We start from the raw sequence: 141,808 nt of genomic DNA, 5'->3' as shown, positions 1-141,808 counted from the left end.
TGCGTTTTTAATTTCCGCATCATTTTACAGCTCGGAACGTAAATTCCGCTGAAATATCAAATTAAACGCGATTTCGTTCAGAAAAACCCAAACGGCGCGTTTTATATTATACCTTAAATGATGTATTTTTGCCCGTTTCTGTATATTTTTCGTGGGGTAATCTTTGACTTTTTTTGCCCGTCTGATTTTTGCCCCCCCCTGCGCGGTAACGAAATGCTGATGGATCCGCTGATGGATCCGCGAGCGGGAAGCATTTGATGAGCGAGACGTTTTCTTTGTTTTCTTTGTGTTCCTGCCGGTGATACTCGTTACTTCATTATTTCACAAACCATTTCCCGCACCAAACAGTCGCTTTTGAGGATAATTATGATCATTTCAGTAAATGGGATATTTCCAGATGCATTTTTGTTTTTGCGCCGGCTCCGGGGTATTTAACCATTTGTTTGCCGAAGGGAATGTGCACCCCATTCCTGTAGGATCTTTATACCGTATGTCGGAGCCCCGGGAGCCGTCAGAAAAGTCTCATTCCACCAAATAATTGTTTTCTAGGATTCTTCCCGTATTAATGGCTGATCCGGTCCTCGGGAGACTTACTGGAAGATGAAATCCATCGATTGCATTTTATCTGCGATCCTCGAATTTAGAAGAAAGCGTCAGAAAAACGACAATGGCTTATTACGGATCCTCGGAAAATGTTCCTTCTCAGGTGAAAAACCAGCCTGGAGAGGCTACCCGGTCGCAGTTCCGCCTTTGGAAAGAGATATTTGGGGATATTATTACTAATATCTTTATTATTATTACTCATATTATTAATAATAAGGACTCTGAGACTCTGTGTTGGTAATAAAAGCCGGGACTTGCGCGTTTCTCTCGGAGCCGCGTAAGGTGAGAGGGTCCGGGGAAGAAAGCTCTCTATCTGTGAGACGCCGCTCTCCTCAACACAAAGCCGCCATTCATCGCAGACACAATGGGGCGCGAAACCTCCTTCCAGGTCGTGCTCGCCTTCTCTCGCTGCTCCCACCATGCACCGGCGCTCAAACCCAGCAAGTAATGGGTTAAGTTCTTTGTCCTCAGAATGAAAAATGATGCAATAAAAAGAAAAAGTTCAGGTTCTGTAACTTTATTAAACTTCATTAAACTTCACCGATTTCTGGGTTTGTTTCGTTGACATTTCCAGAAGCTGTTAATCCGGACGCCGGCGTTATACGTTATTCGATCAGAAAAGGAGACTTCCCAGGATTTAAAGGGGGGGGTTGTGGTGCAGAGACGGAAATAATAACAATAATAATAATAATAATGATGATATCATCACTTGGTCTCTGACTTTGGGGTTCGTTTTTTCTCTTATACTTTCTGCGATGACCTCACAGCGAGCAAACGGACAGGAAACGAGATCATTTCTCGGGTTGGTGGATGGATGGATGGATGGAGGGTGGATGGGTAGGGATGGATGGAGGGTGGATGGAGGGATGGATGGAGGGTGGATGGAGGGATGGATGGAGGGATGGATGGAGGGTGGATGGAGGGATGGATGGATGGATGGATGGAGGGTGGATGGAGGGATGGATGGATGGAGGATGGGTAGGGATGAAGGGTGGATGGAGGGATGGATGGAGAGGATGGATGGATGGAGGATGGAGGGATGGATGGAGAGGATGGATGGATGGAGGGTGGATGGGTAGGGATGGATGGAGAGGATGGAGGGATGGATGGAGGGTGGATGGAGGGATGGAGGGTGGATGGGTAGGGATGGAGGGAGGGGGGGTGATTGGGTTGGGTTTGTGTTTCTGTAGATAAAGGTTTATCACAGACATCCAGCAATGACAGTCGATGTAATGTATGAACGCGAAGCCCCCTGATCTGCCGCAGTCTGCGTTTTGGTGACTTACCGGCAGATCTGGTAATGAGTCCCCCGCGTGGGGCTATTATCTGCCCTCCTGTCTCTGAATTACCCATCAGGCACAGGATGCAGGCGAGTCGGAGGGGATTCCCTGCAAACGGGGAAATTATTTTTACATGCGTTGTGTTTTAACGTCGATTGTTTGAATATTAAAAACTAGTTTTATTGTTTCGCTCAAATAAAGCTTCAGATTTCTTTAAAAAAAAAAAAAAAAATTCCAATTGTCCATAAAACAAACTGAACTGGTCTATGGTGGCTGAACCAGGTTTATTTCTTTGTATCATTTTTCTAATTCCGACCCCCACCTGCTGATCCTCAGTCACCCCGAGTCAGGCGCTGGGTGATGATGTCATATCCGTGAGCTCCCAGGCATTACCCCGAGGAGCTGGATCTGGGTTTCTCCCTGTGCATGCCTGAGAAAGCTCCCACATCTTCAGACTCAGGGGAGGTTCAGGGGACGTTATTTGGGGGCGCTCAGCCATAAAGTACGAGGGTCACCTGGTAATCCCCAGTCCGGCCCTCTGTTGGCCCCTCGTACTGAAGGGTTAATGTGCTGACGTGAGATGAAATTTCCCAACTTAGTCAAAGTTCCAGTTTAAAGAATGAAACGGAATTCCAAGCCAAGTCTCCGTAGCGACAGAGCAAACACGTGAATTGTGAACCATATCGCCATAGTAACACAGCGAACCATCTGACTGCAGTTTGTGTGCTGTAGCCCCGCTGACCCTTCCAGCCCGAATAGGTAGCGGTGACCCTAAGCGGCGTGTAACCCCCCCGGGGACATAACCCGCAGCTCAGGCTGCAGCCCCCACACAGCTCGGCCCCCACGTTAGATGAACACAGATTCTGAGAACACCGGCCCCGCTTCCACTCCTGCTGAGCCTTGGGCGGCGGGGATGGCACTCGGTGGGTGTCCGCAGTACCCCGCGCTGGCCGGCAGAGGGCGCTCACACACCCCGCACACCGCTCTCAGGGGCAGATCCAGGCAGATCTCTCGCTCCTTAACTGTTTCTGTCCAATCCAGATTACAGATTAATGCCCCAGCAGGGCAGGATCCGGGCCAACCCCCCCCCCAGCCCCCATGCATCCAGAAAGAAGATCGCTGGCTCATTAAACCTCTGACAGGGCTGGGATCCAGCAGGTAGGGGCAGATTCCCGGTGTGCTCCCCGCAGGAGCCTCACCTGCCTCCCTCTCTGCCCTCCCCGGGTGAGGACGGGGCTCCGGGAAGAACATGCAGCCCGCAACAGCCTCTGTTCTGGATCTTTCAAGGATCACAGAGGGAAGAGAGACCCCAGGTAAGCAACAGCCCCTGCTAATACCCCAGCATGGGGCCAGGTGAGGGGCAGGACTCCACCAACTGCCCCTCACTCCCAGCAGGGCATTACCACCACTGGGGCAGTTAAATCAGGGGCTGTGAAGGTGTCACCCTACAGAATACACCGACTTCTTTTACCTGCTTGTGTGCTGGACTGCAAATTATACTATCCCATGAACTACAAAAGGTTAATACTTTATTGGGGTTATATCCCCCCCCCAGGGAATGGGTTAATGATAGAATTAGTACTGTATTTATGTGTTTAACCAGCTGCATGCCAGGGTCTTGGGTACAGCCTTCCACTCCGGCACTCAGAGGGTTAAAGTGCAAACATACTGGGGCATTACTGGTGGGGCTGTATTTAGTCCCATATGGAGGGGTCTGATAAAGCAGCTGGGGGGGGTCGCAATCTGCACATTGTGTTCTTTGTATCAGTTATTGGGGGTTACATTCGCATTAACCCATTCGAGGGCTTTAACCCATTTGAGGGGCTTTTTGTTGCTTTAAAAGATTTTGTGAGCCAATGTGGGGTCTGCGTGGGGTACTGGGGGGTATAATTATAGGATTCAGGGCAATATCTCCAGCTGGCGTCCACCGACCCCCCCGGCTTTCTCATCACGACGCGTCCGTGTAATCGATACCCGTATCTCACCCTCTCTGCCACGGGATTTCTCGGACCTTCCGGTCTGCAAAGGGGTTTTATTTTTCTGATATAAACATTAAAGGGTAACGTATCGGGGTCCCGGGGGTCAGCCGGGGGTCAGCCGGGGGTAAGTATTAAGCGCGGGTCACGAAGTGTCAGGCGAAGCCCACCGCATGCCTCTATCTTCTGAAATCCCTGGCGGCTTCTGTGTCCTTCGGGCGACTCGGCAAACATTTACCCGGCGGGGGCAAAACTCCTATCCCTCGGCGGCGTGCGGCCACCAGCGGCTCCGCGTGACGGGTCACCAGGAATCACACGTCTAATGAGTGACCGCAATCGTTATCAATTGACTTTGTTGGGCGGAATGTGCCGGCGCGGTGATAACTTTTTGTAAACGATTGGAACCTCTTCTGGATTAATAATCAGCGTTCCGGGTCCGAGGGGGAAGATTTGGGGCGCAGTCATTGATTTCCGTTAAATGCATGCGATGGCGGTAAAACATTTATCGTGATGTAATATTATTCTAGATCGCCTGTACGTTAGCAGCGGTCCTTCCCGCCGTCCTTCCAGAGATGTCTGGGGGTCTACGCGGCTGCTAACGGATCCAACCTGACGGAGATTGGGCTTCGTTGGGGGTCTCACTCCAATGTCCCCCCCCGGTTAGATCCGCTGTGACGACTCTTCGGGGAACGGTTCCTGATCTCCGCGATGCGTTTAGCTCTTGAGTTTTAGCGATCCGTTCCCGGGCGAGAGATCCGCGGCAGAGAATTCTAACCTCGGCGGATAAACGGATTAAAGTAAACGCGGCAGATGACGGCGATGGCCGCGCTCCGGGAGGGCGCCTGTGTTGCCGGACGCGTTGTGTTGCCGGACGCGTTGTGTTGCCGGACGCGTTGTGTTGCCGGACGCGTTGTGTTGCCAGTCGCGTTGCTGGACGCGTTGTGTTGCTGGACGCGTTGTGTTGCTGGACGCGTTGTGTTGCCGGTCGCGTTGCCGGATGCGTTGTGTTTCCGGACGCGTTGTGTTGCCGGACGCGTTGTCGGACGCTTTGTTTTGCCGGACGCGTTGTGTTACCGGATGTGTTGTGTTGCCGGGCGCGTTGTGTTGCCGGGCGCGTTGTGTTGCCGGGCGCGTTGTGTTGCCGGGCGCGTTGTGTTGCCGGACGCGTTGTGTTGCCGGACGCGTTGTGTCGCCAGACGCATTGTGTTGCCGGACGCGTTGTGTTGCTGGACGCGTTGTGTCGCCGGACGCTTTGTGTCGCCAGACGCATTGTGTTGCCGGACGCGTTGTGTTGCCGGTCGCGTTGCTGGACGCGTTGTGTTGCCAGACGCGTTGTGTTGCCAGACGCGTTGTGTTGCTGGACGCGTTGTGTTGCCGGTCGCGTTGCCGGACGCGTTGTGTTTCCGGACGCGTTGTGTTGCCGGACGCGTTGTCGGACGCTTTGTTTTGCCGGACGCGTTGTGTTACCGGATGTGTTGTGTTGCCGGACGCGTTGTGTTGCCGGACGCTTTGTGTTGCCGAGCGCGTTGCGTTGCCGGACGTGTTGTGTTGCACTTCTTGTTACCCGTTGCTTTATCTGCGGACCTGGCGCGCCCCGTTTGCGTCTCCGTGGAGAGTAACCGCTGGCCGGTATCTCCGGATCCCCGGAAGATCATGGGAAAAGTATTTCTGAAGCGAGCCGTGGAAGTAATTGTGATATTCGGTGACGTTTAAGGGCGCTTAACCCTTTTATACCCGTTGGTTCCGATGTGACAGATCTGGGATATGTAGACCCCGGGGAGCGCTCACTAAGCCGGCACATTTTCTGCCGGGTGCCGGATGCACAGAAACGAGCGGCTTGCAGTCGCACAAAATGCCAACTCATGAAAACAGGAGCCAAAAGCATCGAACATCTGGTCTAGAACTCATTAAGGGCGACGGTTTGCGCAGGCAGGGCCATTTACTCCAGAAAATGTACCCCTTGTGGCCCTGGGTAGTTGGGTTAGGTGGCAACTTAATTTCCCTTGAAATGGGATAATAGCTGCATTAATCAGCCGTTCCGGGGGTCCGAGGGGGAGAACGTGGCATTTAGAACTGTTTTTTTCTCTAAAAGGGGACTTTTTTTGTTTATTTGAAGCCTCATCGGCTCCATGTTTTCTCCAAACAAAACTTTCATATGAAATACAGAAATATCCTCTATATGGGGGGGGGGGTCTGTTTGCCTGGATATAAAATATTATATAATAACAATGAAATAATAATAATAATAATAATTAATAACAATAATAATATGATAATATAATAATAATTAATAACAACAATAATAAAATAATAAAATGTTATAATAATAATATTTATAATAATAATAATAATAATATTTATAATAATAATGATAATAATATTTATAATATGTATAATAATATTTATAATAATAATAATAATAATAATAATATGTATAATAATAATAATAATATGTATAATAATAATAATATGTATATGTATAATAATAATAATAATAATATGTATAATAATATGTATAATAATAATAATAATATGTATAATAATAATAATAATAATAATATGTATAATAATAATAATAATAATAATATTTATAATATGTATAATAATAATAATAATAATATGTATAATAATAATAATAATATGTATAATAATAATATTTATAATAATAATAATAGTAATAATAATAATAATAATAATAATATTTATAATATGTATAATAATAATAATAATAATATGTATAATAATAATAATAATATGTATAATAATAATATTTATAATAATAATAATAGTAATAATAATAATAATAATAATATTTATAATATGTATAATAATAATAATAATAATATGTATAATAATAATAATAATATGTATAATAATAATATTTATAATAATAATAATAGTAATAATAATAATAATAATAATATTTATAATATGTATAATAATAATATAGGGTACGCAGCACGAGGATAAAGCTTTCACTAAGACCCGGTCCTAAGAGACGCTTTAAGAGGATCACCGGCTGAGATTAAAAGCTGATTTTCTCCGCTGCGTCTCTCCGTGGAACGCGTGAGAAACATCTTTCTTCTGATTAGAGATCGGGAACAGATAGAGAGGGGGAAGTTCCGGTACCGGCTCTGGGGGCGCGTTTTGGGTCTGGGATTGATGGGCGCTCGGTGATCAGAGATTAAGTTGGTGTCTCCTTTGGTCTTTATGTTCCTGGTCTGGTGGGGGCAGATCGGCCCCATCCGGCCCCCGTCTACTACCGCTGGAGTGAAATTTAGCACCAGGGGACATGGCGCCAGTAGCCAGCATTATGGGGTACGAGCCCCCAATATAATCCAGCTCCGTCCGCCCTGCTGTGTTAAGAGGACAGTCTTTAACAGAAGCCCTCTCTGTATTTACAACATTAATTTATTTATATCGTGGCCCCCGCTCCCTGTGAATGCAGGAGACCGGCATTTATTCCACCCCACCGTAATCATTCTAGTGCAGATCCTGTGAATTCTGGAAACTCGTTGTAATGAGATGCCGTTTCTCGCCGTAACGTTGCAGAAAAAGCTGAGTCTGCATTAAGAAGCCGGAGCCTCGCCGCGCTCTCCTCACCCGGCGCTCGGAATGAGAATCCGCTTTTTTCTCCTCCGTTTAATCCGCGCCGCGTTAGATCCGGAATTTCAATTCCCAAAAGCTGCCAGCATCGCAAATTCAAAGCCTTTTCCTGTATTTTTTATCCTTTTCTTCGTCCGGCGGCTGATTATTTGATGCCGGGTTGGATTTTGGGGTAAATGCTGCGGTGGCTCCGGCGCATCCCATGCAGATTCTTCAAAGAAAAAGATCCATTCAATTCGGTGTTTTTTAAAATTCTGCGGAGGTGTGTGTGATGTCACTGATGCCCCATGCACTGGGTGTGTGATGTCACTGATGCCCCATGCACTGGGTGTCCGTGATGTCACTGATGCCCCATGCACTGGGTGTGTGATGTCACTGATGCCCCTTGCACTGGGTGTGTGCGTGATGTCACTGATGCCCCATGCACTGGGTGTGTGTGATGTCACTGATGCCCCAAGCACTGGGTGTGTGTGATGTCACTGATGCCCCATGTTCTTTGTGTGTGTGATGTCACCGATGCCTCATGCACTGGGTGTGTGTGATGTCACTGATACCCCTTGCACTGGGTGTGTGTGTGATGTCACTGATGCCCCACACAGAGAGGATACGGCGGGTCGGCAGAACCCCAGCGCTGGGTAAGCATTCATTAGCGGATCGGTGACCTCATCACACGGGGAGTCATTTAATTGCGGTTCAGGAGCTCAGGCAGGTAAACGGCGACCGGCTGGGCAGGAGGAATAATGAGATTTATTGGGAGCTGAATCTGTGCTGCTCGATCCGTACAATAACCTGATCCCCAAATAATGATCTCCTACGGGAGACGCGCTGGAGATGTTTGGAGCTGTTTGACCCGGTTCTCTTCCTCCTCTCTTTCTTTCCTCCTCTCTCTCTTTCCTCCTCTCTTTCCTCCTCTCTTTCTTTCCTCCTCTCTCTCTTTCTTTCCTCCTCTCTTTCCTCCTCTCTTTCCTCCTCTCTTTCCTCCTCAGCATGAATTAGTTTCGTTTGCAGACGTTGCCGGATTCTGATGTTCTCCACGTTCTTCAGAACATTTTTCGGTCCGTTGGATGGACTCTTTCAGTCTTGGTGGCCCCTTGGCCACGGTCCGGTCGTTGGGTTCTCCGATCCGTAGCCATACCTGCCGCTCTCTGCTTCCTCCTAGGACAATGCCGACAGGTCGTTCCCCCGGAGTCCGGCTCCTTCCACGTTCTTCATGGGAACGGTACGTCCGTTGGGTCTGTCGTGGGGTTCCAGTGCTCCCCGATGCACCAGTTGGTGGGCGAGGGAACGACGACGTGTGTTTGGAGAGGAAACGGCGCGGCGTGGACGACGGGGACCCCAACGTGCAAAAGTAAGGAAGCCTGTAGCTCATCAAATGGATGAACCCAAAATGTACATTTCTGAGGTGGTTCACTGTGAAATGCTTTGGGTTTTGGGTGGTCGGCCATTCGGCCCCCAACCAGTCGCCCGTTTTTCCTGCCCTTAATCAGTCGTTGGTCTCGTCTTTGATTCAGGAGCCGTATGTCTATCCCATGCATGTTTAATTCCCTCACTGTATTACCCTCTACCACTTCTGCTGGGAGGCTGCTCCACTTATCTACTCCCCCCAGTAAAGGGCTGCTTTTGAGAAGTATATGGAACGCGACAAACCCCCCATGACCTGGAGCATTTCTGCCTTGAAAACACGCGCTGTGAGTCATTCGTTGATAGCGGCCCAATTCCTGACAGATGGACGGACTCTCAGTTTATCTCACACCCCAGCTGTTCTCGCGGCTCTGTATCTATCACACAAAAACAAGGCGCAGGGGGGGGGCATTATTTACATAATAGGGGGCGGGTCCCTGCATTATTTACATAATAGGTCTCTTCACCTTGAAACAGTCAGCGACATCTCAGGGGCTGCCAGAGCTGAAATTCGGGGGGTTTCACCCAGATACGTGAATCAGACCCCCCCACTCACCCCGCGGGGTAGAAAAAGTCTCTTCCCACCAAAAAAAATTCTATACATTTAATGAAAACCGTTAGACTTCTGTATATTTTTTAATTTGTGTTTAAAATGAGTAATCTGCGGAGTAGATGTATGTAGGCTTTCTCTCGCTGCACTGTAACACCCCCCCCCCCCCGGATTATCAGCAGTCGGTGGGAAATTCATCGGACGTTTATTCCGCATAATTTCCCATTTATGTCCAAAATAATTGAACTTTACATTTTTTAAAGATCTCCTGTTAATCTCGGTTTTAGCGCCCGGAGCGCGCCGTCTCGTTTAATGGAGTTTGTGGAATGACGAGGTGTTTTTCGGCGTAGTCGCTCGGAGCTCTGAGTCACCGCTGACGCCGCTCCCCATCTGTCCGCTGCCCACGGAATCACGACTGAAACTTTCGGGACAAATTAATCACAAATAAAAGAATTTTGAATAAACCAAAAACAGACTTTGCTCGGGGGGGGGGACGTATGAATGATGGGGTTACCGCTGCCCTCCCCTCCCCCGGCTCCCCCCGGCCCCCGCGCTGTCACTTTATACAGGGGAACGCCCTGGCTTTTAAAATAAAAAAAATAATTAAAATAAATGAAATACGTAAAATATTTTTTTGATATAAATATTTCTGGGAATGAGTTGTTTTCTGCTTTTTGCATTTTTTTAGCGCTGTTGAAATCCGATGCGCTTGGATTTAAGGTCGCGGTAATCGCCTCCATCGTGAGCTGCGCTGTCATCCTGCTGATGTCGATGGCGTTTCTGATTTGCTGCCTCGTCAAATGCATGAAGAGGAACGAAAGGAAACGCTCACAGAGGTAACGGGAATAGATGAAGGAGTCGCGGCTCCCGACGGCCTGAGCTCCCCGACAACCTGAGCCCCCCCCCCGACGGCCTGAGCTCTCCGACAACCTGAGCTCCCCGACAACCTGAGCTCCCCGACGGCCTGAGCCCCCCCGACGGCCTGAGCTCCCCAACACCCTGAGCCCCCCCGACGGCCTGAGCTCCCCAACAACCTGAGCCCCCCCGACGGCCTGAGCTCCCCGACAACCTGAGCTCCCCGACGGCCTGAGCCCCCCCGACGGCCTGAGCTCTCCGACAACCTGAGCTCTCCCACAACCTGAGCTCTCCGACAACCTGAGCCCCCCAACGGCCTGAGCCCCCCGACAGCCGCTCCAACACATGACGCGCTTCACAAATAAAATCGGGACATGAGTTGTATGTCAGATTATTCCCCCTTGGGTGACGGCTGAGGGTGATAGGCGGCGGTGGAAATGTCTCTGGAAAGCGATTCCGATTAACGATGATTTTGTGTTAATTAACTGGAAAGCGAATAATGAAAATGACAGAAAACAAACCTTCTCGGCCCTTAATCTCCAGACGCTGGGAAACTCTGTGATGTCATCTGGGTTTAATGCAGCGAGAATGTGGGGGTTACTGGGGCCCCCAACACAATTTACCCCCCGATAAACCCAAACGGTGATAACGGCGAGTTTAGGAAAGACCTTCTTGATCCCGAAAAGGTGGAATTTTGGTGAATTTAGATTTCCCGTTCCCTTACTTTTTTTCGAATGATGTAATAGTAAACGGGAGCTGCATGCGCACAGGTGAGTTTGTAAGAACTCCTTCCATCCTTTAACCCTTTGGGGGGTTTTCTTTCCGCAGAGAGAAGGTCGTCTGGCATCAGATAGACTGCGAGGAGCTGGAAAACATGAAGGGCCGGAATAATAATAATAATGCGGAGCGCCGGCGGCCCGCGCTGGACGACTGGCTTAATATGGTTTACGAAAACCGCGGGTTCTGCAGGTGAGGAGAAAATAGAACGACGCGCGGCGGAGATAAGACTTCTGTGACGCGACCAGACGGCGATTGGACCAAACCGTGCTCTGCATCAGTTACTTTGTAACCTTTAATGTATAAACAGGTAGTCTGTGCAGTGCTGGACCTCCTGCCGCCATTCCACAGATACTTCTGTTCGGCTAAACGGGGCCTAGCGGCCGGCAAGGGCCCCGCCGGATCTGTTCTATTACTTTGTTTATTCCGCGAGGCGCGGGGTTAACGGCCCCGTTACCCACGTGTGTCCTGAGCGTAGAGACAATACATACTGACCTGGGGACGTGGGCTAGAGGTCACCCTAGCTGTGTGCCAATGTGTAGCAACCCTTCGGCACTTAATGGGTTAACGGTATTTATTTTACAGATTTAGATCTTTTCAAGCCGTTTTTTTGCCGGCTGAGGTTTCCGTTCAGCGGATTTCACTTCCTTTCAATAAAAGAGACAGGTGTAACCGGAAATTCAAAAAACAGAAACCCTCAGCCTCGTGTGCTGAAATCTTCATCAAAACCAGACAATGCGGGGTGGAACAGCCTTCCAGCAGAGGTGGTAGAGGGTAATACAGCAAGGGGATTAAACATGCGCGGGATAGACATACGGCTCCTGAATCTAAGACGAGACCAACGACTGATTACAGCAGGAGAAACGGGCGACTAGACGGGGCGACTGAGGGGCAGATTGCGCTCCCACCCATTCGTGGGGCAGTTATATACGGGGGGGGGCTGTGAAATGATGTGTTTGGCTGTTTAATGTTCTATGAATGATGTAAACGTCCCACGTTTCCTCCGCCAGGGGCCACGAGGCGCGGGCCGGGAGTTCACTCACCGCTGGCTGCACGGACGGTAACCGCGCATGCTTTCCAGACAAGCAGATATCCGGCCAGCACTTTGCCCCCGGCCGCCACGTCTCGGTGCAGACGGTGAGTGGCGTCCACGTGGTGGAGGTGTACGGCAGAGACCAAGACATTCACCGGCGATACGAGTGACGATACCGACGGAGCCGAGGAATCCTGTGCCTTAAAACTGCCTGCGGCGCTCCCGGCGCGTTTCACTCGACGTCAGCGCAAGCGAAGTGCGTAAAGTTTCATGTGTTTGAAGACACGGCGGCAGCCACGGTTCACAAGTGGATTTCCACGCCTGCGCCACAAAAGATACACCCGATCTGATGAGAACCAACTTACCTTATACCACATGGTGTGTGTGATGTCACTGATGCCTCAGCCACAGGATGTGATGTCACTGATGCCCCATGCACAGGGTGTGTGATGTCACTGATGCCCCATGCACAGGATGTGTGATGTCACTGATGCCCCATGCACAGGGTGTGTGATGTCACTGATGCCCCATGCACAGGATGTGTGATGTCACTGATGCCCCATGCACAGGATGTGTGATGTCACTGATGCCCCATGCACAGGGTGTGTGATGTCACTGATGTTGGACATCCTTCGAATGGTACTTTTGCAGACTTGTCGCTGTTGGGTACCGGGTGAAGGGGTAGTTTTCAGACCGGAAGAGGGTCTTGGCCCTTCTCACTGGAGAAACCCGTGGCTTCGGCCCCCTGTAATCCATAATGACTCTCAGTCAGAGGATACCGCGTGTCATAAACGTGTCTGGCTGGCCCACGCGGGGGGCTCGTGACTTCTGCCCATTACAGATCTCATCGCGTTTTTGCGTCAGTGAAAAAAGCTGAAATCCGCGGTTCTTGTGGAAAAATCATCCGACTGGACGAGCCAAACGGATCTTCTCTGCGTCGAATCCGGGACTTTTCCCCAAAATGTGAATTTCTGGATCTCCTTGAAGCTCCATTTTTAAACCGTCTCAACTCCAAGGCAATTTTAATGAAATTTTACCCCAAAAATAACTGCCACAGTTACCTAGAAAACAAAACATGGTCTCAAAACAGAGGGCGGCCATCTTGACATTTTATTGGGTGAAACGTCACTTATTTATCATTAAAGAGCTTGCGATCTATACCCCCCCAATCAGCTGCTAAAAGACCAAAATGGCCGCCCGCAGGGAGTATGTTCTGCTCTTATTGCCCCCGATATGTCAGAGAGAGGCACACATTGGGGGGGGGGGCAGGGGACCCCCCACGTATTATTAAACCCGCTTTAGGTACAATTCCCTCCAAATGACGAAAAAAGGGGAATTCTTATCATTTTAACAATTTGACACAATTTGAAATGTAAACGTTCTGTCTGTTTTCTGATTGGTTGGGCCGTGTTCTTTGCACATACATGATACATACGGTTTATGGAAATGCAATTAAACATCTTCTTTTCTGTACCGGGTTGTCTTTGAATTTTTGGGGGGTCTCTCATTGGTTCACAAACATAATGGGGGTCCGGTCGTCGGTTCCAGAGCAAACCATTCATTTTCCCAATTTTAGCATTGGTGCCGCCATTGCGAGTCTGGGTCAGGGCGGCAGAAGGACTGCGTCTTATTGACCGCGATGACCATCGATTGCTGTGGTAACAACAACTACACTTTTCAAATGTTGCACCTGAATTGTTCTTATAAAACACAAATAACATTGTTTTTAAGTTGCAGGAGGGGAATCATCGCGCAGCCCTGCGCGGCCCTCGGCAGGGAGTGGAGGCATGGAGGGTCTGCACAGAAAAAGAGGGGTGAGCAACAAATCGAAACAAACCAGATAAATGCGCATAAAACATTTTAACTGCATAGGAAACAGACTGTGGTGCCAAGTAACTGAAACGGGGCAAATTGAGAATGCCCCCCACCGCCCAGATCACCCTGGCACTCTCTATGCCTGCCCAGAGTACTTTCTGGATCCAGCCAAGGGTTAATTGTCCTTTGGGCAGGGCTGGTGGGCGAAGTGTAACTGGTGTTTGAATGTTTATGTTGGCGACCAGTTACCTCCAGGGGCAGTTATTCCCTCTCCAGGGCAGGTGGGAGAGGGTATTAGCTGCAGCCTTTTAAAGAACCAAAGCGCCACCTAGTGGTGTAATTTCAGTAGGCGCCTGAGATCATTAGCAATATGAATTATTATTATATGATAGGATATTAATATTGTTGTTATGATATTATGATTATTGTTGTTGTTGTTTTTATATGATATTATTATTATTATGATTATTCTTCTTGTTGTTGTTATTTAATGATATTATTATTATTGTTTATTATTATTATTATTATTAGTAGTATTCTTGTTATATATTATTGTTATATTATTATTATTATCATCATTGTTATATATGATATTATTATTGTTGTTATGTTGTTGTTGTTGTTGTTATTATTATTATAAGTAGTAGTATTCTTGTTACATGATATTATTATTATTATATGATATTATTATTATTAGTAGTAGTAGTAGTATTCTTGTTATATTATTATTATTATTATTGTTATATGATATTATTATTATTATTATTGTTATATGATATTATTATTATTGTTGTTATTATTATTATTATTATATGATATTATCATTATTATTGTTGTTATTATTATTATTGTTATATGATATTATTATTATTAGTAGTAGTAGTAGTAGTATTCTTGTTATATGATATTATTATTATTATTATTATTATTATTCTTGATATATGGTATTATTATTATTATTATTATTATTATTATTATTCTTGTTATATGGTATTATTATTATTATTATTATTATTGTTATTATTATTATTATTCTTGTTATATGGTATTATTATTATTATTATTATTGTTATATGATATTATCATTATTGTTGTTGTTATTATTATTATTATTATTGTTATATGATATTATTATTATTATTATTATTATTATTATTATTATTCTTGATATATGGTATTATTATTATTATTATTATTATTATTATTCTTGTTATATGGTATTATTATTATTATTATTATTATTCTTGATATATGGTATTATTATTATTATTATTATTATTATTATTATTATTATTATTATTATTATTATTATTATTCTTGTTATATGGTATTATTATTATTATTATTGTTATTATTATTATTATTCTTGTTATATGGTATTATTATTATTATTATTGTTATATGATATTATCATTATTGTTGTTGTTATTATTATTATTATTATTGTTATATGATATTATTATTATTATTATTAGTAGTAGTAGTAGTAGTAGTAGTATTCTTGTTATATGATATTATTATTATTATTGTTGTTGTTGTTATATGATATTATTATTATTATTATTATTACTATTATTATATGATATTATTATTATTATTACTATTATTATATGATATTATTATTATTATTATTATTATTATTATTAGTAGTAGTAGTAGTAGTAGTATTCTTGTTATATGATATTATTATTATTATTGTTGTTGTTGTTATATGATATTATTATTATTATTATTATTACTATTATTATATGATATTATTATTATTATTACTATTATTATATGATATTACTATTATTATTATTATTATTGTTATATGATATTATTATAATGTATATAATATAAATCCCGGCTGCTGTATGAGACGGTAACAGCACCAGGGGATGCACTACGATGCCCTCAGGCCTCAAATGCCAGTAGTAGTAGATGCAGAGCTGTGCAGCACATGGGTGGAGGGAGAGGAGAGGAGGCTCACACTTGAAATGGAGCAGATGTAGTACCAGGGCTGGAAATGGCTGAATGTTAATATTTTGGTTGGTTCTGACTGCTTATTGGGGCTTCGTTAACCCTGTGTGGTACTGGGACCAGCGCAAAAACCCGCTCTGTAACAACCCTGTAATGGGTTTTACATACATGCCGGAGTCTCTTTACCAAAGGGCCCACAGTTTGATTACACAGAATTACATGCATGGGATAGACATATCCCTCCTGAATGTAGAGAGAGTGATGATAAATGGAACAGCCTCCCAGCAGAGGTGGTAGAGGGTAATACGGCTGCTGAACCTACGATGAGACCAACGACGTGTGTTTCTATGTTACTATATAATTATTATATTACTACGTGATAAGTTACGTTATATATGTTACATGTTGTATTATAGGTGTTATATGTTATATTGTATATGTTATATTATATGTTACATGTTATTCTATAAATGTTACATTATATATGTTACATGTTGTATTATAGGTGTTATATGTTATATTGTATATGTTATATTATATGTTACATGTTATTCTATAAATGTTATATTATATATGTTACATAGGTGTTACATGTTGTATTATAGGTGTTATATGTTATATTGTATATGTTATATTATATGTTACATGTTATTCTATAAATGTTATATATGTTACATAGGTGTTACATGTTGTATTATAGGTGTTATATGTTATATTGTATATGTTATATTATATGTTACATGTTATTCTATAAATGTTATATTATATATGTTACATAGGTGTTACATGTTGTATTATAGGTGTTATATGTTATATTGTATATGTTATATTATATGTTACATGTTATTCTATAAATGTTATATTATATATGTTACATAGGTGTTAGATGTTGCATTATAGGTGTTATATGTTATATTGTATATGTTATATTATATATGTTACATAGGTGTTACATGTTGTATTATAGGTGTTATATGTTATATTGTATATGTTATATTATATATGTTACATGTTGTGTTATAGGTGTTATATGTTATATTGTATATGTTATATTGTATATGTTACATGTTATTCTATAAACGTTACATTATACAACATGTAACATATATAATGTATTGCGCTCAGGGTTCAGAGAGGATAAAGTTATTGGAACCGGAGATTATTTGACGCCTTTGGCTCGGGATGTAAGATGGCCGCGCGTGCCAGTGATGCCTGAGAGCTGAGGGGTTAAAGTGCAGCTTCCAGGGGCAATTGACTGTTCCACCTTAAATGTGCCCAGGGAAGGGGCGGATGCTGTCGGGTGTAACGTGAAGCTTTTGGGTTTGGCTTTTGGCTGCTGTCACCGTCAGTCACCGTCAGCCATGGGAGGGACTCCGTGACTCAAACGAGGAAGCCCTCGGACTCCCAGCACAGGAATCCTCCAAAGGTGCCCCTGTCTGTGACCCCACCATGACGGGTGAGTGATCGCCCCCCCCCAGCTCTGTGCCAGCGAGTGGGACTGTGAAGGGGAGCTGGGCAGAGGAGCTCACACTCTACTACATTGTATCTGCAGGGAAGGGCATTCTGATAACACTAAGTTCTTTGTTAACCCCTTAATATCCAGCTGGGCCTGCAGGGTTCTGGTGGCTTCTGCTTCACTGGTTAAGCCGGTGGTTGGAAATTTCTAGAAGCCTTTACTTTTTTTTTTTGCACCCCCCCCCCCAAAAAAAACAGTAACTGCAAGTGTGAGGGCGGTTAAAAGAACTCCTTCAGCGACTGCAACTCCCAACATGCTCAGCCAGAGACTCCCTTTGCCTGACAAACTCGCTAACATATTCCATAGCGCTATTTAGTTTAAATAACTGCATGTTTATGACGGGACATTAATAAATAGGGATATTTTTAGCATGTAATACCCCATCGTACAGATTATCGGCGGCTCACAGGGGTGTGTAGTGTCTGTCACTTTAAGAACACATTCGTTGTGATCCCACCGTTCCTCAGCATTAAGCAGACAGAGCCCTGTTATGGGGAACGGTTGGATTCAATATACAGTCAGCAAAGGATGCATGAGGCAGATATGTGGCTCCTGAATCTAGTTACGTGGAACAGCCTCCCAGCAGAGGTGGTAGAGGGTAATACAATAGGGGGGATTTAAACATGCATGGGATAGACATACGGCTCCTGAATCTAAGACGAGACCAACGACTGATTAAGATTTGAGTCTTTACAGCAGGAGAAACGGGCGACTAGACGGGGGCCGGTGGGGGGCGATCTGCCGGCGGGTTCTGGGTTTCTATGTTTTATAGGGGAGTCCGAAGCCCCTCCGCTCTCTATAATAATTTGTGAGTCTGAGATCCACCTTAAACCCGCTTGGATTTTTCATCTGGAAATAATTTCATTGAGCGACCTGCGCGGCGCTGCCGGGAAATGCCGTTTGGGTTATTAATAAAACATGGAAAGCGGGTTACGGCAGAGCGGCCGCTGATTGCTTTTCTGAGACTGAGCAGATTTGGTAAAATGTTCTGTATTTTCTTTTTTCTGCCCGTCCACGAAGGGTTAACGCCCCGGATTCCTGACATTCTTCGCTTCCTTCCGGACTTTTACCCTCCGAGACGCTTCTCATCACCAATAACATTCCAGTCAAGGTTCTAAATGTGGGGTTGTTACCATGGAAACCAATATGCTTCTTTTATTAGTGCGTCTCACACCTCTAGGATTAGTAACGGCCACACGTGTCGAAAAACAGCCAATAAACAGCGATTTAGGAAGATCTAAAAAAAACAATTCTAATATTTTAAGTTTCGGTTTGGGAAACAGCAAAATGTTGAATATTCCCAATTAACCCCTAATTTTCATTCAAAAACTTGTATTTTCTTTTTGGAGCAAATGCTTTTAAGGTTAGGACAGACTGAAGGCAAGGTCAGGGGCCACGCAACAAACCAAGGTCAGGGGCCAAATCACCACCAAGGTCAGGGGCCAAATCACCACCAAAGAGCCCCCGTGCTGACCAACAAGCCGTCTACTGATGGCTCCATGAAGGCCAGGGCGACCGCGTTCACTTCCTGTCATGGCTGTTCACAGGAAGTTATCAGGCAGCCCTGTGATGTCACCGGAATGACCAGGTGGAAGGAGTGACCGTAATTCATTTTCACCACCTGGCGGACGGCACAGAAATACCGCAAATTATTGGCAGAACAGTTCCCATGCGCGGATAGCGCTTCCTCCAGACCGTTTCCTAATCCCGCTTTTTGACGTCTGCAGATAATTCGTTCCGCGACCGGCTGCAGAGGGACGCCGCGTATTTAACCAGCTATGGGAGGCTCAGCGAGCATCTCGTGGACAGAATCGTTTTACAGCTGAATCGCGTTTATCCCCAGATCCTCTCCGATAAAGAAGCCGAGAAGGTATCGTGACGCAGGGTGCGCCGTGCCATGTGACATCACGGTGTGACATAGTGTGACATAATGGTGTGACATAGTGTGATGTCACAGTGTGACATAGTGTGACATTGTGTGATATGTTTTACATTGTGTGATGTCACCGTGTTACATTGTGTGGCATTGCATGATGTCACGGTGTTACATTGTGTGAGATTGTGTGATGTCATGGTGTTGTGTGACATTGTGTGATATGTGTTACATTGTGTGAGATTGTGTGATGTCACGGTGTGGCATAATGTGATGTAATGTGTTACATTGTGTGGCATTGCATGATGTCACGGTGTGACATTGTGTGATGTCATGGTGTTAGGTGTGACATTGTGTGCGACGTTACATTGTAACATTCAGAGATAAAGTCCAGCTTCTCGCGTCCAGTTTAGGAATCCCAAAACCCCGGTCCGGACGCGACTGTCGGATCTCCTGAAACATCTGCAGAGGAAAGGCGACCTGGCGTGTCAGGAGTTTTACCGAGCGCTGCGGAATAACGGCGAGAAGCTCTACGGCGGATTACCGAGCCGGAGGAACCTCGCTAGTGAGTCACGCAAAGTAATGTGGGACCGACGCGTTTCTTTAATATCGTTAAGGGGGCCGCGTTTCACCCGCGTCTTCCCGGCCCCCCTCTCTATCCTCGCCGGTTATGGTGGCGGGATCTCGCGTGGCGGCGTCTGTCCCCCGGGGGGCGATATGATTTCGGGGGTTGTGTGTTTTTTGGGGTTTTATTACCTTTTAAACCTCTTTTTGTTTTTCCAGAAACCTCCGATCCGGTGGAAATTATCGGCCCCCAGGAGAAAATCGTTTTAAACGACCGGGGTGAGTACGGAGGGGGGCGGACGTGCTCAGGATCTGGCGGTGGCCCCGATGGACTGCCCCCCGACATACGAAGGGTGGGGTATCAGCCGGATCAAACCGATTGAACCCGTCCCTCGGACTTGTCTGACACCTTTTATTGGGCCAAAGAAGATAAAGCCCTATGAGCTTCCAGGACCTCAGAGGTCTCTTCGTCAAATGATTTAATCTAAAGGAGAGACTTCTGAGGTCCCAAAAAATTGCGTGATTCTAAATCTTTCCGTATGTTGGCCCAATAAAAGGTGTCGCTTCCCACTAAAGACTGATTCGGCAACATCGGGAACGCCGCAAAGTCCACGTGTTCTGCAGTCACGGATCGTCCGGCGTGTGCCGAGACACGTGTGCAGTACACGCTCTGATACATGCTGTGCTGTTTCCAGGACCCGTGTTTTTCCTGGCTTGCTTCGGCGTGGCCGCGGGGTTGGCGTTCGTGATGCATCACAATAACACAGGTAGGAACCGGTTAATCGGAGGTCTGATCACATTACATTTATATAGCGCCAGCAGATTCCGTAGCGGTGTTCAGCGGACACGGACCTCGCACGCAGATTTATATACTTCCGGGGGGGGGGGGTGTGGCACGTGGGCTCAGAATACGGCAAAACCGGAAACCGTTTACAGAAAAATCCACGATTATCGATAAATACCTAAAAAGGTAAAAGTATCCGAAATTCTAAATGTCTGGAAAAAAGGTGCGACCGTTAATACCGTCCCCCGTTTGACTTCGTGTCCCCCATAATTACGTCCCGGCGAGCGTATTAAGCGTATTAAGATGAGAGAGGTCTCTGCGGTCTCTCCATCACCCGGCTTAGCGCATCAGGAGTGCACTCGCTTTAGTCGTGTGATTAAAGTATTTGTTTATTTTTTTTAGAGGTAAAAACCGCAGAGGCATCGAAAAGGGTGTTAGAATTCACCGCCATCAGGTTCGGGCGACACATAAAAAATATTTTAATTTCCTTCCTGGAGGAAGCGTCGCCGACCGAATGAAAACCGTCCATCCAGGCCACGCCCCCGTGGCTTTGTGGGAGGGGCTTCTTTCTACGTGGCATTTCGACAAGCTTGCAACGACCAAAGAACTGCGACAATGGTAACCGACGGCATTAACCCTCTGAGTTCTGAAAGAGGGCATCAATTCTCACCCTGCTCTTACTCGAAAGGGTTAACACAACCTGTGGTTTTTTTGGGCTACGCTTTAAAATGTAACCATCTTCTTACTGTATATGCAAATGTATTATTATCATAGAAAATGGGTCAAAACGGGTAATTTCTCTCGTATTTATGTGTGGTTGTTTTTTTTAAATATCGCTAATACTTTTATAAAATTTATACCAACGAATTCCTGCATCCAAAGAAAAAACATCCGCTGCCGGGACGCCAGGGAGGAGTCACCGTATTATCTGCACGCCTGGCGTGTACAGGGTTAATGCTTGTGATATGGGCTGCACGGGCGCATGCTCACCCCGTACGGTAAAACCGGCACGTTTTTAATCTGTTCTGCATATTTCGGCAAATCATGCATTTCCTGCACTGTTTTTTTTAATTATTGTAAAGTTAGAATTCTTTCCAAACCTCCTGTTTTTGTTTAATAATTTTTAAAAACGTTTTGAAACAAATTCCGTGTTTTCCCTGCCGCGGCTCAGCCGTTAGAGACGGGTCACATCGTAACGTATAATCCTGTGCATCTTCCATTTTATCGCAATAAAGAATACTTATTTTTAAACTTTATCACTCAAAAGGAAACGAATGTCTCTGTCTTTTTTTGTGCAGATAAGTAGAAAGTTTTTTGTTTTTTAATCTGGTGCAGGATATTCTCTGGGTAATTATTTCTATTATTATTATTTTACAATGTTTTAAATGCTCCCGCTGATTAACCCCTCGGTGTCTCCCTCTAGTGGCCAAACGGATCATTTACATCATTTTATTTTAAGTTATTAGACGCTCCTTTTTGGTAATTCGCTAAGTGGAGAGGCCGGTTCAGTTAAAGGTTAACGGAGCCGACTTGCTCACACTAGTAAACAACTTGCGGATTCACTAATCTATCGTTTGTTTGCAACGACACGCGAGAGAATTGAAGTCTAAATTTTGTGAGTAACGGACGAGGGCATGCGACTTCAAAAATAATAATAAAATAATAATAATAATAAAATAATAATAGAATAATAATTAAAAAAAGCGATGGTTGGACAGAGACGCCTTCTACTTGACATTAGATTTAGGATCATGCGTAGGGTCTGAAGGATAAGGAAATTTCATTATTTGTAAGTAAGAAAGACATTTTTTTTCTTAAAAAATACAATTTAATAAAAAGTGGCTTCAAACGAGTCTCTACAAAAAAGGCGGCGATGCATGTTATGATTGATTCTGTCGGGCACAAAGCGTGTGAATAGATGCAGATTTGCAGCAGATGTGTTGCGATATATAGAACATTCTCTATAACGTGTATCTATCTATGTATTATCTATATGTTATCTATATGTTATCTATATATTCCTTCTATAAGTGCGGCTTTAATGCTGAGAAATATCACTCATTTATGAGATGCAAGAAACTAACATCATGGGGTATGATAAAGGCACCTCTCTGCGCCGGGGCGCGTATGCATCATACATGTTACAGGTAACCGTGCACCAATGGCATTATATGTGCTGCATGAAATCTCGCCTGGGCTGGAGGGGGAGGCACGGGGCGAAACCCCAACCCAAAACCGCAGTTTAAATAAGAAATCTTTACTCCCCATATTCAGAGCCAGACGGCAGCCCCCGCTGCACGGGACAAAGCCCGGGACAAAACACGGGACAAAGCCCGGGACAAACGAGCGCCGGATATCATATTATAAACAATATTCTGCTGCAGAGATCTCCACCAACTGCGAAACGCGCGGCTCCTCAGCAGCAGAGGCACCGGACGGGACCTTCTTTTGGGGATTTGGTCGTTATTTTTGCATAATTTTTTGTTCAGAGTCCAGAGACAAACGAAGAATCCTAACGAAGATTACAGCGAAGCTGCGGGCGCCATAATAATTCCATTATCACGCAGAGAGATTCACAAAAACCCTTCTGATTCAGGGCCACGTTGGCGGCAGTCCCAGCGTCTTCAGCCTGTGCCCGCCGTACGCGGATCTGATGCCCGGGTAGGAAATATAAACGTGGGGACGGCATTGTCCGGTTATTACCAGGAAGACACGCGAGGCTCCGCGTCACGGCCGGGTGATCCGCATCGCGTTCATTTATCTCGCTGCAAAATAAATTAAAGCCCCGGCGCCTCCACCGGTCGGGATCAGCACCTGGAACGTTAAAAGGAAGAAGGAAGGTTATGGTCGGCCGTGGAGCAGGTCACAGAGGTCACATGTTCTGGATTCGGTTCTATCCGTCCGGCCCCCGTGGACCGACCTCGGAGCGACAGCTACCGGCTAACGCTCAGCCGTTATACTTTATGTCTCTGATGCACTCGGCCCGGGACTCACCGGATGTTAGGACTTCGTGGATCCGTCTGCCGGCTTCTGGACCCCGAACGCCGTAATAAAAATATTCACCACGACGATGATGAAGACCAAGCCGGTGGCCGCGTTGTTGAGGTCGTCCAGTTTGGCGTGTTTGGCCGGGTTATTCAGATCATATTTCACTGAAAAAATACAAGAATGTCGCAATTAGCGATTTACAACGAAGCAACGCATTTCTGGTTTAGGTGGCTACACAAAACAGGGCTGCAGAACTACTGAGAGGGTGGTAGATAAGTGGAGAAGCCTCCCGGCAGAAGTGGTAGAGGGTAATACAGCGAGGATATTAAACATGCATGGGCTAGACATACGTCTCCTGAATCTAAGGCGAGATACAGCAGTGGAATCGGGTGACGAGACAGGGGCCGCCGGGGGCCGATCTGCCGGCGGGTTCTGGGTTTCTAGTTTAGATCTGGATACAAACCGATAAAAATGAGCAGAACGCCGACCACGACCTGCAGCGCGAGGGAGAGGCTGATCAGGACGATGAGGGGGACGTAGAAGTCGAAGCCGGGCCCTTGCTCGATGACGGCTTTCAGCTGCGACGCGTTGGCCATCAGCAGGGCGACGTCCAGCATGCTCTCGGCGGCGCTCTTCTTGTTCGCGTAGTGATTGATGTTCAGGTTCCGGTGTCTCCTCTCTGTTGGGCTCTGAAACCGAAACAAAGAGAACGCGTGAGATACACGGGAAGCCATCGCACGCGTCGCTGCTTCCGCTGGAAATCTGCTGCTTTTATTGTCTCTTATCTGAATCTGCCGCTGGGAGTCGGTGGTCCTCGGCGCAGCGCACACTGACGGCTTTGTCTCTGGAAATTCCCAGACATACAAGCGGTCTTTGTTATATTAAAACGTTTTCTGCGGCCCCCCGGATCCCGGAGACCTCCAGCTTCCGGTAAAAAGGGTTTCTGAGGTCATTGTTAACCCTTTATGTAAATGATCATGGGGGGGGTCTCCCCGGACAACAATCATCTTATAAGCGACATGCGTATTGTAGATTGTAAGCTCCTGTGCGAAGGGCCCTCTTATCCTTGTGTTTCTGTAAGTCCAATTGTTATGTGATGCACCACGTGTTACGTCCTGTTTACCCATTGTACAGCGCCGCGGTATATGATGGCGCCATATTAAATAAAGAATGGATAATCACACATCTGTAATGCCGGCCGCGGAGCGAATCCCCCGCCAGTAAAGAGCTTCCAGGACACCGGCCCCTACCTGCCCAGCAAGAAGCTTTTGTGAAAACCTCCGCAGCGCATGGAGAGGAGGCCGCCGCTGGTGTAGATCCAAGAAGTGATCCACCAATGGGGGAAACCACCTAAAAACCAGCGCCATAAATCACTGCAGATCGGTCTGACGTCCGGACAGAGCCCAGGCGGGTCGTGGGAATTGTTTTTCCATACAGCGTTGGTGTATTGGGGGGGGGGTCGCGTAGGGTGTAGGTTCATTAGTCATGTGGTAAGCGTGTGTTGTTAGCGTGTGTTTCTGTGGACGTGCGTATCAGAGACCGGGGAGGAAAGAGAAAAAAACAAAACAAAAACAAACAAAAATAAATAAATAAAATAAATCGCTGAAATGACTCGATAGGAGTCCGCGGAGGCCTTCACTTTATGCGCGTTCAGCATCTGCCAAACGGTGACACGCGTGACATTTTATTAACTCCAAATGAAAAAACACGCGGGGTGTCAGACTGCGCCACACGGGGGAACCCGTAGCCCCAACCTGCGCAAACACATGAACAAGTCTAAGAAGATAATTCTCACCATAACCCGAGAGCCCTAAACGGCCCCCGGCCCCTCGCACATTAACCCTTTGTGCTTTCTGTATAGGCGTATAACCCGCTCCATCACCCTAAGGGCCCCTCACAGCAGCCCCGACGACCCCCGGCGACTCATTCCGATTATTTACTAAACTCAAACAACGAGAGCCGCGGCACGAAGCCTCCGCGCGATCCCGGCGTGTTTATAAACCCTGTAAACTGTATATAAAGCGGTGCCGGGTACGACGCGCCGCCCACAGCTTCATTAATGTTTCCAGTTACAATGCTTCAGAAATTCCATCACCGACCCCCCCCCGTCTTTAACTCTTTGTGCCCTGGAGGGGGAAGGGCCGCTCTGATGTGTGCGGGAATGAGCTGCCCTCTCCTGTGCCGAGCGTCTGAGCGTTCTCCCGGCAAACAGGGAATCCCGACGGAAACGAGCGCTCTCCCTGCTGCACTCTCTGCTCTCTCCCCGCTGCACTCTCTGCTCTCTCCCCGCTGCACTCTCTCCTCTCTCCCCGCTGCACTCTCTGCTCTCTCCCTGCTGCACTCTCTGCTCTCTCCCCGCTGCACTCTCTGCTCTCTCCCCGCTGCACTCTCTGCTCTCTCCCCGCTGCACTCTCTGCTCTCTCCCCGCTGCACTCTCTGCTCTCTCCCCGCTGCACTCTCTGCGCTCTCCCCGCTGCACTCTCTGCGCTCTCCCCGCTGCACTCTCTGCGCTCTCCCCGCTGCACTCTCTGCGCTCTCCCCGCTGCACTCTCTCCTCTCTCCCCGCTGCACTCTCTCCTCTCTCCCCGCTGCACTCTCTCCTCTCTCCCCGCTGCACTCTCTGCTCTCTCCCCGCTGAACTCTCTGCTCTCTCCCCGCTGAACTCTCTGCTCTCTCCCCGCTGCACTCTCTGCTCTCTCCCCGCTGCACTCTCTGCTCTCTCCCCGCTGCACTCTCTGCTCACTGATTTAACTATACATTATACATTGCCGCCTCAGCCCCTACTGCAACCTTAGTGAATAAACCCTGTGACCCAGTTAGATGTTCCGGCCCCAGACACAGCATTCATAATAATTGTCGTTTCAGCCCGTGTATAGGGGGGACGCGGCCTGTGTATGGGGGGGGCACAGCCTGTATATAAGGGGATGCAGTCTATGCATCATTTACAGGAAAAAAGGCACACAATTTACATATGGTCAGTGTTGAAAGGGTTAAAAGGTTACCATGGCCGCTCTTTAACATTGTAGCCGGTTTGGGGACAGTAAATATTTTGATGATGAAACCAAAATATTTGAACCTCCTTTCGAAAACGTGGAGCTTTTAGTAAAAAGTTTCCATCGCCTCTCTAACTGATGTCTAATTACCCCGATTTACTACCCCTTTCTCCGACGCTCACTTCCTCCTAGAAAGCCGTCCACCCATCCGGCTCGAGCGAGAAACCACCGACGCTGCGACATTTCCACTCTCTCCTTCCAGGGAATCTCCTGAGAGCGGCCATAGAGAGCCGAGCGAGTATGAGTGTACGCTGTTAGAGAATGCGCGTGTGAGCGTACGCTGTTAGAGAATGCGCGTGTGAGCGTACGGCGTTAGAGAATTCGCGTGTGAGCGTACGCTGTTAGAGAATGCGCGTGTGAGCGTACGCTGTTAGAGAATGCGCGTGTGAGCGTACGCTGTTAGATAATTCGTGTGTGAGCGTACGCTGTTAGATAATTCGCGTGTGAGAGTGCGGCGTTAGAGAATGCGTGTACGGCGTTAGAGAATGCGCGTGTGAGTGTACGGCGTTCGAGAATGTGCGTGTGAGAGTACGCTGTTATAGAATGTGCATGTGAGCGTACGCTGTTAGAGAATGTGCGTGTGAGCATACGCTGTTAGAGAATGTGCGTGTGAGCGTACGGCGTTAGAGAATTTGCGTGTGAGCGTACGCTGTTAGAGAATGCGCGTGTGAGCGTACGGCCTTGGAGAATGCGCGTGTGAGCGTACGGCCTTGGAGAATGCGCGTGTGAGCGTACGGCGTTAGAGAATGCGCGTGTGTGCGTACGGCGTTAGAGAATGTGCGTGTGAGCGTACGGCGTTAGAGAATTCGCGTGTGAGCGTACGCTGTTAGATAAATCGTGCGTGAGCGTACGCTGTTAGATAATTCGCGTGTGAGCGTACGGCGTTAGAGAATGTGTGTGTGAGCGTACGGCGTTAGAGAATGCGCGTGTGAGTGTACGGCGTTCGAGAATGTGCGTGTGAGAGTACGCTGTTAGAGAATGTGCATGTGAGCGTACGGCGTTAGAGAATGTGCATGTGAGCGTACGCTGTTAGAGAATGTGCGTGTGAGCGTACGGGGTTAGAGAATGCGCGTGTGAGCGTACGGCGTTAGAGAATGCGCGTGTGAGCGTACGGCATCAGAGAATGCGCGTGTGAGCGTACGGCGTTAGAGAATGCGCGTGTGAGTGTACAGCGTTAGAGAATGCGCGTGTGAGTGTACGGCGTTAGAGAATGTGCGTGTGAGTGTACAGTGTTAGTGTAGGCTTTGTTTTTGTGAAGCAGTTCTCCAATTGCAATCTTTTAAAACGACTCCCATGGACAGCGACGGGTTAAACTCTCCTGCAGCCCCTGCCTGGTCGTCTCCTCCAGCGATTGGCTAAAGACTCGGACCCCCCAAAGCCTTTCGGATGTCTTGGAATTTCCAGAAATGAAAGTGAAAGGGAAGAAAATTCCAGACGTAATGCGAGAGCGGACCCCAGACCTGAAAACCGGACCCCAGACCCGAAAACCGGACCCCAGACCTGAAAACCGTACCCCAGACCCGAAAACCGTACCCCAGACCCGAAAACCGTACCCCAGACCTGACAACCGGACCCCAGACCTGACAAACCGTACCCCAGACCTGACAACCGTACCCCAGACCTGACAACCGGACCCCAGACCTGAAAACCGGACCCCAGACCTGACAACCGGACCCCAGACCTGACAAACCATACTCAATATAGACGTGAAGTCAAGGGGGGCAATAAATATAATGCCCCCCCACAAACATACACAATAAACCCAATTAATCGGAGCAAATCTCCTAGTGAGAAACCCCGCCCGGGGGATCATTTGGGGAACTTTTACCCAAATCACAAAAAGCTCAGTAACTTTATGCTCCTCCAATCACAGCGGAGTCCCCCAAACTTTACAAGCGGCCGCTCCTGGACACAGAAACCCCCCACCGGTGCAGCCGTGGCCGGTGACAGAGAGTGAAGAATCCACGAGGGATCCACGCGCTATAAACGGGGCGTAAAAATATCCCAGGAGGGCAATAGTGATGCTGGGTGCTGCACCTGCTACATAAACACAAACCCTACACAGCGTGCGCGATACATACCATCCACGCGAAACTGACACAGGGGTCACAGAGACCCCCAAACCGGGAGACAGACAGTCACGGGACCCCCAAACCAGGAGACAGACAGTCACGGGACCCCCCAAACCGGGAGACAGACAGTCACGGGACCCCCAAACCGGGAGACAGTCACGGGACCCCCAAACCGGGAGACAGACAGTCACGGGACCCCCAAACCAGGAGACCGTCACGGGACCCCCAAACCGTGAGACAGACAGTCACGGGACCCCCCAAACCGGGAGACAGACAGTCACGGGACCCCCCAAACCGGGAGACAGACAGTCACGGGACCCCCAAACCGGGAGACAGTCACGGGACCCCCAAACCAGGAGACAGTCACGGGACCCCCAAACCGTGAGACAGACAGTCACGGGACCCCCAAACCAGGAGACAGACAGTCACGGGACCCCCAAACCAGGAGACAGACAGTCACGGGACCCCCAAACCAGGAGACAGACAGTCACGGGACCCCTGCCCCACAAAACTCACTCCTGATAATCAGAAAGCCCCCCCAGGGGGTATTACAGACCCAGCTGCCCCTCAGGGGGCTTTAAGCGTCCAAGATACCCCCAGAAGGAATGACGTCCCAGCCGCCTCCCGGGGGGCAGATGCCGATTCCGCGGCCCCCCAGATGCCCCCCACATACCCCGCTCACCTCCTCGTTCAGGAGGCCGACCTCCCGCAGCCCGTTCAGCTCCATGTCCCCGGCGCCGGCGCTCATTCTGCGGATTCTGAGAGCCGGAGAGTCCGGGCAGCGCGGGGCGGGGCGGGGCGGGGGAAGTACCGGGCGGGGCAGCGGGGGGGGGCGGAGCGCAGGGTAACGGCACGGAGACAGCTCGGAAACACCCGGGGCAACTACACGGTGACAGCAGAGAACTGCCCGGCTACACACAGGGGCCCCAGCATTACTGCCCCGGACACACACAGGGGCCCCAGCATTACTGCCCCGGACACACCGATTGGGGCTTCTATCAGTTCTACCCCTCACTATTCACTAAATTCATTTATAAGGGTAATAAGGGTAATAATAGGCACTAAAGCCCCCGTCCTGGTACTCTTTGTTCTGAGTATTTTGGCCCCTCAGGTACACGGTCTCGGAGAGGGGCCACTGAGAGCCCCCAGCCAATCAGAAGAGGCCAGCGTGGGAGAAGATGGGCTGTTTGGGGCCCGGGGTGTATACAGGGGCCCCTGTGTTTTAACCCGGCAGCAGGCACCCCCTCTAATACCCCTTGGTCCAGCAAATACCCCGTTCCCCCCAGCTGTACCATTGGCAGTAGTCCTTTGGATATGGGGGTGACCTGCTCCGAAAATAAGGGGGGACAAAATGGGTCACAAAACGGTCACCAGCCACGTGCCGTAAAACACTGAGCGAAAGCGTCGTTATTCTTTAATCTTCGGGTCTCGTGGCAGAAACTGTAAAGCCCAGGAACGCTTCATAAGCCAATAAAAGCAGAAATTGCCCCCGGGGTAAAATCACGGCCTAGTACTAAAAAAACCAGCGCATTCCTGTGCAAGCGACAAGTGCAGTAACTAAGAAGGGGTTAAATGGCTGGTTATCCATTTACATTATTGCCCCATGTGACCCCTGCTCGTGTCACGTGAGTGCGCGTGGGGCTCGGACCTTCTTGGGGTTTCCTGACCCCGGAGCGTCTCACGGACTTTCCAGGAAAGAAACTGCTGGTTTTAGGAAGTGGATAAGTGGGGGGGGGGGTTAAGGCGGAGGGGGCAGTTTTAGGTCTTTTCGGTGTATTATCTAAAAAGAGAAAATATCTGAATCTAAAGGCGCAGATCGTTCCGGAACCCGCAGAAAGTTCATGTTTAAAAAGGAAGGGGTTTTAGGACAAGTTTTAGAAAATTAAGGGTTAAAGTGAAATGTCAGACGGAGCCAATTGGCTGATTTAAGGGGCTCCTCGAAGCCCCTGGGACCCACAGTCAGGACGCCCCCTAAAAATTAGAATACGGAGAACTGCACTCCCCACGGGAGAGACCACCCTGTTTATGCCCCCCCCGGCACCGGCATTCACCGGCAACGTCTTATGGGGCGTTCATCCCCCGAGGGCGTTTATTCCGGTACAAACGTGGCGAGTGCGAGGGGACGCGGCTGCCATTCGAGAACGGGTGATTTGATAAATAATAAATACCAAGCCCCGTATATATACATCCTGTATATATATACACACACACATACAGGGAGGCTTCACAGTCCGCCACGGCCCTCGGCATCATGTACTGACAGCCAGGGATTCCCCGGGAAGCGGCCCCTCCTGATTTATGGTGTAGTTAACGCTAGCGCCACCTCTCAGCCTTCGCGACAATTCAGAGATTAAATCTACTTTATTGCGTGTTTATTGCACGCGGCCCCCGGCGGCCCTGCAGCCTAAAGCCCCACCGCATGAAATCCCATTGAGTAAAATGAGATCGAGACCCCGCGCCGCTCTATAAGCCGCTCCGACCCTCCGATTCCAGGAAGACCAAAAACCTAAAATTTCACTTCCACTAAAAAAGAGGAAACGAGATATTGCGAAAAAAGAGGAGAAGCGAGATAATCAGAAACTAACGCTTCAGCTTCTAATTCCTCTTAGAAACAGGACTCGGGTTCCCTGAGACCAAACGGACGTTTTCCTTAACGGCAGATCCTCCGCCCGACGTTCTTACAGGAGAAAAGGGAGAAATCAGTAAATTCATCATTTATAACGATGCTTTTCCAGCTTCCTTCGCACTCCAGGGTCGTTTTCTCAAGTTTTACTCGTTTCCCCGGAGCTCCAGAAATCAATTCACAGAAAGCGACTTCTCTCCACGGGATGTTAACATCTTCACTGCCAGCGAGGCCGGCGGCTGCACGTCGGGGCCACACTGGACGGAGATACAACGCGAAAGCCCGAGGGGGATCAATGACATCACATGTTGGAGAACTGATGGCATCGAAAGTAACGATATCGCTCGGATATAATAAACATCGCGACACAATTCCAATAAAACATGTTTCTTTAATATAAAACACGCCCTTCCGCTAACATATCATCATTATTATATTATTAAATATCTTTATTATATTATTAAATATCATCATTATTATATTATTAAATATGTTTATTATATTATTAAATATCATCATTATTATATTATTAAATATCATCTTTATTATATTATTAAATATCATCTTTATTATATTATTAAATATCTTTATTATATTATTAAATATCATCTTTATTATATTATTAAATATCATCTTTATTATATTATTAAATATCATCATTATTATATTATTAAATATCATCTTTATTATATTATTAAATATCTTTATTATATTATTAAATATCATCTTTATTATATTATCATCATCATTATATTATTATCATTATTATAATTATTATATTATTAGTATCATTATTATTAAAAAGTATTTGTCTTTAACAGATTGGATACAAGACAGAGCCCGAAAAGCAGAGTTACAAAGTAACAACAACAACAACAATAATAATTACAATCAAAACAAACAATAATAGTAACAATAATAGTAAGGAAACGCAGTAGGATCATTTGATTGACATAAAATGCATCAGCGGAAATGGACCAATGGATGATGGAATCTGGGTCCGGCTTCAATCCCATTGGACAGACGGGGTTCTAATTTAAGGGCTGTTAAAGTCACCTTTGGCGGTATTTATAGTGATTACGTCCCCGAGGATACGCCCCGTCTGCCTGTGACGCTGGTTTATTGAGCATCAAACGTGGCCAGAACTTTCTGTGGCTTCTCATCCAAAGATCATAAAGAAATAAAATGAAAATAAATACTTTGTATTTGGGACGGAATCAGAGCTCTGGCGGAAACGGCTGATGAATGTACCCAGAGCACTTTCTTTATGGTCCTTAAAAAAGGCAAATAATAAATATCCGGGGTTTACAAATAAAATAGTTTACTTAGTTTTACTTTACTGAGAGGGTGGTAGATAAATGGAACGGCCCCCCAGCAGAAGTGGTAGAGGGTAATACAGTGAGGGGATTAAACACGCATGGGATAGACATACGGCTCCTGAATCTAAGACGAGACCAACAATTAATGTTTGAGTCTTTACAGCAGGAGAAACGGGCAACGAGATGGGGGCCGGATGGGGCCGATCTGCTGGTGGGTTCTTGATAAATACAAACTGGCATCAACAAAAAAAAAAACAGACCTTGGATTTCAAAGGTTTTTTATAATCTTTTCTTTTTTTGGAAACATTTGGGCAAGCATTTGACCCGTTGTTTTTATCAGTGCCCAGACACATGCGCCGCTGACAGAGAGCGCTTCCTTCGCAGCCGTTATCTTTATGAAAGGGAAACTCAGTCTCAGTTTTTTGGTCTCCTTCACAGTTTTCATTTCAGAAAGAAAAGAAAAAAAAGCTTTTTTCACTGAAATATAAAGGCTTCTCGCCCTCAGGATCAGTATCGACATTAACTTTCTGTTCTGATTCCAAACAGTTCTTCTTCACTCGCTCTCTGATGATGTTTTTATTTCGGAAAACATTTTTTAAAAGGAGCTATTGCAAATAAAATGTGAACGTCTGTCCAAAAAATGGAATTTGCGCATGTTTTTCAGTTCTCTTACGCATTAAAACCCGTTAATTCTCTTTTCAGCCACTAGATGGAGCCTGGAAACTTCCCATAAAAAGTCAGGATGCAGCGTCGGTATCCGCCTTTTAAAGGGACAGGGTCAGGGTCGGGTCGCTCGCGTGTGCCAAGGCCTTATTAGCTCTTATTTCGGTTAGATAATCTCAAAATAAATAACTTATATGTTATATTAACTGTATGCTGCAGACCAAGAGAAAAACGGCGAAACGCGTCACAAATGTTATCACAAAGGATAACAGTCTGTGCTCCGGCATCCCATAGAGGCGCTGAATTTAGCTGACATGGGCCTGTCGGGAGGATAAACCCATAGTTGTTCATCTGCTGTAAACGGCTTTCTAGGCCCATAAAACGTAATCTGACAACAAACAATGAGTTCTCTTTCAGATTTACATCCAGAAAATTGTAAACAATTGCAGCGCATTATCCGGGGCGGCAGGGCATTCACTCCGTTCCCCGAACCCCTGACACGATCTGTAATATTTCTTCAAAGTCTGAAGACATGAAAGCCGCTCTGAGCCGACACAATAATAAACCGGCTTTTCATTTGGCTTTGATTACGTCTGCCGCTGACACGTTCACAGGAGGTATTACGACTCAGCAGCGATCCGTCGCGGCCAATGGGCTTCCTAGTAAATAAACTACAAAGAGCTGACGGAATTACCGATAATTCTTCTATAAAATGGGAACGCTCCCTAAAGCCGAAGTGCCGCTTTACTAAGTGGTGTTTAAATGCCCCTGCTGCAAGGGGCTCTGGGCTTTTCTAGAACTCCAACCATGTCTATTCACTAAAGAGTGAACGCTTGTGAACCGGGGAAAATGTGTGTTTGCAGCAGAAAAAGTCCCACTTGAAATCTCACTAAAGCTGACAACTTGCATGCCCTCGCCTGTAACGCACACATTTGAAAGTCGTCTGCTCTCACAAAACAGCAATTAGTGAATCTGTGGAGCCGAGTTAACCCTTAACCAGGCGCACAAAAGACTCAGCTATGGGAGATTCCGGCCTGGCCTTAGACAAAAACCCAGATTTATTCAGCCCAAAGTTACAGAAAGGATTTACCTCCTTCCACCACGAATCATAAATGACATCACTTTCTGATGTAAGAGAGAGATATGGACTAAAACATCTCCAGCAGAGTTACACCCCCCAAATACCCCATCGATGTCAGAACGCCTCCTGTTACAGGGCGAGATTTTTCCTGCCGTTTTCTAATTTGCATAAAATCGCTCGCATTAAACGCTTCCCCAGAGCATTGCGGGGTCTTCATAAAATTACTTAAAAGCAAATCCTTTCCCGCTTACCTCTGAAGAAGATACAAGACTCTCCCCACAGACGGCGTCCGGGGCTCTCTGGTAGAAGGCGCTGAAATCTTTATAATAAGATGGAAAGATTGGTAAATAGGCGAGAGCCCCCTAAGAGCTGCTTATAACGAAACGCGACGGCTTCACGTCCAGCAAACGGAAATCGCCGCTCGTCAGTCCGTTCCACGTTCATGTGCAAGGTTTCGATTCTGACACATGTCACGGCTTATGACATCATGGTGTACACGGCTGTGACTGACATACTGCCGCTTAGAACATGAGAGATGGAAGAGGAACGACTCGTGTTTAATATTCATGAGACGCACACGACTGATGCTGTAATTACTTAAAGAGCATCTAATGCTTCCAGTACCTGAGGTTACGAAAGGGTTAATGTGCTGGTTATTGAATAAAATCCAGTAGCCATGAGTGCAGGATGGGGATCCCGCTTCCCCTTTAAATGATGTCACCCTGCTGGTGCATTTTGGGAAACATTTTGATTCAGGGACTGCCCTGACGATTTCGGGACAGATGGTGCATATGTTTGTAAGTATCCCTCGCTATATGGGATTAGTGATCACACAGCTGGGGATAAAAATCCGGAGAGGTGTAAAATTACACCGGATACAAGAGGCGCTTTAACCCTTCCTTGGAGTCGTTAATCAAGCTTAATTCAGGAGCTTTCACTGGGCAGATCTAAAGTTACAGAAGCTTTTGGAGCCTCAGAGGTCTCTTCTTCGTCTTCCTCATATCACGCGCCCGGTGAGTATTCCTGCATCTCAGCCGCAATAAAACTCCGAATAATGAATGCCTTTAATCAGCGCCTGTAAAGAGAGCGAATGAGACATTTTATTCATCAAATAACCCGAAGCGGTGGAGACGCCCGGACACGCCTCTGACCCGTTTAAAATATTGGGGCTTGTTAACTAAACCAGACCGGGGCATTTAGGTCCAGGGACGCGCTGTTTGTACCGGAACCGGACGGTTTTGCTGTGGCGTAGGTAGGTAGGTAGGTAGGTAGGTGGGTAGGTGGGTAGGTAGGTAGGTGGGTGGGTAGGTCGGTGACTCTGGCTGATTGGGGGTCCGGCTGTTACATCACCTGGAGTTACCCCTCAGTTTATACAATGAGTGCCCCGTTAGGGAAGCAATAATCTGAATGCAGGCCTGAGATGCACGCGGCCTCTGGAGCTCTTCTCACCGCCGGGTTTATGGAGAACTTTCTTCCGCCCGTCTCCGCGTGACGACCAGGCGGGCTATATAATCGTAATCCTGATCACCAGGTTAGTCCTGCGGCCCCTGCCGGTCTGGGCCACGCTGGAGACCCCGTAAAACCTTTAATGTTTGTAGAGACCGGGTGGGAGAGCAAAAACGGTGAAATTAGAGCTTCGTTGGCCTCGTTTCACCCCAAACAGGGGTCGGCACCAACGTTGCTCATGGCCGACACTTACTGGGGTCTGTGGTGGACCCTCGGTGCAGACACAGGTGCCCTCATATGGACACTTTGCCTGCCCCTGACCCCAAAAATATATATATAACTACCTGTTTCAGCCCCGATCGCGCATCGCTATCGATGTATTGTAGATATTCTGTGAATTGTGACTGCTCACCTGATGTCAAGCAGGTGTATGTGATTTAATATGGGTTAGTCCTCGTAGTTACTCACATGTTTAAATTCCCTCACTGGATTAACCTCTGCCACCTATGATGGATGGCTGTTCCACTCATCCACTACCTTCTCTGTAAAGTACAATATCCTAGTTTTAAACGAAATCCTCTTTTGTTTCTGGTGTTGGCCCAACATCTCGAGTTGGGAGGAACGGCGGAGGCAACTGAATTGACCTCCTGGCTCCTTTCTCTGCTGCCCCTGATCCAGCCCCTCGTTGCCGTCAGACTGTTTTTAATATTGAGGGTCGGCAGCCAAAATCTGCGTTACCCCCTCCCGTCCCACCATCAGCAGCTGACCACGGAATGGGTTAATAGCCGGTCCCGGGGAGCCCTTGTTTGTATTTTTTTTATTGTTCTTTGACTCCTCTGCTCTCCAAGAGGTTCTGCAGCAGCTCCTTGCCCCCCCCTCTCCCCCCCCCCGCCTCTATTATATTAATCAGGAAACAGACAAAAAAGACACACAAAGGAAACAATGAAACAATCTGCCGATAAACAATCTGCCGATAAACAATGTTTCTTCCAGAGATTCTGTATGGGGGGGTGAATGGCAGGCAGTGTGGGGGGGGGGTGAATGGCAGGCAGTGGGGGGGGTCCTCCCCACCTCCCATGCAGTGAAGCAGATGATCTGGGAGGGGCAAATTCACACAATCAGCCCTTTTTGGTCCAGGGACAGAGAGATCCCTCCCCTGCTCCACCTTCTCCTCCCTGTATTGGCCACATCTCAGCATCCTCTGGACCAGCAGCCGGTCTGCTTAATGGGTAGGTGGGCAGGAGAGAAGCCCCCCAGGACACTGTGCTAAGAAGGGGCTGCAGAGAATACAGGGAGCTGTCACCGGGGGGGCACAATGCAGAGCCCTGGGCATGGCCGGTGGGGGGGGTACTAGCCCAGGCTGGAGGGAGGGGGCTTTTTATGAAAAGGGACAAGTTCTGTCTCCGCTGCCGGAGCGTCGCTGGATAAATGTGAGTATTGTGTTTCCCCGGCATGTGTCCTCTGTGTATTCCCATCCAGCAGATCAGGAGTTAACAGCTGGCCGTGTTGCTGCAGCTGCACATGGAGCCCCCCGGCAGCGCATGCTGTCGCATCACAATATCACGAATGTTTAAATGCAGTTTCAGTGCCCCCCCCCACACCCTGCTGCAGGTATACTGCGTGACAGCGTGCCAGGCCCCATAACCCCTCAACCCACTGTGTGCCAGCATGCCAGGCCCCATAACCCCTCAACCCACTGCATGCCAGGCCATATGCCCACTGCATGACAGGCCCTGTAACCCTCTAAACCCACTGCGTGCCAGCATACCAGGCCCTGGTACCCCCACTCACACCCCTATGCCCACTTTGTGACAGCGTGCCAGGCCCAACTACCCCCACTCACCTCTGTAAACCCACTGTGTGACCGTGTCCATGCTCTTGTACCCACACTCAAGCCCCTAAACTCGCTTTGTGCCAGGATGCCAGGCCCTTGTACCCCCACATACCTTCTAAACACTCGGCATGCCAGGCCTAATACCCCCTGTCACACCCCTAACCCCACTGTGTGATAGTGTACTAGGTCGTAATAGTACGAGAAACACCCCAAAACCCACCTATACCCCCAAACTATCCCTGGAGGCTCCCTTGAAGTCTTTTATATATGCAGATCACATGATATGTTTCATAGCTTATTACGTGATGCGCGTGGGGGTTGCAGGCCCTTGATGCCCCCTACATTTCGGCTGATCTCTGTAGGGGGCAGCCAGCTCCCCACGTGTCTTGTGCCGAGGGGGGTGGGTTCTGCTGCTGGCCGGTAATGACCCGGGTGGGTGGCTTTGCCGAGTGTCCGCTTTGTAATGATCTGTTTCCACCACACAGGCTCGCTATGGCTTCGTGACAGCCCCTGCAGCACAAACACGAGGAGGATCTGCAGAGATCAGGGGACAGCTGGTGGATCACCTTTCCATGGATGCTTTCGTTGGTGCTGGTGGCTGCGTCGCAGGCTCCTGCAGGGGAATCTGTTAAGTTTTTCGACGAGCTGGAATGAACCATGACTCCAGAGGACTTGGTAGACTGGGAGCTCAACCTGCCCCCTCTGATCTAATGGAAAGCGGCCTTGGTGCCAGGTTGGACCCAGATTCGAGAGTCCTACTCACAGCCGAATCCAATGGGAAAGTCAAAATCCATGTTCATGGGCTAATGAGTGGAGTGGACCACATGGATGCTGCAATGTTAAACTCTGGGAGTGATGCCCAGCTGGCCCCTGCGGTGAAGGACAGTAAGACGGTCAAGCTGAGGTTCTTGAGAAGGACTGTGGTGGACTCTGACCAGGAGGAACCCCCGGTTTTAGACTTGACTGATTCAGAGCACCAGAATAAAGTCATCCCCATCTCCAGAGCCAGGAGAGCTCTTGCCAAGCGGACACATGGCATCAGCGACCAGGACTCTGGCACTGAAACCCCTGAACCCAAAGCTAGATCTTCCAAGGGCAAGATCCCAGATGAGCCTCCAGAGCTGCCTGGAGAGCCTCAGAACAAACCCGAACCTGGCCTTTCCAAAGATGCAGCAAAGTCTCAAAAGGAGGAAGAGGAGGACAGCGAAGAGGCGGACATGAAGGCTGTGTCAACGTCTCTCGATGGCAGGTTTCTAAAGTTTGACATTGAAATAGGAAGAGGTTCCTTTAAGACCGTGTACAAGGGTCTGGACACGGAAACCTGGGTGGAGGTTGCTTGGTGTGAGCTGCAGGTGAGTGCCGGGGCTTCCATACCTTTTTGTCATGTCCTTCTGTCCTTGTGTTTGAGTCACCAGAGGCTCGTGCTGCCGTTACTCATGTGTTTTTAGGGTTAAAGTCATATGTCAGAGTTCAGGTACTGATGAGCTTTCTGGTGCAGGGACTCTGCGCATGTCTTATTACAATTAGATTGGCCGTTACAGCGCAGCTAGCGCTTCTATAATAAATGTAAATTGTTTATTTTGTTTTTACTGCATCTTAAATCATTGAGAATTTACAAAATCCATGGCTAAGCTTTTTCTGTGCCAGGCTGTCAGAAACGCGCTGCAAGGAAGGTCCAGGAACCCGCAAGTAAAATAAGATCTAATTGTGATTCTGGTGCAGTAGGTTTGCACCAGCCGTTGCACGCAGGAGGTGGTAGATAACCTCGTGTAACGTTTTGGAACCTTTGAGGTATCCGGAATCCCCAGGTTCTCTGTGTCGGCCGCTGCGCCTTCTTGGCGTTAAAGAAAATTTCTTCCCTGGGCCCTTCTCTTAATCCCGTGAATTAAGGCAGAATGCCCGGTGTACTTCGGACCTGCGGCTATCAGAGGGTTAAAACCTGGGAACTGCAGCATGTTTGGCCGATAATGCATCGATTGTTAATTACATGTCTTCTAACTCGGCGTGACAGTCCCTGGAACCTGGTTGATAGTATAACATAGATGGATCTGTAATACCATAAATATGAGTTAATTGCCCCTTTTAACCCCGTTCCTGCTCCTTGGAGTTCTTCAGATGCTAATAAAATGCCCATCGCTGGAGTTGAGGTTATTGCTCAGGATTTTTATTATTATTTTTATTATTATTATTACTGCTCCGGTTATAGAATAGTTTTATTAATGACGATGAATCTTTCCAGCGTCACACTTTGGGTATAATATTCATTTGGGCCGAGCTGACTTTGTTGTTCTCCGCGTCCATGGATTTACTCTGCTGAGGGATTATGATAATACAACCAAACTGTCCCAAACAAGGTTCGACGGGCAGCCATGTTTAATTTGTCACTTACTGCTATAAATAGTCCCAAAGACTCGCGATCTCCTGTACAGTTGGTGGAAATCGACCCTCTCCAGGAGCGCCTGCGTAATAAAACAATTGGTGCGACGGGTGAATTTTCACGTTATGGTTGACTTGGTCGTCGGAGTGCGGCTAAATCATCGAATTCGCAGTATTTGGCCCGTATTATGGGCACCCTCGGCCTCTTCGCCTGCCTCGCCGTCTCTGAGATGTGAATAAGTTTCCCGATTCTAAATAACGATAAAAAGAAACTTTATATTGTGAATCCGACTCCAAAATGCAGACTCGGCCGAGGAGCGATTTGCTGTGTAGGAAGGATTGAGAAGAAGTCATTGTAATAAAGAGGGACTTTCAACCCTAAGAACATGAATGATCCACAAACACGGGCCGAACTTACAAAGAAAGTCGCGCTCCTCGTCCACTTACACCAAGGGCTGCTCGTTGGGGTCTCCATGAATTCCTCCTCATTGATGTCGTTTCGAGCTGATTGTCGTTATTAGATCCGCATTTGTTCTTTATGTTAATGACGCGTTATTGAATCAGAGCTGGACTGACGATGACGAGGGGGCCCCTGATGATGTAAATGCAGCTGATGGCTGAATGTATAGGGGCCGCGCTCTACATTTTTAGCTTTACGTGGCGAGTGGCCGGCCATATCCAGCTGGTGGCCGCTCGCTGCGCTCGATCTGCCGCTAGAGGTCGGGTGAGACTGTTGGCCAGCTGCCCGCCGGGCATTTCCCGTGTGCCAGATGGCTAATTCTGGGCCTGCTGGGAATATTGGCGACGCATCCCAGAGAATCTATATGGACGATTTATCCTTCTAAGAAGGGGGAAAAAATAGAATCCCGCTGAATTTTTGCTAATATTCTAAAGATATGTATTTTTTTTTAGATAAATATTCCCTTTTGAACTCTTTTTAATTATTTATAGCAAAGACAACCAAGAAATTGGAGAAAGCTACTGGTGCCCCTGATGACGGCATGTTACCCGTTACGGGTCTCGTTGTTCCTGATCGGGTCCTGTACAAGTTACACTGACGGGCGGTCTGTGGAGTCGTCGCCCTCGGGAAGAGAATCTAAAAGTGAAATTTTAATTACAGAGCTAAACGTTCTCCTTCTGCCTCTCCCGACTCATTATTTTCATCAAATCTCTAAAAACGTGCATTAAGCAATAAGCTCTGATTTATAGTCTATAATGGGATTTAAATATCTTATGTTTCTCCTTTTTGGGAGGATATTTTTTATTGGGTTCTGTGGGGAGGAAATTGAGGCAATAAATACTAATTTCTTGTTATAGCTATAGGGGCGCTCAAGTAAACAATTAAACTGCTTGTTTTCAGGTAGGGATACGTAGTTGCTGGAGCCGGAGAGAGTCTGCCTTACGGCAGCCGATCTGGGGGTTCCGAGGCCGCGGCTGCTGTAAAAATTGCTAAAAAGTTCTAAAAATACAGCCAGTGGACTAGAGGAAAATGCAGGTATAAGCGAGATGACGAAATTGCATTGCAGGGAAAGCGGTGAATAAAAGGAAAGTTCGAAGTCTTCAAGAAAAGTCGAATCTTTCCTCTTAAAATCTGGGGCGAACGTCACATCGACTATCGGCTCAAAATCCCGTTTTCCGCGTGTTTTTTGTAGAGGGTTAGGAAACAAATATGAAAGCCTTGGAGCCAATGTGTCCTCGGGTGACGCCGGCTAATGTCTGAACGCAATTAGTTAAAATGACAGTGGATGGAGCATTAGGGACGGATGGAAAATCCTCGCAGGTATTTAGGGAGCTTTAGTCCTGTAACGGTCACAACGCGCTTTCAATCTGCAATCAGTTGTTTCCTTTTTTAATAGTTTTTTTTTTATGTAAATTTTTTTTTTAAAAAAAAGGAATAAAGGGGTTTTGGGAAAATTACATGTGACGTTCTAACATCTGTTTTGTTCCTCACTTGGAGACATGGATAATACATTTTTTGCGTTGTAGAAAAATATTTTCCCTTGGATTCAAACAATGGATAAAACCTGGATATTCCTCTGGGGAGAATAAGACGTCTAAATAGTTGGACATTTTTAAATATCCTTTTCCATTAGCAACCTTTTCGAAGATGTAGAGGATGAATCAACGTAGATAAAAACAAGGTTATGCATTTTGTCGATCGGAATGAACTGGTAATACATTCCAAATGGAGGTTGCTTTTGGGGGTTTCTGTCTAAATATTGTCTTAGTTTAAATCGTTTTTACATTAAAGTCGCCCGGTGAGGGTGTTCCGTTTAGAATGTGGTTGATGAGTCCACGGCACAGTAGCGGTTAGATTGTGGATAAGCAGATTCGGGGGCTGGTGGAAGAAAAGGAGCATTTATCTTTTTGAATGCCATGGGGTGAGTAATGTGTGGTACTTAAGAGTTACAATAAGAGACCTTAAACCCCCCCAAAAAGGCACGGAAGGCAGTTTATATGATTTATTAGAGAGCTCCAGCGCCGTGTGACTGGGAAACGTGTAAAATGGCTTATTCTGAGAGAATCCGGGTTTTATAGGCTGCTGATTTCTCTGAGCTTGTGAAACGGTTGTCGGTTTAGCTGGTTTTATGATGGAAATGACTGTAAAGTTACCTTTGAAAGTCACATTTTCAGAAAAAACCTCCACAGGCTGCAGAGACGGGTGATTTGGGGAATGGATATTTGATGAGCCGTCGGGAATACGATCAGCCAGCCGGCGTCGGCTCCGCGGCCCGGTTAACGCCGCTCGTGTTCTGATCCGCGTTTATTGCGTTGTAGCACAAGGTCGTCACTTTGTTGCATTTCACCCGTTTTACTGGATTTTACTCTCTTTAAGCCTGAAATCTCTCGCAGGGTGACTTGTTTCAGGATGATATCTGAAATATAATGAATTTCCAGCTTTTGAGACGATTTAGGTTTCTTTGATCTTCGTTCCAATTTATTGGTTTTCCCCAAAGATGTTTCCAGGAGCTTTTCCCCAGACTGTTTCTTGAACGCAGGTGATAATCAGGCGCTCTGTTTACAGGATATCCTTAGGAACCCGGCTGGTGGGGGGCCTTTCAGGAACGTAATTGCTAATCCCCGAACTAAATGAAGTGAGAATTAATCTCCTGTTTATGAAAGCCGGTCTTAAAGGGACGTTCTCAATATGTGAGAGATTCGTGATGAGGTAAAAGTGCACATTTCTTATAACCCCCAAATATCGGGTAATCTAATCAATAACGGCCCCTGCACTGGTTGTCACATCTGTCGTATTTTAGAGAACGCGTCCTCCTCTGCTGCATCCGGGGTCCTCTCCCTGCCCCCCATTGCATTTCGGAGATTCCCTCTCGCTTCATTCTGCCGCCGAGGTTTGCGTTGATTGATCTGGAATTGGATGTCGATGGCGCTCATGAATAATCGGGTGTTCTGCGTCCTTTGCGAATCGTTAGCAGGGACCTGGCCTGATCCCTGAGAGGCGTCACGGAATGAGAATGAATCCCGGCTACCTGCGGGGTGTTATATAAACTTTGAATTATTTATGGGGCTCATTGACCTTTAACCTTATACTCAGTGAGTTAAGTCTTTGCCGTAACCTTTCAAGATCCGCTTTACCTAAATCCAGTAATCAACAAACTTCCGAGGTCACGAAAGCTCACATGGCGCTTCCTTCGTGCTGCCCGATTAAAAGGCATCGACTTCCACTGAACACAGAGACTTTCTCTCTCTCATTCTTTCTCCTTTTTTTCTCGGTCATTCTCTCACTCTCACTCTCTCTCTCTCTCTCTCATCCAAGGCGAGATGGTTCTGACTCAGAAGTGATTAGGTTCCTATAGATCTGTGTCTATTTCCAGAACGCGCTTGCGATGGAAATGGCCGATGGGCCCACAGACTGATTTCTATCGCACGCGGGTAACGTCCAGGCTTTCAGGAGATCTGTCCTCAAATAATTCTGTGTGATCCGGTAACTACGGCTCTCTTTATCTCCGGTAAACCTCAATTTAACAAACGTGTTACTTTCTGTTTTACTGAATATGCTACGTTTAAGGCTTTTTCTTTGGGTGATAATCCTTTTTTGCGTCTTTCCTGTCGCCTCCAGAAACACGTTCTGGTGCTAATCACCTGAAATAACCAAATCACGAGTTGCATGATGTCTGCTCCAGCTTTAAAGATATGCCTGTGCATGGTGGGTGTGGGATTCCCTAGTAGCCGGTAACGCCGGCCATTGTGCTGCATTTGGTAGACCAGCTCGCAATTTAACAGAAAATGAGGCCCGCTCGGCCCGTTGCTGCAGTGCGATGCCGTGTCCTGCCTCTTGCAGCCTCGCTGTCCTGCGTCGTACATGCGCTGCTTTACATCGGCCTAATCTGCATCTCATTAATGTTTTTTTAATGACCCGATAATGAGCGCTGCTCCTTAAACAGGTGCCGACAAAAAACGCCAGTTCTCTCTCTGCCTTTTCTTGATTCTTTGCAGTGAAAAGCACCGGCAGGGACTGAGATTTCTTGTTTGGCTGCGTTGGAAATATCTGCAGTCTCCGGCGTTGTAGCTGCTGGCGCGAGTCCCAGCCGAAGGTTCTCCAGCTAATAAATATTTGATGAGTTTATCTAGATAGCAGCCAACGCTTTTATTACTGGGGAAAAGCTTCGCCGTGCGGGGAGATCGCGCATGCGGCGTGACTTCAGCTGCGGACCCAATCTCGGCCTCGGATCTGGACAGGTTCTGTTTACCTGTATTCAGTAACGAGCGCCGATGTATAACGAGACGCACAACCCTCCTCGTGACCCCATTACCGCAGCCGCGTGGGGGCCGAAAAGAGAATATTCAGCCTCAGATTATTGCGGGAAAAATATATTTTTTATTAAAGTAAAGAGCTGTTTCCAGATTGTACGGAGAAATCGTAATGAAAATAGAAATGTCGTCTTTTTCTTGTCATGGTTATTAGAAATCACCAGCCTGCCAGGCATAGACTTTGTATGAGGCGCCTAGGGGTGCCGTACATACAGGGGGCTTCAGGCCATGAGATAAAATGTTAAACTTTCCCCCCCAAACGGGTGATTCACTTTTATTCTCTGAGCTTCTCTTGGTTTATGACGTACCGGAGGCATCGCGCCGCCGCCTGGCTGTGTCTGTCCGGCAGCTCAGTGTCCCTGGGATTATTCTGGCCCCTGCTGCCCATAGGCGCTGATACTAAAACCACACCGGTAGCAGTTTGTGTGACGCTGTCGTAAATGTCTCTTATTTATGGCCAAGTCTTTAGAGGAAGGACATTTCCAGAGCCGGCATTTAGGTGACTGCTCGTTGGGCTATAACATGATTTGCGGCCTTCCCCAGGCTGCGCGACCTTTTATAACGTCCCTCCAACTTCATTTAAATGTAACGTCTGTGGAGCTACAATTCACCCCGGACGGTACGCATCATGGCCGCCATGTCTAAGGATTCTATATCTCTACAAAATGGCGGTAGCCCCCCTTTACCGACTCATGGCCTCCAACGCATAGACCGTTAAACTCCATCTTGGAGTAAATATGGAGAACTCTAATATCTCGGTTCCTCGTTTCAAACGTTAAACTCTTTAAACGCACTTTTTGAGTGATTTCTGCCAATTCCATGGGCTGCGCATGTTTATTTCTTTGCCACCACCCCCCCCATCGCACAGAATGAAAATCTAACTTCATACAGAAACCCTGTAACGCCCTTTCTTCTCATTAACCCTTTGGGTGCCGGCAGGAGGATTATCCGCTTCTTGGGTTAATGAAAACGCGGTTTGCCTTCTCCGGGGAAATTACAGATCTCTGTGTAACAGATGCTGAAGATTAGAGAACGAGGACGTTTCTGAGACCTCTGATTGCTTTTTGAGTAAACATTCTGTTGGTTTTATTTGTTTTAACCTGGATACAGAAAATGGGTTCCCGGTGCTGCTCTAGAACCTGAAGGATTCCGACATATCTGGAGCGCGTGGTGAGGAACTTTCTCCGCACCAAAGGCCGTAACAGAGGCCGCTGCGCATCAGGATTCCCGCTTTTAGCTGGTGTTACACAGAACCAGATTTTATGAATTTAAATTGACCCCCAACACCCCTATAAATGGTAACCCCGCCTTATTGATTAGGCGGAGGTTCAATAAACACAAGGACGCCAGTTTCCATGGCAATGTTTTTGAAGGTCCATAGACCATCAATTAATTGCCCACCACCGACCCCGGTAAATGTCCACCACAAGCACGTTGGTGCCGACCCCCGTCAATAAACACGGTCCTGATTTGCTCATGGTGGCCTGGGGGTGTCTGCTGAATGCCATTGAGAAGCTAGACGCTGAGCGTGAACCCCGAATTCCTGGACGGCTGTTCTGGATACGCTCTAGACCCTCTCTAATCCCGTTCCTCCCGGTACGTGGCGTTGGGGAGCGTGTCAGATTCAGGGTTCTCACGTCTATCCAGATTTTTTTACCCTCGGAATCTCATATCCGCTTTACTTACTGTGGTTTTTAATTCTCTTCCTTTTATCGCCTTTTTTTATTTTTTTCAAAACATACTATTTGGGAACAAAAGTTTTCCGGAGAGAACATTGATGTCCCGAGGCTTTAAAGTCTTTTTTTCATCCTTTTTATAATCTATTTTGGGTTGGGGAGAGTCGATTAAAGCGCGTTAGAATCCCACGGAATAAAGGATCGGCGGAATGACGAGTGAAATGGGTTTGGGAACGCGCAACTTCCTCGTGCCCAAAATATCGGATCGATGTATCTGATGTCATTTAATGCTCGATGCGTTCTCTTGTCAGCCGCAATATTTAATGTGAAGCCGGGCCAAGTTTGAGTGACTGAGAACATAAGGAGAAGGGATCTGGAAGATCTCCAATAATAAACAATTAAACTCAAGCAAATGAAAGTGACTTTTTTGAGTGAAAGGATCCAAACTCCTGCCGGTTGGGAACTCCGGGGCCGATGTCCGTCGTGCGTTATTATTACGCAGTCAATAGGTTCGCTTCTAGATATTTCCCTGAAGTTTTTCTCCATTGCGCCAGGACTTAATAGTTTTAATAACGATGATTTTGAAAAGTATAATGTTTCAGAGCGGACGGGCCGATTGGTTCTTCTCTGCCGACGCGTTCTATGTTTCTGTTACTGGGAATACTGATTCCGAACTTTCGCTGTCAAAGGAAGGATTTGTAGGATTCTACCGAGGTTTCTCCCAAGATACTGAAATCTAGATTTTTTCAATTGATCCTAAAATGCTGGTTTCTCCGGCACCGATTTCTGTGACTCGGTTGGATGTCCGTGTTTTGTAGACGGCAGTCCATCCCGCAGCGCGTGGTGTCTTTGTTCAGTTACCAGGACGGGGATAACGATCGCTGTTTGCTGGAGGCAGCGTTTCCTCAGTGGAAGAGGCCTTGAGGGACTCGGATGAGAGTGGATTCTCTGGCGGCAGAAGAAGAAGCTGCTGATGTGCGCCGGCTGCGGACGGACAGACGGGGATGAGAAGCGGCTGGAGACGTCGCCCTTTCCTTCAGAAAAATGCTTGTTCTCTTGATAAACTTGGAGAGTTTAAGTTGCAAGTAACCGTATCCAGCAGGCGGGATAAAAATGTCTTTTATAACTCCGAGTGGCCGCGTCGTTAAGAGGATCGGTTGCAAACCAACACTTAAAATATTTTCAGTAACCATAAGAAAAGTATTTCCCCGGATTTTGTTTTAAAAAAAAAAAAAAATGCGCTTCAAGCAGCCAATCCGAACAGAGCTCAGGTTCTTGGGGAAATATTGTTTGGAAGTCTAAAAGTTACTAAAAATGAATTCATATTTTTGACACCAAAAGGGTTCTGTCGGAAGTTTTTATTTTTTTTTTAATCCGCGCTCCTGTTTTTTTGCAGACCAATAATTCTCCGTTTGCCGGAATACACGGGAAACGCAACTTCGGGAATTAAAAGAAGCCTAGATTGTTAAAGAAACATTGTTTGGCTTTAAATGTGGCCCCGTGCTGCTGGTCGATACGCGATGGTGGTTCTGTTGATGCTTGTAAAAGGTATCGCGGGTCGTGTGATTTAATTTGCTTTCTAGGAGGACGTCTTTTGCCTCCGCTTCGCTCGTCGGCTCTCTGGAGGAAACGCGCGCTGCATCTTTAATTTGCTGGCGAAATTCCGCGTGCGCCGATGTTTGCTTCTGCTTGAGTCAGGATGAAACAAATCAATGGCCTTTTACAGCCCTTTAGTTTAGAGGAGGCCGTAATCTGGAAGGTTTCCATGTTGGCTGCAGAGCTGACAGTTATTTAAGCTTAATAGGTGGGATTCTATGTCAAAATAAAATATAGAAACAATATATATACAATCTTCTTGTGCATTAAATGGATTTGCGCCGTCTCCCCATCTATATAATGTCTGATTAGTTGGAGTTTATGCTGCTGGAGCCATCGTAGAGGGACCTCCGTTTGTCCCGTTACAGATGCATCGACACCAACAGTCACGCTAATCATGGTTTGCGGCTAGTAACTCGCATGGATGAAGTGAACGCATCACCCCCCCCCAAAGGAATAGTTTTTTTCTGCCATGTGATATCTGACTGGGGAAAGTAGGGGTTTCCGGCATAAATATTTCATGATCTATACGTTGCGTGTTCGCCTTCAGCTTTACAGCCGTGATGGGCTCGTGTGTGTTTTGTAGATGTTGAGTGATGGCTTTTAATAATAAGTCCTCGGTGCCCCCCCCCCGTGCCGGGAACGCTCACCGAATTACCTACTAATTACTCGGATCTGATTTCAGATCATTCTGCGCTAATTTAGACTTTTAATTGTAAATCTCTGTGTTCATGTAATGGTTTAGAGACAACCTTATTTTTGTAATTTTAAAATTAGACTTTGTTTATTTTCCCATCGTTCTGTCTGGGTTTATTCACCAAATTAAAAGGGAACTTCTAATCAACCCAAAAATATATGATTTTTTATTTTTTTGCAGGAAAAAACAAAGTAAATTACCTTTCGTGTTCCCGTTTGATACGATGATATAGATGATGTGATTATACGGCCTGGTAACTGTCGGACTTTGCATGCGCTAATCGCCTGACTTTACTCCTCAGGACCGTAAGCTGACCAAACAGGAGAGGCAGCGCTTCAAGGAGGAGGCAGAGATGCTGAAGGGTTTGCAGCATCCGAATATTGTCCGCTTCTATGACTTCTGGGAGTCGTGTCTGAAAAGCAAAAAATGTATCGTTCTGGTTACAGAACTTATGACATCAGGGACACTAAAAACGTAAGTCCTGCTTTGATTAATGTTGGTTATATTTTGGCCAGAAGGAGCCCACGGGATGATTCTCAGACACTCGTAAACATTGTATCCAATATTATATTCCTTAGCTGTGAAAGAGCGCATGTCCGACAGCTCGTTTCTGTAATAGAGGTCATTTAAGTGACTCTGATCCTTTCTGATCCTTTCAGATACTTGAAGAGGTTTAAAGTCATGAAGCCAAAGGTTCTCCGAAGTTGGTGCCGGCAGATCCTGAAGGGTTTACACTTTCTGCACACGCGAACCCCACCAATTATTCACAGGGATTTGAAGTGTGACAATATCTTTATTACGGGACCTACTGGCTCGGTGAAAATAGGGGACCTCGGATTGGCGACTCTAAAACGAACATCATTCGCTAAAAGTGTTATAGGTAATAACGTCGCTTAGAGCCCAAAACATACCTTTGGCTAATCGCTCTGCATTTCATAGGTTTTTTTGTTAAATACTAAATATGCTCAATATGCTTTAGAAACCGTGGTCCGACTCTTTGTAATGCAGAAGGTCCGGTGCAGCTGGTGGAACCCATGCTCAGAAGATCTTTGGGGTTTTTCAAGGCGGGTTTGGGGCGATTTCTGCCCCCGTTGGCCGCCATTGATTTGAGTTAAGGATCTAAAATCTAAACCAGAACTGGAGGGCAAAAATATTCTTTGGAAAACATTCAGGTTCTTGGAGTAAAGCTCAAGAGAACGTTGTAGTTCTAGAGCGAATCTAACCGGTTCCATAACCCCAAATGAGGGGATCTTGGCCATGTCTTTCGGATTGGGCCAGAGACAAACAATTGGCTGTTTTTAATTAGTGGTGGTCGGTTTGAGGAACTGACAATCGGTGTCAACGTGAATATGTTTTTAAAACTGTCCTTGCTTTTTTCTCGATTCTCCTTTTGCGCAGGAACGCCCGAGTTCATGGCGCCTGAGATGTATGAAGAGCATTATGACGAGTCGGTGGATGTTTACGCTTTCGGGATGTGTATGTTGGAAATGGCAACGTCTGAATATCCGTACTCTGAGTGTCAGAACGCCGCTCAGATATATCGGAAAGTCACCAGTGTAAGTCGGGGACACGTCGCCGGTTTTTATTGTTTCCGTGTTTAACTTTGCTGTGTGATGCGCTTTTTAATGAGTGAATGGGGGAATAAGGGGTAGGGTAAGGGGTGCTAAATTCGAGGCAAGAGCTGATGTGAGCGGGCAAAAGAAACTAGGAGAGTAGAGAAATTTCCCCAAATTCAGCACTTTGCTCTCAGTAAGAATTTATAAATATATCCCAAACTCCTTTTATCCCCTGAATCTCCATGATTCCAGATCTCTGCCGCCGCTCCTTCTGCTTCTTCTCCATTTTTTTCCTGAACATCTCACTTTCTTCTCCACAATTAAGAAAACAATCCTGAAAAGCAAATGTAATAAATTCAAGGTATCCTCTTTAAAGACAATTCTGAGATGAGCTCAACGGAAATCAATACACGTCTCTTCTCTTTCAATAAATACCCGTCCCTGCTGATGCAGCACCCCCCACCCCGGGTTTTACTCTGCTAATCAAATTTGGTTGGTTTAACCCCTTAATGCATAGACACCGATGATTTAGATACTGCATTCATTGACGCATCCTGGGAGGGCTGTGGGGGCTCTAATGGAGCCGGCCATATGCTGTATCCCTCGGGGGCCGTGTAAAGGCACACAGCTTTCACTATAGTGCAGAGAGGTTTGTGGTGGGCCCAAGGGAGCCTTAAAGTGACATATATGATGAAACATTTAGATTCATGGGCTAGCTTCGCCATATGTCACACTTCTGCTCCAATGTATGATAAGAAACAAATGATTTGCGATATTTTTCATGAAATCTATTCGCGATCTTGTGTCCGTATGAAATGTATGTTGGTCTTAGAACTTTCTGCATGTTCCGACCTCTCGTTAATTTATGGTCCGTGCGTTGGATAGAGATTTGGTAAAATGTGGACTCCAATTCCAAGAATCCTTTACAATGGATTCAAACACCTACAGGATCCAATCCCAAGAAGAAAAAACCTGAGAAAGTAGTTAAGGTTTGAGTAAACACGTAATAGGTGACGGTTATTGATTCCGGTGTCCTTGTTGGGTCTGATAAATACATTTCTCTGCAGCTCCATGTTAGCGGCCCTGAGATAGGGAACTATTAAGTTAGAATCCAGTGGGATTTACTGATAAGACTGTCCCAGAATGGCGTGTGACACCGGCCACCGGCATAAGCCTAAACCCTGGTAAACCTGGAATTGTCGGGTATCGCGGTTTGTTTTTGGTGGTTAAGGTGCCAGTGATAGCTATAACCATTACCGCGCCGCAGAGGGACCCGAACTCCTGCGCGTCATACTGTAAATGATAATTCTCTGGATTCTAATATTCTAGTAAATGCCTTTTTAATGCTGGAAACGGATTGTGGTGCTTCTGACGGCAGTTAATGATTATATTCCACTGTTGGACAAGTAGCGATCAATCTGGAAACGATGAGCCGCCTGGTGTCTCGGAGCTCCCCGCTGATCAAGGTCAATTTACAAGCTGCTGAGGCATGAAGCGTTTCCTCTGTCTTCCAATTTACAGGACTCTCCGGCCAGCCGCTGGCAGAAACGCCGTCACCGGAGAATTCCGGAACCAGCTGAAACCGACCTGCTCCATAGTGTCTAACCGGCCTTCGAACTGGGGGTCTCCATCATATAGGGGGGTTTTGGAGGGGGGGCTTGTATCCTTAGTGCTCCTGTTCTTTACAGCAAAGCTCCAGGACACACACGGCTTCTCCATCAGGATTGTGAACTTTTAGCACTTAATATCTTGTGTGTCCCGTTAAGTTGAACTGAAGGATAAGCGAAAGGGGTAGTGACCGGAATGAATGATCGTGATATTGTAATATAACGTGTATACGTAATATCATGTAGGTCTGCAGCCATCGCGTGCTCTAGAACCGGTCTATGCCTTCAGCTATCAGAACAGACCGGGATGCGCATGGCCCAGCAACCATGCATTTCATAGAATATGTTAAACGCGGTATTATGTATGCCTTGTAGTCCCGCGCCATGAATATATCCATCCGCTAATATTTTGCTTGTCTAAGCTTTAAAGGCCTTGATTTTTTATTTTCTCTCGATGTTATTTGACTCCACAATGTTTGCATACAGATGTTGGTACTTTTTTTATCGTGTGCTTTTCACAGGGTGTCAAACCCGCCAGCTTTGAGAAGGTGCCGGATCCAGAAATCAAAGAGATCATTGGGGAGTGCATCTGCAAGAACAAGCAGGAGAGGTGAGTACAGGTCGCGTAACCCATGAAACGGAAGCGGCCGATGGTGGAATCATCGTAATAGAGATGTGCGGGACTTGGCTGCTTCTCATGCAGGTCGCGTCTCACCAATTTATTTGCAGTGAGTCAGCTAAAGTGCGGACAGCCTGGCTAGATAATGCTCTGTCGTCGAAGGTAGTTTATTTCATCCGGAACAAATACTCTCTCCAGGAAAGAGAATGTACAGCCTTAAAAGAGCCTAAATCCTAGACATCGGCCTCTAAATTCTGTAAATAAACATTTATCGGATTGTGAGCTCAGCGGGCCGAGGTTTCTGTAAGCTTGCACTAAGCAAATCTGTACGGATCCAGATGTTTTCTTGCGATCGGTACGAGAGCCAAGTTGTAGACGGTATTTGTTAAGTAAGACAGACAAATAACGCTGAGGCCGTGAAGACCACGTATTTACTTTGGCTCTGCACCTGTAGGGTGTAAAGCCGCCTGAATGAATGGTTTGTATTGTGGATCAAACATTACAAAGAACTAAATGATTTTAACCAATGGCTTCTCCTCCTCCAGATACGAGATTAAGGATTTACTAAGCCATGCCTTCTTTGCTGAAGACACAGGGGTGAGAGTGGAACTGGCAGAGGAAGACCACGGTAGGAAGACCTCTATTGCCTTAAGACTGTGGGTCGAAGATCACAGAAAATTAAAAGGAAAACCCAAAGACAATGGAGCCATTGAGTTTACTTTTGATCTGGAAAAGGAAACTCCTGAAGATGTTGCACAAGAAATGGTAAATATCCTTGGAAAGTCTGGTGTTCTGGCACCGGATCTCTACATTCAGGTTCTTGGCAGAATTTGGCAGCCTTTATTTTTGAAAATTAAACTTTCAGCGAGTCTGTTTTGAAAACAGCCCCCCATAAAATTCCCATTAGAACCCATCCTGAGAGCTTGTAGCCACAGAGAAGAACGTGGTGCCAGTTTGTGCAATGGACTTTCACCTTAGGAGAAGCACTGCTGTGGAGAGACTCTACCAGAGCAAGCGGCTTTTACTGTAGAGGTAGCTTGATCGATCGACGTATCTGTTGAGATTACCAGTTCAAGAGCATCTCAGTAGCCAATAAACTTAACTCGGTAGCCAGTAAACCGCACTGGGAAAAGGCTTTCACGAGACGACGCTTCTGTGCTGTGTTTTTACACTCGAGAAGCCGGAAAATGCTTAGACGCAAATGCAGCCCCGGTGACCGTGTGTCCCGGATCAATAAAGCTTTTACTGAGAATAATTCTAGAGTAATTAATACCGAGCAACATGACAGCACCAGGCGAGGCACAAAACAAAAACAGTTTTTAGAATGGATTTTTTTATTTCATTTTTTTGCATCTGCAAGATCTTATTTAACCGTTTTTAGAATTTGACCCCCATGTAGTATAAAGTTATTTGTACTCGGACAAAGCTTATCATGGGAAAAACTGACTTTGTTTGAGATGGATTTAATTTTCTCGTTTTCCCGTATTATTTTCCTGTCTAACTCATCGTCCTGGACGAGATGCTGCGTTCTTTCACTCTGACTTATTAGTAAATTGGCCTGAGCGCAGGATTAATTCATTAATTGATCAATCTGTGGATTTGAATTTGTTTTCATTTAGAACGATGTTAGACTTTCATAGTGATTATGAATATAAAAGTTAGAAGTAATTTGTACCCAAAAAAGGAAGAAATGGAGCAGAGCGAGAGGCGAGTAAGGAAGATTTAACTTTAACGAGACCATAAAATAAAAGGAAATGAGTTTTTCTAATTATTCCAATCATTTGCATTCAGAGGATTATCAATACCGTCCGCATCAATCATTAAACAGACTGTGAGGCTATTTTCCGGTCGGGGAGCGCGGCTGCGTTTAGTAGTCCGGGTGTTTCTGTACATTTGGAGGTGACCTATATTGTGAACCCCTGCTTCGATACGTGGTGGTACAGCGTGTATGAACGATCCTCATAAAGACTCTTAATGACCTCACTTAGAACAGCAGCGTTTGCTCTTTAAAAGGCGTTCTTGTTGGCTTTTGTGCTGTAGGTTAACTATATTCAAACTAAGCTAATATTTATGACCTATTGATTTTTAAACACAGAATCAATATCAATATCCATTGTGCACTTAGCTCATTCTTTTAAAGAACGCATAAAAAAGCCACCACTGACAAATGTTTCTCCTTAGGTTGAATCTGGATTCTTCCATGAAAGCGATGTGAAGATTGTTGCCAAGTCTATAAAAGACCGAGTTGCGTTAATCCAATGGCGGCGGGAGCGAATGTGTCCCAAGAATGGGGAGCACGAAGTTCTGGACCAAGGGCCTCAACATCCAGTGGTTCCTCTTGCCCACTCGTCCCACGTTGGCCAACATGTCTGTCCAGATCAAGAGGAACCAGATACTGACCAGCGCGCGTTTCGTTCAAATCTTCCCGCCAGCATCACGTCCGTGGCATGTAAGCGCATTGTACCGGAATCACAGATAGGAAGGTGTGATGGTCCATCTGTGGGATGTCACCACCTTATCTAGCCTCATGCATGTTGGAGGTTATGGTCTGACCATTGGATTAAATAACGTATTAAATATTTCACTTCTCAGGAACATGTTCTGTATTTCAAAGAGAGGGATCCTTATTGTGTTGGTTCATAAAACAGTCTTCTAGGAGCCTTGAATGTTTCAGGTTTTATGAGCCTCTCGTAAAGAAAACAATTGGATTATCCCCAAAACGCTGCATTCACGGTCCTTGGGAATAAGTGCAATGGGACTGAAACCATGGTAATGCAATTAGTTTGGGGGCAGGTGAAAAGCTTTTCTTCATTGTTCTCAATATTAGTCACATAAATGTATTTCTTTGGGAGGGGCAGTTTCACTGTAAGAGGGGCAAAAGGTTTTTCCCATGCCCCAGTCCAAATGCCAGGCTATACGGCAGTCATACATGTACCTGGTACGCGATGCCGTGTACATAATGACCATAAAGCGATGACCTCATGATGGAATAATCCTGGGGCATGTGCCCACGGAATTTATAAATTCAATAAATTACAAGATCTGGAATTGAGAGTTTAGCATGATTTGCGTTACTGATGTGCCGGTGCGTTGACAGGCGGCTGGCGTGTGTTGCTGGTGACGTTTTTTTTTGTTTCTTTTTGATCAATGTTTGACCTTCAGACGTTTGAGTGTTAAATTTGTTCTAAACACTTTTTTGTTTGGCAGCGGACAGCACTTTTGACAGCGGTCAAGGGTCCACCGTGTACTCTGACTCACAAAGCAGCCAGCAAAGCGTGATTTACTCCTCTCTGCCAGACTCTCTACCCCCTGCTATCCAACGAGTTTATAGTCCACCCATTATGGAGGGCCAGACGATGCCCCAGAGCCCTCAGCATCAGCTGGGACATTGCCAGCAGACGCCAGCAGTGAGTATCACCCTCTTCAAACGCCCAACGCCGTCATTCATCCCGCGGTCCTCTGTGTTAAATGTCACTATTCTGTTATTCTGCGTTTGTTTTCATTTCTCCTATAATTTTGCATCTTCAAGTTTTATTGAATTTTCTTTTATATTTTCTCACTTTTTTCTTTGATGACTTTAGCTGCGTATTGTTCCGTCATTTGCTCTAGAGCTTTTTGGGTCAGATATTTCCGCTCATTGCTCTATAGAAACTTTAACAGATTATTTTCCTGACCCTTGCCTTGGGCTCCGCTACCGTGGTGGATGTAGTCGTTCACCAGCTGAGCCATCCGATACAGACAGACGTTCTGAGCGTTTACTCGGATGCTGCGTTGGGCAGAGGGAAATGCTGGGTTCTTTTGCCCACAGATGTAGTCCTCACATTGATCGGGAATCCCATGTAGGTGGAGAACTGAACTCTGCTTGTTCTCTGCATTCAGACAAGTACTTGGTCGCCGATAAAAGCTTGTTGCATGTGGTTCCTTTTTCATATTGTTCTTCACGGCGTCACAGTGACCCTTTTGTGACTTCCGCAGCAAAACTAAGCTCAAATTCACCCGTTTCTATGGTACCCGTTCACAATAAAACTCCCAAAGATTTGGAGACTGGTAGCGCGACCGTGCCCAATCCCATTCGTCTTACGAAGTCCATGCAGTTTGAGATGCCGCGCTGCGAGACGTGTCTAGCCCGCAGTCCATGCAGGAGATATCCAGAAGGGTCACGTTCCATTTCACATTCAGACTCCTCTGCTTCGTTTGCTAATCACTGCTCGTATAATCTGGAAAAACATCCCGTCACCCTGACACCGACGAGCAGTCACAGAGCTTGTGGACATAGCATGGACTTGCCAGGACTGCATGAGTTACTTCACCTTATAATTGACCAGAACCCACCATCTTCCAGAACAAAGCAAAAAGGTGGAAGCCTTCCCCAAAAGGAAGTCCAGAAAAGTAGGGACCAAAAGATGTCACAGGCAGAGACTAAAAACGTAAAGAATGATGACCCAGACTGGAAACTAAGGCATTCTGTAGAGCGTTGTTGGGCTAGGCCGCCAGCTGAGAATACGGGTCATGAAGGGGTATGTTGGAACTTTAAAAGAATGTCTGTCTTCGTGCCCTAAAAGTATATCGTCATTTTACCAAATCTCCCTACTGTTCGGGCTGCTCGGTGGTTACCGCTTCCCCTCTTCTCCTGATGTTTAATACCTACTCCGTCTAGAGGTTCTGTAACCCGATTTACCTGCGACTAATCCCAGAACCCCGCTCTGTAAATGTACTCGTTTCCACTCGGAACACAGCAATAATTACGTAGATTGACTGCGGTAAATGATCTCCCCGACACATTCATCGAATCTCCTTTTCTACTTTCCTGCCCATGGTAGAATTATTATTTTTTTTTTTCTCCCCTCAAACCGATCTTGTTGTCTCCTGCCGTTGATTTTACTTTCATCCATAAACATCAGATTATGAATTTGATCTTGTTTAATCATTCCCGAGTTTTGTAGTAGGTGATTTAAATCTCACCCCGCCAAATATGTAGCACCTTTTCCAAGATTATAAAAAAACAGGAAATTAATATCCAGCAGAAAAAAAACCTCGACGAAACTCCGGGGTTGGCGGTTCCCCTACCAGCCGCTTCGTGGTGTTTCTGCCAGATCAGCGCCTAGAACATTCAACGTTTCCTGATTTATTTTATATTCGGGTCTCCTGTGTCACCCAAAAGAATCTCCGTGTATTCGTGTTCTAGGATCTCTCCTGCACCCAGCGCCGTCTCTTCTTACATGTTCTCTGTCTCTCCCAAACCAAGCCCAAGCTCTCGTTAATGTTGTTTTCCATGTGTTTGCCCGTTTTATTGTTTGCTTGCGCGTATTGGATTGACATTTTATGGGCCGTATTTGACCTGAAGATCTATAGAATTGGCCCCCAAAGAGTGCTCACTTTTTAAAGGAATTTTTTTATTAACTTTTAGCACGTGATATCGGCACCAGCCCCCGTTCTGGCACAGCAGTCTTACCCAGAACCGAGTGCGTACCCGGGGATGCAACAAACCTCTGCCCCACCAGTGCAACATGGAGCAGCCCCGAAAGGAATACCCAACCAGGTAATACCAAAACTGCCCCCAGCAGCGGGCTGACCGTACAATAACATTATATAAAATATAGTGTCCTCCAAGCCGGTCTTTTCTGAGTTTATTCAATTACAATAGATGAGGTCGCTGGGAGCAGTCGGCCTGATCGCTATTTCGCCTTTCAGTAGATTATAAATTAAAAGCGCACAATTGTTGTCGATGTTGTTGCAAGTCAGCTCTTCTTAAAACAATGTAATCACGAACACTCAGTGTTGGGGGTCTGACACAAAAAATATTGTTTTTTTTTATTCTTCTACTATCTTGCTTTGCTCATTCTGTGTTACAGCAATCCGTGCAGCACCCCTCCGCCTGTCCAATGCCCCACTCTCCTCACACCTTCTCTCAGTACCAGCCCCAGATGCCCCAAACGGCAACAACTCCGCTAAAACCATTGCAGATTACTAATGTATCTCTCCAACAGCAGCCACTGCCCCCATCGCAGGTAATTGGTCTCATTCTGGACAGAATAACCAAAGTGGGAATGGGGTAGATGAAGGTGGAGCCGTTCCATGAGTCTTACGGAGTCCTTTAGCGGACAGATTCTTTGTGCATGTTTAACGGACGCTTATATTAGTTACAAATCCAGAAATGTTATGGGTGCTTCCCTCATGTTGCTTTTTTCCATATTAATCTAAATCTACATGCATGCAGTTTACTAGAAAGCACCATTTATCAAAACGCTAAATTCACAGGTAAAAAGGTGGTTTGAAAACAATTTATTTTTTTTATGTATTTTGCCTTGTTTTGCAGCTTTCCTCGTATCCTATCATTCCTGCAGTTACTCCTCTTTCAGGATTTGAGACCCTCTCTGACTTAGCTGCTGTGTGTATGACCCCCCTGCCTGCTCCCCGTCACTATGTCCCGCCAGGTGTGGTCATGCCTCCCGCGGTGCCTCCACCCCAGCCGGTGCCACCAATCAACCCACAGCTGACGTTGCCTTACGAGGCTAACGTTATGGCAAATATTCCTTTGTTAGCACAGACCACCGTGCCCACATTGCCAACGCCGCAACTGCTAGTCCGGCCGCCCCAGCCACATCAGATCTCGATTCAGCAGATCATTCAGAGCGACGCAGCCTCAACCCATCACCTCCCAAATATTCAGACAATGTCACAGCAATCACTCCTTCCACCTCCACATCATCCCAGCATAAACCATCTTTCCGATCAGGCTTCCTCGGGGGCGGGTAACAAGGTAACTCTTTTCCTCTACAAAACTAGTTTATTCTTTAAAGTCGCTGTTCTTGCCGAGCAAAAAGGCTTCGGCAGGACATGAAACTGGTGGATCCAAGAGATCATGTGTGTCATTTGGAGAGAGGGCAACCGTGCACGATATGACTCCGATCATATCAATTACACGGCGTCTGCCGCACACCTTCATCTGGGCATGTGTATCACATGAAAAATTTCAAGTAGTAGTTCATTTTTAACCAATTTGTGTGTTTTTTCAGAAAAAATCCACAAAAACAGTTCAGCCTTTTCAAAGTATGAAGATAACCAAAGGGCAACGTCCCATAATACAGAGAATTTATACAAGTGAATGCTAGTCATAAATTACTGCTGATCAGAAACCTGAAGGCTAAACGATAAAATATTCATACAGATTAATACACGCTGGTTCCCTTTAGGTTGGAGACTGGTGGAAAGGATGGCTACCCCATAAATACTGGATATCGGGGCCGGTGGTGGTCCCAGGCAATCATTAGGGGTATTCAGAGTGTGCAGAGTAGGGACTGTTGTTGGGTATTTTTCAAACAAAATGAACTCCTACTTTAATATTTTGACATTACCTTTTGTGAAATCACATGCCGTGAAATATCCATTCATAGGATATACTATATATCAAAAAAGACCACAATTCTTCCCTATGACATCATTAACTGGTCTTTTTTATCCCCCTCTCTCCATTCCCCTCATGTCTTCATATTAAAGATCTGTTTAATTTACTGTATTCAAGCCTATGACATCATGTGAATTTCTAGCTCTGTGTCTAACAGGAAACCAGTGTATTGAAATAACCTAGCGATGGTGTATTTGTTTGGGGTGTTTTGATTTTATGTTTATATATTTTGTGTATATATATAAAGTGTATGTATTATAGATAAATGTTGTCCCTCCTCTCCCTTTTGCGGAAGGTTGTGATTCCTTTATATTTCTTGTTCGCATATTTAAATTCTTCGTACACCATAGGTTGCTGGGCTTTCTCGGTATTCGGTGGACATGGCAACCCCCGTCGCAGTAATATCCGTGGCACCGTCCTCCATCATGTCCCCACCTGTGCACTTCCAGTCTGAAATGCCCCTTTTGATTCAAGGACAGGAGGTTGTTTCTCAGATGACTTACACGCACACAATGGCGGATCCTCCGAGCATGCCCGTTTATTCAGCCAGCCTGCAACCCGACATATCCCAACCATATGCGCATCCAAACCACGTTGTGCATCCAGCTGCCGGGACAGCTACGGACTCAGGACAAGAGGTAGTGGGTTTAAATCCATAGCATCCTTGTAGTCGTCTTCAAATTACAAACTATTGAATTCTAGATTTCTGAATCCAGTGAAGTCAATCACTAGTAGATGTGTCCTCGCAATGGCATTTTTATCCCGAGCTGAATTATCAGTAAAGTCTATTACTTCTGATATGTTCTCTCGCTGTAGATTATACTATGTGTTGTTTACAGCAATTTTCATCGTGTTGCTGAACACCACTGGAATCCTTCTCTGTTTCAGGAGCTGATCGTGCAGGAAAACCAACCGATCCCTGGTCAAAGCTATGAGAAGTAGGTTTCCTTGTTATATAGTTTATTGTAAGAGGTGAAACATCTCAGGCCCTTCGCTATTCATATTGACTGCCTTCCCAAGTGCTCTTCTCCTGCAGGAAGTTGGATATTTGGGATCCATGGGGTATCCCTTTCTCATCAGATTTGGTAAGAATCACCAGATGGCCATCATTAGTATTCTAAACATGACCACCTTTGGTTTCTGTCCCTCTAAAAGCTATGTAGGTTCAGATGCTGCATCTGGGAAAGAAATGAGTGACGCTCCAGAGAGCACCCATGGCGCTGGCAAACAAACAAAGAAACATCATCGACGGTCCTCCCGAACGAGATCACGCCAAGAGAAGACCAGTAAACCCAAGCTTACTATTCTCAATGTAAGCTGGCTCCCCTGACAGCCCCGTGTCCATTATAGCTGGAATTAGGTGTTTAAGCTGTAAAATGTTTCCTGTAGGTTTGTAACACTGGTGACAAGATGGTTGAATGCCAACTGGAAACGCACAACCATAAAATGGTGACATTCAAGTTTGATTTGGATGGAGATGCCCCAGATGAAATTGCCACTTACATGGTAGGAACTCTATCCTTATCCATTGAGGTTTATTCTTGCTTTTTAATTCTGCAGACTTCTCAAAAAGCAAACAAAATGTAGCTCTTTTTGTATAAAATTAAAATTCCTAGTAGGTTGTGGTAGCTTTTTAATTGCTAGGTATTCATAAAACAGATTTTCTGCATCCTCGTGTAGGTGGAGAATGAATTCATTCTGCAGTCCGAAAAGGAGATTTTCATCGAGCAAATGAAGGATGTGATCGACAAAGCAGAGGATATGTTAAGTGAAGACACGGAAGGTGAAAGGAGTTCCGACCAAGGGGGAAGCCCCCAACAAGCCAACGCATTTCACGCAGAGACACAAGAGGTACAATACACTTTCTACACATTCAATTTATGGTTTAGCATACTGTCGACCTGACCCCAATACTGTAATGAGATCTAAACATCTCACAGAACATCCCTTTTAATGTATATATTCATGCTTGTATAAAGTCATTTTATAAAGCATCATTGTGTCTTTGTAATCTTTTCAAAGGAAAACCACCACAGCAAGGCAAAGACGCCCGTTTACCAGCAGAATGGTAGGGACTTTTTATCATATCGTTCATAATCTCCTGTATTTGTAGAAAAGCATACTTCATAGAGCTGCCTTCATTGTACCGCCATCTGATTGTTCGATACATACTAACATTCTAATCTTTCTCTTAGTTTTGCATACAGGAAAGCGGTGGTTTATTATATGTCCCGTGGTCGAAAATCCCAACGCTGGTTTAGAGGAGCAGACAACCACACTAAAAGGCCAACAGCCTAATAAGCTTAAAGGTACCGGCTCCCAGAAATTAATATAATTATACTTTTTTAAAGGTATCTGTGACCACCAGGCCGGTACCGAACGTTAGTCCACCGGTTACAGGATGAGATAAAAAATACAAACAAATTGTCAAAGATTTGAGAGGGCGGATTTTAAACCATTATTGTGTTACTTTTTCCATAAATACGTCTGCCAAGCAAGATAGAACAGGAATGTCTCTTCTGGACTAAAGAAATCTCACTTGTAAAATAATATTTAGTTCACTTTTTTTTCCTGTTTTGACTTTTTTTGTTTGCAGATGAAGAAGTTTCTGAAGGTTTTCAACAGACGCGTTCTGTGCAAACTGATAAATCGACGTCCTCTGTGTGCCAGCTTTCTGCGTTAGATCCTGGTGAGCCCACCATGGAAATCCTTGCCTCTGTTACACAGTCGTCTTCTACGATATCTTCATCTGATTTACAGATGCAAAGTGAGCTCTCAACTTTGACCCTTCCTGAATCCCATTCCTTCCTCCACGGTGATTGCACAACTCCTGGAGTATCCAGCACTTCACAGCCAGTCAAAGAAATTGAAGCACACTCTGCAGCTGGGCATGCTGCTTCACCAAAAGATGCTTGTGACCCACTGACTACTTCACAGTCTTCAGCAAATGTGATCCAACCAGCTGAACGGGAGGCCGGTACCCCACCTGTCGATTTATGTTTCCAAACTGCCAAAAATTCAAGAGAAACCGCGCAGTTGGATTATACTCCATCTGCCAGGGATCCACCGATCAATATTCCCCAGGAAAAAGAGCATCGGACTGAGCATTCTGTGTTGTGTGAATCAGATGTTGGCTCTCCTGTTGTAAAACAGGTCACATCAAGCACTTGCTTGGACACATCTTCAGATATTACAGAAGGTCCACCAATTCCTTCCCAAGGCTGCTCCTTTCCGGCCACGGTCCAGACTCTAACATCTTTAACATTACCAGTTGTGAACTCCGGTATTCAAACTGGAAATCTAACTGAATCGGATGGGGAAGGTCCACCCAGAGTGGAGTTTGCAGATGACACGATCAAAAGCTTAGATGAAAAGTTGCGTACGTTGTTATATCAGGAATATAGTCCGGCAAACATGAATGCGGGAACCCCCGACATCTCTCAGAGTCTGGAAGGTGCAACGGAGGTCATTTATTTGCAGCCGGTCAATGGAGGGATAACCTGTGACCACAGAACTCTCTACAAATCCCTCTCTGCTCCAGAGGATTCGGCTCTGTCTGCAGAACTGCTCGGTGGTGTTACCGACGCAAGCAAGTACAACTTACCGGACAACCGGGTGAGTGGAGAGTGATTTCCACTCATATGGGTAGAATATGCATTATTAGGAGCACCTACATAGTAACAAAAAATCTTTATTTACGGTAACAACCGTTTAACAAGTAGTTTATAGTTATTTCTATATATTTGGTTATAGAATTGACCTTAGGTAAACTTGGTTTTCTTGTCATTTCTTTAGAACTTATATGTTTCTGCTAAAATAACTTCTGCTCATTAGAGTAAAAATGTTTTTTTCTTCTTCTAAAAAGGGGGATTCAAGGAACTGGAAGCTACAAGATCAAAATTCCATGGACTGTCCTTCGCTAAAACAGAAGGCAGATGGTGTCGATGGGTCACCTAAAACTATTGGCAGGTTTTCTGTGATGAGCACAGAGGATGACGTGACTGCAAATTCACCAAATTACTCAAGATTTTCTGCCCCACCTGATGTCTACTTGGATCAGCTCCCTTCGCATCCAGTAAAGACCTCCGTTCCACGAGCACACACCTCCTCCCCTATTAATTCCCTCTTTTGTGGACATGTTTCCAGTGATTCTGGTGATGAGCTTCCTCTGTCAAAGTCCAAAGATGCCCAACCATCAACCCCGAGCAAAGGGTCCACCAATGACTTTATCAAGAAGGCTACTGCTTTTCTTCATCGAAAGGCCAGTATGAAAAGCCCCGATTCTCCTCACGGACCTAATCCACCCAAGACCCCTTCAATAAATGTTACCTCTTTCCATTCACAGTCTTCATACATGAGCAGTGATAATGACTCTGAGTTTGAAGATGCAGATATGAGGAGAGAACTCCAGGGTCTTCGTGAAAAGTATGTAGAACTTTTTATTCAGCATAATTGTATTTATTTCACAAACAAGAATGGAATATAGATTAGAAAATGAGAACATGTTAACTACAATATATTTATGTGGTCATCTAAGGTTTAATTCCCCTGTCTGCTTTATAACCCATGTGGCACTTCTAAAGTTGCCTCCAGGGCTCATATTGATGGTTTGGAGGTTTTGAATCATCTGTTTAGGAGGTAGAGCAAATGGGAAACCTCTTGTTTCCGTAACAAAGAAAGAATGATAAGAAAAGGTTCTTAAATTATTTAAAGCGTTTGTAGAGAGCAACATGGCAGATCTGGAAATGTTTTCCTTGTTTACCACACCATGGCACTTGCTTTATGTTCTATCTATAAAGGGATAAAAACTTCCTACAACAAAAAAAACCCTCACCCAAAAATAACCACAATCCTTATACGCAGGATCTCCTTTCACCGATTTCAATGGTTTCCAAAAGTTATTGTCTAACTTTGAGTCACCAACCATTTCTCTCCGTCCTCCTACGGAATTGATGTGTCTCCATTTAAATAATTACTCCAGAAGGACATCTAATCGCTTGCATTTATGGGCACGTTAATTATGTAACACAAAAAGCCATATATGTTTTCGGCGTACGTTCTTTCTAGCGGGATGAGTCACGCCACAAAGTGCCTTTTGTTTATTTTTTCCTTTGTATAGAATTGGAAATTAGAAGTGTGCTTGACAAGTAAAATTACTATAGTAACTTCTAATGGAGTATAAAAAGCACCGGTGATTCATGGGGATTTACAAGTCTTCGCTAGAACATCAGACATTTCTGGATTCCTCGTAAAACAAGGACGCAAAATCCAAATTGTCAGGGATTGCAAATACTTTGGTTGAATATTCTAGTGAATTATATTTGAAACTTTATAAAACTTGATTCGTTCGAGCAGTTGAGGTGTTAGAATGCTCCCAAGATGAGCTATTCCACTAAAAAATAGGCCCTCATGTAAACGTCAAGATTTTGGGGTTTCTTATCAGATTTGTAATAGAACCAAAGGAGGAACCCAATAGATTTACTTTTTTTTTCTTGTTCAAAAACACTGATATTTAATCTCATTCGGAGAAAACGCAGAAACATTTTAGCCACGATATCTGCAATAATGATTTAGATCTCCCAAGGGTTTCCTTTCAAAGAAAGCTGTTCCGTTACACAGAAACGCATTGATCCAGAATTTTGCTCACGTTGATGTCAAGCAAGGAAGGCATCCGTTACGTTGCGTTTATATCGCGCCAGCAGATTGTGCATAAAAATAAAGTCCTCCTTACTGCGGACATCATGCTGGTTTAGGTGGTGGCTCTTTCAACCAGTCCGGTCTCCCCTGATGGATGTCTCTTCTTCTTCCTTATAAAAATAGGGAGTCACACACATGCTTTAACCCCTTAATGACAAAGCCCGTATATGTACGGGCTCAAAATGCATTGTTTTCAATGGGTTTAGGGACCGCCCATTGTCCTTAAGGGGTTAAATCCACAAACTCGGCCCTGGTGAAACCAGATTATTGGTGTTTTGGCTGTGAGTGTTAAGAGTTATGTATAAACCAGTTGATTTTATAATTCCGGACACAAAGTTTCGAGATGAAAACCTGTTCCCAAAGCTGCCTCTTTTGCAATTCACTCTTTTTGATTCAGATCAGGTCAGATATCCATTTAAATTGATTTGGGTTTCTCTCTGTTGGAAATGGGTATTATTCCCAGCACAGGGGGTGCTTGTAGGTGTCCATTAACCCCTTGTTTCTACTCATCACCTGACTTCTGACTCTTGTTTCCCCTTCAGACACATGAAGGAAATCACGGAGCTGCAGGCGCAGCAGAAGAGGGAGATCGAGGCTCTGTACATCCGGCTGGGGAAACCGCTCCCCCCAAACGTGGGATTCCTGCACGCAGCCCCCCCAAGCAGCCGCCGCCGGAGGATCAGCAAAAATAAACTGAAGTCTGGAAAACTTCTCAACCCTTTAGTGCAGCAACTAAAAACAACGACAGCTGCTACTGGTACGGGGTGCTATATATATATATATATATATATATATATATATATATATATATATATATATATATATATATATATATATATATATATATATATATATATATATATATATTATATTTTTTAAAACATTACTTTAAATCCTGTATAATTAATAGTAAAGATCAATGTGTTCTGTGGCTTTTTCTCTCACATTTAATTGCCTGCATTGAATGCACAAAAGTTTTACTTAACCAAACGCTAATTCCATGCCAACTGCCGGTGAAATGTATGTTTTTGATCCAGGTAACATCTCTGTGGATTGCAATGGATCTCCTGCCAAGGATATTGTTACATTTCAGCAGGTCGCAGGCTCCTCTCTGACGGCGGCCGCGTCCCCGAGTCAGGGGGTACAGACGCAGCAGCCTTGCTCAGTGAAAGTCACCGTGTCGTCTGATCATATCTGCTCCGGGGTGGTCCGCGAGGGCGTTGACCTGCATGGAGTTCCTGGGCAAGGTGATCTGTCTTTGCTGCTCTTGCCTTTTTTTAATTTAAGATTTTGGTCGCTACATAACGTGCTGCATTAGCCAACGGGTGGGGGTGATGGCTCTGCGGCCGCCCACTGCTCTGCATGTTTCGGTCTATCAGGCGCCGTGTGCATCTCATGCATCGTTTGCGATGCTCCGCTATGCAGTCTGCCGGCTCCATGCTTTCTGTGAACCTTTCACAATGCAAATATTATTCTGTGCGATGTGAACTAAAGGACTTCAGGACATCAGAACACGCAGATAGAAATATAGTGGGAAGAAAAAAAAAAGGTTGTGGAAGAATTTACCAGAATTTAAGTTTCTCCTCAAACTGTTGTGCTTTAAGACGCCTAAGCAGGCTGCCATCTATACCTCTATCCCAGTTATTAATGTGAAATGGGTTCGGGCTTCACATAGGGAGCCTGTTTTCTAGGCTGCAGCAGGAGGCAAGTAGGTGATACGAAGTGTTAAACATCTACCGCTTCCATTTCTGCCTGTGTGGCATGAATTATTTATATAGTGGCATCATATACTGTAGAGCTGTACAATGGGATAAGTCGGTGAAGGACACGCATTTGTCTCCAGGTGCACAGAGGCTCCTGACGGGATTTCTATGCAAACGATGGGGAGGGTGGTGCTTGTTCTCTGCTTGTGCTGCAGCTCGTTTCTCTGGCGTTCGCGATCGGGGGGGCGATTTGTTGCTTTGCTGACTGATGTAGGACGTTGATCACCACAGTCTATACTTTACCTGCGTCTTTTTGTTTTTCTCCCTCTATATTCCTTTGCAGGCTGGACCGTTTATCACCAAACGTCTGAGAGAGTCACCTTTAAGTCTAGTAGCAAACCTCGCACCAGATTCCTCAGTGGACCTGTGTCTTTATCCATCTGTTTGTATTCTCTCTTGCATTTAATCCTCATTCCCCTCCCCACAACCGCCATCTTTTTCTTTCTGCCGCGGCCTCGTAGGAAGTGGGGAAAGTGCCCATTGTTTTGCAGAAGATGCTTAACCCATGTGACGAGCCGCTTCATAAACAGACTTTTTATTTATTCTAAATCATTATTCTTCTGGTTGATTATAAACGATTACGACAAATAAAACTAATGAGATCCCGGTGATCTCCGATTCAGGTGCAAGTGCCGTGGGTTAAGTTTCTCAGTCGTGAGCCTCCATATTTCTTTTACCCTGTAACCTGCTTTTATTTGTGTCCCGCCACGGCCCCGTGAATGTGGTGCGCGCTGCCCCCGACTCATGCTTGGATACTAAAACGTGTGAAGAACTTGGCCTGCGCAGCCAGGCAATGCTTTACCCCCCCATGTTTTTTTTTTTTTTAATGTGCTATTTTGGTTGAGCTGTTTCTAACGATGTCTAACTGCCCCGATATTGAAGAATGCCAGCATGTCTTGTTAACATGTTAAGGTGATGGAGCCCATTCATGTCTCGAGGTCACTGAAGGTCATTGCTGTAACAGGGCTTTAATAATGTGGTTTTTTTAAAACGAAGGTTCAGTGTTAGTCGGTGACGTTCCACTAAAAACTAATAATTTTTTTTTTTAAAAAAGACGTCCTGGAGCTTCTGCACCGGCGAGTGACCGGCTCAGGGCAATGAGGAATTAGTGTTTGGATCAGCATCCAAAATCTCCATAGAAACATCCTCTTTATTAGATGCCCTACATGGTTACGAGCCGTCTCATTCCTATATTTGTTTTAATGCGAAGATTTCAGGTCCCCTCAGAATCTCTCCCACTCCTCCTTGGCCACTAAATGTCAGTCAGCACTGCAATGACCCGTATCCAAGGAAACCTCGCTTTTATACAACCGCATTAAAACTATCACTTTATTCATTATTCTTGTCTGTTACTCGGTTATCTCTTCTCATTAAGTAAATGCTTTGCTTCCACTCACCCTTTCTTCGCAGTCCAGCAGATACTTTCTGTGCTGCAGCTTCCAGTATGGCTGAGACCTGAAGAGTTGGCAGCACCCGGTGGGCGGAGCTAGCTCCTGACAGAAAACACCTTAGAGAAGGATCATAGAGTTGTAGGAGGCCTTTTGGATGACTATTTTTTCCCTCCATTTGGGAAGCAAGTCCTCCAACTCTCTCTGATACAGGAAGTAGCGGCACAGAGAATGATTTACCTGCTGAACTGAATGCCAGATGGTTGGGGGGGGGGTGTAATAAAATAGGCTTTAAAACCCAACCTTTAAAAATAGTTTTTCTATTCAAGCTTTCAAATGTTTTGTTCCAGACCTTTCTGTCCCTGGGTTGTGACTAGAAACGCTTACACATTGTGACATTTACATTTCCTGCACAAAGTCTATACGTTTTGATGTTTACTTATTATGTACAAAGAGTAATTCTGGTGCCACAAGCGGCGCAGTCGGCAGGATCACTCAATTAGTTGCCTTGGCGATTGCACCGGAATTGCTCCCTCTCTGCAGAGCTCCTGCCAGTTGCCGTGGTGTTCTGTAGTATTTTTGTGATATTTTTGTGTTACATCTGTGTGCCCCCCCCCGTGTGCCGTATAAGCTCACACTCTGACGGGGTCTGTCTGCAGTCCTGCCTAATGCTGTCTGTCTGTATCGTTTTGCCTTGTAGGGTCCACCCTGAAACGGCTCTGTCTTGGCAAAGAACACAGCAGTAGTAACTATCCTTTTTCTGTTTTGTTTTTTTTATCCGTATTTTAGCATGGGATGTCTCGCTTGTGGTAAAGCATTTTTTCGCTTGGGAAGCATGCGCAGCCGTGGCATTAGGTATTTTGCAGGTACGCCGTGGAGTGCTCGCGCATGCACGCCCTGGAAACGCTGCCGGGTATCTGCATGTTATGTGATATCTGTGATCCGGTTCTGTGATGTGTTCTAGATGACGTCTCAAAGCTGCCAATTTTTTTTGTTTCATTTTGTATTCTCGTTCCGGAGAGACAGAGCGTGAAATATTTTGTTGGGAAAGCTGCGTTAGAGCCCAGGCACCCATAAAATGTTTTTAGCAGCAGTTCATGGGAGTTGTAGTCCAATTACAGAGGGGGGGGGTCTGTACCTAACTGTTACCACGTCTGATTATTATTTTGGTCCCTCAAACATTCTCCTTATAGGACGATCTATATTATGAGCGTTCTCGATGTGAACAGTAGGAGACGCCTCTGAGGACGCGTCCTTGGGAACGAGAATACGGCCACGAAAGGGAAACTTTCAAGTCTCAGCTCAGAATTTTATAATAACAAAGGATTTTCTGCAATTTCTAGGATCTTCAACCAGCAGCTTGGCTGTCGGCCCAGAGACGTCTTCAGCTCCTCCACTGGCCGCCCAGCAAATCCAGACCAACAATAGCAACAACAAAAGGGCCACGTTCACGGACGACCTGCACAAGCTCGTGGACGAATGGGCGAGTAAAACCGTTGGGGCCGCGCAGTTCAAGCCTTCACTGAACCAGCTGAAGCAGTACCAGCAAAGGCAAGATCTGGAAGGCAAACCAAACGGCGCCGGCGGGGTAAGTTTGGTGCTTGGAGAGTGACCGTCAGACTTTGGGTTCGTTATAAGCAGAAGTCTCCTTCTCTTCATAGGTTCATCGCTCTACGTCTGATTCAGGAAGAAAACGCGCTCCGGTACCCAGCGTACCTTCCTCCGTTCCGGCTTCCCTCGCTGGAGTTGCGCAGGCCGGCTCTCTGCAGCCCTTCAGATTGCCCCTCTCTCAGTATACCGGTGTTTTCCCGGCGGCTGCGGCGTACGGTGTACAGTGGCCAGGAATTGCAGAGAGTCAAACATGCGCAATGTTCCCCATGTCAACCCAGCAGCCAGCTAGAAAACCCTGCGGCCCAAACATGAAGATCACGTAAAGCGATTGCCTTGCTTTCACCAGACGTCCAAATGTGAACAGTGTTGCCCTGATCCGGTCCCGTGTTTTTGGTTCTGTTTAGCCGGTGCTTGCCAGGCCTGCGGTGCATTACCTGCAGTACATATTGCAGCTGTTTTTAGCACTGCGCCAACAGGCTTACGGTCGGAGCCTAAAACCTCACCTCGCCACACACTGCAAAGCATCCCCAGCGATCGCGTCTCCTCCCCGGTCAGTCTGGTGACATTTTCGCCTTTCCCCTCATGGCAGACATTTGCGTATTTCACGGTTTTACAAACCCGACATGTAAAGCTACTTGAATTAATTAAGGATATTATGAACCCTGGGGCGGTTTAGTGCCTTGATATATTATATTCCGGTGTATCTGGAAACATCTTAAAAATAAATAAATGCAAATAAAACATCTTACACAATTCACAAAACAAACAAAAATCTCAAAAATCAGATTTTATTTTTACACTTTCTTCCTTTCTCCAACGTAATTTGTACAGAGAAATGCCGGCTAAATGCTTGTTTATTTTGAAAGCTTTGGATGTTAATTTAACAAGTCCGTTCGTGAGACCCCCCCCCCCCCGCTACCTTCATCTATTGACCTTCACATATTTCATTTTTAAAATATAAAAAATCTAGGGGAAAATGAGCCTCTTATGTATTGTTATATCTCGCAGAATTAACAATTTACCTGCTGAGTTGCAGATGCAATGCGTGGCACAGCGGAGGCATTAGAGCAAGAGCTTAGATCCCGGTGGAACGCGTGGGCACCCTAGATAAATACCTTGATATCACATATACGTGGAAAAACGCCTTAAGGTTCCGAGTTGGGTCATGTGACATAAGGTTGTTTCTTTGTATCTCACTTCAGCCAAAGTTTTTCAATCAGGGAAACAAAACAAAAAAAATCTTAAAATGTTTTTATTATTGAATTTTTATTGTTCACTGCGTTGGTTTCCATGGTAAATGGTGAACCCAGTATGGCCTCCATGGCATTAGCACCTTTGAACTTTTCCTAATCAGGGGTCCAGCGTTAAAATGATGATGATGTCTTCAGGCTTCTTTTTGGTTTTGACCCTCCACACACTTCTGCGGTGGTCACAATGTTTTGTGCGAGAGAATTACCCCTGGGGCAGATGCATAAGGTTGTTGCACCTGCTCTGTAGATAAGGCTATAGCTTCTCATGTTGCTTTGAGGACAGTCGCTTGAAATGACTTTTTGGCTGCAGACAGCTTTACCAAATCGGTTCCTTGGGACGCTTTTTTGCGAATGAAATCTTAATCGTTCATTCTAACACCCGTCATACATAATCTCGGAGCGGAAAATGCAGTAGTAAGTGGGATTATTGTAGTTCCGCATCCCTTGTGCACTTTTTAACACATTCACGGAGCTGCAATATTTGCACATATTAGTAATTAATATTTGAATCTTTTTTTATATATTTTGTGGCTTTTTTCTCCCTTTCCAATACATTAAATAAGCTGCAATGCTTTTCTAAAGCCTGGATCAATTGATAATATCTGTAGCGTGTGTCACAGGGGCTTATTCACTAAGGCATTGGGCATTTAATCTTTAGCCAAAAAAATAATCAGAATTTCAGTTGTATTTTGAACACGTTCTGGGTGGTGGATTCCGGGAACCTTTCGGAGTAAATGTTTCCATGTTAGGTGTTAGCGGGTCGCCCTGAGAAGCGATTATCATTTGGCCGTATTTATCGAGGCTGCAGCCATTTGGAGGAAAATTGGTAAAAAACCTCAAGGAATATTTTGAACGGCTCCTTGATAAATACGGCCCTTGGATCTTTGACGGTGGGATCCAGAGAGCAGATCGCCCAATTAAATGATATAAAATAATAATAGAATGGTAAAACTGGGATTTCTTTTCATCTGTTTCTACAATCCAAACCACTGGCTGGGTTCTTTCAACTATTTCTATTTTAAAATGTAAAGCCTGACCCTGAAGCGCAGATATACAGTGAAGCGAGGGCAGGCAACCCGTGTCTGTGGATAATAGGAGTTGTGGTCGATCAGCAGCCTGCGGGTTTGCCGGCCCTGCATGTAGACGGCTGCTTTTACCTGCAACGACTCAGGATGGCGATTGTCCTGCGCTGCCAAAGCTGTGAAATGTATAGTTCAAACATTGTCACTGTATCTGTTTTCTCCTGGTATTCCGTTTCCTAGGTGATAGCGCAGAGTTTTCTGCCGGGCGACATCCTTCCCATAGTAAGAGATTTCTGTTCTCTTCATATCTTTGATTTTAGATCATGCGCATACACTTCACGAGCCCCCCCCCCGGCTTGCCCTGATGCTCCTAATCGCTCTTGCCTGTTGTATAGCCCCAAAACGCTGATGACGTCAGCAGCACTACATCCGCAATATTGTATATTTAATTAAAATAAACATTTTGTGCTTGACTTTGTGTCCCGTGTCGTGTGTGCGAATCTTCTCGCGGCTCTTAAACGTGTATCTAGTCCTCTTCTGTATTTTTAAATGCTTTTTTGAGGGTTCATGGTCCTTTTTGAACGTTATTCCCGATTGAGTAAAGTTCACTTTTTTTATTTTTTAAAAATCTTCCAAATGGTCAGTGAAACGGATTGCCCCTCTCTCCTCCAGGTGGGACTCGTTCCTATAAGTTGAATGAATGAATTTGGTTTAAAATGTTTGTTCACCAGAGCAATTTAACCCTTATTGTATTGACAAGTTCACTATTAGAGTAGGGGGGAGCTTTGTTATAAACTAGATTAATATACTGTATATACAGCGTGTATGTGAATATATATATATATAATATACTTTATATGCACATTATTTATAAGTGCTGCACCGCGAGCGAAGAACTGTTGGCGTTGTATGCTGACTTTATTATTATTATTATTATTATTATTATTATTAACGCGCCTGACAAGTTCTGAGCATATGGAAGTTTAACCCGGATTCTGGCGCCTGTCCGGTGTATGGGAGCGCTCTCTGCACGGCCCGCCTGCGCCTCCCGGTGTCCGTGCAGCAGATTACAGTCCAATCGCGTTTGTAAAGAAGTTTCAGAATAACGATGTCAAAAAATGATTGTAAATTATATCTTGGGGTCTTCTGCGCCTTTAGCGTTATTCTTTATTAAAAAAACAATTTATGTCCAGCAAAAAAAAAATCCTATTCCTGATAATTCTGTATACGCCGTACAGCAGCCCATCGGTTTTATGGGTAATTTGGGAAGTCACCTGAACAAGGTGTGACGATGACTTTAATACCGATGGCGGCCGAGTCCCCCCCCCGCGAAGCCCTGCTGTGCGGGATCCAGTATCTATCCCAGGGATCGTGTGAATCGGCGTGCGCTCTTCTCAATTCTTTTCCTATTCATGTTTTTTTCCTTCCTTGTGTCTGAAGATTTGAGTTTCCATGGAAACGCTCTCCTTGCCAGATGCCAGGAGCTGTAATGAGCCGATATATATAAACCGAATGAAGTCGTTTAAAATGCGTTAAAAAAATAAAGTCGATGATTGTAGTAAATATTTTAACTCTCTTCAGGAGCTACTCGGTTGCCCAAAAGACTCGACCGTAGAACGCGCGACGTTATAAGAAAAATATCCTCTATTTGTAACAACATTCGCTATTCCAGCCTTTACTGCTTCGGTAACCGGAAATGAATAAAATGCGCGATAAAACGCAGATCTTACAGCAGCGACGGCCCAGCCGGCACCCTGAGCCTTCTGTGAAAGATAATGGGGCGAGAGGCTGCGGCATGGTCTTCTGAATACCATAGAGACGGCTCTCCAGACCGAATGCGAGCTTCCCGGCGACGTCCGTCGGGCTCTGCGCTCCGGCGGGTTCTTTCAGATAAGAGATAAGCTGTATGTGGTTTTATTGCGATGAAGCACTGGGGCTCGCGGAAGCAATCGTTATAAAAAATAAATGTTTGAACATGAAAAGCGCCGAGCCGTCCGAGAAACGTGCGCGTCCGATACGTGTTCCGTAACTCCCGACAGGCGCCGGTTCCTCTGAGAACATCAATCATTGTGTCTCCTCTAAAAAAAGATTAACTTCTGCCCCGTCCTGCCCCGCGCAGGGTTAAAAATGTTTGAACTCGTATTAATTGTCTCGCGCATGCTGCGCTCCCGGTAACGGATCTTTATACTCCGCGTTCTATCGTACGGATCGCATGCGGTTTCCAGAACCGGCTCCATTATTCCCGCGGCCCGTAACCATCGGCTGCCATTCGGTTTCCAAGCAACCGGGCCGTGCGAAGCGAGCCGGGGGGAGAGTATCTGGAAGAGGCTCCCACCGTGCGGCAAATGCCGATTCATTTATTCATCGCAGAGTTTATATAAAAAAAAACAAAGAGAAGTCCAACCGGTTTTGTGCAAAGTAACGGTTCCCCCAGTTTTTATCTCCTGGGGGCCGGCGAGATGCCGTAATGCCATCATTTACCACGAGAACCAAAACAAGACTAAACCGAGCGCCTTCTCCGCGGCCAAGCACATCCGGCCATCCACAAACAGTGACATTAAATGTCCCCGGGGGGGGCTGGGGGGGGGGGTAAAACATTTGCTGTCCGAGTGAGTTTATGAGACGGAAAGAGGGTCTCAAACAGTGGCCCCCGGCTCCGGCGATTTCCCCCAAAATAAATCTGATCGCGTTCTCCTGGATTAATAAACGATCTGTTTTTAGTCAATGAAACCTTTTCCTTGTATTCCGTGTACTTTGCTGGCTCCTGGTCACGTGTGTTTAACCCTTTGTGGTTTTTGAAGACATTGAGAGAAAGAACCAAAGAGATTCCTGGACCTAAGCCCTCCGTGGGAAGGAAGGGTGGGTGAAAGGAAGCGCCGGAGGAAGCGCCGGGAGATCTGGTGTTAATTATAAATACGAAGGCTTAGAGTTATCAGCCGGTGCATTTACTTCTCCCTCCGCGGCCAGCGCCCAGTTTCCCGGGTTTGCCCTCTGCAGGGGCAATAACACAGAATAAGCCGTGGCATTACCTGGGGCTACAGAGCGCAAGTACCTGAGATATTTTGGGGCCGCACCTCTCCTAACGGCAGAATAAACTCAATTCCCCGAGACTCCTGCTGGGACCACCCATTCTGGGGAAAGTTCTAAATGACGGGCAATCGCCATGGAAACCGACGGGATGCTCTTTTGATTGCTCCGCATACAGCACATTCAGACTCATACGTAACAATGTAACGGCTCGCGGCTTGGCCCCGGAGCTGATTCTGGCACTGGGCACGGATACGCTGTCGGTGCCAGCGGCTCATCTGCCACCCTGTAACAGAGGCTAAACGGCAGTAACCGTACCGACCGGTGAATGTTTTGAAACCGTGGGGCAGGTGCAGGCTACACAGTGAGCTTAATACCCCACCCCGTGAGCTGTGCACGTCTGACATGACATGACAATTAGCACCCCATGGGAGGGCACTACATGTGGCATTAACACCCCATGTGGGGGCAGTATATGTGGCATTAGCACCCCATGTGGGGGCAGTATATGTGGCATTAGCATCCCATGGGGGGCAATACAGGCGGCACTAGCACCCCTCGGGGGCAAAATATACACAACATAGGGAGGGAGAGTTATTCGGATGTCACCAGGTGGTACACACCTATCTGTCGCTTGGAGAAACTGACAGCCACCGACCCCGCCCTCCCCTGGCTCCTCCCTTTCCGGGGCTGGCTTCCTGTCTGCGTCTGTGTGTGAGCGAGCGGCACATGGCGGCCCCCCCAGCTGCATCCTGCCCCCCTCCACCGCCCCGCAGCCGCCGCTGAGCCGCCCTCAGCCCGTGATTCCGCCCGACCGGCCCGCCATGGGGGTGCAGGGCTTCCAGGAGTACATCGAGCGGCGCTGCCCGGGCGCGGTGGTGCCGGTGGAGCTGCAGAGACTGGCCCGGGGGGCCCTGGTGGGGGGCGGCCGGCAGAGACCTCCCCAGAGCCCGCTCCGCCTGCTGCTGGATGCCGACAACTGCCTGCACCGCCTGTATGGGGGCTACTACACCGACTGGGTGTCCGGGGGCCAGTGGCGGCACATGCTGGCCTACCTGGCGGCCCTGGCCCAGGCCTGCCTCTCCGGCAACATCCAGCTCCTCGTCTTCTTCAACGGCGCCCTGGACAAGGCCCGGCTGCACGAGTGGGTGAAGCGGCAGGGCAGCGAGCGCCAGTGCGCCCAGCACATCGTCAGCCACGTGCATGGCAAGGGCACCCCGCCGCCCAAAGTCTGGTTCCTGCCGCCGGTGTGCATGGCTCACTGCATCCGCCTGGCCCTGCTGCGCTGCCGCGTCAAGGTGAGGAGCGCCCCGCGGTACCGGTTCATCCCGAGCCAGGGGCCCCTGCGGTAAAGCTGCACCCCGAGACGGGGGCCCCTGTAGTATTACAAAACTAGGGACGCCTTGTAGTATGAGCAAAGCTGCACCCCGGAACCGAGGACACTGTGCTGCCAGCCTGGTGCCCCCGGTACAGTCACCCCGCGCCCCCGGTACAGTGCTGTCAGTGTACTCTAGTATAGGGTGGATTTGTGGTCTGGCTCTCCGCTCCCTTCTCGCCCATGTACTCTGTTACACGCCGAGTTTAGGGCGCTGCCCCCGGTTACTGCCCCGTAATCCCATCTAAATCCGGTAATCACTCCAAGATTAAAACTCAGACAACATCGGTGACTCCTCGCCCCGTCACTCCGCACACAGGGTTAATTCACTGCTGAGGGTATCAGGAGCGCCGAGTACCTGCCCCTGTACCTGCCCGCCAGCGGGAGGGACACGGGGGGGTCAGTCTATTGATAAAATGCTTGAATTGTTTACTGTGGACGGGACTGGGTGCCGCCAGCGGGGCATTAACCCCCCAGGTACCAGCGCTCTCTGATTTCATGGCGCTGTCAGGTATCCCAGGGATTGGCCGCCGTTTGCGGGATCACCTCCCACGATGTTAACCCTTTAGCTACCAGAGGGCTGCTCAGTGCAGATACCCCAAGAAATGGGGCAGTTTTAGTGTTGCTGTGCGTTAGAATTCTGATACATATGACTTCTGAACCGGCGGCGGCTACGAAAGCTCGGAGGAGGATTAGTGTTTGGATCGGGGATCGGAGACGCTGGTGACAGCTGTCGCTTTATGAGCCGCTGCTTTCAGTCATTACGTATGTTTTTAACGGGACTGCGGAGGAAAGCTCTGCGTTTCTTGCCCTTTTTATTCTCACAATGAGGTGGATACTTAAGTGATATTTGCCCCCCCCCCCGGGCAGTTCTGCGCGTTACCCTTCTGTGTACATTCGAAAGGGAAAAAGTTCAGAGACGTTCCAGGGGAGTCCGCAGAAATTCGACCCCATTAATAATAGAGATCGGCTCTTCTGCGGGCGACACGAATCCAGCGAACCTGAGATCAGGACGTGGCCGGAATCTGAAACTAGAGGGTCAGAGGCTGAGATGGAACGGAAGGATGTTTTACTTTACTGAGAAAGTGAGAGATGAGTGGAACAGCCTCCCAGCAGAAGTGGTAGAGGGTAATACAGTGAGGGGATTAAACATGCATGGGATAGACATACGGCTCCGGAATCTAAGACGAGACCAACGTCTGGTTAAGGTTTGAGTCTTTACAGCAGGAGGAACGGGCCGGATGGGGCCGATCTGCCGGTGGGTTCTGGGTTTCTATTCTCTTGCCGGCTGTGTGGAAATCGCTGTGGCGTCTCCTCAGGCGCCGGTATAAGGAGCGCTCGCTCTGCGCTTCCATCGTTTGCTGGATATTATTTAAGGCGTAGTGGTTGCTGCCGCCGAGCCTCCATGTCGTATCACGCGGTGAATGTCGTGCGTTTCCCGCGGGGGCCACGTTGTTGGAGGGCTGCGTGAGACTTAATCTCGGTCTCCCCACTCCGCTGAGTCCTGCGTGGAGGAATCTGATCCTCGCGTTCCGCCTCTTGGCTTTGTGCAGATTATATCCCCCCCCCCCGGCTCGCGTTTCGCGCCATTCACTGTTACTTTACAAGTTTTATATTCTATATGAGGAGGACCCCTCTAGGTATTAAAACACTTCCCTCTCACAGCGCCCCCCATAGCCCGCTCTGTGCCCCCCGGCTACTTTTCGGGAGTTGGGATTGGTTAATGGGGCGCTTCCTCCGTTTCGGGCAGGTAGTACCGGCAAGCTGGCAAATGCTGCCGGCAACCTTTGGACCTGCGATCATCGCTTTCTGTAACCGGCAGACTCCAGATTATTCTAATGTGTTAACCCCTTGGTTGCTGTCTGTAGGCTGCATTGTCGCTTTTTCTTTTGCGCGGCTGCTGGAAATGGTTCTTCCCTGCCTCATCCACACGGCAAATACTGCGATGGCCAAACACAGATCCCACCGGCCCGTCTGCTTCTCCCATTGGGGAGACGGAAACCTCAATCACTTGGTCTCATCTTAGACTCAAGAGCTGTTCGCGGTAATTGGTTCGGTATCCGCAACCAGCGGAAAACACGCAGGTCCACGCGCGGGGGCTGTGCGCCCGGGTCCCCGGCACGCGCGGGGGCTGTGCGCCCGGGTCCCCGGCACGCGCGGGGGCTGTGCGCCCGGGTCCCCGGCACGCGCGGGGGCTGTGCGCCCGGGTCCCCGGCACGCGCGGGGGCTGTGCGCCCGGGTCCCCGGCACGCGCGGGGGCTGTGCGCCCGGGTCCCCGGCACGCGCGGGGGCTGTGCGCCCGGGTCCCCGGCACGCGCGGGGGCTGTGCGCCCGGGTGTGCTTCAAGAAGTTCCACCAAGGTCTTTGGTGTTGATTTTTTTGCCCTAAATACCCTTTAACCCTTTTTTTTCACCCCACCAGGTTGCCCAGAGCATTGAGGATCACCACCAAGAGGTGATCGCTTTCTGCCGGGAGAACGGTTTCCACGGCTTGGTGGCGTACGACTCGGACTACGCGCTCTGCAACATCCCGTATTATTTCAGTGCCCACGCGCTAAAGCTGAGCCGCAACGGCAAGAGCCTCACGACGAGCCAGTATCTGATGCACGAAGTGGCCAAACAGCTGGACCTCAACCCAAACCGCTTCCCCGTTTTTGCTGCTCTGCTGGGTACGTTTTATCCGGCGTTCATTGAGCGAGCGCTCGGCCTCGGCCTAGGTTCCGATATCCCTGAGATATAACGGGAAGAGCGTCTCGGACCTCAAACTAACAGAGAAAAGCTGTGGTTTCTGCTCGAAAATAGCCGGTTGGCCTCTTAATATAATTTGTCTAAAACCTGTAGTGAATGCGGCCTGTTGTCACGGCGACCAACTCCGTTGCGGGGGTTTAGATGCTAATCCGGTGTAGACTGAGCCAGACGTGAGACGCTCTGCAGAGTGACTCGTATTGAGCCGCCTTGGCTTCCGTCTCTGCGTCGTCCAGGGAAGGGTCCCCCTAGTATACCCGTCCAATGTGTCACAGAAAGGGCCGGTCATTCTGGAATAGTGTAGAACGTTCTGCTTCCTGTCACCTGATGGATATTATCTGAACCGGCTGTAAAACGCGACGTCTTCACCACCCCGTCTCTTCCGTTTTTAGGTAATCACATTCTGCCCGATGAAGATTTGGCCGCCTTCCACTGGAGCCTCCTCGGTCCTGAACACCCGCTGGCGTCTCTCAAGGTATGAACGCCCCCCGGGAACTGTAAAGCTGTAATAGACATTAAGGGACCCCTGAGCGCGGGGACTCTGATACCTGCCCCTCTCTACCAGCGAGGCAGCGGGACTGTTACTGGATGTAAAACACGTTGGCTTCTATCTGCTGGTTGTCGCTTTGTGTGATGAATTCCAGGCCGTTCCGGTTTAACATTTCTTCTTCCTACGCAGGTCCGCGCTCACCAGCTCGTATTACCACCCTGCGATGTAGTGATTAAAGCCGTCGCCGACTACGTGCGCAACATTAAAGACACTAATAATCTGGATGCCATCGCCAGCGATGTTTTTCAGCACTCGCAGGTAACGAGCGGGCGACGCGCCCAGCTAATCGGGTGGATTTTGGGGATAATCTCAGAAGGAATTGTCTGGTTTCTTGATACTGTGTCCCTCTCCCACCAACCCACAAAAACACAGAAGTAGAAGAGAATAACGATGTCGGGAGGAACCGTCTCCAGAAGTTGGTGGTTTCCTTCAGAAGAAGTTTAATGATTTTACTTTGTTTTTTATTCAGTTTGTCCGAAAGACTAATTTCCTTTCTTAAAGTCTCGTTACCGTTGGCTTTATTGCTAAACGCGTTTTCATTCTGATGATTAAAGTATTTTTTCCCTCTTACAGTCCAGAACCGACGACAAAGTCTCCCGCTTCAAGAGAGCTGTTGGCTATTACAGAGCCACCAACAAGCCCTCGTATCCCGCGGGTCCGCATGCAGGTGAGATGGACCTGCATAATTACAGGCTTTGCCATTCCTCTGCCTGTGCCAATCACATCGCTCGCTTCCCTTTGGGTAAAGTGCCCAGACACTGGGGGGGTGTTTTACTCCATAATACCCCACCAGTTGAAGGAAGAGTCCTTAGCAGGTATACGTGAGCATGGCCCGCATTACCCAGGTTTTAATATTTTGTTCATTTGCCCCCCTCTGGGCTGTGAGTTTGATGCCCCCTGCTGGCTGAGAATAGAGAATATAGAAGGCAGATCACCGATAGCCCGAGAACGTGGCTCGTGCCATTCTTAAGCGCCAGGAGCGTTCTCTTGTCATATCGCCTGCTGTAGTTGTAGTGAAGGCACGATTGTGAATTCAAATGTCTAGTTTGTAGAATTTAGCTTCAAATTGTATTCCCTATTGTGTTAAACTCTTGATTGTCATTTTTCTTGGTGCAGCCAGGACCGGCCCTGGTGGAGTCCCCGGTATTTCGCCACCGTACAACCTGAACATTCCGCACGCCAACGTACAATCAAAGCCCGCGGTAAGTGGCTTTTTTGCCATGAAATATTGGCCGTGTTTGCCGTTCGTGGATTGAGGATTAGTGGTGTTTCTGACATAAATTCTTGCTGTTTATTAATCATTTCTTACTTATTCTGTTTTAGGTTCCACACGGCGCTCCCGGCAAAGCTCCGTATCAGTACAACCATCCTGAACCCGCTGCCGCCACAGGGGCCAGAGCTGCGCCTGAGCAGAATAACTACAGTAACATTCCTAATGACGGGAAACACACTCCTCTGTACGAACGGTCGTCCCCAATAAACCCGGCGCATGGTGGGGGCTCGACCCAGGCCGACCCCACCTGCCCTCCCGGCTCTTCACCTTCATCCTCCTCAGACAACGATGAAGGCAACGAAGGGGGATCAGCCAAGTGAGTTCTTTAGAACCAACTAATAGACTGTGCCAGGTGTCCAAAACGGAAAATGCCAAATCTACCCGTCCAGCAGCTCTCTAAGGGGCTTGTTTGGAGCAAATCCTGTGTAGATGGATCATGCCCCATGGTGCGTTCCACGTTACCGGTTGTGTTAAACGCGTGGGGGGGGCTTTGGTTATATTCTTTTGAGTCAGAATCGAGTGCGACAAACACTTATACGGCTTCGCTTTCGCAGCAGTTGTACTTGACGTGTTCTCTGTGTTCAGTCATGTTGCAGGAACCAAGTCTGGTTGGGACAAGAAGGGAAAACCAGAAAAGGCAGGCAAGAAAGACCCCGCAGACCAAGCAAAGGTAACGGTGAACGTGGCAGCCGCGTCGGCTTCTGGCGCGTTTAGCATTTTAATACCCCTGCTTTCTGGCCGTAGGTGGTCAATTCTTCACCTGCCTCATCTGGCAACAAAATGTCAGAAAAGAAAGGAAGCCAGGCCAGTGGTGCGCAGATTCCGTGCCTGCTGTCTATGCCAACCCGAAACCACATGGATATCACTACCCCACCTCTGCCTCCTGTGGCACCTGAAGTAATGAGAGTCGCAGAGCATCGGCACAAGAAAGGGTTAATGTACCCTTATATCTTCCACATCCTGACAAAGGTACTGTTCTTCCTAACCTCTCAGACGCTGCTTACATGATACCCGTTTGCGGTGATCCGGGAAGCGTGGCGGAGTATTACCCGCAGCCCCGATCTGCTGCACCCTCTAGGTGAGTTTAGTTGGGCACCACGTTGAGCTTTTTGTTTTCCTATTTTTCTTGTTTTTGGGCTCAGGGAGAAATTAAAATTCCAGTTGCCGTTGAAGATGAAATGAATAAGGACCTGCCCCCGGCGGCGGTGCTGTACCGGCCTCTACGCCAGTACGTTTACGGGGTCCTCTTTAGCCTGGCAGAAAGCCGGAAGAAGACCGAAAGGCTGGCTTTCCGCAAGAACAGGATGCCCCCAGAATGTGAGTACCCGCGCCGAGCAGGGGAAGATTAGTTAGGGGTCACAGCTAAGCATTACGTTGTCATAATAAAGCCCTAAAATTTAAATTCAGCTTTTAGTCTGTTTTGTGATATTTTTTCACTTGTGTTACGAGGTTGATGTTTGGTACAGTTTAGTTTTTGTACGTTAGATTACCCGGTGATTATTAAAGAATGGGCAGCCTACAAGGGGAAGTCGCCCCAAACACCTGAGCTGGTGGAAGCCCTGGCCTTCAGGGAGTGGACCTGCCCAAACTTAAAGAAGCTCTGGTTGGGTAAGGCGGTGGAGGATAAAAACCGGAGGATGAGGGCTTTCCTGGCATGTATGAGATCGGACACCCCAGCAATGCTGAACCCGGCCAACGTTCCAACTCACCTTATGGTCCTGTGCTGCGTCTTGCGGTAAGTGGATCTCCGCGTCTTCTGCACTCGGCGTGTTACAGTAGTTTTGCCGAGCTTAAGGCGTATCGTACCTTTTATTCCAGGTACATGGTGCAGTGGCCGGGAATCCGAATCCTGCGCCGTCAGGAGCTCGATGCCTTCCTAGCGCAGGCTCTGTCTGCCAAAATGTATGAGCCAGACCAGCTGCAGGAGCTGAAGGTAAACGGCCTTGTGCATCCGATAGCGAATGTTTAATAATGGAAGTGGGTTATGACTGTTTGTTTTTAATTCATTCACCTAAAGTGTGAGTGAGTGGGGATCAGCGTGGACCCTCTGTCACCAGCAGCCATCAATCCAATAATACGATTCAAGCTACTGATTTATCCACAATGTGCTCAGAAACTCTCCCTGTTTTCACGTTGGATGCAAAAAAAGGCCTCTGCTTTATTTTTTGCGTTTCGGCTGAATTTGATATTTTTGTACTGTAAAAAAAAAAATTGTAAAAGTGATTCTTGCAATTTCAGATCGATAACTTGGACTCCAGAGGGATTCAACTGTCTGCTCTATTTATGAGCGGGGTAGATATGGCCCTCCTGGCGAATGACGCTTGTGGACAGCCCATCCCTTGGGAGCACTGCTGCCCCTGGATGTATTTTGATGGGAAGTTATTCCAGACCAAGCTCATTAAAGCCACCAGGGAGAAAGCATCGCTCATTGACCTCTGTGATGGTCAGGTATGTGACCACCTATGCTGGTAAGTGGGACGGGGACGGCTACTTCATGGCTGCGGCTTTTTGTTGGATCGCCGGCAGCAATTAGTTTAATCTTCACACCTTTGGGGTATTGCAGCAAAGCTTTGAGTTGCAGCCATCTATATATCTTGGCCAGAAAGGGTAATAATCTATCTGCAGGTAAAATAGAGGACGGGTCTTATGTTTTCATGGGATCTGAGTTGTCTCTAGCCTTAAACGGAAGAAAACCTAGTGGGTTGTATATCCTTACTGCCGTTTTTTTTATCTGTGTTTTATTCTGATTTAGGCAGAACAGGCTGCCAGGGTAGACAAGATGCGTCAGAGCATTCTGGAGGGGCTACATTTCTCCAGACAGAGCCACCCGTTACCATTCCCGCCGCCGCCGCCCGCCATGCCTTTCTATCCCGCTGCCATGTACCCTCGGCCATTCGGACCTATACCACCACCTCCAGGCAGAGGGAGAGGGTTCTCTGGTAAGTCTCCTAGTAATGCATGAAGTGGACTCCTTGGTAAATCATTACTACAGAATCTGTTTTAAATGTTGACGTTCGCAGATTTCTTTCAGCTCGTCTTCTTCCCTGTCTGTTTAGGGGTCCAACCTATTCCTTCTCATGGAGGAAAGCTTGAGATTGCGGGCACCGTGGTCGGACAGTGGGCCGGAGCGAGGCGCCCGCGCGGCAGAGGAACGTTTCCCCTGCAGGTTGTTTCTGTGGGGGGACCACATCGAGGGTACGCATTGTATTCAGAGTAACAAAACTGTTTACACCACCAGCCGGGCATCGCACCCAAACCGCGGGGACGATTCTCCGGATGAAAAAGCACATGGTCTTGTTAGTTCAGTAACAAAATGTTCTCAGAGCCCTGTTTAAATCCCACGAGAATTACTATTTTTTACGCCGCACAGTTAACATTTATAATTTTGTATCTGTAACACACAGCTACACTTCTGATCCAACAAACTTCTTTTGAAATACAGGCGTCCCAGAGGAGTCATATCCACCCCGGTTATAAGAACGTTTGGAAGAGGGGGCAGATACTATGGTAGAGGATCTAAAAACCAAGCGGCACCTCAGGTAGGGTATCTGGAAAATGTGATTTGTCCACTCCGGGATTGTCCGCTTCGTGTGAATACTTCGGATTGTACGTGCCATGTCCTTTTCCAAAAAGTTCTATGCGCCATCCCAGCTCCGGTGCTGATGAGCTTAAAACCGCCAGGACTGAAATGTCACGTTACGGAAGCTCGTGGACTGGCGTCTGTTCATGCAAATGCTTTGGGACCTGATATTTCCAGTTTAATTGCTCCACTTCATCAGTCTGTGATCGTCTATGAATTTTTTGGTCCGTGGCCAGGATTAGAATTCTGACTGCTTTCTAAGAATGCCAAGAAAGTTGATTTCAATTGTGAGATTTTCTTTTTCCAAAAAAAAAATTAAATGTTTCTTGTAGCTGTAAACGCAGAGTAATCGAATGAGTTTGGAGGTCCTGTTTGTTGGTCGTTCTCTCAAGATCCAGTTGTTTTTTTTTTTAAACTATAGATCAAACCTCCATACGCTGCTTCAGCGGAAGAAGTAGCCAAAGAGCTTAAGACGCAATCGGAGGGGTCGAAATCTTCAGCCGTATCATCGGATGGATCTGTGGCAGAAAACGGGGTGGTGAACGAGGATGTTCCAGCGTCCCAAGTAAACGGGGGCTCTGAAGACGCGGGGGCCTCCAATCACTCTGAAAGTGCCTTAAGCAATGACTCTAAAACGTGCAATACCAATCCTCACTTAAATGCACTAAATGCAGACAGCGAACGGCCCACGGACGAAAGTCCTGAGACTGCTGTCTTAAAAAAAGAAGAGTAAGCTTATTTTTCTAGAGGGTGAAGAACGTTAGAAAGGTCTGGGTAGGAAGATCTAGAAGGAAGGAGCCTACAGTTATGTACATTTTTTCCTTTCCGTAAGTGAAAAATGAACATTGGAAATTCTGATCCCTCTGTCAGACAAAAAAAAGAGTTAAAAAAGGAAAGATTTTATTTTTTAACCAGTTGTAGTCAAACTGCTACAGAAAAGCCAAGAGAAACGAAGAGCATTTGACTCCCATATACTAAAACACATAGAAAGCTGTAACTGGTTATAACAGAAACAACCGCTTCTAGTTCTTTCTCGAGCTATTAAACTACGCTAGTTTGTTGGCAGTTTTTTCAGTATAGCTTAAACTATTAATTTGTAGTTTTTGGCACCACCTGTTTGCCATTATATTTGATTTTACGTAATTGTGTCACGAAGCAGGCTGTCCGGTTTTACGATAATGAACGTAGAGACGTGGCACAAATAGTTATTTGTTTAAAACGTCACCTCTGAGGTGTGCGACCTATTGGAACAAAACGCGATAGGGTAACACTTCAGATCTTAAATACTCATATTACTAAAGCGAGTGAAACCATAGAAAAATCAAGCAACTTTTTTTCTTTCTTCAAACATATGTGTTGGGAACGTTTTCCGTGAGTTAATCCCAAGCGTCCGTGAACAATGAACTGTGGTTTTTCAATCGGATGTAGACCATTTAGTACTTCTACTGACCTGATCTCCTGCATGGTCCATCATTTTTAAGTGTGTAGGTGATATTATGCATGTTATCGTCCTAATTCTGCCGTTCCTAAAAGTAATGTGCCCATCAACAATACACAAAAAACTAATAATCAGTACTAGTTCGTTGGAAGATGTTTAATATGTTTAGTCGCTGACTGATCTTGCGCTAACCTTTACAATTTTGTGATTATCGACCTCTGTTGCATTTACTCTAAAACACAAAAAAAATTATCTAGGCGTTTTAAATATTGACGTTACCCTGTTGTACTCATTGCTGTAAGCATTATTCTCTGTTGCTATTTTATGCTTTCTTTAACAAATATAAAATTCTGTGGGGGGGGGATTCATAAAAAAAAAATTAAACTGCTTTGATCTTTAATAAGTTCCCCCCTTCTGTAGCAGGGAAAGGATAGCTTGTTCCTAATCCCTCTTCGTTTGGGAATCTAGTCTCAGCAGAAAGCAAAGTATACCTCTCGGCATATTTTTTTGGGTGTTTCTCTTAGTGTTTCCAGACTTTTAAATGTACTTTTTTGAAAATCAGAATCCCTTCTCTTTGTTTTCATTTAATAATACTGATGCTCTTCATTAAACATTAGTGATCAGAAATGAGCTGTCATATTTCGAGTCCCTTCCCGCAAGAGATTAGTAGGCATTTTAATGTAAGTTGAACGGAGTTCTGCCCCAACTCATGGATTGTGCAAGAATGAACTACTGTTGGGTTTGGCTGGTCCTTGATGGATTGCGGTGTGTACTGTTTGAAGGCTATTGAATGCAACTTACAATGCTTAATAAAAATCTTTATTCTTTTAGTATAAAACTGGCTCGTGTTTTTTCTTTTTGTACCGACCATTGAGTTTGCTTGTGTAAATGGCCAGGTTGAGTTAATCTGACATGAAATCCCGTTAACTTTTGAATATGCAATATAAAGAAAATTACTAAATGGGGTATATTGAGCTGCAAGCTCTTGGGTCCAGTGTAGAAGTAAAATACTGTTTGGTTATAGAAACAGTTGTCCTCTAACATGCTGAGAAAGATCGATTGAAAAGGCTGCCTTTGTTCGCTGTTTGAATGATTATCACACATTTTGGAGAAAAATCAAATGTGCCCTCAAATTATTTACTAAATAAAAACCTTCATATTTTTAAATAGTTGTTTTGCCCAAAACTGAAATAGTTCCTCGGGTGAGAAAAGCTTATGAGAGAGTCTCGGAGATGCTGTGTTTTGGGTCTTGGCAATCATTTTACATTTTCCAAGACATTTGTGCGGAAGCATTTCCTTCCATAAAGAACGCAAGTGATAGAGGCTCGAGAGATTTGATTTACCATCTCGGGGGTAACTGCACCACCCACTGGCCAAAGCGGGGATAACATTTTAAAAATAAAATGGAGGAAGCATGAGGGGCCATTCATGTGGACAGAGCCTCTCTGCTCGACGTATAATGACCTGGATATTATACATGCTTCACATGGGAAAACACATTGATCATTAGAGCATAAAGAAATGCTGTTGTATTTGGTCAGCTTACTAGTAATGCCAAACTGCCCTCACTGAATACCCCAGGGGATTGTACTGGCTACCCCCTTTGTGCCGCAGACACATTGGTCAGAGCCTGGCATGCTAAAATGTATCATCTGTTTAACAGAATGATTTACGAATAGACTTTTGCATTCAGATTAATACAAATTGCAAATTCAACAAAATTTGCCAATTTCATCAATTTATATTGGTCACCTAAATGATGCCAGATCGTCCACGAAACAAACACAAACAAATCAAAAAGCTCAGAATTTGCTGTCTCTTTCACTCTCGTCTCCCCGTCTTCTCTGCTCACCACTTCCCTGTCTCGCATGTCGCTGTTCTCTCTTTCTCTGCATCTTAGCAGACAGGACCTCAAAATGGTGGAGCTTCTGGTGTGGATCTCAGAGGATCGGATGTCACTGGAAGCTCTGCCATTTTGCCAGGTTATGTCTGCAGAGATGCTGATGAGGAAAGGGAAGATAGATGAGGAAGGAGAACCATATAATGCAGAACAAGAGTATGCGAGACACTGAAGTGGACACGTGTTAATCTTACTGTAAAATTGTGTATTAAATGTTATTGTTCATTTCACTCTACCCCTATTGTAAAAGCGCTACAGAACAAGTCTTATCGTTACTTATAAACCAGAACTACCAAATCGATATATAAACAAAGGAGGCCAGAACAAAGTTACTTTCGGCTCGCTGTCAAATATTACTCAGAAACGGCTTTCTTGGTATCATGCTGGGGAATCCTCAGATCGGGGATGAAAACAGTCTTTAGATAAACCTCACAAAGGAGAGCGAAAAAAAATGTTTACAAATCTAAAATTGCATGTTTCCGTCTCATGTTTGAGAAAACCCAAGACGCACAATCTATAGTTTGCTGTGATATTCACATGAAAACTACGTGTCAGCCCCATTCTGATAATAGTCATTATACATTCATTTATAAATTATTCTGGTGCAAAATTTTAAAAGTGGTCACATCACCATAGCAACCAGTGGACACCCCCTGCAGTTTTTATGCTAAACGCCCGTTGTATTAAACACTTCTAGACCAACAGTAAGAATGCTTCTTCTCTAATTTCCAGTTTATGCTTCATATGTAATGTATACTCAATATATATTCATGCATACCTAATCCCAACCTTATAACCCGTTAAATCCCTGTATATTCTTCATATTATATACTCTTCGGCCTGTATAACTATCCTTGTCCGTCCTCATATTTTATATTATATACTCTTCAGCCCATATTTAAAGGCATCTATTGGATCTGATAGCAGTCTCTGTAGGTAACGCTTGTGAATTCCACATCTTTACTGCTCTTGCTGTAAAGAACCTTTTTTCACAGCTTGAGGTGGAAATTCCTTTCTCCGAGTCTGAGATGATCCTCTCTTGTGCGGTTTTATGAACCAGGTCACCAGAGGGCAGTTTGTATTACCCCCTTATGTATTTTGTGTAGTTACATAGTATATAAGGTTGAAAAAAGACCATCAAGTTCAACCCTTCTACCTAAACGTCTTACTCTTGATCCAAAAGAAGGCAAAAAAACCCTAATTAAGCTACTTCGAATTCTGCCATCAGGAGGGAAAAAATTCCTTCTTGGATTAAGAAGCTCCCAAATATTAATTCTATTTATAGCCCTCTATTTCATGCCTTTGTACAAAAAAATATCCAGACCCCCTTTGAAGGCATGTATTTGATAATACTACCTCCCTTGGCAGTGAATTCCATACCTTTACCGCCCTTACTGTAAAGAATTCCTTCCTTTATCACCTATGAAATCTCCATTCTTCCCGTCTCAGAGGGCAACCTCTTGTTCTTTGTACATTTCTGCTAATAAAAAGGTCACTGAAGAGCTTCTTATATTGGCCCTGCATATATTTATATAATATATATTGGCCCTGCATATATTTATATAATGTTATTATATCCCCTCTAAGACGCCGTTTTTCTAATGTAATATTAATTTTGTAGCCTTCCTTTGCATGTTTCTAGTTCCATAATGTCCTTTTTAAGGACCGGTGCCCAGAATTGTACCATATATTCAAGGTGAGGTCTTACCATTGACCAGTAAAGAGGCAAGATGACATCCTCCTCCCGTGAATCAATACCTCCTTTTATGCATGCCAAAACCTTATTGGCCCTTGCAGCTGCTTGCTGGTGTTGCACACGGTTGTCAAGTCTGTTGTCTACCATTATTCCTAAGTGCTTCTCATTGGTAGTTTTCCCCAAGGATATTCCATTCGTTGTATAGGTTGCATTTTTATTATTTTTACCATAATGCATAACTTTGCATTTATCTATGTTGAACCTCACCTGCCACTTGCATGCACAGTCCAACTCCTCCTGCAAAAAAGAAGCATCAAGATTAGTCTGAATTACCCTGCCTAATTTTGTGTTTTCAGCAAAAACTGTGACATGGCTCTTGATGCAACTAAGGAGATTTTTTATAAACAAATTAAAAAGAAGAGGACCCAGGACAGACTCCTGAGGCACTCCACTTAATACCTGTGTACAGTCTGAGAAACATCCATTTACAACAACTCTCTGCATTTTATTTTTAGCCAATTTCTGATCCACCTACAGACATTTGCCCCTAACCCTATTTCTGTTAATTTGTACCCAGATCTAGATTTTTACTAACTTCTTCATAGAATGCTAATAAATTGGTTTGACAAGACCTATCCATGTTGACTTCTAATTGGATTATGGATCAAGATATGATCTTGAATGTATACCTTTAGCAACCCTTCAAATAATCTTCCCACTACCAATGTTAAGCTTACTGGCCTGTAATTGCCTGTTTGAGATTTTGATCCCTTTTAAATATGGGCACAACATCTGCCTTGCACCAATCTAATGGAACTATGCCCGAGCTGAAAGAATCCCTAAAGATTAGTAATAATGCTTGGGTCAGAATTAGGCTTAGCTCCTTAAGTAGCCTTGGGTGTATACCATTCGGCCGAAGGGCCTTGTCTATCTTAATAGTACTTAATTGCTTGAGCACTTTTTCTTGCGCCAGCCAATCCCAGGTTTGCGGTAATGGTTTCTTAAAATTAGTCAGCAGAGAAGGGGCTCTGTCATTGGTTCTTCCTTGGTATAAACAAGAAAAAAAAGTATTTCAGATGTCGACTTTCTCTCTGTCCTCACTAACCAAGTTTCCTGTTTCAGATAATAAAGGACCAATATTCTCTACCTTTAACTTTTTTCCCTTTACATACTTAAAACATTTCTTGGGATTTGTTTTACTCTCCTTGGCAATTAGTTTCTCATTTTCCAATTTAGCTATTTTAATCACCTTTTTGCAGACTTTGTTGGCATCTTTGTATGCCATAAATGATACTACCGATCCCTCGCTTTTATAATGCTTAAATGCCATTTGTTTATTTCCTGTTTTACTTTCCTGGTAAGACACATCGGTTTTGATTTGCTTCCTTTGTATTTGTTTCCTGTAGATATATATTGGGATGTGTAATTTTGTAATGCATGCTTAAAGGTATTCCATTTGACCTCTGTGTCTAATCCAGAGAACAATCCATCCCAGTCTATACATTCCATAGTTGACCTTATTCCGTGTCAAAGTTTGACCTCCTGAAATTGAGTGTTTTGGTAGTAACTTGGTTTAGCAGTTATATCACTTTGTCCTGCATCAGCCAATCACGTTTGCAGAAAGCTTTCTGTAGCATTAACTTGCAGATCTACCCATCTTCACCAACCAATTTATCAGGTTCAGATTTCGACAGGTCATTTTTTGCCCGTTTTAAAAAGCGTGGCTTTTCCGTGATGCGTTTGGTTATCCGTGTTGTTTTTACTTTAGCCGCTTTGATCGTTCTTATTCAATTTGTGTCTTCATATTTCTCAGATGATGCTGATCCATGTCTTGCGTCATCCTTGTCTTATCGTTTGCTGAAGTCGCAGTTGCGTCAACCTGCTGGTTTTGCGTCTTTTGAAGATATTACTCTTATCTTCTGCTTCTTCCTGAGAAAAGTCTATCCCACTTGACGATCTTCACCAGTACCAGCATGTACTACTTCTTTAATACTACAGACATAGCCCTCCACCTTTCCCATTTGCTCTGTCCTTCCTAATCCACGAGTTGGGGCCCCACTTATATTAATGAAGACGGGGCCCGGGGACTGATGTACCGAGGGGTTCTTGGCAGTCGAGGGGCCGTACGCGACCGTCGGTATTGTACAAAGGAGTATGGAGCCAATGTGTATAGTAAGTGGACAGTGTAGCTGAGAAGACTTGTGTATTTGTTGTTTGTGCGCAGTGTGAGCTGTGTACGTGAATTTGTGTCTTCTGCACAATAAACTAAAAAGTACTAGTTGTGTGACGTGATGTTTGATATCTGTAGTAAATATACAGTGTGTGTAATGAATGTAGTGCCGGTGCAATATGTATGGCATGTGCAGGGTGTGCAATGTTCTCGGTGTGTGTGTGTGTATAGATATGTATATATATATATATATATATATATATATACACACACACATACATATATATGTACCCATTGTGTGACGTGTGTGTATATATAATGTACCCAGTGTGTGAGCCGTGTGTTTATATATAATGTTACTGTTGTGTAGTGTGTTTTGTATTTGTTGTGTGTAGTGTTTAACTGGGGGGTATATCGAACGTAGTGTGTAGATCCCCACTAAGCGTGTCCCCAGTATGTGTGTCCCCTCAGTGAGTGTCCCCTATTAAAGTGCCCCCAGTATGTGTCCCCTCAGTGAGTGTGCCCTCATTTAGTACCATAGTATGTGTCCCCTCACTAAGTGCCCCCAGTATGAGTGTGTTCCCTCAGAGAGTGTCCCTAGTATGTGTGTGTCCCCTCAGCGAGTGTCCCCGATTAAGTGACCCTAGTATGTGTCCCCTCAGTGAGTGTGCCCTCATTTTGTACCCCCAGTATATGTGTCCCCTCAGTGCGGTTCCCGCCATTCTCCTGTCGCTGAGTGACCCGCGGTGTGTGAGGAGGCGCGAGCCGTGCGGAGCCTTCGTGTAGCCGTGCGCGGTGCCGGTGTCCCCGTGTACGGTTCTGTTGTGTGGCTGCGTGCTGTTGTGTCACCGATGCTGCCCCGTCCTCCCCGGACGGGCTGTGCTGCCGTTGTGTTGCTGTAGTGTGGCTGTGTGTGTCGTTGTGTGTGTGGCGCGGGTGCTGCCCCCTCCTCCCCGGGCGGGCTCTGCTGCTGTTGTTGTGTTGGGGCAGGAATATGGCGGCGGGTCCGGTGCGCGCCGTCACTGTGTGTGTCAGTGTGTAGCGGCGGTGCGTGGCTGTGTTCGCGGTGTCTTGTGTGCGGCTGTGTGTCCCCGGGCCGGGCTCTCGTCGTGTTGGAGCAGGGAACATGGCGGCGGTGCCCGTGTACTGTGTCTGCCGCCTGCCCTACGATGTCACCCGCTTCATGATCGAGTGCGACGCCTGCAAGGACTGGTTCCACGGCAGGTAACCCACGGGGGACACGCGGGGAGTTGGGGGGATCCGGTGCTGATGAAATATAACCCCCCATACACTGTGCTGTGGGGGAGGGGGACCCCACCTTTATCCTGTTGCCCCCCCAGTCATGGCTGTCTGCGAGGAAAGAGGATAATGTGTTTTTGTCACCTTACAGTAAAATCATCCTACCCCAGCTATAGCCCCATCTGGCTTTGCCCCTGTATCCCCTTATAAAAATCCCTTTTGCCCCCATGTAAAGCATGGGGGGGCAGTCATCCCTCCCGGTGCACGGTTTGTCAGTTTGTTTACCCCCCTCATCACAGTGTATGGAGGGGTGGGAGGGGGGCCGGGGGTATTTGTTCTGTTTTTGTTACAATGACATATTGCCGTCACCGGCTCGCTCTGCCGACTGTCAGGGTTGTTGGTGCTTTTTGTTTGTTTTGACAGCCATTGTTTGCCGTCAGCCGGGGGGGGGGGCAGGTTGTCTGAATGGTTTAAGATTTTTGCAAAGCGACCCCAATGGAGAGCATCACAGACCCTCACTGACCCCGCTTCACCCCGCAAAGTAAAGTTGTCTCGCACCCCAGAAGTGGAACGCTAGGATGGGCGCAGCCGCTTAAAGCACATCGCTGGGGCGATTGGTGGGTGGCTTTTGGAAACATTAACCCCTTTGGGTCTAGAAGAGCAGGATGTGTTACCGTTTACAACTCTGGAATGTACTGCGTTACAAATCCCGACGACAAGGAAAAAAAAAAAGGGGGGGGGGTGGAATTTCTGGAGGGAGGCTAAAGACGTGGAACAACCCTTCGGGATAGAAGTCGAGAACCGTAGGAACAGCCACGTTTGGCGGCGCTTCGGCTGTAGGGCTTGGAGTGTTTTGGTGGCACGTCACCCTTCCTGTCCCCAGCTGTTGTGGGTATGACATCTCCTGCGAGTCAGGGAGACCATCAGCGAGAAATCTTGGTCCTCTCCTAATGTGCTTTGAATGGGTTTAGTGGCAGTGAATGGGGGATCAGCTGGTCTCGCTCTGCCTGCTCCATTGACAGGCTAACAATAAGACGCTTGTGCTGCCTCTTTCCGATATTCAGGCTTCAGGACTGGCGGGGAAACAACGGCTGGGAGATTCAGGCCGGAGCACGGAACAGGAAAAACAAATGAATACCCTACACAGGTCAATATTTTAAGGCACGCCAAACTGGGGGAGAAGTGCAGGGTAAAAACAATGATCTTACTACGAAGATAGCTCGGCCACCAACATCCCAGGAATGCCTTTTATGCTTCTCTGGACTATCGAGCTCTCGGTGTGCATTCCGGCTCTTTCCGTTTCCCTCAAGTGGATTTCTAAGAGGGTAACAGAGCTTTGTTACTGTAATCGGGCATCACAGGGGCTGGGGCAGTCTCATGTTGCCGGTTGGTGTTTTTTCTGGAGTGCTTTAGTGACTTGTTTTGCTGTAGGGGGCTTTATTGTCAAATATGTGATAACGTGAAGTTCCGTACTTGCTCAGCATTTCATTCTGATACCTGCAACTCGAGAAACCAAAACAGAATGAAAACATGGAGGCTTTTTGTTTTTGCTACAGCGCATAAAGTGTTAATGCTGCGATGTTAATGCCACTTCCCTGTGCGAGCTCTCAGAGAGCCTGTACGGTGACTTGAAGCTTCCAAGATGCGCTGCAGTCTGTCACGGATATTACAGATGTCAGGCAGACGCAGCAAATTACCGGCTGCCCGTAGAAATTCCGCTGGGCGCTCGTTCCCAGCTCAAGAATATCCGCAGACCTTTTTGCCAATGTCACCCCGCGGCGTATCCTCTCCGACCAGTAATTACATCATCGAGAGACAATCACACTTTAGTTATATTGACATCATGTTGATTTTGGAGCCAGAAAAAGCGCAGTCTTACTTGTCTGGCATACAAGGGGTGTAGAGGGACTGCCGCTTCCACCGACAGATAAACAAAGATCCGGCATCAGGGGGTTCATGAAGCCCGTGATTTAAAGCCACGGTTCATACCTTTCTATTAATAAACATTAAACTGACGTCTGTTTTATGACGGGACTGTCTTAATATTAAGAATGCGGCTCTGGTACTGGATAAACAGTTTGGCGCGCTCGCTGCGCAGTCAGGAGTTTGGATTATTCCTCTTGCTTGTTAAGCGAGACATCTCCTTATTACACCAACTCCGCGCTCTTTCAGTAGCCGGGGAGCACGTTAGGTGCGTTACAGCTCCTGAAAGCACCAGGGGTTCGGTCCGATTGTTTAGATCTTTGCTGTCGGGAGGGGAAGGTTATCGCTCCTAAAGCAGAGGAATTGCCATATACTGGACTGCCCTGTATTGTAAGCATCGTGTTGGGCAGCACCCGATACACACAAAGCTCTGTATCTATAGTTGGGCATCGTTTTGCGGCTGCAAGGAATGCAACGCGATGACACATTGTAACGGAGAAGTGTGAACACGTTATACACAAGCTTCCCCACACACATTAAACTACTCAATACAGAACAAGGAAGAGTTAAGATCCAACTGAAAAAATGTTGTGAACCGCTGTATAGTGCACAGTCCACCTGCAAACACTTACCAGGTTGGTGGGCTTTCTATCTGCGAACAGACCCCCAGAAACCAACAGGGGTACAGAAGGCCCTACAGATACCAGGAGGCTCTTCCCAGAGAATAGGGGAACCCCGAAGCCTCCCCAGCACAGATCACCAGGAAGCGGGGATCCCACCAGGCCCTGCAATGAAAATGATTACATGTGCCAAGTGGGTCCACTCTAAGCCAGAAAAAAGGGCCACAATGTTAACAAGTCTGCTCACAGCACCCTCAGCCACTGTAGACTCTTCCTGATGAGAAATAATGTAAATCTATTTCCAAAGAGTACCAAACTTACCAGAGTAAAGCCAAACCGCCCAGCTCCTCACACCGTAACCTCCTGAGTGCAACAAAAAAGCGTAACTACCCCCAGGTGAAGCCAGAGCTCAGCTTATTACCCTCTTCAGCTAGGTTCCAGATAATAATTAACCCCCTCCCTGCTGGTTAGAAACACAAAGGGAAACAGCTTTTTAGATTTAGAATTGGAACATTTGTGAAACTCACAAGGCTCTGGACAATTGAGTCAGTAGGACCCTGTTTAACCCATTTTTAAGAAAGTCCCCTTTGAATCGGGATAAGCATAGAAACATAGACTCTGCTGGCAGATCGGCCCCTGTCTGGGAGGCTGTTCCACCTATCTACCCCCCTCTCAGTAAAGTAAAACTCCCTTCCATTCCACCTCAGCCTCTGACCCTCTAGTGTTAGATTCCGGTCTCCTGTAACTTTTCTCCTCCTTTGAAATAAATTCCCTCCTGTGTTTAGGTATTTCAGTGTTTCTATCACATCTCCCCTCTATCTTCATACAAATGGTTAATCTTTCCTTTTTTCGTAGGATGTTTAGTGGATATATAATTAGTGATGCTTTAATACATTAGATTTTTGTGTCCTGCCATGAATGGGATTTTTTTTAATGCTATTTAAAATTAGACTCCGTGGTTATTGTGGGCGATATAAACGGGCCCCGAATGATCTATCGTACCAGTGAAAGCAGAATACCCTCCACGCTTTCTGTTTTAGCGGCGTGTAATTATCCATTGATCTTAGAATTCTCGTGTGAGAGAGGAAGCGTTTGGATGATTCCGCTCGTTGAAAGAAGCACTCTCTCCGAGACATAACGGGCACGCAGAGAAACGAAGTGTTTATTCAGGTTAAGAATATGGGAATCAGTAAGAAGACATATCTGTTTGACGCTTGCGTGACGTTCCATTTATATTCTTATGTGTTCTGGGAGGCAGAACCTGCGCAGATTTCGACTCTCCCAGGGACCAATGTCTACACCAACCCTGCACTAAACGTGTAACGTGTGAAGAGTCACTCGAGGTGCTTGAGACACCCATCCCAGAGATCTCAGGTCACACGGGGCTCGGAAGCAATTCTGAGCTGAAAAGCAGAGCAAACCATTAACGAGTAAAGAATCCGCCGTCCTACAGAGTGCCGCAGAGCGCCAGTGCGTAACTTACAAATATTACCCCCAAAATAAAACACGCGAAATATGTGCCCTACCTGATTATCCAGACCTCAGAAACATTAACTCCCTCAGTAACAATGAATCAGAATCAGGGCATCAGCAGAACCGCTCTGTAAATATTATCCACTAATATATATTCAAATATAGGTTGCTTGTTTCCCATGTTTGTGTCAAATGGAAATTATCATCACAATTAGTTCACTATTAGAAGAATAATAATACGCCGTGTCTGTTGGCGGAGGCTTCTGTGTTCGGCTGATCAGTCTGTTAGGAGTCTGTTTGGAAAACAAATTATCACGAAACATCATTTCTTCCCCAATCATTGTCTGTCCCGATCGCCTTATTCTGCTTTCAGATTTTATTTATTTATTTTGTTCATTCTTTGTGCTGTTTTGCTTAAACAATTGTTTTTTTGGTTGAAAGTTGGTGCATTTATATATATATATATATATATATATATATATACCGGTATATATGTATGTGTGTGTAGTATATATTGTAAGCCATTAGTGGATTAATACAACACTGACTATGGCTGTCTTTGAAATTGGTTCTATTGTCTTTACAGTGGAACTGTTTTTTCTTGACAAACCAAAAGTAAGTAATGTTTTTAAGTTTAAAAAAAAAAAAAATTACCAGTACTTACCTGTAGCTTTGACAGCAATACCGGCCCATTCCTGATCCTTTGGCTTTCTCTGGCATCCTCCCTCGCGACCCGGCAGCCTCCTGACACTCGGAACGCTGCAGCTTATTACATCACATGCAGCGTAGCAAATTGCAGCCTTATTTTAGGCGATGCGCAGCTTTACGCAAAGGGGCATCTTTCTATACAGAAGCCCTTTAACTGCCTCTTGTCTCTCTGTAACCTAATTAACTATTTTTTACTTTTGTGTTTCTGTGAAATGGCTGGATCTGATTGAAAGGTGCACTGCTAGCCAGTGTTCTGGGGATATAGAGCTCTTGTGTTTCTTTCCTTCAAAGGCAGAACAAAGTAAATGCGATGTTTGTACCATCTCGCCTCCTTCTATATCCCTGCTATTGTTTGTAGATTAATCATAATAACGCAGTTCCTGGGCACGTTCATCCAGATAAACTGGTTTCTCTTCCACTCAATTTCCAGCGTTCTTCGCACCTGAGAGCATAACTGATCAGAGCCGTAGTCCGAAAGCTGCAGAGATGGATGCCACCTGGCGGCTCTCATTTCTTCCCACCTTTTAGGATCATTTATACTTTTTATAGTGGTATACATTTGTTCCCAGTGACATCATACGTGTCCAATGCACAGTACAGGGGTCACAGCCAAAATGTCCACTCCAGGTTGCAGCAAAGTTGGAAAATTCTTGGCCGGCCCTAGGCGCGTTGTAAGCCTAGCGCGTACTTGGCGCTTCGGTAAAATCTTCCATGAAGAACGGGTTGCCTTCAATCACCTGGAAATACACGCTTCCAGCTTTTATCACCAAATCCCCTTTAGTCGCCGGTGCTGGAAATCCTAGGTAGGAGCTAAGAATAACATTTCACAAGTAATACAATCTGTTGTTTGCCTAAAAGTTCTGGGCAGCTTTCCAGTAAATGTCATTTTTTTATGGTTTTCACAATTTACGAGGATGTTGTCTCTCACATTAGACTGTACAGAGACCTTTGGCTGGCCAGGGGTAATAGGCATAGTTACCTGCCTGGGGTGTAAATAAAAGTGTAGCATTATACCCCGCTATTCATACAAGTCAAGGAAGTTTGGGTTCTGAATAGGCCAATGAAAGTAGTCAGAAGTACTAATACTCTGAGGCGTTGACAGTGAGTAAAGTAAATCAGCGACATCATAGGCACTGGATACATATCTGTGTGTGATGTACATCCCAATGCACATTGTGTTGTTAGGATAGTAAGTACTATGTGTCGTGGAGGATAGACAAAGTAAATACTGTCTCCCTTCATATCCCTCTTTAACGTAGTGATATCTGTCGGAAATGGATGTTGCTGCCTTTCAGTATGGGGCGGTGTGGTATAGATGCTGGTGGGCATTATTATGAAAGTTGAAGTTAAAATGTGAAGCAAACTGTGTCTCGAATAGGAGTTATACGTGCTTCACCATCCCCAGGAGAACGTCTCCAGGTATCATCCCTCCTACTGTGGATAAAGTAACTAAGCTGAGCGTAGCAGAAGTGGGGGTTGGGCTGACCTAAAGAAAGGAGGGGTGGGGCTGAGCGTAAAGAAAGCAGGGGTGGGGCTGAACATAGAGGAAGCTGGGACAGGCTGAGCGTAAAGGAAGCAGGAAGTACCATCCTCGTGTGTCCGGCAGACCATTAAAATGCACACAGAAATAATCTTTGCCAAATATAAAGTACTCTATATGAGATATCACTTTATATTTAGCTGGTGCTGTTTCACCTTGTACGGTGGATACATGTTCTTTCGGCTGCTGTTGACCTTCAGCTCCCTTCATCCTCCATCAGCATCATCACAGCTGAAGTTGAAAAGAGCCGCACAGATGCAGGCGGCTGGCCCCTTCTCCGGATCCGTTACCCCCCCCCGTATCTTGTGATCATTTGTCACGTTTCTGTGCAGCCGGGTCACGCTACGGGCATTTCTGTTAATATCGGTTTTGTTAGAGGGAACGGAATTATTTGCTTGATGCGTCTGCAGCGTCGGTTCTGTTTGTCACTGATGCAGCTTCTCCGCATCGCACAGCCGCATGTCAATACTTCGCATAGCCGGGTATGACAATACGTGCTGTTGAACGGGAGTTAAGCAGCCTGATAACGTGTTGTGAGTTTGCCGCCTCGTACCCGGCTCAACAAAAGAAACTGCAATTGGGAAATTAGTGGTGAGAATCTAAACAAACGTTTCACAACGAGCGAATATCTCCTACCTTAAACCATATCATACCGTAATAAAATAAATAAAGGTGGAATTAGATTTTTTCTGTGTCTGCCCGAGAAAGGGAATCAAGTTGGACTAAAGACTCCATTTTCTCCTAAGCTAATACCGCTCAATCCATTCTTCTTATCAGGATAACCTTGCAATTGTCCTTCGTATGAGGTCACTTTCCTCCAGCAGAGGTTTCTAACATCCTCTGTCTTTTATTATTTGCTTTCAGTATTTCTGGCAACTCATTACAGTCCAGAAAAGCACAACAAATGCACAGATTGTTCTGCGGGAAATACCAGACGCAGCTTCCCAGCTAAGACTAGCGACAGAAATGCCTTGTGTTCATTATGTAATAAAAAGAAGGCTTCTTAAAGTGAAAAACACAAATGGAATCAATACACAACACCATCAAATTAAAAAAAAAAGAATGATTTCATTTTGGAAAAAATAATATAGATGGAGATCTCTGTGTTATCTACCAAGCACCCAACAAACATTATCTCCTTTCCCTACACATTGTTGTCTCTCCGTACTGACAAACTGTGAACAGTGTTTATCCGGTGGAGAGCTTATATATTTAAAAGGTGTAAGTAATGATATAGTTGGCTTGTTATTGTATATCGTTTCATTTCATAATTAAGGTAATAGCTGGATAGCAGTTTAGCCGTATGATGGGGACCAGACCCCATTTAAATGGCGGATGTGTTGGTATCATAGTGTAACATATGGATATAAAGTGCATTTTGTTCATCCAATACACTGTGGCCCTAAAAAACACCATCAGGGAAGCTAATATAACGTTTTTGGGATTGTTACATATGCTTCGGGATCCCCTTCCAGGTGTATTCTGCTGTATTACATTTTATTTATTAGCTATCGTGTGTATCTTGTTTCTTAAATATGATTTCGGCGTGTTCGCACTCGAGTATTTAGCAGCAGGGTGTAATTTGCATAATGTACGGCACAGCTGGCCAGGCACTTGATCATCCGAGCAAATGTAAAATTTGTTAGAAAACAAAAGATTCCTGCCACTGTATGCCCCTCCGGATAAGCCCACAGAATGGCATTTGGAAAGAAATGTTGGCAGGATATACTTCAGAAGCGCAGTAAATACTTATAAACCCTCCTACCAGCTGCATACAATAACCAACAGAAACAAATATGGAAGGAAGGATCTGGGTATTTTAGTGCAGACATAATGTTGGGAACTCAGGTTAACAGAGATTTGGGGATTTGTATAAAACCCATAGAGGTAGCAGATGGACTAATGCCCAACATCCAAGACATGGGGGTTAGTGCCCAACATCCAAGACACAGGGGTTAGTGCCCAACATCCAAGACATGGGGGTTAGTGCCCAACATCCAAGACATGGGGGTTAGTGCCCAACATCCAAGACATGGGGGTTAGTGCCCAACATCCAAGACATGGGGGTTAGTGCCCAACATCCAAGACACAGGGGTTAGTGCCCAACATCCAAGACGTGGGGGTTAGTGCCCAACATCCAAGACATGGGGTTAGTGCCCAACATCCAAGACACGGGGGTTAGTGCCCAACATCCAGGACAGATTTTCAGCTGTTAACCCTTGAGTGGGTATATTTTCAGGATACTGTTATTATTGTGCTGTAACGTTTACATTTATTTGGGATGTTTCCAACTGAATGTTGCTTTTTGATATGGTCTCTCTCGTACTCGCTGTTTGCAGTCCGGGGACGATGTGTTTATATAATATTATATTTAGGATATTGAAGGCAGCTGTGGTGGCTGATACGGATCCCATGTTTTCAGTGGTTCATATAGTAGCTGAAGAGTTTGGTGCTTAGGGAATTAAATTGAAGTGGAACTTACACAGACTGTGCCAGCGCAGGGCCGATAGGCACCTGCCAGTGACAGTTCTTCCTGTGGTTTACCATCTGTGGTGCAGCTGCCCTCACAGGTGCCTAAGGAGACGCGCTTGGGGTATGCTGTGTGCGCAGACCCCGTGTATTCGGCCCCAGAGACAGTTTCAGCGGAAATAATAACTTACAGCTTCTAGTTTCTCCTTTCAGTAAGTGATTTAAAATGCTTTCTCTTCTTGGCAATACAGGGTCAGGTACAGACTCGGGTGCCTACCGGTGCGGAAAGTTATCATCCCTCGAGATTGTGGGTCCCTCTTTACCTAATATTGTCCATTCTTCTTTGAATGTGTAGATGTAAGACGTACTGTGTTGTAAACACAGTGGAGAATGGAGTTTACAACTTGTTGTCCCTTTTATCAGTACAAATGTTCTTAAATATGTGTATTTACTCTTATTTTACATGTTATTTGTTAGATTATTGCACTTTACAGACTTGACTTTCATTCCAGTTTAATGAGAACCAAATGAGCCTCCAAAACGTACGAATCGTTAGCAGTATCTCTGTATTAGTTTCTGATATCACTATTGTCTCAGCCAGCTGGTTACACCTCATACCCACAAAGCATCCCAAATGTCTGTAAATTTGTCTTGGTGTGTGCTGTTCATGTAAAGGTTAACAATATCGCAGGTGACCTTATCTTCAGATGCACTCAGGGTGTCATAACAAGACAAAGACCACCGTGGTATAGTGTTATAGGAATAAACAGAGCCTGTCCAGATTTATGAGCGCCGCGTACCAAACAGCCGATCAGATCACTAGTTTATTAATAAAAAGCGAGTGTCTCAAATCCAGTCAGAATACCAGCGTCCTCCGCGGCTGCTGTTTGTAAACTGATGTATTTCGGTGCCGTGATTCATTCCCTCGCTGAATGCTGTGACGTGCGCATTCAGAACACGGAGCGCCACAGTGATTTCATTCATTACACTTTACTTATCTCCGCTTTCCTTGTCGTTTTCCAATCACTCCTTCATCTGTTGGTATTTAACAGGCCTGGACAGGACCCAGGTAGCCAGGAATCTACAGACGGTGGTCCCTTTGCGACGTTTTATATTGATCTCCATGTCAGCGTAATGCCCTTAAGCACAATGATTTGGGGTTCTTTAGGTTCATCTTGTCAAATATTTTCCCTTTTCTTTTTAAATATTGTTCTTAACTGCATATAATCACTGAAAGAAGAAAAGCCAATCAGAATGTCTTACTGGACAGGCATAGCCGGTGAATGAAATAAATATTGTGGAAGGGTACGTTTTCCCACATTTTTGTTGACATCCACTTACAGCCCTGAGATGCTTCCTTTCTTGGCCCCCCGATGTGTCCAAACCTGGTAACGGGTTGATGGAAGGAGCCGCAATGAGCGTGGACTGCTATAGGAATCACAGCCTGCATGGTTCCTCACCTGTCCCTGGGGCAGCCACCGGTCGCCCGTGGGTGCAGATCGGGAAGCGCATGGTCTGGGCCAGCAGGGTCCGTTGGATATTAGCACATTGATGTCACAAAACAAGATCTTTCCAAACAGATGGATTTTAATTTCAAAGCGGTCGCCGTGTGCATCAAGCAGCAGACCAACACACACACTCGTATTTACACCATTTAAAGGAAACATTATTTTTATTATATTGAAAGAGGTGAAGAGATCAGCCGTACCCCCTGATTAGGGAGGGAGTGCATTCTATATGTTTAAGCTGATCCTGATGATGATGACATTTTCTTTTATATATTATTTTATATATCCTGTGTCTCAAAATAGAGAAAGCGCCTTCTATTTATATTGTGCCTTGTTTATGGTAAAAATAATATTTATTCCCTGCTGCCTCTGAGCTGTCGCAGAAAAGTAATAGAATTAGCAGAAGTGTTTGTACTTTCGTTCTCCGATGCGGCCGTATTATCCATTGTTTGGCGCTTCCTCTGAAATCGGCAGCAAGCGTCTTGATATTTCCATGTCATTGTTGTAGCTGTTAATGGTCGCATCAAACCATAAAACATACCTTTCGACAGCCAATATGGATGATGTTTGTCCCGCCGACCCCTCCTTGCTACACTTTTACTGCATTTAATGTGTGAGCGCCGCTCTGTAATCCTGCATTGATCTGTAACCTAAATCACATTTTCGATAGATTTCCTAATAAATATTCTGTACATTTTATGAAACTTTTAAACGTAAGCGCATTGCGCTGAGCCATCGCTCGTATAAAGCAGATGTATCGATTGGGGAGATGTATTTGTGTTTTCTCACATAATAATTATTTATTTAAAGCATTCTTCCAAACACACAGCATTTAATAACCAGCCGTACGTCTTAGGCTTCCTGACTTCAACATATTGACCGTACCGAGAGCTGGAAGAAAAAGCAAAGTTTACGTATATCCTGACGCCTAGAATTTAGTTATCTGAGCCTCGTACGATTTGGCACACAGAATAGATCATGTCAGCCCCAAAATAACGCTGTGATCGGCGCTTTCATGTTTTTGGGATACATGCATCATATTATATATTATATCAGTTGAACATTTACACACAAAGCACACAACTCTTAAACTTGACTTATTTGTGCAGAAGTCGGGGGCCGGTTTGATAATGTTTGGGAGTCAGGAAGGGGTTTTACCCACAGAGATCAATAGAAAGCGGCACAAAACTTTAGAAGCCAGGTGTGAAAAACTAGAAGCCACGAATACCCATCTGCCGGGATTTTTCCAGCCTGTAAAGTGCCTTGGAGAATAAACCGAACGTTAGGAACAGACCCCACTTTGTTGTGTTGACTTATTCATAGTATTGTATCGTCCCCTGTGTGAACGTACATTAAATAGTTCTTAGGCACCGAGTTTGTGCGCCAGGAAGATTTGTTCCATTTAGATATTCCAAGGATGATAAGGCTGCGCTCTGATCCAAAGCGAAGGTATCTCCACTAGATCTTCCGATAATCTTATTTGTCACTATAAGATTATAGTGACCCGGGATGATCTTTGGTGGCCGCATAGTGACACGTTACTGATCCATTCCACGCGGAACCCTAATGTGATAGGATGGAATGTCGTTAAAAAGCCACTAACCCTGATTCCGAGGGGATTGGAAGCGAGATATCTATTGTGTGAATGTAGACATTAGACAAGCCGGTTCCCGAGGAAGCCTCCAATCATCTGAAGCGTAAATCTGGAATTTACCCGCATTACCCCCGCGGGGTTTTCTGTCAGGCTTTGCTGCCTGAGAGGTCCCAGAAAGTTCAGGAAGAATGTAACGTAAATCAGTGCACCTGATTTTTGACAGATTGGTTTTCTTGCATTTTGGACGCGGGAGGAAAGTCCGTCTGAAAAGCCGCGACGGCATCGCTCGGTCGGTGGGACGGGGCTAGGCTATATCAAGTTTATTGGGTTCGGAAAAGCCGCCATTAAGCCGCAGCTATGATAAAATATTCGCTTGTAACAATAAATGTAGCGTGTTGATTGTAACAGCTTTATTTTGTTAAATGTGTTTACAGAGAAACAACTCAAAGTGACTATTAATTGAAACATTGAATCTCCATTAACAGCAGTAATCAACAATTTAGATGAGTAATTACAGAGACATTTATCAGACGGCGTTCTGGGCTTATCACGAGCCGTCTGAAGGAATCTTAAACTGACTCCGATCACGAAGGTCAGGAAAAGACCACCCTGCTGTAACGTGGCCGTCCGGGACACATCGCGAGTTTATGGCCACGTGGACGAGCGCATTCAGCGAAGTCTTTTCTGCACATCGCTTGGCTTTATAACTGAAATAGAAAGCGGACGGGAGACCGTTGTTGGCTTTGCGCGTTCTGTTCATTTCCGACTGGGTGATGAAGACTGTACGGAAACATCTCTCGTTTCTACTTGCGCTCTCGCCGGGTTCCGCGGCTGTCTTTAACACCCAGTGTTTGGACAGAATGTACAGAACCGCTTACTGATTATGCCTCAAACAGATGTTGCTCTTGAGGATTTTATAGTCTATATTCCCCCCGCGCTCCCTGGAGGATATAATTATGCATTTAACATCGAAAAATGTTAACTTCTCAAAGACGGAGAGTGACGAGGTTCCACAGGAGTTAAATGGGTTTATTCGCCAGCGTGCTTTTAACCGTTTCAGTGTTAGGAGGATGAAAGGGCTGAGCTGTAACAATATCTCACATGAAATGATCCGCTGCCGTGCCGCCGGGGGATAGCAGTGAAAGCGTTGTATGGTGGGGAATGTTTGCTATAAATCATTAGCACTTTACACCCATTCTGGACAATTCTACGGAGATAATGGAAATGATTCTGGATGACAGTTTTTATGACTCTTTCATCTTTAAGAATTATTTTATTTCTAAGAAGGCTTCAAATAGTGAATTAATAACAGGCCTCCGTCAAAATAAGGACAACACTAAATGAGTAGCACTTACTGGAGGGATCGGCCGTCCAGAGGCCGGCGGCAGCGAGGGTCTGGCAGCCCTGCGCATGTCATGAAGCTAGATAACCAAACGAATAGCAGTAATAAATACGTCTGCAAGACCTGTACCGGCTTCCAGCGATACCTGCCGCGTAATCCCTGTCCTGCTATGGAAACAGTCATCAGGACTGAAGTCACGGGGTCTAATATAACAGGGCAGAAATAAATATCACGACTGAGGGGGACCTGCTGACCACAATAAATAAATAAAATGCGAAGCTTTCCATATTGTCACGGGGAGCTCTCCTAATGAACTAACACTCACTTAATTCTCACTCATTATATATATATACATATATACACACACACACACGCACACACACACACGCACACACACACACACGCAGCTCCTAAATTGTATACTTGGCTGCAAAAGCAGTAAAAGTATAAAAGGCCAGCTGAGGTTGGAGTCTCCTCCGCCTGCCCCGTGTAATTGGCGTATTGACTGACCCGCACGTGAAATGGCTCCTGGTATTGAGGGGATCGCATTGACTTCACTTTGTCTCCTGGGTGCCGTTGGTCTAAAATCTCTGCTCCTCTCACAAAACCCGCATCAGAACAGCCTGTCTGCACTTTCTAAAAATGCTCCAAGATATATGTCAGAGGTCTGTGTGAGAGAACGCTTCCATTATCCTGTATTAACCCTCAGCAGAGTCTGAAGCAATTCTTATATCTGAGGGACTGTTGCCTTCAACTGGCCTGTAGACCAAGCTGTGACTGTGTGTGTAATGTCTAAAATTTACCAGCACGCTGACTGGCAGGATCCCATTTGGTAACACAGTCACTAGAAGGATCCCATGTGCCAGCATGCTGACTGTCGAGGTCCTGTTTACCAGCATGCTGACTGTCGGGGTCCTGTTTACCAGCATGCTGACTGTCGGGGTCCTGTTTACCAGCATGCTGACTGTCGGGGTCCTGTTTACCAGAAATCTGACTGTCGGGGTCCTGTTTGTCAGCATGCTGACTGTCGGGGTCCTGTTTACCAGCGTGCTGACTGTCGGGGTCCTGTTTACCAGCGTGCTGACTGTCGGGGTCCTGTTTACCAGCGTGCTGACTGTCGGGGTCCTGTTTACCAGCGTGCTGACTGTCGGGGTCCTGTTTACCAGCGTGCTGACTGTCGGGGTCCTGTTTACCAGCGTGCTGACTGTCAGCATCCGTGCAAACATACGCTTGTCTCCCACTCGTGGCGTGGTTGTAGTGACGGTTTAGTGGCTGTAATTGCTTAGCGAGCGCCATGTGTCGGAAACGTGTGTTACGGGCCCGGTTCAGAGATGGAGAAGATGAGACGTTACTCTAACTCTCCAGATTAGCAAAGCACCGGATGAGTGGGATTAATTACTCTACAGAGCTAACCTTGCCGTGCGCCTCGCTTCTTCCACGTTAGCAGTAAAAATTCCTGTAATGCCACCCAACGCTTCTCTGGTTTGTGGAAGTTTCAGAAATACACGGATGTTTTTATTGTGTGAATGAATCTTTTGGCGTCCGGGGGAAACGGACATTGTGAGAGGCTCTTACGGCGGATCCAAGCTGCTAACTGACTTTCTTGGTTTGTGGTTTAACCGTTGCTTTGAAGCGTTCACCAGCTGGTTAATGGCGCCGTCATCAGCAGTCGCAGGGTGAGCGCCACAACAATGAACAATGAAACGGCGGATCGCTTAAATGCTTCATTTCTTTAAATCTCGTCCAATTTCAAGATATTTCAAACTGTTTTATTTGCTGTTGTCTGACCCCCCCCCCCGGTTCAGTCTGCCTTCTGCCTCAAACCCCCCCCATTGGTCACAATCTGATTGTAAATCGCCACGGAATCTGCTGGCGCTATATAAATAAATGTAATTCCTGTTCTATAGAACATTTTTTTTCCTGAATCTCCATTTAACCGGGCGATGGATGCTTGTGGTGCGGCTCACGTTAATGAAAAAGCAGAGTCACCAAAATGGATTCCGTCGAATGATCCTCTGCAGCAGTTTAACGCGGGGCAGTGTTGGGGTAATGATGAGACGTTGCCGCCTGCGTGTTCCTCCACCGTCGCCTTGTACTGAGGACGCGGCGTGGGCAGGTGACGGGGGTAAGTAATTGGAGTATACAGTGCCCGGGGCTTGGCGAGCTGTGCCCCGCATTCTGGGTATTTGGAGGCATCAGGGGGGTTCTGTGCACGTTTGGCAGCTTCTGAAGCCTGAGTGTCTTCTGGCTCCGAATTCATAGAATTCACCCGGCATTGTTCTTCATTCTGCGAGGTGTCATTTCACGCCAGGCATCCTGACAGAGCGCCGCTCGCCCGCCGCCGAGGCACGCCAGAGCTCCGTGGCTATAAATCAACGGGAAGCTTCTCTCCAGATTCCCTGCAAGTCGTTAGGAAACGTTCCTTTGAAAATAATAAATGCGTTCTGTGAATTATATTCTGATTGTTTGCTGGGTAAACAGCTTTTTACCAGTTTTACCAAGTTTCAGTAAATTATCCCTCGGCTAAAATGGCGGATTGTCTCGCGAATCATTTGTTTTTCACCTTTAATGAGTTTCGGTTATTTCGGGGCTTTTTGTGTATCCTTAACTTTTTAAAGCGCATTTAGCGCTGAGAGCGCGTTGGCGCTAATTGTTGCCGCACCGAGCGGAGCAACGATGACTTTTTAGCCATTTCCCTGGAAAATGCAGCAAACGGTTACTTCTGGCAAAAAGCGCTATCTTTCGATTAACGTAATGAGTCTAAGTTTATCAAACTTCCTTCCTGCGTAAATTTCACCCAGGCGTCAGAGGGAGATTTTACTCTAGAAACCAAAGCAGTCGATAAATCAGCCGCAGACGAGGTGATATAACGCTACAACCCCCAGCGCTGTATACAGTAATAACTCCCATCACTTTATACAGCAACAACCCCCAGCACTGTATACATTGATAACCCCCAGCGCTGTATAACCTGGAGACCTGGAGCCGCCGTTGCTGTCAGTCATGTGATATTTTGGGTGAGTTTCCCGGGTAAAGCACCGCACTGAGCTGACGCTTTATGGCGATGCTAATGAAGTCCCCCCCATAGAATTTCATAGACTGTCTGAAAACATTATATTACGGGGGAAACTACCCTAGAAACGTATTTTCAGTCTGGTTTTAGTCTTAATCACACAGAGACATTTTGTTACGTCGAGCATTAGATTTTGGGGTTTTTATGTCCGTGTTGCGTGAATTACATTGAATTGTGCGTGTTGGGACCTGTATATGTAAGGTTTTGGCGTGTACCCCGATCTCTTCCGCTCGCTTGCGTTTATATCTTGTTATTGAATGAAGCTTCATTCGTCGCAGACGCACATTGACAGCACCTGGTCATTCCTAACCCTCCATGGCAGGCTTGTATCTATGTGTGTGTGTACAGTATGTATGTATGTATGTGTGTACAGTATGTATGTATGTGTGTACAGTATGCATGTGTGTGTGTACAGTATGCATGTGTGTACAGTATGTATGTATGTGTGTACAGTATGCATGTGTGTGTGTACAGTATGTATGTGTGTACAGTGTGTATGTATGTGTGTACAGTATGTATGTGTGTGTGTACAGTATGTATGTGTGTACAGTGTGTATGTATGTGTGTACAGTGTGTATGTATGTGTGTACAGTATGTATGTGTATGTGTGTGTGTACAGTATGTATGTGTGTGTGTGTACAGTATGTATGTATGTATGTGTATACAGTATGTATGTATGTACAGTATGTATGCATTTTATGTCTGTATGTACAGTATGTATGCACAGTATGTTTGTATGTCTGTACGTATGTTTGGTATGTATGTATGTAAGTACAGTATGTATGTATGTATGTATGTCTGTATGTACTGTATGTATGTATGTCTGTATGTACAGTATGTATGTATGTCTGTATGTACAGTATGTATGTACAGTATGTATGTATGTATGTCTGTATGTATGTATGTTTGGTATGTATGTATGTCTGTATGTACAGTATGTATGTATGTATGTACAGTATGTGTATGTATGTCTGTGTGTACAGTATGTATGTACAGTATGTATGTATGTCTGTATGTATGTTTGGTATGTATGTCTGTATGTACAGTATCTATGTATGTGTATGTATGTCTGTATGTACAGTATGTATGTATGTCTGTATGTATGTTTGGTATGTATGTATGTAAGTACAGTATGTATGTATGTATGTACAGTATGTTTGTATGTCTGTATGTATGTTTGGTATGTATGTATGTCTGTATGTACAGTATGTACGTATGTATGTTTGTATGTCTGTATGTATGTTTGGTATGTATGTATGTAAGTACAGTATGTATGTATGTATGTACAGTATGTATGTATGTCTGTATGTACAGTATGTACGTATGTATGTTTGTATGTCTGTATGTATGTTTGGTATGTATGTATGTAAGTACAGTATGTATGTATGTATGTACAGTATGTATGTATGTCTGTATGTACAGTATGTACGTATGTATGTTTTACTAAGCTGTGATTCATTAAAAATAATCCCGTATACAGGGACTTTTCACTCAGAGACGAGCATCAATTTAAACTCACTGTGTAACTTTCAGCGAGAATCTGTGTGCCTTTTATATGAAATATTAACGATGTGATTCAGTAATGAAAATGAATGAATGGGAATCAGAACACGGAGCTGCTTCGTGATTAAACTGCTCGGGCTGATCATACGTTTAATGATGTGAATTATATCCATAATGCTAGGTTTAATGTGGCTGCGCATGTACCTGGAGCAATGGCGCCCTCGCAGCCGGCGTTACAGCATCATCAAGTGATCTTTAAACGTTTAAATACGTTAAGCGTTATCATTAAGAACGCTTCGCATTACTCGCTTTCATTTTCTTTGGATTTCCTTCGACTCAAAACGTTTTCAGATCTTTGTAACATTTTAATCAACTTTTAGCCAACAAGAAAATGAAAAAAAAATGTGATAATAAGCGAAGCAGCAAATCCAAAACATTAACAAAATGATAAAATGAATGGAACCGTAGCAATCGGGACGCTGACATTCACTTCCTACCCCAGCCGGGGGCTAAAGTGAAGATAGGGTTAAAAAAGGAACAAACGACTTTAAACATTTTAATATTTCAAAATGGCCGCAATAATCGCTCTCCGTGTTCTCCGTGTTCTCCGTCTGCCTGATCCTGATTCGTTCTGCAGCACAACCCACGGAGATCGCGGTCCGGTGAGCGGATTTACATCAATCAGGAAAATGTTTACAATTTCAAGCGCACATTAAAAATAATTGCTGATTTCATATGTGGGGTTTCCGTATGCCGGGGGGGGCTTTCATTGGTGGGATTTTTATTTGAATTTCCAGAAGATGAGTAGACATTATTTACATTATTTACTAAAACGGACTATTTATAATCACTGCGAGCGCACGGCGCGGTTACACAAATAACGTTAAATAAGGTATATTTGACCGTAGATTTCTGAGTTATACATTGAAAGGATGTAGAGCCCCGTAACATGTAGTGCCAATAATATATACACGGGGAATAAAACGATGGATCCGTTTATAATATCATCAGCAGATGGAGTTTCCTGGCCGCGCTCCACGCCTTCGGTTTTTAATGGAGAGGGTGAAGCGTTAGGGTCTGGTGATAGACGGGGGGAGTGAGACGTAGTAGATGTCAGATGTCGGAGAGGTGAAGCCATTTCTTCTGCTGTGTAATGATTCCAATCTCGATGTTCGATTTCCCATTGGGTAGAAACACTTTAGAAAATGGCCGATGATTACCGGAGGCAGCGCTCGTCCCAACGCCCTTTACTGGTGGTTTATGCTCCGCGGTCTCCCGGTCATCCCGTTATAGATTGTAAGAACCGTTTGTTTTTGACTCAGGTACATGTCACCGAGCCCGGCAGATTGCTTGGCGTTCATACGGTTCTCGGCACATTGAGTTTGTTTCCGTGTCTGCCGGCCTGCTGGGCGCCCGCGCTCCGTTTGGCGTTGGAGCTGCCAGATGCACCGCTGGGTTTGGAATTAATATTACGCCACCACGGGCAGGCGGCTCGGATGTCACAGATGCCATATGCCAGGCTCTGTGTCAGATTTATTACCTATTACATTAAACGGCTGTACGTAACGCACATCGCCTGCAGCCCCCCATCTCCTTCATCCGTTAGACTGCAGGAAGACTTTCTCCTTCCTTTAGGACGATGGCGATATGCGTTTTAGCTGTAACTGCCGCTCTCTGCGGTGCTCCTGCGGGTTATCGAAGTGTTCATTATACAGCGGGTGTCATTTCCATGTAATAAATCCAGTTACCATGCACATGTAGTCCGTGTGATATGGTGACGCTGCGCGTGCGCCCGCGGCTCCTAGTCTGTGGAATCAGAACGTCGTTGGACACGAAACGATCCGGGGGGCAGCAGCTGCCGCTTTCTGCTGACGATTTCACTCCGTCTGAAACACAATGATGGTCGGGGGCTCCCGGAATAAGCGACGGGCGCGCAGGCGTGGACCCCGGCAATAATACTTAAACCGTGTCGGGTTCTGAACGAAGGTCGTAACCGGGCCGGGGGGGGGGGGGTTTGGTTTCCTTTGGTTTCCTTTTTACAGAATTATAAGATCGCAGTAGGCTGCAAATAGAACCATTTAGAAGATCTGCCCTAAAAGCTGCTGTGAAGCTTCTACTTTCGGGATTTTAAGCTTTAGCTTCCGGATGGAACGTCACGTTTAGTGGAGGTCGTGGATCAAGGTGATGCTTCTCTGCTGAGGGGGAAACTGGGAGATGCTCAATGTGGGGTGACGTTTCCAGAAGAAAAGGGGGCGCAAATTTAATGGCAGACAAGGAGAGGTGATTTGTACGCGTGGCTCTCTCTGTGGTGGAGTCCCCAGTGTTTAGCCCGTGGGTTATTACATGAGGCCATCTTTCCTTTTGGGGAATTACCTAGTGGGCCACATTTGGGAGGTCTGGAGAGGGTCGGTCTCCTTCCCGGCGATAAACCCTTGACAGGAACAGCCTCGGCGTGAGAAGAAACCCTCGAGTGGTGATTGTTCTGAGCGCTCGCTCGGCTGGAACATGTAAATGTGAATTATTCATACTAAGTGCTGACATCTTGGCCTCCATCCACAATTAGCACAGAACCGTTAGATAAGAGCAGTTAAGGGACATAAATGAAAGCGTCGCCGGCAAACTAATGTTTTATTTCTATCCTTACAGCTGCGTTGGCGTGGAGGAAGATGAGGCGCCCGACATTGACATTTATCACTGTCCAAACTGTGAAAAAACCCACGGGAAGTCTACCTGTGAGTATAAAATGAGTATAAATTAACTCTTTGACTGCCAGAGAAGCTGCCAGCATTACACGGGGCATGAGGCAGAGGGATCGGATATAACCAATTAACCCGGTGGTGTGGAGGACGCCTCATTTACGAAGCTGTGAGTGACGGCACCGTATAGTGCGAGACCGAAGCGTGACCGCCATGCGCCGTTCCTACAGGCTGGGAGCACACGAGTTCCAGGGGGTTTAAAGCTGAGAATATTTTGGCACACAAAGAAGTTTACTGTTTTACAGGAAAATGAAAGGTGTCCCTTTTGCACGAGAAACAGTGATATCTTGTGTCATTTTAGTGAAAAAGAAAAAAAACTGGCACAAACACGACACAGGGCAGGCCACGGACGTGAAACCCGTTCAAAACGGCAGTCAGGTCTTCATAAAGGAGCTCCGGAGTCGGACCTTCCCCAGGTAATGTGTGCGGGGAGATGGGGGGCGTATAGAAGGTTTATCGGAAGCTGGAAGGGACTGTGAGAAGAGACATGTTTGCCGGTGGTCGCAATATATTTCCTAATGTCGGTGCATTTAATGCATCCCCGGCATGTGTTTTCTGAAAGTGCTCATGGAAGTGACGCATGACGTTTCAGGATAAGCCCCTCGGTCAGTCAGAAGCCCCCAGCTGATCGCAGTCCTGTATACAGGGTCAGATATTGCTCTGCGCAGCTCCTGACAGCGTCTGACCCCGGAGTAAATCCAGCTCCCTCCGCGCGTGTGCAGGCAATACAACCTTTGGTACTCGACTGCCACAAATCTCTCCTCAAGCTCGGCACACGGAGGCTTCCTGAACACAATGTGTGTCTCCAGCGTGAGCTGCCGCTGCCATCACGCGTGAGCCCCGAGAGTGCCGGGAATCTCTGCGATTCCGCAGCCAGGAGCCTCCTTGTGGCCGATTCCAAACTTCACGACTTCCGAAGGCTTCCAATCCGAAAAGGTCCCCTCCGTGTGACTGCGATGCGGTGGGAATGTAACAGTTTGTCGATGTGTTTCCATCTGGTCATTAATAAAATATTATCAAAGTTATATTAATGATTCGCTGCCGATTCTTTTACTTTTCTGATTCAGATTTTATTTCTTTCAGTGCCGAGGACGTCGTTACGAAGTTAAATGGAGCCCAGCTCACGGTGGAATATTTTGAAGACACTGGGTTTACAGAACCAATTCTGGTGCCAAAGAAGGACGGTTTGGGCCTCGCTGTACCTGCGCCTACATTTTATGTCAGCGATGTAGAAAATTATGTTGGTACGTTTTTGTTGGTATTTGATTGACACGGGATAAAACCTCTCTCTCTCTCTCTCTCTCTCTCTCTCTCTCTCTCTCTCTCTCTCTGTCGCTCTCTCTCTCTCTCTATATATATATCACGTTTATATTTTTTAAAAAATGTACTTTAGTAACATTTTCCATTTAGGTGCCCTAAATGCCAGCATCATATTGAGGCACATGATATTAAAACATAAAAAACCACAAATTGACAGATTTTTGTATTTAGCTTTTTTGCGTGTTTACGTAAAGACTAAAGTTGTGTTTCGGGCGACAGATCTGAATATAATTTTATACACATATCAAACAGACAAGTGATAATTCATTGGCTGATACAATGGACCTCAATTGTCATTGTTTGTTACCCTGCATAAGTATCATAAATCTCTGCCATATTATTTACTAACACTTTGTACTGCCGAGCATGCGCTGCCGTATCATTCTGTAATTTGCACCTTTAGCCTGGCAGTTTAGTAACTCTGATAATGGGGAATGCAGCTCGAATTAACAAAAATCTAAACACCACGTCCATTGAATTGTCAGCTTCAGCAGTTTTAAAGAATAAATTCAGTTTGGGAACCGCATCCAGTCGGGGCTCCAGCGGCTTCGGTCTGCGGAACGGGGGCTCGTCTCTACTTAGGGACACGGGCCGCGCAGGTGGAAATCTCTGCAGGAGGGCCATGGATCATGTAAATATTTATCCTCAAAACCTTGGTTGATTGCACCAAAATCAGTGAAAATATGATGTAAAAGAAAAGTGCTTTTAACCAAGGTACTCTGCCTACTGTCTGCTTTGCCCTTGAAGTCATTTAGTGCCACCTTGGCTTTTTAATACTAATTGTGCCCAGAGGGCATCCTGCGATGTATAATTTTACAAATCAGTAAAGGGATGTGACGGCTCAGGGGTCCTGGCTCAGGGGTCCCGGCAGCGATGCCGAAATCCTCCACAGGATGATTAATGTCTTCTACGGAGGCAATTTCTATTCTGCTTCTTCTGCGTACCAATAAATCCTCTGACAGCAGAACGGTTAAATATTCCGCAGCCTGAGACCAAATCGATGCAACCTGAAGACCTTTAATGACTGATGGTTTCTTGGCATTTTTCTTAGGTCCGGAGAGAGTCGTTGACGTTACAGACGTCACCAAACAGAAAGACTGCAAGATGAAGCTGAAGGAATTTGTTGACTATTATTACAGTACGAACAGGAAAAGAGTCCTGAACGTCACTAACCTGGAGTTCTCAGACAGCAGGTAGGGGACGGAACTGCTTTACTTTGTGTTTTCTTCCTGTATGTGAGCGCAGACCCTTCCGGTACGGTTCGGCTTCTGGCTGAAAATGTTGTCATTTATGATGCTTTCATTTGTAATAATTTGTTTAAAGCAGAGCGGTCACCGAATGCAGCAACTATGCTGAAATTTTGCTAATTAGCCACCCATAGGGGTAAAGCTTTGGTGTAGTATAGATGTATAACTATAGAGTTTATAAATAGAAGTATAAATGTGTGTAGGTATATGTGTATAAGTATGAATGTGTATAGTTATAGGTATATGTGTATAAGTATGAATGTGTATAGTTATAGGTATATGTGTATAAGTATATGTGTATAGGTATATGTGTATAGTTATAGGTATATGTGTATAGTTATAGGTATATGTGTATAAGTATGAATGTGTATAGTTATAGGTATATGTGTATAAGTATGAATGTGTATAGTTATAGGTATATGTGTATAAGTATATGTGTATAGGTATATGTGTATAGTTATAGGTATATGTGTATAGTTATAGGTATATGTGTATAGTTATAGGTATATGTGTGTAAGTATAAATGTGTATAGTTATAGGTATATGTGTATAGGTATATGTGTATAGTTATAGGTATATGTGTATAAGTATAAATGTATATAGTTATAGGTATATGTGGATAAGTATGAATGTGTATAGTTATAGGTATATGTGTATAGGTATAAATGTGTATAGTTATAGGTATATGTGTGTAAGTATAAATGTATATGTGTATAGGTATATGTGTATAAGTATAAATGTGTATAGTTATAGGTATATGTGTATAAGTATAAATGTGTATAGTTATAGGTATATGTGTATAGTTATAGGTATATGTGTGTAAGTATAAATGTGTATAGTTATAGGTATATGTGTATAAGTATAAATGTGTATAGTTATAGGTATATGTGTGTAAGTATAAATGTGTATAGTTATAGGTATATGTGTATAGGTATATGTGTATAGGTATATGTGTATAGGTATATGTGTATAGTTATAGGGATATGTGTGTAAGTATAAATGTGTATAGTTATAGGTATATGTGTATAAGTATAAATGTGTATAGTTATAGGTATATGTGTATAAGTATAAATGTATATGTGTATAGGTATATGTGTATAAGTATAAATGTGTACAGTTTTAGGTATATGTGTATAAGTATAAATGTGTATAGTTATAGGTATATGTGTATAGGTATAAATGTGTATAGTTATAGGTATATGTGTATAAGTATAAATGTATATGTGTATAGGTATATGTGTATAAGTATAAATGTGTACAGTTTTAGGTATATGTGTATAGGTATAAATGTGTATAGTTATAGGTATATGTGTGTAAGTATAAATGTGTATAGTTATAGGTATATGTGTATAAGTATAAATGTATATGTGTATAGGTATATGTGTATAAGTATAAATGTGTACAGTTTTAGGTATATGTGTATAGGTATAAATGTGTATAGTTATAGGTATATGTGTATAAGTATAAATGTGTATAGTTATAGGTATATGTGTGTAAGTATAAATGTGTATAGTTATAGGTATATGTGTATAGGTATATGTGTATAGGTATATGTGTATAGGTATATGTGTATAGTTATAGGGATATGTGTGTAAGTATAAATGTGTATAGTTATAGGTATATGTGTATAAGTATAAATGTGTATAGTTATAGGTATATGTGTATAAGTATAAATGTATATGTGTATAGGTATATGTGTATAAGTATAAATGTGTACAGTTTTAGGTATATGTGTATAAGTATAAATGTGTATAGTTATAGGTATATGTGTATAGGTATAAATGTGTATAGTTATAGGTATATGTGTATAAGTATAAATGTATATGTGTATAGGTATATGTGTATAAGTATAAATGTGTATAGTTATAGGTATATGTGTGTAAGTATAAATGTGTATAGTTATAGGTATATGTGTATAAGTATAAATGTATATAGTTATAGGTATATGTGTATAGGTATATGTGTATAGGTGTATGTGTGTAAGTATAAATGTGTATAGTTATAGGTATATGTGTGTAAGTATAAATGTGTATAGTTATAGGTATATGTGTATAGGTATAAATGTGTATAGTTATAGGTATATGTGTATAAGTATAAATGTATATGTGTATAGGTATATGTGTATAAGTATAAATGTGTATAGTTATAGGTATATGTGTATAGGTATAAATGTATATGTGTATAGGTATATGTGTATAGTTATAGGTATATGTGTATAGTTATAGGTATATGTGTATAGTTATAGGTATATGTGTATAAGTATAAATGTGTATAGTTATAGGTATATGTGTATAGGTATATGTGTATAGTTATAGGTATATGTGTATAAGTATAAATGTGTATAGTTTAGGTATATGTGTATAGGTATAAATGTGTATAGTTTTAGCTATATGTGTATAAGTATAAATGTGTATAGTTATAGGTATATGTGTGTAAGTATAAATGTGTATAGTTATAGGTATATGTGTATAAGTATAAATGTATATAGTTATAGGTATATGTGTATAAGTATAAATGTGTATAGTTATAGGTATATGTGTATAAGTATAAATGTATATAGTTATAGGTATATGTGTATAAGTATATGTGTATAGTTATAGGTATATGTGTATAGGTATAGGTATATGTGTGTAAGTATAAATGTATATAGTTATGGGTATATGTGTATAAGTATAATTGTGTATAGATATAGGTATATGTGTATAAGTATAAATGTATATGTGTATAGGTATATGTGTATAGATATAGGTATATGTGTATAAGTATAAATGTATATGTGTATAGGTATATGTGTATAAGTATAAATGTGTATAGTTATAGGTATATGTGTATAAGTATATGTGTATAGTTATAGGTATATGTGTATAGTTATAGGTATATGTGTATAGTTATAGGTATATGTGTATAGTTATAGGTATATGTGTGTAAGTATAAATGTATATGTGTATAGGTATATGTGTATAGGTATAAATGTATATAGTTATAGGTATATGTGTATAAGTATAAATGTGTATAGTTATAGGTATATGTGTATAGGTATAAATGTGTATAGTTATAGGTATATGTGTATAGGTATAAATGTGTATAGTTATAGGTATATGTGTATAGTTATAGGTATATGTCTATAGTTTTAGGTATATGTGTGTAAGTATAAATGTGTATAGTTATAGGTATATGTGTATAAGTATAAATGTGTATAGTTATAGGTATATGTGTGTAAGTTTATGTGTTACGTCGGCACTTGATGCTCCTCTCGCAGGAATGTCGGACTCCGGTGAGTGTAAGCGTGTTCTTTTAGTTTCACGATTATTGGGAGATTACTGCTCTGTCACTTCTATGATGATAATTAGTAGAAGGCGGCAGTATCGCTTTGGGTGACGCCATTTGGTCCTCATCAGGATGAAGAGCCCTTGTAATAATTATCTGTGAAAACACTCAGTCGGTCTTCTGCTCCAGCGCTAGAAAACACTGTATATATATATATGTATAACTGTTTAACAACCAACACGAGATGTTATGTACTAATCTCTCTTATAATTCACAGCAGTCAGTTTTATGATGTATAGTCCATACAGTCGCTGTAAGTGAAGACCGGTGTTATCGCCGGCGGACGGCGTAGTCATTCACCCCTCATTACACTTGTTACATAGCGTTGTGTTTCAGACGATGAAGACGATGCTTTTATTGATTATCGTTATAATGTGGGATTGGGGTGCCGGATAGCGTAGCGAGTGGTATTTACCTTCACTTGTTCTCTTCTCCCGTAGAATGTCCAGCTTTGTTGAAGCTCCAGAGATAGTAAAGAAACTTTCATGGGTGGAAAACCATTGGCCCGACGACGCACTTCTGGCAAAACCTAAAGTCACCAAGTATTGTTTGATCTGTGTGAAGGATAGTTACACCGACTTCCACATAGACTCGGGGGGAGCGTCCGCCTGGTACCACGTACTGAAGGTACATCGCCTGCGTCTCGTTCCTAAACACGATACTGAACGTGCAGTCCTTCCGGGTGTTAGGAAAGCCCGATTCTGGCAGGAAAGGGCTGAGCATCGCGTTCTTAGACGATTTTTACCAGATGTAGATACAGCGTACATCGTCATGATAGATCCATCTCCATGTGAATTCTCACTGTCTGACACCCTATTAATCTGTTACTGGAGGCTCTGCCGCTGGCCGGCGGATGTGTGTTCTGCAGACAGACCCACGACCCATGATTCCCTCTGCTCTCATTCACTAATGCCACCTTCGGAGATGTGCAAACATTTACAGGGTTCTCTCCGGTAGCGATGGGGTCTTACATTCACATAGAGACTTAGCTGGGGAACACGTGGTTTAGGTTCCTGACATTCGCAGAGTTTCGCAGACGTCGCTGTAGTTCCAAAGGGTTTCCTGCTTGGAATTTGCTCCCGTCTCTCATGTGACCCCCGACCCCGCTGGTGCGTCTTTTGTCACCCGTGTCTCCCATCCCTGTGCTCATGTCCTACTTTACCTTTTCTCCAAAGAAGACGACGGACCTCTGGCCTCTTCTCCCTTTCTTTTGTTCCGTGTATTTGTTTTATTTCTAATGGAAATGTTCGTCTCCTGACTCTTTTATAATTCTCTCCGCTTCCTCCTGCATCTCATTCAGGGGGAGAAGATATTCTATCTCATCAGACCGGCTTCGGCAAACATTTCCCTGTACGAGCGGTGGCAGTCCGCTTCCAACCACTGCGAGATGTTCTTTGCCGATCAGGTGGATAAATGCTACAAGTGCACCGTTAAACAAGGACAAACACTGTTTATTCCGTCAGGTGAGAAGCGTCTTGGCGTCTGATGCCGTGAGGTTTTGGGGAATATTATTGTTATCATTTATTTATGTAGCGCCAGCAATTTACTCTGCGCTTAATACAATCCATATATTCAAGGGGTCTAGACGGGAATTTACGCCGCCGTGCCGTTTGTTAGGGGAAACGTCTGCCGACGGAGCGCTTTGTAGATCTGTAAGGTAGAACGGCAGGTAGTTGCTGTCTGAAGTTGTGATTGTGACCGGTTATTTCAGCCGTTTTACGGATACAGAATTAAATGAGGGGGCGCGTTCTGCAAATGAGAGGATCGCATTACTTATAATGCCTACACAATGGCTTCGGGACAGAACCGTTATGGGGATCTGTAGGAGAGATTAATCCTTTATTTATGTATTGTTGTAATGCATTATTTTATGTAGACTGGCGGGCCGTGTGCAGAATACCCACTGATTGATGGCACCCACCCTGTCACAGACCTGCGCCTCTGTACCCGCGCCTCTGTACCCGCGCTGTACCCGGGTCACTCATTTTCTGTGGGTCGGGTGCTATTAACCGTCAGGATAAACGAGCTGGACCTTGCCGTTCTGCCCCGGGGTGCACGGTCCTGGGCTTCATGGGTCGTTACCGTCAGCCAATGCTATCGTTAGTTACAGAAGCTGATCTGTTAGTATCCGCGTCTCGGACAGTTCACCGTATAAACGTTCTCTTCTTTAGGCTGGATCTACGCCACGCTGACCCCCGTAGACTGCTTAGCGTTTTCGGGTCACTTCCTCCACAGTCTGAGCGTGGAGATGCAGATGAGGTACGCCCCACAGACGTTACACTTACTTTCCCCGCAGCCCATTTATAACAGAATTACAAGAGAATTTAGTGCTGTGTTTTTTTCTTGGTTTTTGATGAAACTCACAGAGCATATGAGGTTGAAAGAAGATTGAAAATAGTGAGCCTGACTCAGTTCCCAAACTACGAGACAGCTTGTTGGTACGTGGGAAGGCATCTGCTAGAGAAGTTCAAAGGTACCCTGACTTGTTTGAGTCATTTCCACCGTTAAACCCTTGGCTTTTATTTGAAAGTGATCTGTTACATTTAGAAATGATTTTGGAGTCAGAAATTGGAATCATTTTGGGGCCATAGTTACATTGTTACCGCTGTGATAAAAAAAAATTCTGCTCTAACTTAATATGCCTTTTTTGAACTTTTTTAAAGGAAAAAAAAATGTTAAAGTTAAACATTAAAGTGCAGTTTATAATCTAGAGTATATACCATTTCCGTAGAAGCTGGTTTTGAATTATTCCGACCCCCAACCATGCCTTTATCAGTCTTTTTATTGCTAATTCTGGGCATTTTCTTTTATTTTCCGTCAGCTTTGCATAAATCAGGGAAGCAGCCGGCGCCGCACCTCGTTCAAGCAGCCAAAATTCTGAATGGAGCATTTAGGTCGTGGACTAAAAAAAATGTAAGATTGTTTTTACTGCTACAGATTATATCCATGCGGGATTTCTAGATAAAAGAGTAATAGCATAAATAATAACCCCAACCCCATATTATTCCACCCCGATTTCTCGCTATTATGCTTGTAGTAGAACTCCTGATAGTTTGGGAAGGTCTTATTCACTGGAAGGACCTTTAACTAATTGCCGGTGACCGCCGCTCTCTCACACCTCCGTACTAGTAAGAGCATTGGGAAAGTAACTAAATCTTTCCTTCGGATTTACGTGCCCGTCTGCCGCTCCCAGTCGGATACCACATAACATTGGCGATACGGTTTATGTTTTAGGCCCTGCTGGAACATGAGGATGAACTTCCAGAACATTTTAAACCATCGCAGCTCATCAAAGACCTCGCCAAAGAAATCCGACTCACAGAAGTACGTTAACCGTTTTAATTGCCGAGGGGATTACATGGCTGTTCTGGCTACTTGGGATATTGGCCGGGGGCAGTCGGGGCTGGAGATTACGCGCACCAGCAGATTTTAAACATATATCTATAGGTGTAGATTGTAAGCTTCTCTGGTCAGGGCCCTCCTTACCTTTGTTTTGAGGGAATTATCCCGCGAGCTCCTCCCGGCTATTCATTTTATGTTGTTTTCCTGCAAATAATCTGTTTCCGCAGAGCCGTGCTCCATAACGAGCATTCATTCACAAGGTCGGAACTGAAATATTAATCAGCCTTCCAAGTATCGTAACGTTTGGAAATTTATATACATTTCTACAGATCAGCAACTGCAGCCTCTTCATACCCGTAACCGTCCAACAATATGAACTCCTTAACGCAGAGAATCATGATCCGTAGCATCACATTTTCAGCCTTAAAAGTAGCTTTTCGCTTCGGATGAGCTGCAGAAATCTGAACGCTGTCTGTCTGCCGCCCCTTTATTACAATATTGTAAAAATAGTTAAAGGATTCTGCCCCAACTGAACTGGCAGGACAGGGACAGTCCCCATGAACTCAGCTGGATCCGTCTCTGCCCATCTACTTTAAACCATTGTTTGTTTTCATGTTTCCCAAAGAACGCATCAAAAGTAACCAAGCCAGATGCGAGTGCCAACATGAACACGGAAGAAGACAGGGTGGTGGAGAAGACAGAAAAGGAAGAACCTCCTTCTCCAGCTCCAGAAACCCCACCACCCGTGGAAAAGCCTCCAAAGAAAAAGGCCCCGAAGAATGAAAAGTTATTGAAACCTCCCAAGCCTCCAAAACTGGCCAAATTACCGAAAACGGAAAAGCCACCCAAAGCACCCAAGGTGCCAAAACCCCCCAAACCGCCTAAGGCTCCCAAACCTCCCAAGGATAAGGAAGGGGGGAAGAAGAAGTCCAAGAAGGCAAAAGAAACCCCAATTTCCCTTCCTACCACCCCTGACCTCGACCTTCTAGAGGCTCATACCAAGGATGCCCTTGTTAAAGTGGACACTCCAAAGAAAGGGACGGTGAGTGTGGCTTCTTTATTCTTTGGGTAACGCAAAGTTGGTCAGTGGGGCATTAGAAATTAACCCAGGGGCAGATTGGATTCTCAGTGTGGGTTTCATTCTTATACTTGGCCTTGTTCCTATCACTGCATGTCTTTGAGTGAAGCGTCCGTGAACGGGGCGAAGCATTTCCCAGCAGGCAAACTAGGGCCAAGTCGGACACAGAGCTCTGCGCTTTCACTGGCTACCAAAAGTCAAGCAGGGCACAGGGGCAGGTAACTAGTGACGCCAGGGGTGATATGGTGAGTCCTCGCTATCTGCAGGGGCATCTCTCTGCTTCTCCTACACGCACTGCTATATGTTATATGATACGACGTAATCCTGAGCTGAACAGCAGGCCGATCACTAATATGTTCAGTCCTCAAATTAAAGTTCTTTTTCGTTAGTTTTCATAGTAATGAAATCAGAGGAATGCTGATCCAACTTTTTGTTGTATGTTTTTTTTTAGACTCCTAAAGAAGAGGTAAATGCCCCAAACAAGGAGGACACCCCAAAACAAAACGACCTGGATAAACTCGAAATCCAGAATAAATGCAAAACAGAGGCCAAATGGAAATATAAGGTAGAGGGGATTCACAACGCAGGGGGTGGGGGGTTAATGCTTAGAATTAACACATTGCCCGCGTGTGGAAGCAGGGAACAGCCTTCCAGCAGAAGTGATAAAGAGCCACAACGTGAACAGTCTAGCGGATGCTCTTTATGTGAAGTCCAGAGACATCCAGAGCTTTATGTCCAGGTTCAGCTATCCGGCAATGAAAGAATAATGTGCTTATCTGGAATATTCCGCCCATTAGCCTTTCCTGTGAACTTTCTTTCAGAACAGCAAACCCGATTCCTTGCTAAAAATGGAAGAAGAACACAGATTGCCAAAAACACCGTTTTCCGCAAATAAGGACAATAAGTTCAAGTTTTCCTTCAACAAGAAGCTGTTTGGGTAGGTTTAAAAGAATGAAGCGTTTCTGGTGACGGCAGCGCCCGTGCGACAGAATGATCTTAACTATGGAGGCCTTGAGTGACAATCGCTCCAAAATGTTGTTTTTTAAACCCCTTAATGACAAAGCCCGTACATGTATGGGCTCAAAATGCATTGTTTTCAATGGGTTTAGGTACCGCCTATTGTCCTTAAGGGGTTAAATACGTTTGTTGGCGTATTATTCTACAGAAAGAGCTTTCCGGCCATTTACCAAAGAGGAACGTAGATTCCCGCGCATGTCTGTGTGTCTGCATGTATTATCTACATACTCACAGGTGTACTCGTAAATTAATGTTTCCTCTCCAACTGCAATATTTATACCAGGGCCAAGGCGATCAAGACCCAGAACAGTCCCAGCATTTTTGGATCTCTGCAGAACTTTAAAGAAGATAAACCCAAACCGATCCGAGATGAATATGAATACGTATCGGACGAAGGGGAGCTGAAAATCGACGAATTTCCAATCCGAAGAAAGAAAAGCTCGGTGAAGAGGGAGCTGCCATGTAAGAGATGTTTGTGGAAATAGAGAGGTTATTAAAGCTGGGATTTCACGCGGATTCGAACTATTCGGCCCGTCGAGTCCGCCGGTTATCTCTGTGTCTGATGTGGGAGGCTTCTTGTATCCGCACCCTGTGTGTCGCTGGGGGTTATGGGGAGGATGAAAAGCAATAACAAAATGTTTTAATGTATTCCAGTTTTGACAGAAAGTAAAGATATTCCGCAGCCGCTTCCAGCAAAGAAAGCCAAAGTTCAGGAAAAAAAGTATAAGGTAAGTAACCCGTTACTCCCCGGCGGACCTTTCATCCCAAGGGAGAGCTGCATGAACATGCGACACACGGCCCCCCGTTATTCTGTGCTGGCAGTAGTTTCACGCTGCACCGACACCTTGGGGGAAGAGGTTTCTCTCGCTGCGGAAGACACCTCTCGCTCTGCAAGGGCTGAAACCTCTGACCGGAGTTCGTGATCTCTATTTATCTGCGATATCATCACATGAAGAATGTAACTTAATGACTCTGATGTTCTAGAGCGATGACTCTTCCGATGAAGGCTCTCTCCACATTGACACGGAAGCGAAGCCCACCCGCAATTCCAAAGTCAAAAAGGAGACCGGAAGCTCAGCGGGAATTCTAGATCTCTTACAAGCAAGCAAGGAGGTCGGCGGTTTGGATTATAACGCTAACAGGTGAGCAAAAGTAACAGCCAAACTCCCTTACGGAATCGCTCAGCGTTCGAGATTTGTATTGAGATTTAAGATTCTGCCTTTCTTTAGAATCACAGCTATCAGCGATTATTTTTATTAATTTCCCCGTAACATCCGTATCAGCCTTTGTAGGAAGAAAAAGATATTTGGGCGGTTTGCGGATGAGGTCCCGTCTTGTTTGGGGAGTCGTTGAGATGTAATGAAAAAGCCGTTTCTGTTCCCCGGGGCATTTTCTTTCCCAGGGTATTTATCCTCCGGTAGAAAGGCCGGTTTTGACGGCCATTTCCCCCAAAACCACCTCTACGGGGAGTAGGAAGAGATCATGCTAAAGACTTTCACAACCTCAGCCGTGTCGGGGTCCGGGGGGTAACAGGCAGATGTTGGTAACAATTTCCGGATTTAATTGTGTTAAAGATCTATAGGACGTTCATTATGTCTGCCTTTAATTCTGTCTCTATATCGGAATTAGCAAATATTGTTTTTTTGTTTGTTGTATAAGTTTATAGACACTTTACAGACGTAACTTGTAACTTATTGTTAATTATCGTCCCGCAGTCAGCCGCCTGCGTCTCCAAGCACACAGGAAGCCATCCAGGGGATGTTATCAATGGCAAACCTGCCCTCCGACTCCTGCCTGCAGACATCTTGGAGTCCCAACCAATCCAAGAACAACTCCATATCAGCACAAAACTCCAAGAAATCCGGCAACAAGAGCGCAGCCAAGCGAGCGCCTAAAAAACCGGCCAAGAATAATATCACAATGGAGGACTACGATGAGGATCAGGATAACCTCGGGGCGTGTTTCAAAGACTCGGATTTCGGTGAGTCCCTCGATCTTTGGGGCATCTTATAAGAGGGTCTAGCGGAGTTGTCTTGAGCATGTCTGTGTCTTACCTCATATAGAGACCCCACGTCCATAGTCTATAGCACCTATATATGTGATCCATACACTTATAGGACGCTGAAGTCATGAGCTTGTCGTCCTCGTGTATTAGCAGTGATATTGGGGGGGTCTGTATATTAGCAGTGATATGGGGGCTCTGTATATTAGCAGTGATATGGGGGGTCTGTATAGTAGCAGTGATATGGGGGGTCTGTATATTAGCGGTGTTATGGGGGCTCTGTATATTAGCGGTGTTATGGGGGGTCTGTATATTAGCAGTGATATGGGGGCTCTGTATATTAGCGGTGTTATGGGGGCTCTGTATATTAGCAGTGATATGGGGGGTCTGTATATTAGCAGTGATATGGGGGGTCTGTATAGTAGCAGTGATATGGGGGGTCTGTATAGTAGCAGTGATATGGGGGGTCTGTATAGTAGCAGTGATATGGGGGGGTCTGTATAGTAGCAGTGATATGGGGGGTCTGGATATTAGCAGTTATATGGGGGCTCTGTATATTAGCAGTGATATTGGGGGGGTCTGTATATTAGCAGTGATATGGGGGCTCTGTATATTAGCAGTGATATGCGGGGTCTGTATATTAGCAGTGATATGGGGGCTCTGTATATTAGCAGTGATATGGGGGGTCTGTATATTAGCAGTGATATGGGGGGGTCTGTATATTAGCAGTGATATAGGGGGTCTGTATATTAGCAGTGATATGGGGGGTCTGTATATTAGCAGCGATATGGGGGGGTCTGTATATTAGCAGTGATATGGGGGGGTCTGTATATTAGCAGTGATATGGGGGGTCTGTATATTAGCAGTGATATGGGGGGTCTTTATATTAGCAGTGATATGGGGGGTCTGTATATTAGCAGTGATATCGGGGGCTCTGTATATTAGCAGTGATATCGGGGGTCTTTATAGTAGCGGTGTTATGGGGGGTCTGTATATTAGCGGTGTTATGGGGGGTCTGTATATTAGCAGTGATATGGGGGGTCTGTATATTAGCAGTGATATGGGGGCTCTGTATATTAGCAGTGATATGGGGGGTATGTATATTAGCAGTGATATGGGGGGGTCTGTATATTAGCAGTGATATGGGGGGTCTGTATATTAGCAGTGATATGGGGGGTCTGTATATTAGCAGTGATATGGGGGGTCTGTATATTAGCAGTGATATGGGGGGTCTGTATATTAGCAGTGATATGGGGGGTCTGTATAAGAGCAGCCGAAATAGAAAAAACCAACGGAATATAAGTAAAATATTAAGTATTTTTATGTAGCGCGCTTCTCGCTCCCTAATGTAAGTGTTTTAGTAAATTGAACGCGTGATTCCAGACTTTGATGCCTGCTGCAGGGTAACTTGTCACCAGTTAACCTTCTGAGTGCCAAGAGTTTAATGTTTTCTATGAGCTTCAGTAAGATAAAGTTCATTTTGCAGAATATTACCAAATTTGTCATTGTTGCCGAATAGCGTGGTTTATTGCACGGACATTCTGTGTCTCTGAGCGACAGTCCGTGCAGGTAGCGGATCTCAGTGCAGTTTGTAGCGATCTTTCCCGGTATGGATCTGTTTGCTGCGCTCCTGATCGCAGGGACTCTATACAGCAGCCACTGCGATTCAGATCAGATTGGGGGTAAAAACACTGGGGTCCTCATATTCCCTTAAAATACTTCTGGATGTGCTCATTCTTTCGAGGGTTTTTTAATTATTGTTAAAATAATTATTATTAAATAATATGGACTAGAGGCGCGGCGGCTGCTCAAAGCGTTACCCACAAAGCCGTCCTTCCCGGCAGCGACACATCTGGCGGCCGCGGCTCACTCCGGTTTATCGCGGGAATGGTACTCGGCACGCTGCGGGCTGATAGTTCTCCGAAAACCTGGCGCCTGCACTTCTCAGAAAAGTATCCGTGCCGACTATTAGCAGCCGTTCTCCAGAGTGTAATCTGGCATATTTAGCGTGTAAAGGCAGCGCGTGGCGGGATATTAATTCAGAATTTTTCATTTGCTGAAGCAGCAGCTGTTGGGAGCAATAAAGCAGAACAAGACCATTGTTTTAAATGTCAAGTTTAAACGCACACAGCTTATAAAATAATTACGGACGCTTCATTGCATTAAACATTATACGTCCTCCATACGTTAATAGCAAACAGAGTAATATACCCCAGGACTAAAGCCCCCAGTATCCCTGTCTGATATCACACGACAGATAACATACCCCAGGACTAAAGCTCCCAGTATCCCTGTCTGATATCACACGACAGATAATAATATACCCCAGGACTAAAGCCCCCAGTATCCCTGTCTGATATCACACGACAGATAATAATATACCCCAGGACTAAAGCCCCCAGTATCCCTGTCTGATATTTCACGACAGATAACATACCCCAGGACTAAAGCCCCCAGTATCCCTGTCTGATATCACGCGACAGATAATATACCCCAGGACTAAAGCCCCCAGTATCCCTGTCTGATATCACACGACAGATAATATACCCCAGGACTAAAGCCCCCAGTATCCCTGTCTGATATCACACGACAGATAATATACCCCAGGACTAAAGCCCCCAGTATCCCTGTGTGATATCACACGACAGATAATATACCCCAGGACTAAAGCCCCCGGTATCCCTGTCTGATATCACGGGACAGCAGGAGGCAATCATCGCTCCTCTTACACGCAGGCGTCTCTTATGACATCATCGCACGCGGCTGTCGAGCTGCAGGAACAGCGTTCATAGAAGCCAGATATTTATCGCCAGATATTTATTTCTTTTCTCTAATGAATGCATTTCATTTCCATCACATAAAGACCTCATTTACTGTCGTGTAACTTACTGGCCGGACACGGGGTGTAGGGGATTCAGATCTCCGCGAACTGCTCACCGCTTGTAGCCGAAACACCATTCGGGGCGATCAAATAATGCTGGTCTCTGTTTGTGTAGTTTACCCATCTCTCGAATCAGACGAAGATAATCCTGTTTTCAAATCGCGGTCACGGAAGCGAAAATGTTCCGACGATGCCCCTTATAGCCCCACAGGTGAGCACACGGTCCGCGCACTAAGCAATGTCCGCACCCCATTCTTTCCCAGTTTAAATGGAAATCCCAGTAAACGATCGCTCTGGTTTAGCTGGTGGGAAAGCAGTGTTTTTTCAGTTTCTAGAAACTGAATCGAACAAACAGATTGTGAAATAACAATGTATCAAAGACAAGAATTTAACTTTAAAAACAGTTACATTTCCCGAAAACTAAAGAGACCCCGCTGTACCCCATAAGGTTTGATCAGTCAGTGGTTATAATGATGGACAGATGTGACAGGGACCTCACGCCATCAACCCCATCCCATCATTCATTGGTTCAACTGATGGTCGCAATAATTTATTCCTGTAGCTTTACAAACAAAACTGGCTCCATTGGCCAAGAAGAAATTTAACTGAAAAAATGCTGCTGGGGTGGAGATATATGTCAAGCGATAGCACTGGGCAGCCAATTGGAGGCATGCATTCTGGATATCTCTTCTCCCATTGGCTGGCAATGATATGTGACTTAGTGTAGCATCCCATGACCCTCTTTTAAAGCAAATACTACAAAGTGTTTAATTACATGTGATGTGAAGATAGGACGGACTTCCCTGCGTTACTAAATAACTCCCATCAGAGATAATAAACCCAACTCATATCTCATCGAGCTCCACAAACTGTGAGACCCGGTGCTTCCTGCTGTTTATCATCGTCGCGTTTTTAAAACAAATTATATTTAAATAATACTCGGTGATGCCCCCGATCTGTAGTGTTACTGCCGCAGCAGTTTGTCATTCTGGGCAAATGCGGGAGTCTATACAGGGCTAGCGGCTATCAGCCCGTACAGTTACCCGCCATTTAAAGGCAGGAATTGGTGTCTCTGCGCGTTGGTAAAGGGATCTGCAGCTCGCTATCTCAGTAGCTGCCTAACACCCCGACACGAAGGGGTCCCCGACACGAAGGGGTCCCCAACCCAGCGTCAGCCAAGGAGCACAAAATATGTTTAACACGATGAAAAATGACATGGGGCATCATTTCCACAATGGCCGGTCACACGTCACGCGCTCCGCGGGGAGCGTTTACTTCTGCGGCACACAACGCATTTTTACTTTATGCCACTTTTGCACGTGACGCCGGTTCCCAGTCAGCTGTCCGCTAGGGGTTAAATAAACTTTGGTAACAGCTTAATGAAGTGCAGACTGGTTCTGTTACATTAGTTCTGCCCAAAGTTATCGTGCTGTGATTGCTGGGAGTTAAACAGAAGGCTGGCTTGTTCAGTGTCGCTAAATCGCGTAAACAGCGTAGGAGTTATTGAAGCCGTGATTTCTAGGCTTTTTTTAAAGTGATGATGAAGTCCGTGCCTGTTTGTTATATCTGTGTTAGATCCTCATTAAATGTTTGTATCTAGCAAGAGTTTTCCCCTCCAAACCGCGGCAAGACAGACCAGTCCGTGAAGGGACGAGAGTGGCTTCTATTGAAACTGGGCTGGCGGCAGCTGCTGCAAAACTGTCACAGCAGGTGAGAAACCCTCTGAGTGTCTCGTACCCACAGCACAGTCCCCAGACGCTCTCCCCATACACTCCGAGTGTCTCATACCCAGAGCCATAGCTAGCTCCTTTTGTGCCCAGGCAAGAATGGAAAATTGTGCCGCCCAGCTATATTATTACACTGCCCTTACACACTGCCTTTACACACGACTGCCCATAAACACACATATACACATACACTGCCCTCACACACACCTCCCCATAAACACACATATACACATACACTGCCCTTACACACACCTCCCCATAAACACACATATACACATACACTGCCCTCACACACACCTCCCCATAAACACACATATACACATACACTGCCCTTACACACACCTCCCCATAAACACACATATACACATACACTGCCCTCACACACACACCTCCCCATAAACACACATATACACATACACTGCCCTTACACACACACTGCCCATAAACACACCAGCTTACAAACACACATATATATACATACACTGCCTCTCTCGCCTCACCCTTCCTACGACCCTGCTCGTACCTACAGCACAGTCCCCAGACGCTCTCCCTGAATACTCCGAGTGTCTCGTACCCGCAGCACAGTCCCCAGACGCTCTCCCTGAAAAAAATCTAAAAATTGACCTGGAAGTCTCAAATAATTTTCTGCATATAGATAACAGTTTTGGGTCCATTTCCCAGTATCGCCAATTAAAACCATTTTATACTTAGATCTCAAACACGAATACATCTATGTCACACAAAATTCAGCAGGTGCATGGTGGGAAATGCCGTGTTATAAGCTCCAGAGCCAAGTCCTGTAATCGTATTAAATCGTTGTGGTTTTATGTTGAGTAACGCAATAAAACGGACAGAGCCTTTGCCTCCGCTTGTAACGCCGCCTCTAATGCGCTATTTTCTTACCTAGTAGATCTAGAAAAAGCATCTGTTGAATCCGCGTCATGACAATCGTTTTCTTCCTTAAAGGAGGAACAAAAAAGCAAGAAGAAAAAGAGTAATAAAAAGAAGCTGTCACCCAGTCACACAAATACAATATCTCAGGAAAGCAGCTCTCCTGATCCTACAAAGCTGGACCCCCTGAGCAGTAGCCTAACAGACCATGAGTACACGGCCGGGGCGAGCACGTTCGGTGTAGCACAAGTTAACAGAGGCTCGCAGCCCATGGCTCCTGGTGTGTTCCTCTCACAAAGGAGACCATCAGTGTCTTCCCAGAATAACTCCTCTGCCAAAGGTAACGCTACATGTGGACGTGTTTACTGATTTACTGACTAAATGTGTCATTTTTGGTGAACTTTGCAATAACGTCTGACCGAGGCACCAACGAGGTGGCCGGTTCATTGTGCGGAACAATGGTTCTAAGTAACATGCGTTGGTCACCATGTGCGGCATATAAGAGCCAGGTAGACCTACTTAGTATTGTGTCGGGGAAGAGGGATTTGCCCCTAAAGGGTCACTTTAAGAGCCATTCAGCGGCTCCTAAGGTCTATACAAAGCCGCGCCACGTGGTAACCCCGGCAGGGATAGCCGAGGATGGTGATTTAACAACAATAGCGTGTCGAGACCCAGAAATTGCGCAGGTCACAGAGGGCGCCACGCGCCAGATTTCAGTGAGTGTATTGTGCGCTCCTTCCGTCCTCACCCCTCTCCCGGACACTCTTTTATCCCTCGACTCGCTCCCGGACTCTCTATTAACGCTCACCCCGCTCCCGGACACTCTATTATGACTCACTCCACTCCCGGACACTATTATCGCTCCCCTCGCTCCCTGACACTCTATTATCACTCACCCCGCTCCCGGACACTCTATTATCGCTCACCCTGCTCCCGGACATTCTATTATGGCTCACCCCGCTCCCAGACACTCCATTATCGCTCACCCCGCTCCTGGACACTCTATTATCACTCACCCCGCTCCCGGACACTCTATTATCGCTCCCCCCGCTCCCGGAGACACTATTATCGCTCGCCTCGCTACCGGACACTCTATTATCGCTCCCCCACTCCCGGACACTCTATTATTGCTCAGTTCCGCCTGTGACTCGGGGCAGGTTTTGCAGCAGCCACCAAGCGCGGTCTCTTCATACCTCCTCCTCAAGTTCCCCAATAATTAGTTGTTTGATTTATAAATCTGAATGTATGAGAATTCAGCAGACCTTCCGGAAAATGCCGGCGACTTTATTTTACGCAAGCAGCCATACAACGACGTACCTTTTAAATCCTTCACCTGGGGAAGAACAGTAGCCACCAGCGTGTGCGTAACGGGACTGTATAGCCGCCAGCGTGTGCGTAACGGGACTGTATAGCCGCCAGCGTGTGCGTAACGGGACTGTATAGCCACCAGCGTGTGCGTAACGGGACTGTATAGCCACCAGCGTGTGCGTAACGGGACTGTATAGCCTCCAGCGTGTGCGTAACGGGACTGTATAGCCGCCAGCGTGTGCGTAACGGGACTGTATAGCCGCCAGCGTGTGCGTAACGGGACTGTATAGCCGCCAGCGTGTGCGTAATGGGACTGTATAGCCGCCAGGACCCCTGCTCCAATGTGACACACGTCCGCATGTAGATTGGGGTCAATGTTCTCTTATTGGGGGTCCCAGTACTGCGATCGTTAACAAATGATACCCAAGAGGAAAACTGCATCCCAGGCAGCTGCTAAGTTTCCTCTGTTTAAAGAAACGCTGTGTCTGCGCTCCGCATGCGCAGCATGGTGCTGCTGAGCTGTAGATGGCAGCGACTACCACGGGCGCAGCATCAATGCCCGGGGCAGTAAATGACACCCAGATTCCTGAGCGAATGATCTGTATGCTGGTTGGCGATGGCGCTGACCGCAGAGCTCTCATCGGTGTACGTCAGACACATAGATTTAGTAAATCGTGGTGATCGGGGGAGAGAATCTATCGGGATCCCCCTCTGTTTGGCTGACACTCCCTGAGTGGATCCCTGAGTGAATCCCTGAGTGAATGCCGAGTTTCTCTACGAATACACGTGAGCGTGAAGGAGGTGGCCGTGCTAATAAAGCCCTGAGAAGCCCCCATTACCAGGCTCGATCCCTTTGCCCTAAATAGCGTGATATTGAGGTTAGACGCCAGTCGTCGGTACGTGAAAGGGCTGCGGATATTATTCACTGATGAGCGATATTTATCTACTAAGTGAAATTTCTCCGTCGCTCCACGTTCTGATCCCGCGCCCACCGACCGCCAGCTGAGCGACCCGCAGTATCTCCACCGGTCTGAAAAGTCTTTTCATCCGCTAAATCTTTCTTATTGTCTATTTTTCAGGTAAACGTACAAAAAAAGGCATGGCCACCGCAAAACAGAGGCTTGGGAAGATTCTGAAAATCCATCGGAACGGGAAACTCCTGCTTTAGTGTTTGCACAGCGGACCTTTTTGTGACTCTGTAAACGGCGCTGACTCTTGGACTCTCTGACTCTCGAAGGACTGCAGCGGCGCTCTGCGGACGAGTCAGGAGGAAAACATACCTTACAGTACCTTTTTTCACATCACTTTAATAATTCTTTTTAACTGGCAGCAAGTCGGCCTGTACAGCACACTGCGCTCAAATATTTTTAATATAAATGTCCTTTCTCAGATTGCTGAGAGTGACGAAGATGGGTCGTTCCCGTGTGAGGAAAGCGGCTTTTCACGCGGTCAGCGAGTGGGAAGCGGAACGCTTTGATTATTCGGGGACATTATGTACGCCACGCGCTCTATCTGATCCACAAGCGTTTCATTGGAAGCGGTGCCGTGCATTCCTCGTATCACACTACATATCAGCCTCGTCATACGTCGCGACATGGAGGGGACTGCGTTCAGGTTTCAGGAATGAGGACGCTCCTAAGGCGGCATCTCCTGAACTCTAAAAACTGCCAGCGGCTTTATAAAGAAGGAGATGGTGAGCGGTGCGGGCGCCCAGGACATGGCGTGACGCCGGCGCGTAGCCCCTCGGCTGACAGGAGTCCTTCTCTCCGTGGCGTAGCCAGTAACTGACCGGCCGGGTGTCATTTCCATGAAATCCGCGTCGAGCTTTATAACCATCGTAACCGGCGCTTTCCTATCATTTATTTTTATTTCAAGCGCACTTAAAATACGAATCCCCCTGACTGCGGTCAGCACTACGCATTATACCCCAGCATCTCACATTTATTCCCCAAGAGCTTCGCTGAATGGAAAGGATCGCAGGCAGTCATGTGATGTCGATTGGCCAGTATCTGAAATGATTTAAAATGATGTCATTGTTACCTTTTTTCAGCATAAACACAACCAAGTTTTCAGATCCCTTCCAGCGTTTCTGGATCGTGAGGCCGTTTAGATTGCAGGAGTTTGAAGGAAAAATCACACTGGGGGGGGGGCTGGGTGTTTTGGGCTCTTTTAGGAACATTTCATGGGGTGATTTCTGCCGGGGGACGCCTTGCTTATTCAGCAAGAATTATCATTTGGAAAGATGGAAGCAGGCTTTACCCGGGCCGTTTCCCGGCAGGTGGGGAGATTCAGCCTCGGACGCTTCGTTTTGCTGTCCTGGGAAGTCACCCCCTGATATCTCCTCATATCGCATGAGCGACGTGGGGCATTGCCGGTGCTCTGCGGGACATTGCCGGTGACCTGCGGGGCATTGCCGGTGACCTGCGGGGTAATGCCGGTGCTCCGCGGGGTAATGCCGGTGCTCCGCGGGACATTGCCGGTGCTCCGCGGGACATTGCCGGTGAATGCGTTGCTTTCCTGGTTATTAGCTCGGCTGCGATTATTGTGCCGCACGTAGAGGAATGTAATGCGGTGCGTTTCTGAAAGCCGTGGCCTCCACATCTAGATCGGTGCTGAGTTTCTGTGCCGCCCGAGTAACCGGCAGCCACAATTTGCCAAAGTCAGCCCACCCGCGTGAAGCACAAGCCGGCGGGGCATTGCCGGTGCTCATAGTGATGCCTTTTAGTGAAAACACGTTATAGCACTTTCAAGAATAAATAGGGAGCCCCTAAAATCCATAAATAACGTCGACTACAGTCAAGCATTCAGCAACCCGGGTGTGTCTGCAGGGTGATGATGGGAGTTGTAGTCTGACCCCAGAGACCGTCTGTGACCTCGTTAAGCACTTCCATGCCGTTCCCTCACTTCCATCTCCGTGTTTTTCTTTATCGCACTCCCCGGGGTCCTGCGGGTTCATCGTCCGTAGCCCAGCTCAGCGTCCTCAGACGGTCCTCCGCCAAACACAGACCCACGTGCCACGAAGCTGTGTGCGGATTCAGGGGAGGAATAAGGACCCGGTATATAGTCATAGGACACTGCGGCGAACTGACCAACGATGCAGCTTGTGTTACTGTCTGCGCATGAGCACTTAAAGCGATACATACCATGGTTTCTCGGGCAGGCCCTTAATTTAACTCTGTGAATGCCAGAGGTGTGCGTAGACGCATTGCCTCCCCCGCTGACACTCGCAGTGTTTTTTTCCTTTACAGTGTGTGTATTAAGGCATCTTTTTTTCCTAGAATGTAGCTTGTAAATAGCTTTTTAAATACTTTTTTTTTCTACAAGATCAATACCTTTAGACATTTCTTTCTATAGATGTCATTTACATTTATACAAGATTTTGCCGCGTCTAATAAACGATTGACTTTTAGCTTATGTATACACATTATTTTTTATTAATATTTTTGTTATTTTTCTTCTGTTTATTTGCATATTTTATTTTTTTGATATTATTATTATTATTATTCTTGTTGGGAGAGAAACAGACGTTGCCTGAAAAACAAAAAAAAAACAAAAGTACATTTTTGTGCAGCCTTCGAATATGTCTTATAGAAAAAAATCAAAACTATAAAAAAAAAAGACACAACCTATTTAAAACTTATTTTAAAGACTTCAGATGAGATACCAGCTCCTTGTTTTAATTCTTGTATTACGAGAGGAAGGCAATTATTTTATTAGCACCTTGTGAAGTATTCTGTGTTTCGTGATGATGTAATTTATTCATGTTTGTAGTCTTTTATATTTGTACATTTCTTAAAAAAAGCTTCGTTTCTATACACGTCAATGTCTGCAGAAATCTACGGAGGCCTTATTAACCCATCGCTGACCCGTCTTCGCTAATACGCTCCTATGGAAATTACGGCGAGGAACGTCCATTAAATAGAGCCTCGAGCAGAAAGATCCCTTCCATAAAACGTGCCGTTCCTGTCCAGCAATGACATTATCGCGGAAAGCCCTTCATGACGCTTTTATGTTTTTTACGTTTTATATTATTTGTTTTGTTTGCTTCATGTACATTTTTAAAGTTTATTGTGGCTGTTTTCTGGTCTTTTATTTACAAAATGAAATCAAATTCTCTTGTATCAAGTCAATGGAATCTAAGAAAACTTAGATCAAAGTTTAAAAGAAGTAAAAGATTTCAGGTTTTGTATAAAAGCGTGTCGGTGTTTCTTGTCTCCCAGTCCATTTCCAGGTTACAGGTGTTACCGATATTGATCCTTATTGTATTACTCGATATATCTTTATACACCACCATTCAAATGTTTGGGGTCTCAGAAATATCCTTGTTTTTGCGAGAAAAGCACATTTTAAAATAATATGAAATGGATCAGAAATCCAGCGCAGACGGGGTTAATGTTGTAAACGACTTTTGTAGCTGGAAACGGCTGATTTTTAATGAAGTCTCTTCATAGGCGTACAGAGGCCCTTTATCACTCCTATAACTCCCATCACTCCCATCACTCCTGTGTTCCAATGGCCCTTTATCACTCCCATCACTCCTGTGCTCCAATGGCCCTTTATCACTCCCATCACTCCTGTGCTCCAATGGCCCTTTATCACTCCCATCACTCCTGTGCTCCAATGGCCCTTCATCACTCCCATCACTCCTGTGCTCCAATGGCCCTTTATCACTCCCATCACTCCTGTGCTCCAATGGCCCTTTATCACTCCCATCACTCCTGGGTTCCAATGGCCCTTTATCACTCCCATCACTCCTGTGTTCCAATGGCCCTTTATCACTCCCATCACTCCTGTGTTCCAATGGCCCTTTATCACTCCCATCACTCCTGTGTTCCAATGGCACGTTGTGTTCGCTGAGCCAAGTTTAAGTATAAAGGCTAATTGATGGTTAGAAACTCTTTTGTAATTACCGTATGTTACAGCCAGAAATCTTGTTTTCCATGAAAGCCAAACATTTGAATGTTGGTGTATCTTGCACCGGTCACTAGGTGGCAGCGCAGACCAGCGCAAGCTCGTCGGCACAGGAAGCCCAGCAGCTGGCCGGGTAAAGGGTATTTCCTAATTTCATATACAAATGATGCATTGAATGAATTTATAGTATAATCGCGCAGGTGCCAGACGGCTTCTGCATATATATGGATCTATAAGGAAGCCTCGAAAACGCCCCCCACTTATTCTCCAAAATGTATAAATATTCTCATTAACATTACGATATCAAACGGTAAAATGAACGCGAGGCCGCGGGAGGTACGGCCATGCGCAGAACGGGCCGTAACGGGACATTCCCTCTGACCGTCCCTGAGAGAGAGCGGCAGCTGGAAGCATTCCTGCCGGTTACAGGAGGTCTCGTTGGCGAAGGACTGAGTGGATTGAGCTTCACAATTATTAAAAGTGAGTTCCATTTATCTTTTGCCAAAAGACTTGGCCCAGGATCTTAGATTTTCTTCAAGACTTGTATTTACTGAGATGATCTGCTATGACCGAGCTCCATCGCCTCGCGGGACTCCGACTGCCCCGTCCCCCAGTCAAACAGAATGATCATTACAGCGAGAACAGGGCTAATAATTCCCTGCGTCTCCCGCCCCGGCGCAGAATGCCCCAGCACAGAACGCCCCAGCGCAGAATGCCTCGCCGCAGAACGCCCCAGTGCAGAACGCCCCACTGCAGAACGCCCCGGGCGCAGAATGCCTCGCCGCAGAGCGCCCCGCCGCAGAACGCCCCGCCGCAGAACGCCCCAGCGCAGAACACCCCAGTGCAGAACGCCCCGCCGCAGAACGCCTCGCCGCAGAACGCCCCAGTGCAGAACGCCCCACTGCAGAACGCCCCGGGCGCAGAATGCCTCGCCGCAGAACGCCCCGCCGCAGAACGCCCCACCGCAAAACGCCCCAGCGCAGAACGCCCCAGTGCAGAACGCCCCGCCGCAGAACGCCTCGCCGCAGAACGCCCCACCGCAGAATGCCCCGCCGCAGAACGCCTCGCCGCAGAACGCCCCACCGCAGAACGCCCCAGCGCAGAACGCCCCAGTGTAGAACGCCCCACCGCAGAACGCCTCGCCGCAGAACGCCCCACCGCAGAATGCCCCGTCGCAGAACGCCCCAGCGCAGAACGTCTGGCCGCGCAATTTCATGCCTTCCACCCCGGGATACCTCTTGCAACGGGTTTCAGATGCTGAAGATACAGCGATGACTTTATTACCCTGCATTTCCCCAGAAACCCTGCTGGGCTAAAAAGCATCTTTAAGGGGAAAAAAATAAAATATATATTGTAATAATACAAACTCTCTGTAACGAGAATATTGAAGGTAATTTAATTGCAGGTTTTGACATATGTTGAATAATTTGTATTTTTATAAATATACTTCAAATAATATTAATAATAATAATGATAATAAACCTTGCAATAATTGCTGTCGGGTAACAAACTGTGTACTTCTAAAAATACTTTTTATGTTCTTATTTTATTTGTTATAAGATTGCAGCAGCCGGGACGTCCCACGTGTGAGAAGAAATTACGTGGCACTTTAAAAAAAAAATCTTGGCAAAAAGGTATTTTAGTCGTTCCCCTACAGATCCAAAGTGCGTGACGTTTTCAATAATCCAGATCTGGGTTGCGCAGGAAGAACGTCTATGAATGAAGGTCTGAGTGGGATACGTTCGCTAAGTTTGTTTTTGATCTGCAATAAACATGCAGGGAGAGCAAGATCAATCTTAACAATTAGCGGAAAATGTGAAATGCTTTGATCTCACGGCAAGGACAAAAATGCAGAAAAATAACAAACCGCAGTTTATTTGTGGTCAAACGAAGTAAAACCCAGTAAATGAGGAACACGAGGGAGCTGTTTGTAGAAAAGCCAGAACCCGGAATGTCATGTGATGTCGGGTGATACCCCCGTAACCAGCACCAGAGGGCAGCTCTCTCCCTGCACATTCAGGGGGCACTTCTGGTTCCGAACAACCCTGGTTATTTTAGTTCAAACACCCCAAAAAAACACATTGTGGAGCCCAATGTAAATATTAGTAATAAGAAAAAATACTTTTGCATTTATGAAACTGGCCCTGACTTTGGCTCAATAATTTTGCAGCGATTGTTGGACCCGCTGCTTGGGGCAGAGTCTGTACCCCAGGGGCCTTTAGGTAAAAAATAGTACAGATGCCCCCGCCAGCAGCACGTAGCAGAATGATGACGCTAAACACGTAGGTGGCACAGGGCAAATAATGAGTTAAACTGGGCAGTGCCAACATTTAGCCACACCCACTTGTAAATAGGTAAAGTAGGCAGCTGCCCTAGGCCCGGCCCTGGTTTCCATCTCCTCCATCTATAGGAAGGCCCTCCGGACGCTTCCCAAGAGTCCCAAACAGGGCATTACTGGGCTTGTGTGGCTCTGGGTGTGTGTTACGTACCTACTTCTTCATCCCAGAGAACCCGTGGACTTTATTAGTGAATGTGATGGAGTTTGTGTC

At 45.7% G+C, this 141,808-nt stretch overlaps 6 protein-coding genes and 1 long non-coding RNA gene across 9 annotated transcripts; 5 read left to right on the top strand and 2 right to left on the bottom strand.

Annotated features, from left to right (window-relative positions):
- The first annotated feature begins 3,073 nt into the window (after positions 1–3,073).
- SUSD3 (sushi domain containing 3) lies at positions 3,074–12,341 on the top strand. Its single transcript, XM_053469889.1, has 5 exons — positions 3,074–3,196; positions 8,625–8,813; positions 10,105–10,252; positions 11,100–11,240; positions 12,059–12,341. Exons 1-5 carry the CDS (start codon positions 3,133–3,135, stop codon positions 12,249–12,251), a joined length of 735 nt encoding a protein of 244 aa, XP_053325864.1. The 5' UTR covers positions 3,074–3,132; the 3' UTR covers positions 12,252–12,341.
- Positions 12,342–17,180: 4,839 nt separating this feature from the next.
- Positions 17,181–21,851, top strand: CARD19 (caspase recruitment domain family member 19). The gene is made up of 6 exons (XM_053469320.1): positions 17,181–17,314; positions 19,102–19,244; positions 19,656–19,812; positions 20,031–20,090; positions 20,507–20,578; positions 20,998–21,851. The coding sequence occupies exons 1-6, from the start codon at positions 17,308–17,310 to the stop codon at positions 21,111–21,113; spliced, it is 555 nt and encodes a 184-aa protein (XP_053325295.1). The 5' UTR covers positions 17,181–17,307; the 3' UTR covers positions 21,114–21,851.
- A 1,744-nt stretch (positions 21,852–23,595) lies between these two features.
- NINJ1 (ninjurin 1) lies at positions 23,596–29,493 on the bottom strand. Its single transcript, XM_053469790.1, has 3 exons — positions 29,391–29,493; positions 24,047–24,272; positions 23,596–23,747 (listed from the first exon to the last, which is right to left on the bottom strand). The coding sequence occupies exons 1-3, from the start codon at positions 29,454–29,456 to the stop codon at positions 23,596–23,598; spliced, it is 444 nt and encodes a 147-aa protein (XP_053325765.1). The 5' UTR covers positions 29,457–29,493.
- Positions 29,494–37,027: 7,534 nt separating this feature from the next.
- WNK2 (WNK lysine deficient protein kinase 2) lies at positions 37,028–71,176 on the top strand. Its single transcript, XM_053469460.1, has 27 exons — positions 37,028–37,069; positions 38,160–39,026; positions 49,091–49,263; positions 49,449–49,669; positions 50,188–50,345; positions 52,474–52,562; positions 53,117–53,336; positions 54,753–55,020; positions 55,779–55,978; positions 57,979–58,110; positions 58,424–58,579; positions 58,888–59,331; positions 60,327–60,614; positions 60,865–60,914; positions 61,132–61,288; positions 61,366–61,482; positions 61,657–61,827; positions 61,999–62,044; positions 62,172–62,285; positions 62,573–63,591; positions 63,842–64,401; positions 66,216–66,430; positions 66,711–66,920; positions 67,720–67,818; positions 69,525–69,569; positions 70,168–70,412; positions 70,486–71,176. Exons 2-27 carry the CDS (start codon positions 38,325–38,327, stop codon positions 70,756–70,758), a joined length of 6,372 nt encoding a protein of 2,123 aa, XP_053325435.1. The 5' UTR covers positions 37,028–37,069; positions 38,160–38,324; the 3' UTR covers positions 70,759–71,176.
- A 5,255-nt stretch (positions 71,177–76,431) lies between these two features.
- Positions 76,432–87,532, top strand: FAM120A (family with sequence similarity 120A). Its single transcript, XM_053468663.1, has 17 exons — positions 76,432–77,032; positions 79,531–79,777; positions 80,246–80,328; positions 80,533–80,661; positions 80,977–81,070; positions 81,520–81,605; positions 81,727–81,992; positions 82,262–82,346; positions 82,421–82,645; positions 82,819–82,993; positions 83,162–83,411; positions 83,495–83,609; positions 83,915–84,124; positions 84,429–84,615; positions 84,733–84,871; positions 85,119–85,215; positions 85,678–87,532. The coding sequence occupies exons 1-17, from the start codon at positions 76,559–76,561 to the stop codon at positions 85,987–85,989; spliced, it is 3,174 nt and encodes a 1,057-aa protein (XP_053324638.1). The 5' UTR covers positions 76,432–76,558; the 3' UTR covers positions 85,990–87,532.
- A 2,969-nt stretch (positions 87,533–90,501) lies between these two features.
- Positions 90,502–91,919, bottom strand: LOC128501001 (uncharacterized). Its single transcript, XR_008354968.1, has 2 exons — positions 91,540–91,919; positions 90,502–90,587 (listed from the first exon to the last, which is right to left on the bottom strand). It is a non-coding gene; the product is annotated as an uncharacterized LOC128501001 (long non-coding RNA).
- A 1,356-nt stretch (positions 91,920–93,275) lies between these two features.
- Positions 93,276–135,750, top strand: PHF2 (PHD finger protein 2). Of its 3 annotated transcripts, XM_053469010.1 has the most exons (22): positions 93,276–93,684; positions 114,099–114,184; positions 114,510–114,624; positions 115,292–115,452; positions 116,580–116,721; positions 120,543–120,729; positions 121,403–121,565; positions 122,274–122,361; positions 122,469–122,575; positions 122,924–123,015; positions 123,337–123,426; positions 124,070–124,486; positions 124,974–125,087; positions 125,344–125,459; positions 125,823–126,001; positions 126,194–126,267; positions 126,524–126,681; positions 127,255–127,520; positions 130,538–130,633; positions 132,023–132,132; positions 133,116–133,380; positions 135,428–135,750. In XM_053469010.1, the coding sequence occupies exons 1-22, from the start codon at positions 93,587–93,589 to the stop codon at positions 135,514–135,516; spliced, it is 3,213 nt and encodes a 1,070-aa protein (XP_053324985.1). In that variant the 5' UTR covers positions 93,276–93,586; the 3' UTR covers positions 135,517–135,750. The 3 variants fall into 3 exon arrangements, with proteins under 3 accessions (XP_053324985.1, XP_053324986.1, XP_053324987.1); XM_053469011.1 differs by lacking the exon at positions 130,538–130,633; XM_053469012.1 differs by lacking the exons at positions 130,538–130,633; positions 132,023–132,132; positions 133,116–133,380.
- The last annotated feature ends 6,058 nt before the right edge of the window (positions 135,751–141,808 follow it).

This window comes from Spea bombifrons, chromosome 6 (genome assembly GCF_027358695.1).
Source record: "Spea bombifrons isolate aSpeBom1 chromosome 6, aSpeBom1.2.pri, whole genome shotgun sequence".
In the NCBI taxonomy this organism is placed as follows: Eukaryota; Metazoa; Chordata; class Amphibia; order Anura; family Pelobatidae; genus Spea; species Spea bombifrons.
The sequence above is the reverse complement of the archived record's forward strand: the minus strand, read 5'-3'. Positions and strand labels throughout refer to the sequence as shown.

Bases quoted from the DNA above. Each gene is read 5' to 3' on its own strand.
- NINJ1 (XM_053469790.1), bottom strand. From the start codon at position 29,456: ATGAGCGCCGGCGCCGGGGACATGGAGCTGAACGGGCTGCGGGAGGTC. The intron at 24,273-29,390 runs GTGAGCGGGGTA...TTTCGGTTTCAG, and splicing joins TCGGCCTCCTGAACGAGGAG to AGCCCAACAGAGAGGAGACA. The intron at 23,748-24,046 runs GTTTGTATCCAG...GTATTTTTTCAG, and splicing joins CGTTCTGCTCATTTTTATCG to TGAAATATGATCTGAATAAC.
- CARD19 (XM_053469320.1), top strand. The intron at 20,091-20,506 runs GTGAGTACGGAG...TGCTGTTTCCAG, and splicing joins AATCGTTTTAAACGACCGGG to GACCCGTGTTTTTCCTGGCT. The intron at 20,579-20,997 runs GTAGGAACCGGT...TATTTTTTTTAG, and splicing joins GATGCATCACAATAACACAG to AGGTAAAAACCGCAGAGGCA.
- FAM120A (XM_053468663.1), top strand. From the start codon at position 76,559: ATGGGGGTGCAGGGCTTCCAGGAGTACATCGAGCGGCGCTGCCCGGGC. The intron at 82,347-82,420 runs GTAACGGTGAAC...TTCTGGCCGTAG, and splicing joins ACCCCGCAGACCAAGCAAAG to GTGGTCAATTCTTCACCTGC. The intron at 82,646-82,818 runs GTACTGTTCTTC...TTTTGGGCTCAG, and splicing joins TCTTCCACATCCTGACAAAG to GGAGAAATTAAAATTCCAGT.
- WNK2 (XM_053469460.1), top strand. From the start codon at position 38,325: ATGAACCATGACTCCAGAGGACTTGGTAGACTGGGAGCTCAACCTGCC. The intron at 55,979-57,978 runs GTGAGTATCACC...ATTAACTTTTAG, and splicing joins ATTGCCAGCAGACGCCAGCA to CACGTGATATCGGCACCAGC. The intron at 58,580-58,887 runs GTAATTGGTCTC...CTTGTTTTGCAG, and splicing joins AGCCACTGCCCCCATCGCAG to CTTTCCTCGTATCCTATCAT.
- SUSD3 (XM_053469889.1), top strand. From the start codon at position 3,133: ATGCAGCCCGCAACAGCCTCTGTTCTGGATCTTTCAAGGATCACAGAG. The intron at 8,814-10,104 runs GTAAGGAAGCCT...GCATTTTTTTAG, and splicing joins GGGGACCCCAACGTGCAAAA to CGCTGTTGAAATCCGATGCG. The intron at 10,253-11,099 runs GTAACGGGAATA...TTCTTTCCGCAG, and splicing joins GAAAGGAAACGCTCACAGAG to AGAGAAGGTCGTCTGGCATC.
- PHF2 (XM_053469010.1), top strand. From the start codon at position 93,587: ATGGCGGCGGTGCCCGTGTACTGTGTCTGCCGCCTGCCCTACGATGTC. The intron at 122,576-122,923 runs GTACCCTGACTT...ATTTTCCGTCAG, and splicing joins TCTGCTAGAGAAGTTCAAAG to CTTTGCATAAATCAGGGAAG. The intron at 123,427-124,069 runs GTACGTTAACCG...TGTTTCCCAAAG, and splicing joins AAGAAATCCGACTCACAGAA to AACGCATCAAAAGTAACCAA.